The sequence below is a fragment of the Hirundo rustica genome, chromosome 12, assembly GCF_015227805.2.
Source record: "Hirundo rustica isolate bHirRus1 chromosome 12, bHirRus1.pri.v3, whole genome shotgun sequence".
Lineage (NCBI taxonomy): Eukaryota > Metazoa > Chordata > Aves > Passeriformes > Hirundinidae > Hirundo > Hirundo rustica.
The window spans coordinates 10,501,371-10,644,442 of record NC_053461.1 but is presented as its reverse complement, the minus strand read 5'-3'; the positions used below and the strand labels follow the sequence as shown (position 1 = coordinate 10,644,442).

Genomic DNA, 143,072 nt, shown 5'->3' with positions numbered 1-143,072 from the left:
TATTTCTCAAGGGTGACATCTATTATTGCTTACAATGGTGTGGGCCGGAATGTGCCTCTTTCAGCTGGATGAATCCATATGCCCTTGCCAAGAAAGTTTTACATTTCCCATTTTTCCTCAGCTGCTGTATCCAGCCTTGGCACTGTATCTACTTCTTATATTTATTTCTTGGATGGTTCCAGCTTTGTCATTTACCACATTTCTGGTTTTGTCTCCCTACCTCCCTGTCTGACATCATTCAAATGAGATCAGGGTGGGAAAAAACCCACAACTTGGAGAGTTTAGTCAGGTATAATAGTAAAAATAAGAGCTTACGTAGTGAGAAAAATGATAGACAGCTGGCTAGTTATGGCCTGGATTGTTCTCCAGGAGTTTTGCCATTTTTTTCAATGAGATCAAGACTGGGCACTTGGCTGCAGTGAGAAGTGGATCTGAGCCATGTGGTTTTTCATCCAAACTTTCCCAAAACTCAGGAGTGTTTAAATCTGGCATTCCCTTGATGAGAACATTCAATGCTTGTTTGTACGTGCACATGAGTGTTGATTTAGAACATCCCATGTAGGCAGAGCCCTTGCTTTAACATTCCTCAGCAGAAGAATTGTGATCACCTTTAGATTTTGTAACAAGATGCACAATGCTGCCACCTCCTTCTGTCTTCCTTTTCCAGCTGTGCTTGTCCCATGCAAGAGCCAGATACAATGTGGCTCACTGTGGTGTTTTTATAAAGCTGTAAATATCCTGCTGTTATATTAAAAAGTTGGTGCTTAATATATTTTCAGGAAGACAATTCCCTGCTTGAGCTAATGTCTTGAAACTGCTCCTGTATAGCTTGTATTCAAACGAAATAGTTAAGATCTGAGCCTCTTCTGTTAGTTGCTTCAGATTCAGAGCAATGTTCTCTAATGCAATAGTTATTCTTGATCTTGGCCCTTTTATAATAGCAATTTGATTTATTCAAATCACTATGAAAAATCTGTGAGACTGGAAAACGGCATTTCTTTATTCCCTGATTAATTTCCTTTAATTTTTTAATAGAGAAAATGAAAAGAAAAACAAACCTGAGAATTGATATATGGTGTATACCACAGCCTCTTTGGGCGGGCAACATGAATCAGGCACACACGCCTCAGATATAAATCACCCTGCACCACAGGGACATTAAGGCTCTTGGTACAAATGTACGTGTTGGGAAATTGTTTTGCAAATGCTACATGTACGTGTGCAGTAGCTAATTTGCAAATCTGAAAAATTTGGCGTGTTTATATCGTCTCTGAAGTAACCCAGGGTGCCTGGGCCGTGTTGGGAAATGAGTTGCTCTGCCAAATGAAGGTTTGAAAAAAAAAAAAAAAAAAGGAAAATGTCTGTTGTAGCACAAAATGTCCCAACCTGATAAACTGTTTATTTAATTTTGAGTTTATTTTTAACACTCATGAAATATTGAGACATCTTTTTCTTTCTCAGGGTGGAGCAGGGGATTCGCTGTGTGGGCAAGAGGGGCTGAGTCCTGTCCCCCCTACAGTCTCCAGTGTAGGGCTTTGGGGAGTGTTTCCATGCGCTGGGTTTGCAGTGCAGAGATCTTTGCTCAGTCTCTAGAGGCTGTTAAGCTCAAAGAAACTGAGCTTCCAGCTTGAGTTCTAGCGACAAATCACTTAAACTCCTACAATCTTGCTTTGATCCCTCATATATTGGTCAAACTGAATGTTTTACCAGTCTTTTCACTGAAGATTTCTGCAGAAATGTCTACTCCTGTGGGGGTCAAATCTGCTTCCAGCCTGAAGCCCTGATTGCTAACCTATATTTAGATGTGATTTTTTTTTATCCCCACAAAACTAGGACTAAGTCAAACAGTTTCATTAGAGAAAACAATAGGAGAAGGATGATTTTGCAGGGTTTTCCTTGCCCTGATGTACATGTAACTAGTGGCTCATAAATTATGATGCCCGTGGACCAGCTGAAAGCCTGGTTTCTAACTTCTGAAGAGAGCTGTTAGAGCCAAAGGCTGTCTCTGGGTAGACTTTCTGGGATATGAATTTATCTTTATTTGATAAATTGAACAGTTGAACATCCCATCTGAAAAGAAGAATGTAAGGGGACATCTAATAATTTTAAGGGGACATGTCTAGAAAAGGAGTCCAAATTCAAGGATGCAAAGAATGCATCAGTGGTTAATTAAGGTGCTTCTGCAGTATTTGGATGATTTAATGGAATAGTAGTTTAAAAATGCTCTTGTCTGGTCATTTCTATCTGCTTGTTTCTCTGGAAAACAAACAAGTACCCAGCAGTAGTAAGAACATGACGGCTTACATGGTAACTTCATGCTCAGCTAGCATGACTGTGGGTTGCATCCTTCAGCTCTTCCCAAATCACAGGGAAGAGAGAAGGTTTAAATTAATGTCTTGAGTTTAAACTCTTGTGTGGTTCCAGGCAAGGGCAAGGAAACCAATTTAAGACGTGAGTACCAAAGAGGTCATGTGGTTTTAAAATGCAGTCCAAAGCCATATTTTCTATTTTATGGGTAAGTGAGGACTCTGTTGGTGGCCCGAAGTTTCTAGAAGTTGGTAAGTTCAGCCAAGAAACAATATTCTACATGCAAATAACCCTCGTATGTGGTCATAGATGTTTGTAAGTTGATCAGAGTTGTTCTTGATATGACTTAAAATTTAGGCCTAACATGTCTGTCAGCTGAAGTACTGTGTAATGTTAGGAGGGAAAAAAAGGGGAGTTTGAGAGAGGTTAGACTTCAGTGAGATTTAAAATGCTTCATCAAGTGATTTTGAGTGATTTAGCTACCAAAGCTTTTGAATACTCTTCAGCATGCTTTAACCTTGAGTGATGGATGTAGCTCTTAGTGATTGCATGATAAAATATTGAGCAGTTGAAATAGTCCCACACTCAGATGTGTAGTCATAAAGACTTATTCTGTTTGATGATGGAAGTTTAATAATATCCAAGCATGAATGACAAGCAATTACATTTCTGCTGTATTATTTGCACCGAGGGATTCTCATAAAATTACTATTCAGTACCTGTCATTTGCAAAGAGAGAGCATGAAGCAAAAGTGTAATGACCAAAAGGCAATAAATATTCTGACTTCAGCAGGCAAATTCTGGCAGGCAGCGTGGTTTCTAGAATGGTCACGTCATAGGAGAGCAGTGTCCTTTTTCTGAGTAAGTACTGCCTTTCTCTATTGATCTACTTACATACCTACTTGCTAAAAAATCAAAGTAATTTGGTTCTTGCCCATAAATATTGGGGAATCACATACAGGTGGCATTGAATCTGTGGTTATTCTAAATGTTAATAATGCCCTAGTGGGGATCTGTACAATGAGCTGAGCTTTAAACCAAAAGAAAACATTGAAGATGGGGAAGAAATGTACTACTTTTGAGTGAAATAGGGAGAGGAATGGAACCGGCACAGGGGCTGCTGGATCAAGGTTTCCTTATGCCCTTGCCCACAGAGGTGTTTCACAGGTCTCTCAGTATAGTCACTGTTTCTGCATAACCCAGCTCTTGTCCGTGCACAGCCATAGTGACTCCAAACTGTTAATCATGTTTCTCACGCCCAGTAAAGTGCAGCTAAGCTCCCCTCCATTCCCTGTAGCGCTGCAGATCTGGCCTCTCATCCTTCGTGCTCCCCACACCACCTCACCCTGGTTACACAAGTCAGCCAGTGAGCCAAGAGAAACCTCTGAGCTCTCTGGCTGTAACAACACTTGGTGGGAGCCAGGTTTCTGCTGTATCATCCCTCCAAGGGATTGGGCAGGCTGGAGGAAGGGCCAGGGTTGGGGCTCACGGGCGCCGCTCGTTCCCTGGAGCTGAGAGGGACTTAGCCCTCTCCCCAAATCCTGCGCTGGCAGCACGAGGCCTTGGGCAGTGCGTGCTCTGAGTAGGATCTATCATTTGGGACCTGGGTGGAGGGGACAATGGTGTGTGAAAGGGGAGTATTGAGGGGTTTGGACACGCGTGATACCCGTTCGCCAGCCTCGGGCTGATCTGTCTCTCGTTCGGCTGGTTTGTATCTCCAGGTTTTCCATCACGCTCCAAGGCACAAGTGTTTGTTTATTGCTCTAGGCTGCTTCCTGACCAAAAAAGCATAACACAACATCTAAACAAAGAGAGTAATGTGGACTAATTGATTCCTGATTCAGGGAAACAAAAGATAAATTCCTAAGTAAACTAAATTTCCCTAAAGCTAAATAAATAACACTTCCCACCTACTTTCTCCCCCTTTGTGCTCCTTCTTGTGTACAACAATATGGCCACTCATGAAACACACAGCTCAATTAAAAACATATTGGGCTCAACTGGGGTTAGGAGGAGCACCAAGAGATGATCTCCAGGTTGCACTGAGGAGGATTTTGCTGGACACTGTGGTAGCACAGTCCCTAGATGGGAATGCTCCAGTGACACAGGCCGGCTCTGCCAATCTCCAGCGGGAGATGGTGCTTTGCTTGTCCATTTTCTGAGCCAGGGCACTCGGACTGATGTGTTCCCAGAGGGGAGCTCAGTTCCTGAGGTCACCCTGGTTTCTCTGAGACTTCTGCTCTCAGTGGTTGGAGAGCCTTCTTCAGTGGATAATTCAGCTATAATAAATCCTATATTGACTTTCCTATCAGAGGGGCTTATGGATAGACGTTTCCTTAAATGCCTCAGTGGACATCTTCCCTTCTTCAGAAACACTCCTTGCTGTTGTAGGAGCCCAGGACAGGGGATGCCATCACTTATAGACATTATGCAATATGTACTGTGTGTTGGATGTCTGTGGCTACCTCTGTCTGCACTCCATAAAGGAATGCCTATGACTCTAACCTCTTCTTCCAGCTGGCACCAGGGCTTCCAAGAGAAGGATTTTGTCTGCCTGGCACTACCCATGGAGTAGAAAGATGGCTGGTCACATCATATCTTCAGTGTGGGGTGGAGTTCACCTCTCTCCCCTCTGCTCTGCTCTGCTCCACCGTTCCCCTTAACTCTGTGTTTGAGTATGGATTTGTATACCCAAAGTATTTCCCCATCTCCCTGAAAGAATTCCAGTGGGTAATCTTTATTGGTGACTGTAAACTGACTGAAAATCTGGGCCTCCTGGGCTCTTTCCATTTCATCCTCAGTGGAGCAAATCCTGAAGGCCTTTCTTCCAGTTCCAGTAAGTCCCATAACTGAGATTTCTCTTTCCCAGATTTGCTAATATTGCTGTTGCTGGAGGGTATTCATGAGCTGAACACAAGATATTGGTGCTGGTCCAGGGAAGGCTGGGTGATATTATATGGGCTGTTTTGTACTGGGGCTCAGAAAAGATAATCTGTTTTTTAAAACTTGGGTTCAGTGGGAATATCACCTGTCAGCATCTGGCACCGTAAATTGCCGTGTCAGTTTGTTGGCAGAAACTACGAATGGGACTAAAAGTGCCCCTGATTTACACCACTCAAGGCTGATACTGTTCTTTGTTAGCATCACAGGGTACACAGGAACAGCTAAAAAACCATTCTGGAAAAAAAGTTGAAGTTAGACATTTTCTTCCTACTCATGGGAGCTGAAAACTCAAACTTACTGTAAACAGCCTTGGAAAACATTTTATGTTTCCAGAGTTCTGAATCCAAACATTTACATGAGGCAGGGACACATTTTGAGAGTAACACACTTCTTTTATTTTTGTTAGTATATTTCTTGTAGTAGGTGTACAAGTTTCTTAAATACCCTTCTTGCTTTTTGGGATAAACATCTCCCTTCTCAGAGCAGATTTCGGCCAGAGGTGGGGAAAGGGAAATGTGTACTTCCTTAAATAAACACCTATATGTAGTTTTAGTATTCATGAGTATTTTATTTTTCAAGCAGTAGCTTTCCTTTTTTTTTTTTTTTTTTTTTTAATAGCCATCATTTAGTGCTATGGAAAAATGTACAAGGTTATTTTGGCTGGATGGAGCGAAGCAGTGGGTTAAATTTTAGCACATTGAGTAGCACAGAGATCTCTCTCCTGTGAAAGACAGGATTGTATTATGTAACAGCTCAGCTGCCAAATACTTGTGCTGGCAGTGGTCAGCCTTCGATGCACCATTGACATCAAAACCCAATGAGGTTTGATCCAAAGGAGGGATTTGAAAGGACGTCTTGTTTTCCTTCAGTCTTTACAAACTGAACTTGTTTAAGAAGAGGGAGAAAAAAAAATAGATACAGAATCTTGTTTGATAAATTAGGAAAAGCAGTGTTTTTTCTCCAAAGTTTTGGATGTTTATTGATTTAACAGCTATTGCTCAGAACAAGTAGTTTCTATTTATGTTGTTTATCATATCAGCTCACCTGGGGTAATGGATTGAGGGGGCTGGAGGTTGGGCCTGCCTATGTTTGCTCCACAGGGGCTCTCTGAAAGCTCATCTTAGTGTCTAATATTTACACAGAGTCATCTTGAGCATTCAATAAACAGAACTGAACAAATGTCCTGCTCCCTATAATGTGCATGCTAAATAAAATGTATCAGCAAGTAAGTGGGGACAAGAAAGAGCATGCAGGAGTACTGAGCTCCCTGAAAGCTGCCCCAGTGCTAGAAACAGTATACTATGACATTGTGCCAGAAGGAATAATCTTCTGCCAAAAAGCAATTCTTACTAGCTTACCTAAAAATGTAAGGGTACACTACTGGGCGAGAACACAGGTTTGTGTAAAATGACGTTCTCTCTGAAAGTGACTGGTGAGGAGGGATGGAAGGAAGGGATCAGGGATCAGGGCATGTGTTTAGTGGTCTATCCCCCAACAGAACACTGACTGTCAGGTTAACCCATTTCTGAGCTGGAGATTTTAATAGCCTGTGATCCTGTGAAAGTGTTTAATCCCATTTTGAACTCATATGGTGACAAATTCCATAACTTTCATTGTGTGGAAAACTTCTTCCTCTGGTTTGTCTCAAACTTTTCTCAGCTTACTCTGACTGAGGCTGCTTTCTCATGATGGTTCTGTACGTAAACACCCTGACTCACATGTGTGGAGCTGTGCTGCTTCAGACACCTCCTGTTCATGATTTCATTGCAGTGCAGTCACAGCTGGTTTTGGCACACCACGAGGAGGTGTCAGCTTATGAGCTTGCCTCATTATTGTCATGTTTTGGGGTGGCAGAATTACTGTGATGTAAGGAATTAAATCAAGAATGAGATGGATTTACAGATGTTTATTAGAAGCAGCTTCCCACGAGATGTAGTATAGTTTGGGCACCCATGGAAAAAGGAATATGAATTTTCTCAATTAAAGTAGTGCCAGAGTTGCTGGCACTAGCAAAATGGAGACAAAAATTGACATGTGGGTAACATGTTGATTATTTTACACAACTATGGTACTTGCCTTGGTGAAGGTGATGTCAGTACACATACACTTACCTTAGCCTCACCCAGGAAGTTCAATATCCTTGTGTTCATTTGCCAGTGGGGAAGGTGGTGTAACCAGGCATTAAATACCCCAAATGAAATCACTGGAAAAGTCACTGGCAGAGCTGGGATTACAGTCCAGGAGCAATGTCTTTCAGTTATTTATTTAGTGTCATGCCTGCATTTCTGGAAAAGTATTTCTGGTCACAATATTTATTAGAGGTGTTAACTCAAATGAAGTTTGACAGTTTTGCTTGTATTTATGCTTTCAACTTGAAAGTTTTAGGGCTCTCTTGTCTGTTCAACATGTCCTGTCAAAGCTGTTTAAGAGAAAACTACAGAGCCTGGGATTATTGGTAGTTTTTTCTTGTTCATTGCTTTAGCTGACAGAGCTCTTTGATGATGGTCATGTACACAAACAGAAACATGCTGAAAAAGTGCAACTTTAGTGTATGTGGGTTTTACTAACCATACAGGAGTAGAATATGAATGATAAACAGCATTGCCAATGTCATGGACTGCATTTCTTGTGCAGGTCTCAGCATCCCCTTCTCTCCACTAGAAGAGGTCCTGAGGTCCTAGTCTGCCAGGATCCCAGAAGCTGGTTGCTTGTAAGGTAACTTGATAAAGGGATGAAGTTGCTTTCCCCCCGCTTTTCTCTCTCTCTCTCTCTCTTTCTCTCTCTCTCTCTTTTTCTTCTGAAGCCTAAGCATGTTTCAGTTCAATGTTGTGCCAATGAAAACCTCTGCATTTAAATGCATCATATGGTAAATGTTGTCTCATATCACAACACTGGAGATTTCTCCTGTTTAGAAGGAGTAATTCTGCTGAAAGTTCTCTGATCTAACTCTGAGACGTGCAGAGATGTCAGGACAAAGACTCGCCCTGACATCTTGACCCAATTTTGATTTTTTTGAAGTTCACAGGTTCATGTGGCTTCCATAAACTCTAAATCTCAGCATCTGTAAAGGCAATATAAATTACTGAAAGATTCTGCAGACATCACCTTGAAGGAGGGACTCTAAAGATGGGCCATAGAGCAGAGACTAATGGGGGCAAGACTAACAGAGTCCCTTGGAGAAAGGTGTGAAATTATGTCCATTCTGCTATCACATCCATTTCTACTTTTCTGTTCCAAACAAGATAGGGATAAACTGAGGGATTTGCAGGTTATGCTTGTATATCCTGAAATTAGCAAATGTACCTCTATTTTGTCAGCTCCTGCACTTGTAGGAATGGGTAGTTTTGACACATATGACTGAAAATTGAGCCAAAATTATTTAACTGAGGATGAAATTTCAAAGTTGTTTTGTCCCTTGAGAAAGCTGGCTGGGGACACGGTTCTTAAACTCATCCTCATTTCCAGGCTGCATTTACGGCTAAAGTCTCCCTGTCTTGGGGTAGGGTGACTTGGTTAACCTGCATGCCCTGTTTGTGGTTAGCTTAGGTTTGTGTGTAGGTTTAGTTCAGTCTCAAGGAATCCATGCTTGGATTGCGAGATTTTTGATAATAAACATCATGGAATGGAAAGATTTTGTAGTTCAGTCTTGTCCTCTTAGTGAAAGTAGAAACTGGTTAGAGATGGACTTAGGAAAAAGAGAATTGCCAAAAAGTCTGTTTTAGCACCCCAGTTTGGTCTGGCTCCATTGATTGTGAAGGAGTTGTATTCATGTCAAAATACAGTGACAAGAAGATGAATCATGTTCTGGAATTTTTAATGCAGAAAATAAAATCACAATTTAAGTTGGAGTAATATACAGTATGAACCTATTCCATCACTGAAATTTGAACAGTACATGGGTCAACACCAGAGAGCAGGGTGTCCAAATAGTTTTCCAGAAACCTGGTGCAATACCCTATTTTTGGTGCTGCTTGCTGCTTGACAACTAGACTCTGCTAATTGGTTATATTAACATAGAGTAACACAAGAAAACGGTTGGCTTTTGCTTGGTAATTAATCCAAAAACACTGGTGTCTGAAAAACATTTACAAGTCATTCAATACAGGTATTGTAGTAGGACATAACAGAGGGTATTTGCATAACACCTTAAATGCACTCAGGCTTTTCTCAAATACATATATTGATGTGGCTACCATGGGTTTGGGAAAGTGGAGGAAAAGCACCAGACTTGGCAAATCCCAGAATACAGGTTTGGATTCAAGTATCTGCAAACCAGCTTTAGTCAGTGCCCAATTTGCAAGCCAGGCAATGTGCCTAGGCCCCAATATTTTGTTCTGCCCTCATTCTGGGAACATGGCATGTCCAAGTAGCCAAGGCAAACATGGTGTTTGCTTTTGCAGGGTTATGTTTGGCTGACATTTCCTGAAGGAAAGAGTTCAGGAAAATAAATCCTAATTTTTATTGGGCATCATAGTAGGAATAATAGCAGCTCATTAAACAGAGCAGTTACATTTACCTTACTTCTGAGAGGCTGGTGGGAGAAACGGGCAGTGTGTAATATAGTGGGGAGCAGAGATTAAATCTTCATTGATCAGGCAGAAAGTAACAGTTTTCACAAAACTGTCCTGGGAATTAAATTTATTTTTGGACCTAAAACTGGGCTAGGTACCCCAGAGGTTGTATGGATTTTGCAGGGAAAAACAACTTCCTGTTACTTAGTTCTTAGTTTAAATGACTCTTAAGCCATTTGAAATAGCCTTGTCTTAGCATCTGTCTTACACAGGAAGCCAAATGAAAGCAGGGGCCTTTCCAGTACCTACCCAGGGAAGTCAATAGAAGGACACAATTTGTTTTTGATTTGAACCTCAGACAAATCAAGTGAGAGGGCACATTATCTGGCACTGTAGCATCTAGATTTCATGGTGATTTGTTTATTGTAAATACTGTAGAATAAAATAAAAAAAATAACTGCAGGCAAATTCTGTAATGGCTGTAAGTTCAGTAAGTTCACCTCTTTCAACCATACAGATGCAATAGAACATCTGGAAAGAACCAATTGTTCCACAAACAAGAACTCCCTACCTAAATCAGAGGTGTAGTATGAGGCAGCTCTCATATTATCAGTTGAATTCTCAAGATCAGTTCAGTGGCTGGAATTATCTGCCCCTTCTCCTGGATGTACTCTCTGTGTTTGCTTTTGCAGTGCCAACTTTGTCATATAGATACCAGTTTTTACTCAAAAGTCTTACCTCTCTGAGATTTTTGTGTTCACTACATTAGGAACTCTGAATGCAAAACAAAACAAGAAAACTGTTTTTTTAATAATTAAGGACTATTTGGGGATAATTATTGTTATTGTGGCTATAGAAGGTTTGCCAAGAAAAGGGATCAGAAACCAAATCCAGTAAAATGTGCAAACACCTTTGCCTTGTATAATTGTCTTTGTAGCTATTTAAATCCAGTAGTAATAGCTCCTAAAGGGACAAAAATTAAGTACTTATGATTTCCCATGGGCTAACATAGGTAATTCTGCACTGCATAGTGACTCTCATGAATTTCACTGTTGTACATGAGCCCATCTAACATCTAGCCAACAATAATCACTACAGAGCTGGCCTCTGTTTTTGTGAGACAAAAGGTAGAATCTTAATGTTTAGCAAATGTATAAACAGGCAGGATAGGAGAACCGCACTGTGGCACTGTGTGTTCTGAAAGAAATCACAAATTGATTGGGAAAGCTGGTTTTTAAATTATTATTCAGGTCATCTGCCTTTAACAGGACAATGCATTTATTCTGGAAACGTTTGCCCTCTTAGGAGGTTCCAGGATAGATGCATTGAAATTAAGTTCCACTCCCCTCAACCACATATTGTGATTTTAAAATGAAATCTTGATGTATTTGTAACTGGGGGAGGGGGAGCCCAAACCCAGCTGCGACAAATTGTTCATTCATGATACAACGAAAGATAAATTTTTATTGGTTTATGGTTTTGCTTCCCCCTTGTCACTTGGCTGCTCCTCAGGGTCATAACCAGTACCTTTTAACACCAGAATGAAGCAGATTTGCTCCATATGTTTCATACTGAATATTTCTCCACTATCTGCTCTAGCTGTGCCCATAGCTCAGTGACTCCCATGTCAGTGCTGCAAGAGCCAGTAAACTGTAAGCTCTTGGCAATAGCAGCAAATATTCTCCCTGAAAATATTGCATTATATTCCCTGGCAGAGGAGAACATCTAATGGAGTACAGATGATGTGAATTAATCTTTGAATAAGCATTTAATTTGTTCGCCAAAATCCGATTTCCCTTTTTTTTTGTAGTATCCTCATAATGAACATAAAAAGATTACAAGATTCGTGAATGTAGTCAGTCCTCTGGAAGCTCTGGCAGCTGGCGAAGCTTTGACTTCTTTTTTTCTTTCTTCTCTTAGTAATTAAAAACACTTCTACAAACTCAGAACCTAACCATCGATAAGTGCACTTCCAGAGCAAGTTATAAGATTCATAACTAAATCACCTCGGATCCCTCTTGCCAGAGATGCTAAAGAAAAGTATCCTACTGAGAATTTGTTTGAAAAATGTATTTCTTGCACAGGTCATTATTATTGAGCAGGTTGGCTTGTCTACAAACACATGAATTAAAAATATTGCCATAGCTGAGATACAGGACACTTAAATTAATCCTTCCTCTTGGGTAAACCCTGCTTTCATTAGGCTCAACACAGAATGCACTTCCATGGCCTAGAATCAGTCTCACTCCCAAACCATCTCCCGAATGACATGCAGGATAGTGAGAATAGATGCAAGTAATTACATAAATCTTTGGTTAAAAAATACTTGCAATACATTTAAGTATTCAAAAACTCATCGCCAGAGCAGAAGAAGAAGACCCTGTGGCTTTCTGTACAACAGAAATGTCTTGCACCAGCAGTGCGTTTGTGTCATGATGAAGAGCATTAGAGAATAGAGGGAGCAATGAAAGAGAGAGAAGACCCAAAAGGATTCTTTTGAACTGGATCCCAGAACCAATGGGATTTAGGCAATACATTGCAGGCAGGACTTGTCTTGTGTCAAAGCCTTACTGGTGAAATCAGAGGGCTGTAGGTGCTAGCCTGGATCCCAGTAGCTCTGTACTAGACTCCATCCTGTTACTTGTGGGATCTCATATTCCTGGTGCAGTGGAATCTCCAAGGCTCTGACTGGGGTGGGATTGGCCTTCATCTCACCCTTCCATGTAGGTCAGGGAGGTGGAAAATTACACACTGCACCTGGTAAGGTCAGTGCCATGGGCAACTGATAAGGCTCTGTGGAAGAAGTGGAGTTTGCTGTTCCCCCTAGCCACAAGTGATCAAGGCCTGAAGGAATGGGGATGCAATCCAGATCTTGGAATTTAAAAAAAGGAGGTGATGACAGGAAGATTTGCAGGCAACAAATGTGGAAGTAGAAGGAGAGTTCAGGGACAAGGAGGATGGTGCAGTTGGTTCAGGTGCAAAAAGAAGGTGGCTGGAGACAGCGTGGTGGGAACTGGGCTACTTTTGAGAGTGTCTTCCCAAAAGGCTGTGGATTTTTTGTTTGTTTTTTTCACTGTTAGTTCATCCGGCAGGTTGGCAGAGTTCAGAGCTATGATTACTGCCTGAGGGCTCTTGGTTGCAGAGGAAGTTTCTCTTCTTGGGCACATATTTATAGGACTTGTTTTAGGAGGTGAAAAAATATGGCCTTGGGCTAAAGCCAAGGAGTGGAGCAAAGAGAGCTGGGGTTTATATCTGATTCCAACACAAGGGTAAAATTTGCAGGAGTCATTTAATTTTGTTTCCCTTAATGTAAAATAGATATCTAAAAGGATATTTTAAGGCTAAATTATTTAGTAAAGCACTTCTAAGGTAAAAGCTGCTGGTGAGAGGTGAAAAGTTTTGAAAGCAGTGTTAACACATCCAGGAATCCTGTCTTTGACTTTTAAGTCTACCCTAACGGACATCTGAGTTTTGACATCTGTCCTCCTGTTTTACAATGTTTGTGCAAGTGTGTTTGCTGTTTTACTTGATGTGTCAAGGTCAGATAACTTCCTGTCTAATTCAAAAATGTCAGACTGACTTTGACAGCAAACTGCAGCAGGGCCCAGCCATGGATGTCAGGCGCCTTCCTACGGACCTCCCCATTTTGTAGCAGTGTTTGGTGTGACACAACTAAGTCTGGTTTTGGGGCGGTTCAGCTGACAATTCCCTGAAAACATTGAGGAAAAGGAAAATTGAGCAACTCTTTTACAGCAGTTAAATTTCTTTGGGCAGAAAAATTCTGGGACCATGCCTGATTTTCAGGGATGCTGAGCACTCCTGTTCGCTTCTCCTTCCAACAGAGTATCAAGACACTAATTTTTTTACTGATAGACTGATTTCTAGCAAGACACGACAAGGATAAGAAATGCAATGGCACCATGACTTTCACATATTGAATGATGCAAGAGAATCTTATACCTTTCGAAGTCCTCCTTTTCTGCCAAAATTAGCATTTTTTTGTGTTCACCAGGGTACAATCCAATTTGCATCATGCACTTTGCTTTGTGTACCTTGCATGTCTCAGATGTCTGTCCTCTCTCAAATATGAAAATAGCTTCAAGTACTGACTAGACACTGTTGTGTGTCAGGAGTGGTCAGCGTCCTGTCCAGTTGAAAACCTCAATAGCTCAGAGAAGCAACTCGAGCCAGAAGGAAGCACTTTTGTTCCTGTTTTACAAATGGGAGTGAAAGGCCCCCAAATTCTGTGACTTTCTTAGGATTGTGCTGGATGTGTGTCGCAGAGCTGCACTATGACATCAACCACTGGGACACAGCATTTTAACTCAGCCACTGAACCACACTTGGTCTCCCCTGAGGCCTCAGCAGTGGCTGGTACTTTTAAATCTTTATTCAAACAGGTTGATTAAATTCCAGCTATCAGGATCTATTTGGCTATTGGTAGAACTGCTAAGTGTTCCTGTGGGATTTCTCTCCTCTCTCCACCCCTCCCAATTTGCTGTGTGCAGTTATGTATCCCTTAAGTTTTCCTTGAAAACTCAGATTCATTCAGTTCCATGAATGCACAATTCACAGTGGAGCTGACACATTTCATTAAGCTCAGCACATTGCGTAGAAGTTTGGCAAAGGGTCCTTGGGCTTTATTCAACCCAGACACACTGTGTGACCAGCTGTCACAGACTGATTGTAAAATTAGAATAAAACCATAAAACACAGTTGAGGCAAAGGAAAAAATTGCCCCTCTCTGGGGACAGCACTTTGAGCTGTGACAAAAGATTCTCAGAGCACATCAGACACAGACACACACAAAAGCTTTGTGCAGAACTCAGCTGGTTTCATTTTTCATGCCTGCACATTATACCATGAGTAGGTGCCATGGTGTAAAGGATTCACCTTGTTCCAGCTTCAGCACGAAGTTCTGCTTTTAGCTCAGCTGCCCAGAGCACATTCCGTCTTTAGTGGAACAGTATTTCCTTTTAACCAGGCTACAGAACTGAAAACAAGTGGTAAAAACTTGCTGTACTACATGAGAGAACAGCACAAGAATGGGGAGTTGCGCTGCACTTTTTCCATAAAGGAACTAAAATCTGTTTGCACTCCTCAGATCTGTCATAGCCTGTGTGAGGTAGACACACACACTGTCCCTGATTTGCAGAGCTCTTTCCCCCCCCCCATTCCACAAGCAACACACTGGCATTTCCTCACCCTACAGATGCACCTGGGGGTGTTTGGTTTTTTGTTTTGCAGCTCCTCTGGCCTCAGGGCTGTTAAGTGGCCCAGCCCCAAGCAAAATTATGATCCCTTGTTTTGTGTCCATGTAAGAAACTAAACTGAATGGCTGCTACAGTGCATTTAATGCATGGGATGCTGCATCAGGAGAGAGGGATCTGCACTGCAGCTGTTCCAGGCATCTTTTGGGGGAACATCAGGTAGGAATAAGCTGGTCCATGAGGTTTGTTATATCTGATTAAATGGCTAAATAATCATTACAGAATTGTAGAACTCTCTAATGCTTTTGGGAGCTCACCTGGAGGCACTGAGAAATTGATTTGCTGAGTATCTATATTTTCTCTTGATGTTAGAGATCTTGATTGTCTGAAACAGGAATTCCCAGAGTAGTGGATATGAAGAAACTGTGACTTGAGCTGGCCACAAACAGCAAGTGAGTAACAGAGCTGGGGCAAAATTTCTATTTCCTGACTTTCACTCCTGCAGTTTAACTACAAGGTGTGATTTTTATTGTCACTGTTAGGTAATTGGATGATGTATAAGTAGGTCATAACTTTGGCAAAGAAATAATTGGAGACCTCAAGGCCCTGATAGATGACTACTCTAGATGCTAACGATATTAGTTAATCAACAGTGGTGAAATTATATCATCATACAGTAAGTGATGCACATAAACAGCACAACTGGAGCCTGTTTAATGCCTGCTGTTTACCTTGATTCATGCCAATTTATAAAATGGGTTAAGCTATTTCCATTCCAGCATCCTGTTCTCCATGTGGGAGAAATTTTGTCTAATGAAATGTGTTTAAGTGAAAAATTATTTTTTGAGGCTCTTTAATCTCTTTCCTTTATGATAAGAAGGTGCAGTTCTATGTCCATGCTGAATTCTGACCCCTCTGGAGCAGAGAAGGTGGCAAAGCATACATTATTTTCCTGTTTTTATGTGCTTCATGGTAGGACTAGTTCTGCTCTGGGATGGAGGGATGGAGGGAGGGATGATGGATGGATGGATTTGGGCCAGGGAAAGGCCAGGCAGCTCTATTTCAGCAGGTACCCTGCATTTTTCTCTTCCCAGTTGTAGTAAGTTGCTATGAATCTAATTTACAGCAGAATTTAATAGGCTAATCCTGTATGGTTCACTCAGTAGGAACAGATGTGGCTTTTTACAATATATAGACAGAGGTTCAACTTACAGCATTATTTTATTCACAAATGTATTAAAACATCCCCACAAACAAAAAAAACCCCACTTCTGATAACGTGAAGCAGTAGGCTGGTACCTGAATCCAAAGCAAGCATCTTGATTGTGAGCGTGGGGCTGATAATATGAGGAAAACTAAATTATGATCCAGGGGTATAAATTGCCTTATTCAGAAGGAGGTGACAATGTTCAGTATCTCACAGGTTTTCACCCAGGAAGGGATATCTGTCATTTCTCAACATTTCTACTGTCCTTCTATAAATCCCCAGCATAAGATATTTTCCATAAAAACTTTTTTTTAATTGCTTTTATAAGAACAAATGTCAGGTACAGACACACTGACACACACAGAGACACTTTCCCTGAGGAGATCTGGGATTTCATGGCTTTTTTTTTTTTTTTTTTTTTTTTTTTTTTAGTTGGTTGGTTGGTTTTTGTTTTTGTTTTTCCTTCCCCCCCCCCCCCCCCCATTCCAGCCAGAGATCTGAGGAACAAGGCTCTTTGTCAGGCAGCATTTTTGTTTAAAGTGGAATGTGCCTGGCCTTCCCAAAGAAAAGCTTTCAAATGGGCTGCCTGAGGGATCTCACAGCCAACTCACCCTCACTGCAAGAGTGAGTGGCTCTGCTCTAGCTGGCCTGGCAGGATGGATACACACCAGCTGGAGTGTCCTCTTGACTGAGCAAATCCTAAAGGGAGTCCTTATTCTGCTGGGAAGAAGTTGTGGGATTGGCTCTACTCCCAGGCTCTGGCAGGAGGGACATGTTGGTGGCAGTGGAGGGTTTTGTCCCTGAGCACTTCTGATGTGGCTTTGCTCCGTGTCCAGGATAGAGCTGTCCTGCCCAGGAAGGGGGCTAGGGGAGACACTTTTGAAGTGAGAGTGGTCCTAAAATTGCTTCAGTGGCAACATGAGTTCAACCAGACCCCAAATATGAGGAGTATGGATATAACTTTGTGTTACTTGTCCTTCTATCATTTGCTTGTTCTTCTCTCCATCAACATTTCCAGAAAACCCCTCAGGCTTTGTGTCTTACTTCCCATTTGCTACTCTTTATTTTTCCTGACAGGTGTTTGTATGAGTTCTGATACGATCAAGTGCTTAATGTCATTCCCAGTCTTGTTATTAGGCATTTTTAAGTGCATAAAAGGGCCTGGCTGGCACATGCAGTATTGTCTGTAGATTCAGATTTTGCATCCTCTGAAGCATCTTCACCAAGGAGGTAAAAGATGCATTTTTTCCTTTTAACAAATAATATCCCCAGGAAAAAAAGGAAAATGCTAATGCTGCTGTTCCCTTGGGGGTTTATATCCTGAAGGGCCCCTCACCAAAAAAACTACTGCCAGTCTGGGCAGGAGGGCTGGACCTTCAGAAATTTGATGGCTTAGGCCTTTTAAATGCAAATCCATGTTTCTGGGATCCCATTTAACAGAAAGAGCTTGTGTGAAAGCACCATCTTTAAGTACACCCAGTTTTTAAAATCTCTTCACTTGAAGAATAGTTTAACTTTGGCAGTTTCCTGCTCATATGACAATTAATATATTTTTCATGGTAATGGCTATTTTCATAAAGCTGGGGGGAAAAAAGTCATCACGCTTCTGTTAATCAGAGATGTCACAGACTCAGTCTAGTGTATATAAACTTGCTGATTTCTCAGAGACTTTAGCAAAGGACTGCTTTCTGAAGTGAGAATTATCACTAGCATTAAAGTATACTTGAGAATAAATTCTGGTCTCAGTAAATTCAAGTCTTGAATATAGAGAATGACAGACAGCACTTGACTTACTATTTGCTGTCTGAATAATAATCCAACTGGGCAAAATTCACAGGCACAAATTCATTTGCACAGGCAGACAGGGAAAATGTACGGGAAGCCAGGAGCTACACCTTCATTCAGCTTTCTGTTCCTATTCCTGTCTTTCAATTTGTGATCCGGAAACAAGTAACTCTTAAAACTGTTGTGAAACTTCATGGATGAGAATTTATGGAATGATTTGAGGTCTTCTGCATTGGGGTGGCATATTATTAGGATCAGAACTGCGCCAGATATTGAGTTCAGGCATGGGCCCTGGGGACCATTGCTTGACTCAGATGCTGTAGGTAAATTTAAATCTGTGCCACAGTTGCTACGTCTGCAGAGAATGGCTGTTTTCCTTTTAATCTGCTGTTCTTCAATGGGTTTCCAGCCTTTGCTAGCCTGTCTTTGTGAAATGAATTTTCACCATTCAAAAGCAGTAGTGTTTTATTTTTGTTTTAGCTGTGCTTGGGAATGCAGAGCAATTCAATCAAGAGGAAAATACACCATGAAAAGCTCTGAAAGCCCTGAGGTCAAGGATCTGAAGTTACCCACAATATTAATGACAAACCAGTGGCTGCGCCATGGCAACGGACAGAAGAATACGTGGCGTGGAAACCATAAGTAGTTGGGGCTTTGAAAGAGCACAAATGGGAGAAAAATGGAAATTACATCATGTTCTCTCTGTTCTGTGCTAGGACAGCCATGTACAGTCTAATTCCCAGTGCTGGTGAGTCCAAGGCTTTCACAAGGGCCCCATAAAAAAAAAAAAAAAAAAAAGAGAAAGGCTTTGGAGCTAGATTGGACCAGTGAAAAAGTTTTTGTTGAAAGGAGGAAAGGTTTGGATGGAAGCAAGTTAGATGAAGTTATTTGAAAAAAAAGGATGCTGATGCTATGGGATCTCCATTCTCAGGTTCTCCTCTGGGGTTCCCTGCTGGGTCCAAGTGAGTCACTGAAAAACCGAACATTGGTGATGAAGTTGATGGAAATATGAACCTCATCTCTTTTGCCTCACATGGGAATTAGTGGCAATAGGACATGCTGTTGACTTCAGAGGGTGTTGTTTCCTGATTAAGAAGTGAAGGGATTGTTTCCAAAAACTCCTCTAGATAGGATAGCTTTTTATTCTTTATTTTTACTAAAATATTATGTTTCTGTGACCATCCTTTCTGGCTGATAATTCATGAGGTAATAAAGAGCTGAAGATATGGAGGGCTGAACTGTCCAGCTCTACATCTTATGGCAGTGCTATTGAGCAGGGATGGGTGAGTGGGATGGGGGAGAGAATTGGAACAGTAAAACTGAGAAAACTCATGAACTGAGATAAAGGTGATTTAGTAAGTAACCCAAAAGCTGTGCACACAAACAAAGCAAAACAAGGCACTCATTCACCCCTTCCTGTGGGCGGACAGATGTTCAGCCACCCCAGGAAAGAAGGGCTCCATCTTGTGTATGATGGTCACTGGGGAAGACAAGCACCATCATCCCCAGTGTCCCCAGTTCCTTTCTCTTCCTTGATTTTTGTGAGTTGAGCACGATGCCATGTGGTGTGGGATATCCCTTAGGTCAGCTGGGGTCATCTGTCCCAGCTGTCCCCTCCCACATTCCTGTGTACCCCAAGCTGACTTCCTGGTGGGGTGGAGTGAGAGACAGAAAATGACTTGACTTGTGCAAATGCTGCTCAGCATTTGTGAAAACATCCCTGTATTATCCACACAGTTTTCAGCATAAATCCAAAATGTGGCCCCATTCCAGGTACTGTGAGGAAAATGAATCCTATCCCAGCCCAGACCAGCACAGAGTGTAGAACTGAGCTGTACAAAGCAGTGATGGTCCCCATTGCCATACTTGGCTACCCCAGCCTTGAGTTAATGTGGATTTTTGCTGCAGTGCAGCATGTGCTGAAGCTCTGCCCAGCCCTCATGTGGCAAACATGATGGCTTGGACCACGCTGGCAGCTGCAGCTTTGCATCTTACTTTGCACAAATGCCTTTTTTTCCTCTTTTCTTCAGCTGTATGAACACCTCAGCCATAGAACAATCCACAGAGCTTTCTATGGAATGAACGTGAGTTTTTCTTTTTTTAAGTCAAGCTCTTACATTTTGGAACACCAGTGGTATAGAAGGTAACTCAAAATGGGGTCATGGTAAACTGCATCACTGAGCAGTCCGCAGTTCTATAACATCTGTTGCTGCAGCATTTGTTGTGTACACTTGCAACCAGATGACCTAATTCTCTTTGTGAGAACAGGGAGTGCACTTGTGTGGGGTGAGGGCTGAGAACATCTTGTGGAGAGCCCTGTGCAGGAATCCATCCTTTCAGTCTCATTGGCTAGATTGCAACAACTCAATTGCAACAATTGAATGAGAAGAGAGGAATCCAAGGCAGCATGAATTTGTGGAAGAACATGAAAAATCGTTGAGGTAGTGGGCAAGGGAAGAAAAGCCATTTAAAATCAGAACAGGAAGATTTTAAAATAAAAACCAAACTTCCGCTGACAAAGGCAAGAAAGGAAGCAGTGAGCTTGTTGCAGTAAATGCTGCAAATGATCACTTAGTGCCTAAAATATACCCGTAAGGCCCTTTAATGGCATGAAAAGCAGTAGCTCAAGAGGTGTTAAATTTGAGACAGGAGGGCTATGCAGGGCACTCTGGTGAACAGTTTCCTTTGAAGCATGACTTGGGAAAAGCTGGGATTAAATGACAGAAGGGGACAGAAAGTTCAGCTGCTGGGACATGAGGCTGAGAAATGTGACTGTGTTTCTTTCTCTTGGTTGGCATTTCTTGAATACCTTTTAATTTCTTGTTCAGTGCATTGCTCAGTGTCTATCCAGATGACCTTGAATGTTTCACTTCTGAACATGAGTTGCTTCTTATCATATTTTCTAGTGCTTGTGATGCTGTAGACTCACAACAAAGAGAAAGGAGATGAAACTGTATAGTCATGAGTACTCTTATTTCCTGAGGGCATTCTGCTTTCCAAAATAATCCTAATTACACCAATTTATTTATTTTTTAACTGCCTTCTTTCCATGGATCCTTTTCTCCTCATACTCGTTGAAATGCCTAACACGGTTGTGAATAGATAGGAACGGAGATGAAGAGCAAGTGGAGGAGTGATGGGGAAATGGACATGTGAGCAGTCAGGGTGATCCAAACTTCAGTTTCTGTGGGATTTTTTTTGCTGAATAGTGTCTCCAGGCCAGGGCCATGCTCTGGATTCCTGCTCCTTTTCTATGACTGGCTAGAACTGGCTGGCAGCACAATTTGGTCCCATGGAATATATGCAGGAATTTGGCATCTGCCTTAGAGGGAATGAGCAGGACAAGACTAGCCAGGTTTGGGGCAGAAAATAAATGTTGTCTGTGCTGTCTATTGGTGAAGGAACCTGTGTGGGTTTTGGACTTCTGTTACTTCCAAAAAATTTTAACAAAGGGATCTTCTAGGAGGGAAAAAGGTAAAAATAGTGGGTGACTAAAAAGAATGATCTTAAATGACTCTTTAGAAAGTTGTAACAGGGAAAGCTGGGAGGAGTTTTTGTAACATCCTCGTTCTGTTTTGCTCTTGCTTTTTCAGGTCTATTTTACTGGTCAAACCAGATATTGAAAACTCCAAGCTATTCTCCCCTCAAAAATAGCCCAGATGTTCCACTTGGACTAAGAACTACAGATCTGCCTCTCTCTGGTGGTTTACTTGACGCCCCTCATTAATGTCTTGATCTTTCTCAAGATGGTTGTGTGGCCCTGGAGCCAGTGGGGGTCTGCAGGGCTCTGGGGGCTTTTCTGTGACTTCAGATCTCTCTGAAAATCAGCCAGGAGGGGGCTAAGCCTGCTGTTCACAGCATATTCAACCTGGTGCCAACACACACGAGAGCAGTGAGACCCCAGTGGAGCTGCTATCCTTGTCTCTCTGAAATATTCCCAGCCTTGCAGAATGTGTCTTGTGGGTGCTGGCTGTGCAAGACTTTCAGTATGCAAAGGAGGGTTGGCCACTGCTCCTCCAGCTGCTCCTAAAGTGATCCGTGTCAGTGGTAACCGTTCGTATAATATCAGAAACAGCAGCTACAGATGGAAAATCACCAAAGTGCAAGTCGTGCTGACATGCCCAATGCCTGACATCAGATTCCTCGGAAAGGATCCTGAGGAATCTGGGAACTGTGGCACATGATGGATTATTTCTGGTTTGGCCTGTCTCCTCTATGTAGCTTATTTCTGTCAGTCTCTGCTCCTCTTGACAGCTGGGAGGGTTGTGGAAATGCATCTTGTCTCTCGCTGCCTCTCCTATTCCAGCTCTGCTAACAGGCTGGCGTAAGTTCTGAGTGTGACACATACGAATGGTGATCATATGTCCTGAGGTAACAAAGTCCTGCAGTACAGTCTGCTCTGTTCTTTCCAGCAAGGATGCAAAAAATAATCGCGCCTGTTTGCTGGAAGCAAAAGACATGATAAAACTCCAGCCCTTGCGTCCCTTCACAGTTTGTAAGCAATTAGGCACCAAAAGAACCAGCTTACATGGGTTATAGGCAAAAAGCAGATTTAAGGTCCATTGCTGCCTTCTGATCCCTGCCAATAAAACCCAGGCCTTTCTAGCTCATCAGGGGGCACGTTCTGGGCTCTCCCACCCCAGATCTTTCCCTGGCCTTCTTGTTGCAGTCAGATGTTAGCAGACTCCCTGGGCAGCATTGGGCATGGCTTGAAAATTGTGGAGCATGATGTCCCCTGTCTGCCAAGCCCTCTACAAGGCTCTCAGCACTGTGCAAGCATGGGGTGAGACACAGGGAAAGATGTTGTTCTGTGTAAGCACAAGACTAGGGCCCAGTCCGTCAAAGGGATACACTCCCAGCTCCTCAGTGCTGCCACTGAGGTTCAGGTTATTCCGTACCTGGCGCACAGTGGCTCTCTCAGATATAATAAGAATGGTTTTTATTCCAGGCTTGAGTGATCCTACTTTAGTGCGGGAGGCTTAGGCTTAGGCAGTTGCTTTTGTTCCAGCCTGTTTCCAAAAGACTCAAAAAAGAGCAATACTACAAATCTGTGAAGTTCTTGATAGTTCAGCTTTCACCCTCTAAGACTGTTTAACTGCAGGAAATAATCTGTCCAAATCTTACCCTGAAGCACAGGTTAAAAAAAAATTAGAGAGCAAGCAATGTTGCTGGATGATCCTACATCTGTACAGGGTCTAAACCCAGAGTTGAAGTCAAGTTTGCAGTGGCATCTTCACTCTGGATCCAAGTTTTCTTTTAGAGTCATATGTTTATGTAAACTGAGTATGATGGTGGATGGACTCACAAAAGGTTACCAAGTAACTATTTGGTATAGTTAATGCTGCCGTCAATATTAAATGGTCAGCCCCTTTTAATAACATTGAATTTTCATTTCACTCTGCCTAGAAAATTATCCCACAGCCTAAGGCTCAGTGAAGGGGTCAACCTATCTTTGAGTTGGTTCTCTATAGAGTGATGCTTTTCTAGTAGAGATTACAGGAAAATAATGGCACGTGTGGGAAGGATGATCTCACCCCAAGTTTTGTTTGAATCCCTTTCACACAGGTAGAAGGAGGGGAGCTCACTGCAGAGACTAGACCTCTCTGGGTGCTGGGGCCAAATTTTTTCTGTCAGCAAATACACTCTCATAGCACATGACACCTTCTAGGTATGCAAAGGGGGCAAGATGAGCCAGAAGCTCCTGTAAGAGTTCCAAAAAAAGAATGAAACTCCTGCACTGCTTGTTCATGGCCTCCCTGCAGTCAGCACAGGGGAAATTAAGTGCCATTCCCCTGCCATCTTGCTTCCCATGAGTACCTGGCAAAGAATGCCTGATGCAAAAAATAAACCGTGGCAAATGCTCTCTGTTTCCATTACTGGATGGGGAATGACTGGATTATGTAAAGCGTAAAACCGCTGCAGAGATCAAATATAAATATTGCCCTATTGTGGAATGTAATGGTGGCATAGCTGATATTTTTGTGGCTGATGAAAAATCAAAGCTCATTATCACTCCTGAGGTTTGCCCTCTGTGAGTGTGTTGGTGTGTGTGTCTGTCTATTCCTGTGTATTAAAGGCTCTAGGTCAAATCCTGATAATTCTGAGTCTATTTTTACTTTGTCACTACTCAGGCAAAACTTTCATTGACACTAATTGGAAAGCTGCCTAAGAAAGGGTGCTGAGGGAATTGAGAAGCTGGCTGTAACTTGGCTTAATTTTGGTTTCTGAAAATCCCTTTCTTGAGATTTACTTTATATAACAGATACTTCTTAATGCAATTTTAAAGCTGGTGCAAATTTACAGTGCACCACCGCAGCCATACATTGATTTATTTCAGCTGGGATCTCTTTTGCTCTGCATGTAAGATAGAGGTGTCCTGTGTGTCTGTGGATCTGCACTTTGTAGGAGTTTCCCCATGGAAGGGGTGAGGGAGGGTCTGTGCTTGCAGTCACCCACATGGCAGTGGAGCAGTGCTGAATTTCACTGGCTGTAATTCTGACATGCAGAGTATTTATCTTTTTGTTGTGTGGGGTTTTTTTTTGTTGTTGTTGTTTGGTTTGGTTTGGTTTTTTTTCTCTTTTTTTCTTTTCCCCTTCATCACTGAAGGCATTTGGAGTTTGATGGGAAGGCATTCAAACCAGTCCCCTTCAATCTCAAACCTTTTCCTGCTCTTTTTCTTCCAACCTGCTGCTTCCAAGCTTGTTCTCTCGGAACTGCTGCCACTCTCACACATAGGGGGCAGTTTGTCACTTGGCATGGAAGACCCCACAAGGAAGACACCTGGGAAAGAACTGGCTTGTGGAGTGAAAGACATATCCAGCAGAAGAAACATGAAGTGCATATCCAGCAGATGAAACAATCCTCTGGCAATGAGTTGAAAATGTTTGTCAGGTGGGAACTCTGAACAAGGGGCAGCCAGAAAGATGTGTTTTCTTTTATCATTAACCTGGGTTTTGATTCTGGACTCGCTCAAATTGTGTGCATGCTTCTCAGGAAGGACTTGGAATCTGTTCTGAACAGATGGGCCCACAAAAAAAGGTGGCAGAGAGGTGTCAGGAAAGCAAAGGGAGGAGTGGGTGTGAAAGGAGGATGGAGAGAGGGAGCATGTCTGATACAGGCTCAAGAAAGTCTGTGAGAAATGATGTGAGCCAGCCCCTGAAGCGAGCTAGGGAGCTTGTGGTACGTGGAAATCGTGTCAACAAGAAAAATCTTGTGTAAGTGCACAGGGGCTTTCTTTTCCCTTCAGTGGCACTAATGAGAGTCATCAAGTTGCAGCTATTTACTGGACGTAGTCACAGGCTTTGTTCCTGTCTTTCTCTCCACATCCTGAGCTTCCCTTTTTTGGTGCTACCACTCAAACTAGTTCCCAAACTCCCCTGGAGTCTGGGAACTTGGGAACAACCCATCCAATTCCTTTCTTACCACCCTATGATCCAGCCTGTGTTTTAATGAATTGGGTTATTTTCTAACTGTTCCTAGAGAGTGTGGATGAGACCATGCTTTGGGCCACAGTGGTGGTCATGGAAAATAAGCATGGGAAATATTCTGATTAATGTTGTGTTTTGCTATTAGGGAACCAGTGGTGGAAGTGCTGCCAAGAGCTTATTGCTGTCCCTGAAGAGAAGAGATTCCCAAATTGCACAGTGACATCTGGTGATACCCACAGTCCTCTTTGCTGGTATCAGGCCTCTGAATCTCTCCAGAAAAGGGGTAAATCCAGCCTGTGCTTCCACATCTACAGAAAGGTGCCATCCTGCCAGAACAACCTTTGAGAAGAGCTGATGAATAGATCAGGAGATAAACAGGTTGGCTAGTCTCAGTGGCACATGAAGCTCTTTGGAGTCAGCAGAAGGAAGATCTCTCTTCTGAGAGATGCTTTTATTCTGGCGAGATCCATTAGAACAAGAAATTTCTTCTTTGTTAATCAACTTTACCATCAGACTTCAGGTTTATTACTGTTTGATATGACATGCTGTCCCAGCTATTGCCCCAGACTGCTGATTCATCTGCAAGAAGGTAAATTAGGCTTCAGATGCAGTCCTGGACTTCTGGGGAAACCATGTGCTTTCCTGTAGAAACAATAAAACGCAGAAATCCCTTTTATTACAAGCCTTTTTCATGAGTTTGCTGACTATTTGGAAAACAGAAAGGATTGTGTAATTTGGATAATTTTGCATATGAAGGCTCTCATTTTTCTCATCCTCATTCATTACTATACTTAATATGTAATTACAGCCAGCTATTAACCATTAGCAGGTAATTCCCTCTTAATGATGAAGATGGAATTGAGTTGCCACTTCCAAGTGTCTTATTTCATGCTTCTTAGTGACTGAGCCTCCAGAGAAACATCTCTGAAATACCTGTGCAGAGCAGGCAAAGCATGATTTTCTTAGAGCTGGGCTAGAGTTGTGCTGCAACCTAAACCGTAAGTATTCAGGATTTTGATTCAGTTTTTCATTTCACAACATTTGAAAATGTTTTGGAGCCCTCCAAGAGCCTTCCAGGGTTAAATGAGCTCCCCAGGCAGGTGGTTTTCCCAGTGTGATGATGGTCAGCATGACTTTCTGTGTTTAAAACATCTGTGCATGACTCCAGCTTCAAATCTAGATTTTCATGCCCACGAGAAAATATAAAGGAAGACATAGTTTCCATGTGGAGCAGCGTCTGGATTAATTGCTCCCAAGGAATGACTTTGCTTTCTTAAATTACCCTGTTAAAAGGGCTTCCAGTTACAATGTTAAGGAGAAATTTACTGATTGGTGCTAGAGGGAAAGACTCAATATATATGTATACGCATATGGACAGAAGTTTATCCACAATAAACTTCCACATTCAGGGGTAAGGAGCCCCACAAAGCTTCAGCATCCAGTGAAGCTGAGTGCTTGTGACCTCCTATTCCTTGGAATTTGTCAACAGAACTTATGACTGTACTCACAGAGAGTTAATTATGGTATATTTGACAAGACTTATTGTCGTGGTTTGACACTGGCCCAACACCAGGCACTCACAAGAGTCACTTGCTCACCCTCCCTTGCCACAGCAGAGCAGGGAAGGGAAAACGAAAAAAACAATTAACAAAGGGTTCCTGAATTGACATAAGGAGCAGGAGAAAACACTTCAAGATCAAAACAGGCTCAACTTGAGGTTGCAAAGTGAAATTTATTTCTAACATAATCCAAGGAAGATAATAAGAAATAAAATAAACCTTTAAAACCGCTCCAAGCCCCTCCCTCCCTCCCACCAACAGTGCAGGGAGACAGGGCAAGGGGGTTTTTGGGTTTTTGGGTCAGTTCATGACTGAGATTTTCTTCCACTGCTCCAGAAGAGGAGTTCTTCCCCTGTGAGACCGTGGGGTCCCTCCCATGGGTGACAGTTCTCCATTAACTTCTCCAGCACATGGATCCACTCTTGCGAGCAGCAGGTCTACCTGCTGCGACGTGATTTCCTCCAACAGGTAGACAGTCCTCCCAAAACTGCTGTGACTCACGTTTCTCTTTCCATGGGGTGCAGTCCTCCAAGGACAGGCTGCTCCAGCCTGGAAGCAGGGACCCTCTCTCTCCACCAGGATCACAGCCTCCTCCAGGCTGTGGGTGGATTTCTGCACCCTCGTGGATCCCCACGGGCTGTGGGTGGATCTCTGCATCCCCCAGGGATCCCCATGGGCTGTGGGTGGATCTGTGCATCCCCTATGGGTCCCTAGGGGCTGTGGGTGGATCTCTGCATCCTCGTAGATCCCTATAGGCTGTGAGTGGATCTCTGCATCCCCTATGGGTCCCCAGGGGCTCTGGGTGGATCTCTGCATCCCCCATGGATCCCTGGGGGCTGTGGGTGGATCTCTGCACCCCTGTGGATCCCCATGGGCTGTGGGTGGATCTCTGCACCCTTTGTGGATCCCCAGGGGCTGTGGGTGGATCTCTGCATCCTCCATGGATCCCCATGGGCTGTGGGTGGATCTCTGCACCCCTGTGGATCCCCACGGACTGTGGGTGGATCTCTGCATCCCCCATGGATCCCCATGGGCTGTGCATGGATCTCTGCATCCCCCATGGATCCCCAGGGGCTGTGGGTGGATCTCTGCACCCCTGTGGATCCCCAGGGGCTGTGGGTGGATCTGTGCATCCCCTATGGGTCCCCAGGGGCTCTGGGTGGATCTCTGCATCCCCCCTGGATCCCCAGGGGCTGTGAGTGGATCTCTGCATCCCCCCTGGATCCCCACGGGCTGCAGGGGCACAGCTGCTTCACCACGGCTGCAGAGGAATCTCGGCTCCAGTGGCTGGAGCACCTCCTCCCCCGCTTCTGCACTGACCATGGTGTCTCCATGTTGTTTCCCTCACATATTCTCACCTCCTCCTCTTCTCTAGCTGGAATTAACACTGTGCACAACACTTTGTTTTGGTTTTCTTCCTAAATCTGTTATCACAGAGATGTTACCACCGTCTCTAATTGGCCCAGCCTTGGCCAGCAGCCTGTCCATCCTCAGAGCCATTTGGGATGGGTTCTGCCAGACATGGTGGAAGCTTCCAGCAGCTTCACACAGAAGCCACCTCAGCACCCTTCCTGCTACCAAAAACCAGGCCGTGCAAAACCAATACACTTAAACACCAGAGGTGCAAGCGTCAGTGGGTACAGCAGACTTCCTCCAGGTCTGTCAGTCAAACAGAAAAACCCCACAGTGCTGCAAGGTCCCAGCCCTTCAGGAAGGTGCATTAACTACAAACTGACACTGGAGCACCAGATGACAGGACTAAATGAAATTATACATGTATTATTAGATGTTAGGGCCCGAAGGGACCCTTATGAACAAATGCTCTGACTTCCATGACATAGGCCTAACAATCATATCCAAAAATTCTGGAGCAAGTCCTCTATTTATATGGGAGCTATGAAGATACATTTTAGAAGAAGGCTCATAATTTAAAGTGCTGGAAAATCTTCCTGATTGTAGTAATTGCCATGAAGCCATGACATCCCTCTGCCCTCAGCCAAAGTGCTGAGGGGGCGACCACAACATGATAATTTAACACTGCACCCTTCCAGGAGGAGAATTCCAAAGCAAAACCAGCAGAGTCTCAGGAAGGAGATTGCTATGGATTGACTATAGCTCAAGAAATCAATGCAAATTGCCTATGGAAAGGAAGGAAATGATTAAGCCAGATTTTGCTGACTCAGAAGATTATTTAAAGTTATCTAAACTGGGCTCTGATACAAGTAGAGGAGCCTGTTGGTCTTGAGCTGAAGACATTACAAGGAACATTGTGAGGTTTTTCCAGCCCACAGCGTGTATGTGATCCACAGGAGTGCACTGAAGAGTAAATACACAGCACAGCACTCTGCACTGAGAAAAATCCTAAGCCCTGGAATGAGCTTGATCCTTTTAAAAACAGATATGTGACAAGTTTAACAGCAAAGAAAAGACTGGACATCAAAAACTTTAGAGCCTGACCCTGCCATGGGAGCAACATCAGCTCCTAATAAAAAAATATAAATAAAATATAATAAAAGTAATGTGATGTAGGTTGAGCAAATTTCCTCCTCCTGAGCCAAGAAGGAAGGGAAGCACCTTCTCCAGGCATCTCTTGTACTCTGAGACACTAATGTATTTCTTTATGCACCTACTTCAATCCTCTGGACAAGAAGTTTCCATGTTAAAAAACCTGAGCCTCTGTTCCCAGTCTGGTTGCTTTGCAAAATGCTCCTTCCTCTCAGGCTGCTCAGTAAAGTGTCTTTCCTGATCACTCATTTACTGGGATTGTGCCAGACCTTTAAAGAGTTCACATTCAATTACTCCTCTGTGCCACTTTCTGGTCACCAAGGAAATGCCTCCAACGATCAAGGAGGCAGTGCAGTTGATGAGGATGTTTCCAGCCAAATCCCTCAGCAGGAGGGTAAAAAGACACACAGGAACTGCTCAGAAAGCCACACGCAAAGTAAAAAGTGATCACTTTAGGAGTATCCATTCACACCTCTCCTCCAGCTTGCCTCTAAAGCACAACACCACCTTTTAAAAAAAATTGCTGCAACTATGCTTTAGGGAATCTAAAAATAGAGGAAACTCTAAAGAGAAATAAATGTAAATATACCTATCAAACCCATAGGATATTTTCATATGTAGCTTGCAAAAATGCTGTATGAATAATTGTTGGCATGGTTCATATTGTGCCATTGATTAGCTAGGCACTAACTGAGCTACCCATTGAGGATGAAGTGCTGAATATTTTTGTTGTCATTATCATAATTCTGGCTTTCAGTTCCATGGACAAGGGCCAGAACTGAAACTCCAGCTCCAGCCACCCCAAACACATGGGTGGTGTTAGGAAGCTGACCTACAAGTGAGTTCCAAGTTTAGCAAATCTTTATAATGGCAGAAAACCCCAGCTGTGACCAACTTGGTGTCAGTCTCTGGCCTCACTTAAATCAGTGGGATTTTTGCCAGTGTCTAGATTTGGAGACAGGAGTACTGGCCTGTGAGTTTCAAGCTAGGGTTGTATTTACAACTTGATAGTACTTTAAACTGGATGTCTCAGTGTTCCTCCATTTGTACCCTCTCCTAAGGACTTAGGTAGAAACCAGCTAATTAAAAATGTTGTTTTAAGTGTCTTGTTCTGAGGCATTGGGGAAAATGCTGTGATCTTGTGCCCCATCTTCCACCCAAATGGGATTGACAACTCCATTATTGGATGTTCTCACTGCAAATGATTTAGCAGGTTAGCCCATCATTTCTGGAAACATGTAATGAATTTAATGCTCTGAAGGACATTCATCCTTTTAGCCCCTAATGTCTCTCTTTCATTCATTGGGAAATGAATGAGGTGAGGGGGGAAGTCCTTAATGGGAATGCGTTATGAGGACCTCTGCCAGAATCAGTGTTGTCTATAGCTGGTTGTAGTCAATCTAACCTGACAACATTGTCCTGCCGAAAGGACAGGTCATGTTTCTCTCTCTGAAGAAGTGCCTTGGATTAAGGTGATGATTTTATTCTACGTGTCAATACACAGAGGTTGGAGGTGGAAAGAAAGAAGTGCTGCTTGTTGCAACCACCTGTTCCTTTTGCACTTGCACCGTGGCCAAACTCGAGTGACTGTCAGCTGCACGCGGTGCCAAAACACACTGAGTGGCTGTGCCTGGGAGCGCAGGGAGCCAGAGCCAGCCCTGCACCGGCTGTGGAGCAGCTGCTGCCCTGGGGTGTGCTGTGCGCCTGCCGTGTGCACACTCGGTGTGTGCCTGCCCTGCCTTGTGACAATGCTGGCTGTGACTGCAGCGCAGGGCTCTGACATCCAGTCTGCTCGCTGCAACACTGAACCGCCTTAGTCCGCCCCTTTCCGACGTTGCTCTCTATTTCCAAAGGCTTTCATCTTTTGATGGGTTTCGAGCTTGAGGATTAATTTCTTTGGGCATAGGTAAAGGAGAAGTAACACCCTGAAAAATGAATATGTTACGAAAGTGTCTGCACTACTTGTGGAGAGGATGGATTGTCAGTAGACAATCCAGAGGTAGACGGTGAAATTTCTGCTGCCTGGGACAGGGCAGGATATTGGGCCGGTACAGGCAAGCAAAACATCTGTGTGACAAGGAAGAGTAAGTGATCTATATTTTACACTGGGAAACTCTACCTAGGCATATCAGTATATCTCATCATGGACTTTACTTTTTCCTTGCTATAAAAACATCGCATTGTCAACACCAGGAAAGGAACGCTAAACCCTAATATTTCAGCGTCTCCTTGCACAGAATCCATTGCCATGTGCAAAAAACCGTAGTGAGCTGAGGCACATAGTGTGAACTTTTAGGATTAAGGCTGTAATGTGGGAAAATGCTGGGCAGGTTTCCCTTGAGAGGCTCTCAGAGTGTTCCTGTGAATGCAAACCTCCGTGCATAGCTGCCGGGCTGAGATAAGCTGTTCTGCCAAAAGAGTAGTTAACCAGATGAGAAGAAACGCACCTCAGTCCACAGGCATGAAACCTGAAGCTGCTTGGATCTTGTGTGTACTGCAGTCTGAAAAGAAATCCTTCCTCCTTGTCCTTGTTTAACCGAAACCAGCACATCCATGTACAAGCAGAGAGGTGGGCAGTGTTACTAGGCTTTGTTTAGTGCTGAAGATTTCTTCCAAGACTCATGTTGTCTGTTTACTTTAAAATTCAGTGTTTAAGGCAGATTCCTTCTGTAGCCAGCAGAGAACAATGGGTACTTTTACTGGGTCCCATCTGAAGAGATGTGTTTAAGATGGATTTGATGATTTGCTCCCTGGCTTTCTAGTCTTCCTAATGTTTAATGGGTATGATCCAGCCTGTTTCAATTTTGACATCCAGTCAGGGGCTTTAGGCATTACTCATCTGGGTCAACAGTGCTCACAGCTTACATTTTCCCCCTTATCTATGAAAAGCAAAGATTTATGTAGCTCAGCTGATGTGCAGTAGCTCAGTAAACCAGAGCAACTCAATTGAGTGTCTGAGAATGAGACACATTTAACTGTAATTTACAAAATACCAGAGGATGTACCTCTAGTTGCTTATACATAATTACTTTCAGAGAGTGCTAGTTGATGTTTATCATAGCTAATTAACAAACTGTGGAGTAGGAAGGCAACTCTAAAAGCCTTCTCATCCATCCTCTGCTGCAGCTACCTGAGTATAGATGTTTATGCCTAGAAACATCTCAATTATTGGAGGCATGCTGTCCTAATGCTTCATTATGTCTGTAGTCTGAAACCTCTTCCTAAGCTGAAGCCAAATTTACCATGCCTTTCTGGGTGTTTGTTAACATTTCAACAGAGGTAATTAAATGAATGTATTAATGAACAACAAAATAAAACAAAAAAATCTCAAAATATGTTTAAGTGGACAAGGGAGGAGAAGGGAGGTTGCAGTACATCTGCAGACCTAACTAGATTCTGACAATGAGAAGATAGTGACTATCTATAGTGTTAAAGAGAGGTTTTAGGAAGTGCTCTGTGTGGAGGCAGATGAGCCTGCCAAGCCTCGCCCCTGGAGGGATGTGCCTTGAATTAAAATGTTATAAGCTCAACTCAACCCTCTCTGGGACAGATACCCCATAGATGAGACTGTTCTCCCTGGTCATGGCGAGATCCCATCACGCTCTGATATACCCATGTAGATTCTTTCTAACCCATTGGTTTCCCCCGTTTGGTACCACCCTCGCTTTCCCCCATGAAAACCCCAGCCTCTGCCCAGTTCAGGAGGGAGCTGTCTTCCGTGGCTCCCATCGCAGGGTGTGGGATAATAAAGCTACCCCTTTGGAATCGCCACAAGACTCTCCTGTCTCTCTGTCCCTGAGCTGGCCTGGGAGAGCCTTGCAAGGCAAAGCTGAAATCACTGCTAAGAGCTGATCACCTGCAGCAACAAGGCTGTGCCTTGCTGAGGCTACCCAGTGGCCGGAGGACTGCCAGAGACCCCTAGAAGATTGTCTTTTGTGAGGCCTCTCTCTCTGGGAAGATTGTGGCACTCCGGGTCACACCAGCCGACCTCCTCGGCCGTTCCCAGCTCTGTTTGTGAAAGGTTGGAACATTTATATTTTTTAAGTCACTTTGCTTGGAAAAACTGCAAGGGACTTTGAAGGCTCTTCCAATTCAAGTTAATGAAGTGTATTTGATTATATAGCAATTTTAAAAGGAAGGAGAGCTTCAGCAAGATCCTTTTTGCACCTGTACCAAGACTTTCTCTGGTACTTGTGACATAGTGTTTGTTCAGTTAGAGTGATAGTCTCTTGGTATTATAGATGGGAAGGAAGTTGTTTTAAAGCTCATTCCCAGGCAGAGTTTTCTGGAAGGGTGCAAATTCTTCAAAAGATCATGAAATTATTACCTTCATCCTGGAGTGCACACTGAAAAACATTTCCCCCTAGTCTTAATGTCACTGTACGTTCAGTGTTATTATTACAAGGCAGGTCATGGGATGTAATGTACTACTGACAGTGCTGCCACAGACTCCACACACCCCACAAATATGGAAAGCTCAGGGCTCAGACACTTATTATGGCTCCCATTACTCCAAACCACTTTGCTGCCAGGTCAGAGCTTCCAGGCAGGGCAAGGCAGTGTCCATTCAGCAATGTCTGTCTCTTGAGGCATGGGACAACATCAAATACATGGTGCTCAGCAGATTGGTTCTCCTTAGCAGCTTAGCTCTCCACACAGAGAAACGTGTTTGTCTATCATTTCAAGGACTCTGGGGTGGATTGTTTCTTTTTTTTTTTTTTTTTTTTTGGTTGGTTGGTTGGTTGGTTTTGGTTTTTTGTTGTTGTTTTGTTTTGTGGGGTTTTTTTGTTTATTTGTGTTTGTTTGTTTGTTTTGTGGGTTTTTTGGTTGTTGTGTTTTTTTTTTTTTTTTTTTTTTTTTTTTTTTTTTTTTTTTTTTTGCTTAGCACACAGATACATAAATATATCTTAATATCTCAAAGCTGGTTTGGGTCCTATTTGTGGCAGAAGCTAACTGCTAATGGAATGAAAATCCATAAATGTTGTCGGCAGCTTTTGTCACCGGAATGTTTAAGAAAGTTTTACCACAGATTGTGCTCAGTTGTTAACTGTAATTATCCTGGTATCATGCATGAGAAAGCCGAGACACAGGAGACTAAAATGCTGCTCAAACTAGCAGCACATGAAAACTTCAGTTTTGCTTTGCCTCCTCCAAAGCTGCTTTTTTTGACAGCTGGGCTGTGCTGTGTGCCCAGCACTGCCAATAACCTTCAGAATCATATCAAAGCTTTTGGTAAACAGATTGAAGAGCTACTTAGCATATATCATGTGCTACGGGTACTCCTAGTTTCTGAACCAGAAGGGCTCTGCATTAATATAAAACTCACTGCTGATACAGGCAAACAATGGTTCTCCCTGTGGCCAGAGGTGTGTAGAGGATTGAGTAATACTGTAGGTACAGGTGCTTAAAAAGCCAGGGCATGTGATGGCTACTCTCAGCATGCTGGTATGAGACTTGGAGGCAGCATGTGGGTTGTACACCCATGGGCATGCCCCTCTCTGACCATGCACTTCTTGCATTCAGAAACTGAGAATTTCCCTGTACCAAATGAGTAGTGGCACACAAGCAAGAACATGCAGCCTTTTCCCATTGTCCAGGCTGCAAATGAAAGGGAAAAAAAAAAGAAAAAAAAAAAAAAAATCAAGATTTTCTAGAATTATGTTTGTCCCTGGTGTTGTGTTGTTACATATGTACACACTTGCATGTAATCGGAATTCTAAGCTATTTTCATAGAGTATCTGGGCTTGCCATATCAGGATGAGATCTCTTTGCATGGTGGGGTATATGAACACTTCAGATTAGAGTCTGAGTCTGGAAAGATGTTCCTCATTATTAGGGAGAAGGGACAGAAGAACAAAAGGTTAGAGAATAATGAAAAGTGATACAATCTAGAGGTTAGAGTTTTTTTCTACTTGGAATCTTCTACAGATATGTCCTTATCTTTGTGTGAGTTAATTAGAGCTCCTTGTGTCTCAGTTTCCTTAATGCATCACAAGAGAAATGCAGCCTAAGTTGGAAATGGAGATCTATGCGTATGTTTCAGCCAAGTATCCCCAAAATCTCTCACAAATAGAACGTCAGTTTCAAAACAAGCTCAGCTGGACAGGGCAGAAGGAAACACACAGGAATAGTGTCTCCTGCTCCTGGAATGTACCCTTGTCTGGGACTGAATGTTACAGCAGTGCTTTTTTCACAGCCTGGCACAGCAGTTCACAGCAGGGTAGAGGGATCATGCACTGCATACCTTTGAAGAAGAAATGGTGATGCAAATTTGAAGGATGTAATCTATCCAGGCTGGAACTCAGCGATTATCTGCATAAGGAATTTCTTTCCTTCAGTTTGCACCCATGTTTGGCAGCCTTTCTCTTACAGTGTCTTTTGCCTTTGTGCTATGGCGGCAGGAGACTGATTGCAGAGTTCTGTGAGGGGTTGGCAGTGCAGCTCCAGAAGCATCTGTGAGTGCACTCTGCCTGCACCCAGCTGCTTTCTGCATATGGGCGCTGCAGCTACTGCATCGCCTCACTGCACGGAGCTACTGACAAATACATGCTCAAATTTACTTTGAAGTGGCTATCCCCCCAGAAGATCTTATGTAGAGTTTCTAAACTTGCTGTTTAGGTGGGAGCATGCCCTTGAATTTGGCCTCAAAAGGTAGAAGTGATCTTACTACAGGATCACAGGACAGGGGCTCAGGCAGTACAAATGGCTGCAGCACAAAGTATCAAGTGTATTCAAACACCAATTCTCTTTTTTAAATATATAAAAAAAGAACTCAGCAAAACCTTTAAAGTTACTGTTTTCCTTTCCTCTTGACTGTACAATTCTAAGTCTGAATATTCTGACAGGTTGAGAATAAACGATCCCCTCTCTAAGCAGTAAACAATTATGCTATGGGACTCCACTCTGTGAAGGATTGGACCTGGAAATATGGTAAGTATAGTAGCTAATGCTCAAATGGAACCAAACAAGTCCCCAAACCTAATACTACCAGGGTTAATCTGCTGGGAACGCTTTCTATTAAATATAGAAATCACTTTTCCATCTCACAAGCCAGTTATAAATAAATACCTTATCCTTTTTTTTTTTTTTTTTTTTTTTTTCAGGAGAGCCTGGCACAGCCCCAGAGAGCCTGATCAGCCTCTGTTGCAGAGCTGAGTAACAGGCAGCTGCAAGCTTCCTAAATACGTGAGCAAGCTGACACGCTGCAGCCCAGCTGCGGAGCAGGGACACAAGTTTTCCCCCTCATTTCTCTCTGCCTGTGAGTGACAGGCTCTGAACAGGTCTGCAGTGGCTAAGGATGGGTGATATCCCTTTTTCCTGCCAGCGGAGAACACAGTGATGGGGAAAAGAAACTGCGTGCTTTGCTTGGTGTGTGGGAGAAAAAGGAGAAAAGTCAAGACTGAAATAGAACTGCAAGTGCTGAAAAGGTTATTGCTGTTGGTTTTCAGTGAGGGCAGTTTGTTAGATTAGGACTTGCTCAAATAAATGATACCGTGAGAAAGAATTTGCAGGTGTGCAGGGCTACAGCCAGGGAAGCACCACGTGAGTGCATAGTAACAGATGGGGAGAAAAAACCTTCAGTATTTGCACTTTGAAGGGGACTGAGTCTTGTTCCATAATCTGCCTTTTTGGGCCTAATAACAGCAGCATCGGGACAATTATGTAATGTAATTGATAAATATGTATTTATCAACTTTTCAGGATACTACTTAACAAACAAACCTTCTTGAGGAAGCTCATAAATTGCTCAAGGACCCTTGGAGGAAATATGACTCTGTTATTTTCATGCTGCTGAAATGTCTTCCCTGTCACCCAACCCACAAGCAGATTCTGCTCTAAGAAGGTGATCTGTGACATCTGTGTGTGTCTGTTCCACGGCAGTGGCAGGACACTGGTCCCTCAGGTGACCAAGGTCTGAGGTTGTTGTCAGAGGTATGTGCCCAGACCTTGGTGCCTCCCATGGTTTCCAAAAGGTCTAAATGCTGTCTTACGAGAGTTTTGTACTGAGATGTCTGAGGATTAAAACACATTTGCATAATAACTACGTGCAGTTTATATATTCATTTGGCAGTTCTTGGGACAGGGTACTCAAAATGCCTTGTTAGACAAATCCTTTGAAAAGGTGCCCCTGAAAACCTATGGATATTACTATGCTTTTTAAAAACCTATTTTTGGTAATGAATGTGTCCAGGCTCAGACTTCATGGTCCTCGTTATGCCCTGAGTTTTCTGCTAAGACTGCCAAGCTTGAGGCCATTTCTTATGGTGATCCTTGGACACTTTCAGGGCATATTTTGTTTTGCTAAACAATATAGTTTAGAGTTCCCACATCCTTTCTCAAGAAAGCTTCAGCTTTTCTGGAAAGAGTTCAGAGAGGAAAGTTTATTGCTATTTGCAGCAGCAAACAGTTAAGAAATCAAAGGCAACAAATCATAATACAGATCAGCAAAAGGTAAGAATGAAACTGTTTCCTGAGGAAATATTCTGACAAACCAGAACAACATTTCAAAATTATCATTTTAAGTCACTTAATAAAATTCATTTCAGTACAGCTGTGCCCTAAGGAATAAGTGTCTATATTTAATTCCTCTTAAGCAAGAGGCACTTATCTGTAGGGAAAGGTTGCTTTGTTCATCTTCCTTGGGGGCAGTGACACTGCTCAAAATATATTCAATAGTATCCAAGTTTCTGCAAAACTGAGTGGTTTTGAAAGATGGTTTATTTTAAGAGCTATAAAAAAGAAAGAGTAGAAGGATCACTGTCTTACTTTAAGTAAGTTCCAGGCAGAACTGAATGGAAGAAATTACATTCTTGTCACCTACATTTGAAGCTGCTACATCCCAGCAGAAAGATTTCCTATTGCCACTTCCATCATACTCAAGCGCCTAAAAAACCTATTGTGAGGCTGTGTCCTATACCAGGACAAGTGTAAGTATTCTTGAATGGTTCTGTAAGGTATCTTGAAGTGATCACTGCAAACTGGGAAACTGAGAAATACTGAGTACAGCTTTTACCTCATGCTCTGGTGTGAACTACAGGGAGCTAATTGTAGTGTTTAGCATAAATACAGCCATCTTGTTTCTTAGCAAAGGTGCAGTTATACTAAATTAAACATGCTGAAATGACTAAGAATAATTACTCATCACGATATCTTACTGAATTTTCAGGGGTCAGGAAGATGACTCCCTTTTTAATACTAAAAATAACTGAACAGAACATATTTGATGTTGCCATGAGTAAACTTGGGAGATGAAGCAGACTGAGTAACTACCTATTGGTAACTAGAAAAAAACCTCTACCCATGGCAGGGGGTTGGAAATAGATGATCTTAATGATTCCTTCCAACTCAAAGCACCCTGTGATTCTGTGAAAACACTGATTTTGTGGGTTTTTTTTCTCTCCCTCTTACTCAGTAGGCTGAGCTGTTGGTGTGGTGAGAAATGTACCCTGCAGGGGCAGCAAAGCACAGGTATGTGCCAGGAGAACGGAAAATAGGCTGTGCTGTGTGTCACTGCTTGTGACAGTGTTATTAGTCAAAATAATGGAAGAGCTCAGAGATGACTCATGAATGAAAATAACTGGGTAATTAATACCAGTGAACGCTTATTTAGGAAAACCGGGTCCCTTCAAATTAATCCAGTTAGGCTCATGGGTTACAGGCAGAGATCTATTATTGATGGGTTGAAGTAACACTGTAACACACTGACAGCCTCCTGTTGCACAGGCAAACAGCTGGCAATTTAGTGAGGAAAATCCAAGGGCCAGTCTTTAAAGGTCTAGCAGGGCTAAAATGGTCACTGGTTTGACAAACAAAGTCTGCTGCCGGTGCAGATCGTTTGGCTCTCTCTGGATTCAGTACTACTGCCCAATACTGGGCCCTGTTGTTTTGCACGCTATTTGGAAAGTTACTCAAGTGGGGGAAGTTATGGGGAGACTCACAACAAGTGAGTGGAAGCTAATCCGCCTGTCCTAATGTGAAGGACTCAAGGAGAATGACAAGAAGGGAAGGGACCACTCGGAGATGTGCTTATATAGTCATGAAGATGTAACAGCCTTCAGGGGCTGAAAGCCAAAATGGGTCAAATTTAGCCTCAGAAAGACTCTAATAGAATTTCTAACAGGAATGCTCCAGTTCAACCAACAGCTAATCTAAAGACATCTTGTGTGCTTTGAGTCACACAAGACAATGGTCCTCTCTTGCCTTGCAGGCTATCAACCATAGATGGGCTGAAATCAGAGTTCCAGTCTGGGATCTCAGCCTTGTAAACAGATTGGTGAGGTTTGGGGTAAATAAAACACAAAATAAATACATTATAATCTGTTTGTTCCTCCCATTTTACTTCAGGGCACTAACTGTGGGGAAATCACAAAGTGCTTGAATTCTTCCCAAGCTTGGGCAGTAGCTCACATCTCAGAGGCAAGATGGCACATTAAACATTTCCCGTTTCCAAGAATTTCCTGTGGGGCTACCAGGTGCCTCTTTCCTGCAGTCCTTTAAGCTGTGCTGCTAATTCAGCATGGATAGCATCTGAGAGCTTGGTGAGGAAGGACAGATTCCCTAATGCATTTCTGTGTTTTCTTTACTGTATTGTTCATGATACTTGAGAGAGCCCAGTGATGTAAACATACCCAGATGTGTGAAACATGCCCTTGGCCTCATCTGCCATCCTGCTCTGGGAGCGCTGTGAAGCATTTCCATTCTGGGTTACCAGTTTCTGTGGTAAGGGGGCTGTTTGGAGAATAATACCCACGTACACATGGGCCTGGGTGCGTGTCCTTGGAATGAGGCAGCTGGATCCCATCCCTGGCTCACATGGACATTTTCTGTTGTGCGGTGGCACTGGCACCATGAAATGTCAGGTCTCAAAATGGAAATGGCTGGCATTGTTTAGGACTGATTCTAGCAAATGCCTTTTGGATAGAAGCACTCTTTTGCTGCCCCTTCTCTGTGACCTCGTGAGGAGAAGTATCTAAAATAGGTCATTGTTATGCATGGAGAGAACCCTGTTCCCTAAGCTCCCTTGGTTTCCAAGTAAACGAGCTTTGGAGGTAAATTAGTAAAAGAGGCTGATTCATTAGCAGCAAGGGAAATCTGTGTGTTGGAGGGGAGCCCAGCTGCCCAGAGGGATTTACGTAGTGACATGCTTCTCAAATCTTTATAGAACAGGCTGAGTGATACACACACGGGCTTGAACTGTATCACAATCACATGCTTGCTAGGCTCAGTTCTTATCTCACGGGTTTCTCTGGAGAGTATCAGTTGCTCCAGTCCTTCACAGGGCCTTAAATTTGTAAGGGAAGAAGTCACAGTGAGGTGTCCTCTAATGTGAGAAAATTCTGTATCTGTTTTCTTTTCCAAATTAGGTCACCTTGTAAGGCGGTTCTGGATGAAGTTTGTCCCCACAGTTATAGAGGCTGTAAATAACATAAGTATTACAACACATTTGACAGAATTTCATTGCGCCATCACTACTCTATCCCAACATCATATCTCAAATTAATAACAAATTAATTTTATCTGCTGAAAGACCCCAACTGTCACCCTCCTGTCCGGAATGAGATAATTTTGGGCAGTTACTCGCTTAGAGGAGGAATGGGGCCAGCACATTCTTCTGGCACCATTACTGAGGGCAGGCTTGTGCACAGGCATGAGTGCTCCCCTTTGTCCCATCATGTGGAGTTCATCGAGGAGAATTCAGTCTCTTTGGAGCATCTTCCGCCTCTTTGTTGGTGTGTCAAGCACTGGTGCCAATTAGTGCCAGTGATGAGAAGGGCACTCGTCCACAAGATCAGAAGCAGAAATGCACAAACTGCTCTCACAGAGGACGCTCAGCAGCTGTTGGATTATAAAGATCTCTGGCCCCTCCTGACCTGGGCCAGATTTGAACCATTGACCTAGAAGTGAAAAGCTTGAAATCCCTGCACAAGCCACAGGATAAATAGGATTTGCAGAGCCTCATTCGCATTCACTTGCTGCCATCTAATGGCAGATGGAGAGTGGAAAGGCCTCAAGCAATAGAAAGCAACATAAAAATCACCGTTGGGACTCAGGTAGGCGGTAGGACCTGCACAGATAGTTTTCATCACAGTGCTGGGGAAGCGTGGGTATTTAGGCTGGTTTTATTCCTCTAAAGAATAGTTTAACAAAGGACTGCTGTGATGGAAATCAACACAGAAGTGTCGCACTACAAACACCAGGTCTTCACAATGCTTTTGCTCTTCTCTGCTTTGTTGTTTCCATACAGGAAACCCCAGAGAAAATTTGTTACCATAGCCTGGCTTAACAACTGCCCCAAGGGTAATGGCAGCTGAGTGGTGAATGCCTATAACATGGGGAGGTGATGAGAAAAAGAAGGTAGGAGATGGCATTTTTAATTTTTCTTAATACCATTGGTGCACACAAAACATCTGGACTTCCCAGAACTTTGTATCAGGAGACGGAGGTGGAGATTAGAACAAGATTAACACAACTATCTAGAAATTATTTGGCCTGGTCTAGCAGACAATAAAGCTCACTTTCCTTCAAATATTACATAAAGGAACACAAAAGAGATCTCTTCTTCTCCCCCTTTACCGACTCCAGGAAGTTCCTGCTGTTTTCTGCCTCTAAACCCTCAGATTTTCAATGTAAAAAGTATTGATCGTGTATCAGTTTCGCACTGCCTGTTTCTGTCTATGCACATATCTCCAAATAATTCTTTTAAAGTCATGCTAGCTAACGCTGTCTCACAGAGGAGAAAGGCTGAAGGCTGCATACTCTTTTATGCATCCCTGAGCTGCAGGAGGTGGGTATCCAGAGGCATGTCCCATGATGGGAATGCAGCCTGATGAGCCGTGCAGCAGTCTCCAACAGCCTTAACAAGTCCCAACGGTGACAAGGGACCTTGCATGGCCCAACAGTCCAACTGAGTCTATGACCAGGGCTAACAGAAGTCATAAATCAAGATTTATATTTGAGAAATGTCTCCAGTAGTCCCTAGTCACCCAAGAAATGCCATTTTATAGGAGAAAACCGGGAAGGAAAAACAAAATCACATCTTCAGACAGAATACTGAAGAACGCTGTAAATTTCCACTCTCCTTGGCTGAGGGAATAATTGCTGGAAAGAAAGTCTGGTTGTGAAGCAACGTGGAAGTGACAAAGGGAATACCAATTTTATTCTTTTTTCCCTGCTGAAGGAAACAGTCTTCAAAAGCACTGTGAGGAGAAACAGAAATGAGTGTATTGAGTCCTCACCTTGCAGCTGCTGGCGCTACCTGCACATCTGTGAGAAGGCAGAGGAAAGCAGCACATGTGGATTGTAACTTGGGGGAGATAAAACATTTTAGCATGAGGTTGCTCAGCTTTGTGCCAACAGGCACTTCCCAGGCTGCAAGGAGCAGCTGAACTGTCCTATCTAAAGGGTCTCTGGAGCTCTGTTTGCAATCAAGGTCCAGCCACTGTTCCCTTACGTCAAAGCCAGGATCTATCCAAACAGCGTTGCTGCACTTCTGAGAAAGAGCAGCTTTGTGCTGATGCTGAAAGGCAGCCTACTCAAATATACACCCACTGGGGATGCTCCAGGGACTGCAGCCTGGTACATCAGGTCATGGCACATGAGCCAGACAGGTCTTCTGCACCCAGAGTGAGCCCTGGCAGGGAGCTGGGAGCTCTTGCGGCTGCTGCTCAGTCCCAGGTGTGAGATCCCTTGTAGAACAGTTACATTCCTGAGCTGGAAGCATTACCAAAATGCCCTTGTCAATCAAGTTCCCCGGGAGATTTTGTGCTTGCTCTGTGGATATTTTTCTTTGAAGCTCAGTGGTAAAATGATAGGAGAATACACTTAACAGGTCTAAAATTGTCTTGGCAACGTTGTTACTTTTTAAAACCGCGTTCCTTCCCCTCTTATTTCTCACACCAAGACGCTGTCTTCTGACCACTCTCAGGGAAGCATCAGTTGCAAAGTAAAGACGTAAAATCACACCAAGTGAGCTGAAATTTAAAGCCTTGCCCTTACAGAGTGACGTTCAACAGTCATCGTGCACCCTTGACACGCAGCAGCTGCAGGGTTTCATTACCGCCACTTACAAAAACCTTCAACTCCTTTTGGTGCACCCTGCTTTGAGCCAGAAACACCATTTTATCTCTAAGAGCCCTTTAGCATAGCATGACATCTGAGAGACTTCAGCAGGATATAAGTTTGCTCTGGTACTGAGGTATGATTTAATATCCTCAATTGTTCTGGAAATTTGAGCTGCATGATTCAGGAGACTTGCATGAGTATGGTTACTCCAGTGCTTAATAAGATTTATGTGCTTAAATGTGATGGATGCTGTAATCACACTTCTAACACGCCGATTCAGAACGGGAGGGGGAGAAAAACCAAATCAATAGGAGTTTTGCTCTGCCGGAGCTGGAAGCAGGCTTTTGCACAGGAAGCCTGCAACAAGAGCCCTCGCAAATGCCAAAATGAGGAGGAAAAAAACCCCGCCAACCAACCCAGCAAAAAATACCCCGACGAACCCAAACGGAGGAAACGTCTTTCCGCAGCTCTTAATTGCAGCCTCCTGTTTACGCTGCCCACTTTGGAAGCCGTCACCCTTTCCCTACCATCCTCCACGGGCTCCGGGAGCGGCGCGGGGGGAGAGCGGCCGGGGCTCCGGGCCCGGGGCGCTGCCGTCCCCGGGGGCTGTCCCCCGAGCGAGGGTCGTCCTCGCAGGGAGTGCCCCCCGCCGTGGCCGGGGCGCACCGGGAGGGGGCTGAGGCTGCCGCCGGCGTGGCGGGGCGTGCGGCAGCCGCGGCGCGGGCGAGGCGCCGGGGCAGGACCGGCGACTGCCACTCACGGCGCCGCCCCCGCCTCCTCGGGCGGGGGCCGGGCTCGAACCCGCGGCCGCCGCGCAGGGCGGGCGCCGAGCCGCCCCCGCCGCGCCCAGATGTGGCGGGAGCCTCCCGCGCTCGCATCGCCCCGGCCGCGCCCGCGGGCCCGCGGGGACAGCCCCGGCACGGGCAGCGCACGGAGCCGGTAAGCGCCGCGCGGGGACGGGGCCGCGGTTCCTCCTCCCGCAGAGCGGGACTTTGTCTTCCTCCCTCCCCTCCCCGGCCGTGATTGGGGCCTCCCAGCCCCCAGATTTCCTCCGCTCCCCAGATGCTGGGGCAAGAAGAGGGCTGGTCCTTCCTGGGATAGTGTTACCTACCTCGGGGTGTTAGGGGTCCGTCCTGAAAATGAGAGCATCAGAGAACATCTGGCAGAGGTTAATCCAGATGAGGGCTGGCAGGAGGTGATGGGTGAAAGACTTGGGTCACTGCCTGGGCCAGCAGTGGGGCAGGGAGTATGAGTGATAGTTCCATCAAGAAATGAGATCTGATGGCAGCAAATGGGCTACTAGTTCGATTTTTGTATGTTTCTTTTTTTCTTGTAAGAAGCTGTGGGGTCATGGCAACTTCCCTGTAGGTAGATGAGTAACGTAGTGCATGCATGTCAACTAAGGCACAAAAGGAAGCAAGAGTATCCAGATTAGCACGAAGATCAAAGAATTGTCTTGTTATTGAGGAGTGGTGGACAGCTGTGCTAGGTAGTAAGCACAGTACACACCTGGATGCTAGTCCTTTGCTGGACTGTGGGATGCTGGGATGTAAGGAAGTCAGCTGCTCCCATTTCTTGACTAGGGGTCAGGTCCTGGGAAGGGTTGGATTCTGCTGGGCTCAGAAGTTCTTGTGACTCCCAGTGAGAGCTGGTGGGTCAAGAGTTCAAGCCATGTGTGGCACCTTCTGTGTTTTCTAGGCTTTCTCAGGGGAAGAGCCAGGATGCACAACAGGCGCTGCAGCATGAACACAGGCCTAGGAAGAGATGCAACTAGAGAAAGGGAGGTTGGTTTGACACTATACAAAGTTGAAGGTAAACTAAGTACTAGTATTTGGGCCGGCAGAGTATCTTGGGCTTGGGGAGTAGGTGGTAGTTTTCCTTCTGGTTAAGAGCACACAGCACCAAAGAATCTCCTGTCTCTCACCTACCTGATACTTCCTTTTCTTATCTCATTGTTTCTGACTTTGTTTTTCAGAAAAACTGTGATTCAAGAGAGCCACCATGAAAGGTGAGGAAGTTCGACAGAGGAGAAAAGAGGGCAGGTCTAGGAATGGAGAGCGATCCAGGCACAAAGGAAAGAGCAAGGGTAAACACAGAGAGAGCCGACTTGGCAGCCAGGAAGCAGAGGATGTCTCTCTGCATGCACAGCAGAAGCTGTTGGCTGAGGAGAAAGCGGCCGTGGCAAAGTCAAAGGAAGAGTCAGCAGTCTCAATTTGCCTGCAAGTGCTCCTGCCATACCTCCTAGCTGGGCTTGGCATGGTCTTGGCAGGCATGGTTTTGGATTATGTTCAGGTAAGGGAAACTCATCTGAAGTATCTAATATGGGATAAGTGGGGGCTTTTCTTCACAGGCAGAGGATTTGCTCTGGGAATGGCATAGTAAGGGAGAATTTGCAACAGTTTCCTATGCTGGCTTATCCCTCAACGTCAGCTGTTATGTACTCTGGAGCTCTCAAGAGACATGTGGTGCTTTTCTGGTGCCTTTCCTCGGGATAAAAAAGAGAACACGGTACTAAAGAGTACATGAAGGATGATTAAGAATGTGCAGTCCTGTGCAGAGATCTCTCCTTGGTCCTGGGAAGAGGGTGGGTGAGAGCAGCCTCATGGCTGGGGTGGCACAGTGCTTTCCTGCAGCAGATACACTGGTGGCATCACTCACAGATGTAGCTCAGGACAGTCCTGCACCCATTGCTTCCTTGCACAAGGCGTCAGCCAGCCCAGCACTGTTAACACTTCATACAAAAGCTCAGCCCTGCCTGTGCACCACATCCTTTTCTATGGCTTCACAGGAGATTACTTGAATTCTTTAAGTCCCATTTCTGATTCTGGTGGTCAGGATGAGACCTTTCATTCTGTGGTGCAGCAATACAGACCTTTAAGGCAATGATCAGCCCCTAATATTAGACAGTTTAAAGCTGCAGTTAATTTCCAGATTATAAATTGCCATGCCTTTGCACTCTGGGTTACTCTAACAGTGTGCATTTTTGTTAACCTTGTTATTTTACTAACTAGCTATGAGGTCAAACTACCCTGACCTATCTGATACAGTGACACAGAAACTACTGTGCTGACATTGACAACTTTCAAAAATGTTCCTTTGTCATTAACCCAGAGCTGATCTCCCCAAGCTAGAAGAGCTATAAAGGCTTAGGAGTGACCCAGTATCCTTAACTGACCTTAGCATCTACTTGGTACACAGCAGAATGTCTAGTCAGATCACAGAACACCAGGCAAATTCAGATCCCAGTGTCAAACTACTTTTTGTCTCCTTAGACATTATTCCCAAGAGTCTTGAACACTGAGCAACCACTTCTATTTTCATTTTTTAGACTTTTTAGAACTGCCTGTTCCTATAGATCTTTGACACTGAATGTATGTTTCTTCCTACTGTGAGTTATTAAAGTGTGAAACGAATTGCAGATGGGTTTATGATGTTGGAAGAGGACTTTTCCTTCAATGTTTCTTCCCTGAGAGTTTTTTTTTCCTGAGAGGAACTGAGCCACTAATATGAAGAGAATGTGAGGCAAACCTCATTCTCCTCTGAAACTGCAAAAGTTTGTTTTCTGTTTTTGCATATAAAGAGCTCACTAAAAACATCATATTAGTGCTTTAAGTATGGGAAATCAACCCATGCAACTCATGCAACATCTCATAGGGAATGTGGCTTTTGGCAGTTAGCACAGTGGCTGTTTGTGCATGACCATGGACTGCTTGAGCACATCTCATCAAGGACTTGCTGCTGCCTTCCTTCTGAGCCAGTGCTGGCCTTTGCCTGGCTCCTGCTCTTGTTTCTCTGGAACAGCAGTTGATCCCTGAGAGTACCTGGGCCTCAGGCACTTTCCATCTGCCTGCTTTCCATCTCTCCACAAAAGTTCTCTTCTCTGCCCTTTCCTAAAATGGGGAGGAGGAGAGCAAGATTAAAAACAAAAATACATTGGTTGATGTAACAGAGAGCTCACAGAGTCAGGAGTGGTAGTGCTTGAGCAACTGGGATGTGCAGCCCCTGAAGAGCATCATTCTCCTGTGAGCTCATGGCGTTGGAATAGTGCTGCCTGTTGCTAACGCTGCCACATTGTGAGAGCATTCACAGGCACCTGTCTCTTCTTTGCAGGGATGACAAGGTAGGTATGAAACTGTGCTCTCAGACACTTGCCATCTTTCTGTTCTGTTTTTCGTACTATGCCAGTAGATGGAGGACTTAGATCAGGGTCAGGACTCACCAAAGAGGCTGTTTCTGCTTTGACTCCTCCAGGACAGTGCTACTTGTTGACTAGTTGGCAACATGAGGGTAGAGTGTATCTGTGTGCCCAGAAGGGCAGCAGAGCACCTCCCCAGGTTTTGCCATCTTGAGCGGTATAGCTATGAGCTGGTGGGTTGGTTTTTTTTCAGTTTTTTCACTAGCTAGTTACAGTCTTTTCCCCACTATTGAGCAATGCTCGCTTTCTTCTCAAACCTGATGTATCTTTTCTGGACAGATGAGGTATATTTCTTTGTCAGGAAAATGTGATGCATCTCTCTGCTAATAAATATGGTGTGGCTCTTTATCAGAGGCTCCTTAAATGGATAATAAAATGACCCAGTGTACACACATGGTTCACCTGAACCAATTACCTCTCTGCATACTGATTTATTGGTTGAGGGCTTTTTATGGTGCTTGCTTAGAAGGAGAGAGATGGAGCGTGATAAACTTATAAACCCTGTCAGGCTGACAGTTTAGTACAGGATGTATTGGTGCTGTGTTTTTTAATGTCATATGAGTCATTTCGGCTCATTGATATTTCCTTTACATTAATGTTTCTGTCATCAATCCAGTTGGTTGATACAATGGCATATGGGACTAGGTAGGGATATTATTAGAACTTGAAAACCTATGTTTTTGTCCAGAAATTTTGTCCAGACATTGTCTTCTATTTCCTTGAAGCCTCTGTGAATGACTAACCAGAACTGGGCCTTCATACTGTCATTTCTTTCTTCCCAGCTGGTATAAAGAGGTTGGGTCATGTGCGGTTATTACAGGATTTTTATTAACCTGACTCTTCCAGATATTGTGGGACTTTTTTTTCCAGTTAGATTAGATGAAATGTACTCTCCTGTTAGCTTTCAGCTAACTGTACCATTGTTAGGTGGTGGACACACAGTACGCACCAAGGCAGCTGGGAGTGGAGAAGGTTTTAGGGGCTGTACCAAAATAACAGCCTAGAAAGCAGCGAAAGACAGAGCCTCCGCAGCTTGCGTTTGTTTTCCAGTCTGCCTTGCTTCCAAGGAGATCTGCTCTGTCACCTCAGTTTGTGTGAATTCACACCAAATAAACACTGTCTAAATGGCTGAGAGCTTCCTCAGTTCCCAATTTAGCTGCAGGCATGTCGTGTTCTCTCCAAGTCCCCCGCAATGCTGGGGACCCTGTCACAAGGACAGAGTCCACAAGCCATTAGCCTTTTTCTCTTTGCAGAGATTGTGAGGGAGGGGGTTGTTCCATCCTAAATGATGGTTTTTCAAGCTTTTTGACCCTCCGATTCAATTAGTTTGCCCAAATTAATTATTAGAAAGGAGCCCAAGCATAATACCATGACTCTTTCCCCTACACACTTGAATTTGAGCTGAAGCCTTTACAGAGCAGGATACAAATTTTTTGGCCATATGTAGCCATGGCGCAGCTCTGATTTATGACCTTGTATAAGCTGCTTAACCACGAAGCCTCTGGGGTGAGACCCCTCTCTCAAAAACAGTACCTTTCCCAGGAGCATGCAGGAGCAGTTTGTTTTACTTCAGAACAGGAAGGGTGACCAGCTCACAGCACGCCCTTTCTCTCCCTTGCCTGTCGTGCAGAGAGATTATGGAGCTACCTTAAATAAGCACTGGCTAGGACTCTTATCTTGGCCTTTGCAAACTAGCAGAAAGTTGAAGTGATGACAGCAGATAAGGGTGTTCGCTTTTGAAGCTTATTGGCTGGTTCTCTGAACTTTTTTTCCCCCTGAGAGCCAGTCATTCAAAGGTACAGCTGGCATAGCCCGATTGCTCTGTCCCGCGGAGACCATGGAGCGGACACAAGGGACCGGGGTCTAGCAGGGCAGATCTTGTGTCACCAGCCGGCTCAGCCGTGTCACCTGCCCGGGGATGAGACCTGCGTAATACCGTCAGCTGAGAGAAACGGGGGCTCCTGCTTTCCTTGACCTTTCTTCACCTTGGAGAAGTGCAGAATGGATCGTGGTTGGTAACTCCCCACCTCCTCGGCCTCGGGACAGTGAGGAAAGTTCAGCAGTGCTCGTGGTGGGAGCAAGGGAGCTGGGCTGGTTTGCAGCAGGCTTACACATTAAACCATCGTATCAAACGCGCGCCGCGCTCTGACAAGAAGTGTAACCCGAGGAGAAAGGACACCAGTGTGTTTGAGCACGCTGAGGGATTCTTGTATGACCTGTCACTCTTTCAGTGCTGTAGCCTAAGCAGGTCTTACTGGTTTTTACTGAAGTGGTGGGAGCTGAATGGGGTGTGGGCTCGTTTCTATTCGTCCACAGGCATCTCTACAATCTTCTCTTCTCTTTTTTAATTCCCCCCTGAATATAAATCAGAGAAATTGTGTCCATCGAGTTTGCTGCCACCTGGGCTCAACCCAGCTGAACCAATTTTGGAGGATACCATTACTGCAATCGTCTGGACGGGCTCCTAGGAGGAGAAGAAACTAAAGGAATTTGGCATCGTTGCTGTAGTTTGAGGAAAAACATTCCTTCTGACTTTGGAGAGAGCTGCAAGGAGAATCTGTGTGATGTCTTGATCTCCCTCCATTTTCCTGCTGAGCATGGGGTAGCAGTGTGTGACCATGGTGGTCACCCAGTTACAGCTGGAACTGTGCTTCCACGGCAAGAAGCTGAGAGGTTTCACCTGCAAGTTGACCAGGTCAGCCAGTGGATTTCTCCCAGAGACTTCATTCTCCATTGCCTCCCAGATTTTTGTGCCGTTCCTTCTGGCTGGCTTGGGAATGGTAGCTGCGGGCCTCTTGATGGATGTTGTTCAAGTAGGTACCTGTGATTAGGCAACTTGTAGTGAGAGGGTGGGCTAAGGCTCTGACCTTGAGTACTTGTGCTTGTTTGTTTTTAATGACTGTGGTCCTAGGAGCCAGTCAGCAGTATGGCTGTAGGCTTTTTCTGTGCTGGAGGGACACTATTCATCTCCTTTGGATCAGTAGCTGGGTTCCATGTAATGTGGGATACTGGTTTTCAGATGGCTGACTAACACTGTGCTGGGTGCGTTAGACTAGGTGCTCCCTTTTCTCTATCGAGCTGAGCAGTTTGGTAAAGACTCCTGTGAAGCAACTGGATCAGGCTGCAGCATATTCCCCTGTTGCATGATATCTTTTCTTTCCTTCAAAAATTGCTGATAAGGAGATCTAGGTCAGGGTTGTTATTAACTACCTGTTTTACTTAGAGGCAAGTTCATGCATTCAATTCTTTGCAAACTAATGTAATCTTTGTTCTAGAAAGCATTTAGATAACTGTGATGAGAGGAATGCCACCATAAAATGATTAGCATTGCCTACAAACTGAGTGCTTCTTGGGCAGCTTCTGAGATGGGTATAAATTTAGAATAGCTTCCAGCGACTGCCAGGGAGTGCTGCTGCATTTATACCATTGTGCCCACAACCAGGATCTATCCCATCCATCTTTCCTTTGTACCAGTGGCACAAATAGAAATGCAAAATTTGATCTAGTTTGGGCATCTCATGCCAGTGGATTTACAAATCAAAAGGCTGGCAGAGTTTCCCAAGGATATATCCTGCACTCTGAGCTCACTGGAGTACATTGGATTCTCTGGCATTAATACCACAGGAGGAGCTAAATATGGATACTTGAATGTTTGGAAAGACAATACCTTGCTTGTTTTTTTCTTGCTCTGGAAGAAACAAAGAAGGCAGAGAAGTCGAACTAAAGGGAACACAAGGAATATCCAAGAGGGGTTAACTGGAGTGGCACGGGCTGTTGCTGTGCTGTGTTTGTCATCTCCACCTTGTGCTGTGCTTAGGCACAGACCTGTCTTGCAGCATTACAGAAGTTCTCAAACTACCCAAGATGTTATGTTAATAATTAGCATTTGTCTCAAAGAAGGAGAAATATCTAGCACATACCCACACTGTACCTTGGAGTGAATAGGTCTTTGTCTAGAAGAAATCAATTCACTTGCTAGGAGCTGAGCTGTGTTCAAAAATGTAACTTTCCAAACAGATGGGAAACACAAGCCATGTATGTGTACATTGCACCTGTCCTTTAAATAACAATGAGCAATCCAGTGACCCCTAGAAATGGGGTCAGGTGTAAACCACAACCACAGGAAGTGTATATTTTGGTGAACTATGTTGAAATAGAAACCATCAGTCCATGGGTTCAGCTCCCAGAGGAGGGAGCCCAGTTTTTAGCTGTGCATTGAGAGTCACAACTGGCACAGGAGCGATGTTAGTGAGGTGAGCTGCCATGGTATCAACAACCCCATAGCTACAAACAAAACCAGTACCTGGGAAAATGCAGAGATCTTAGCCTTTAAAGGTTTTCAATACTCTTTTGTGCTTCTTTGTCACTGACACTAAGTTTGTTTTCTTGAGGCCAGGTACCATAAGACTCATATTGCCAGTCATGAGGGCTCACATACCAAAACTACAGGTTTTTCAAGTCCAGGAGTCTGTGATTTGCCCACTTTCTAGTGGTTCTTCTGGCTAAGGAGTGTTTTGCCCTATTTCTAGTGACTGCAAAACATTATTAGGAAACTCTGTGTCTGCCTTGGACAGGGAGATATATGGGCAGCTTAAGGATGGTATCTAGAGCATAGATAATACTAAGTTTAATCCTGCTGCCCTTCTTTTATTACATACAAAATATCTCGAAATAACTTGGTTCTGTGTTGTGAGTCCAGCTGATGCTGTCTTTTGCAGGGCTCATATTTCTGTAAAGAGAACAAAGCATAAATTGCTCATTCGTATCCTTTCAAACTTCTTGGGATTTTATCAGTTTCTGATCTGCTCTGGGATGAAACCAAGAACTGTACATATTACTGTTTAAAAAGAAAATCAACAGAAGAGATTTATCCAGCCCTGTTGACTCTAAGGCTCACACCTGGGTCTCTCATGCTGTAGGAAAAGGATGCCCAAAGAAGTAGATGTTTGCCATTTTCTCTTCCTGTGTGTGCAGGTGATGCAGGCTCTCTGCAGGGCTGATAGCATGGCACAGGTTTTCTTCCTCCTGGGCATTTCTGCCTCTGCTCCAGTGATCCTTGGTCCACTGGTCCCTCTGGATTTTGGGCTGGCTGGTGTTGCTGGAGATCTTGCAGGGCCCTGCCAGTATTTGGCTCGCTTTTTTACAGTAAGGTGAAGAATCATATTGAAGGTGGATAATCAGATTTCAAACCAGAGAATTGAGGAGGAAAGCTTCCCTTTCATTTTCCCTTTCCATGCCACTGGAGTGGGACACAGTCCAAATAAAAGTCACAGATATAAGATATCTCCGTCTTTTGTTGACAAAAGCCCATGCGATGATTAGCTTTGAAAAGGATTTTGAATTGCATTTTGTACTCTAGGATATTTTGATCTTTCTGTTGACTTGTTCAGAGCAATTGAAAACCTCTGAGGCTTCTGAGCTGCTGCCATAGGAGATGGATGTCCTGGGGAGGTAACAGGATGTGGTAGGGTCTGTGAGGACAGTGTGAGGAGCTCCAGCAGGGCTGCACTGAAGCTGGGGGGCTGGCTCAGAGCACCCACGATAACCTCTCTTCATCTGAGGCACCCCACAAGCAGACCCAGCTGCTATGGGTAGAACAGGGTGTTAACCAAGCTTCTTCAGAGCTAAATTTTAGGGTTGGAGCTCCATTATGAAAATGTGAAGTGGAAAAGAGTCTCTTTCTGGCTCTGTGTCCCGCTGTGTGGGATTGCAATGCTGCATGGAATGCTTTTCTTCTTTCTAGGCCAGTTTTCATCTCAAAGGGCAGAGACATTTCCTAGGCGTTGTCCAGGTGCCTTCATTCAGGTAGTTCCTTGCCTGCATGGCTCCACGTTGCCCCACTCCTCCAGCTGTTAGTTCTGCAAGTTGATGGCACAGGTATCATCTGTTTATTCTGTATTTCTGCAGTCACTAACACAATGGAGTCCTGGCTGTTGTGGTATAAATCACTATAAATCTGTCCTTAGGCTCTCAGTGAGTCACTAATGAGACTCAAATAGAGGCAATTAAGTCAGCTTTTTTTATTAGTACAGTTGTGTGATTATTAATTGTTCAGAGCTTTCAGGTGTAATTATATGTAAGGCAGAGTCCCAAAAAATCATGCCTCATATGCTGAAACTTCTGTTCTGATGGCTTGAGACCTGTAAAATCTATTATGTCACAAGGATTGTAGCTTACCTAGATATACTAAAGTCATGTTTCCCAAGGGTGGCGTGCACAGAAAATACAAGCAGTTGCTTTCTATTTATGTCTTTTTCTGTGCAAAATGTGCAAGGTCTTAAGTATGAATTTCTGCATGTCTCTGTGCTTTAAATGATTGGGGGATTTTACATTGTGACTATGAAGTCTGTTTTCTCTCTTTCTTTTGAAGGTGTCAGAGATGTGTTTGGATCTTTATTCTTAATTAAAGAGAGAGGAGAGGGGGGGATATGAATCTTTTAAAGAGATGTCTACCCCTAGCTTTTCTCAGGGATTTAAGTTCCATGTTAACAAATTTAAACAAAACTGTAGTGTGTCAAATAAAGGGACAATTTTTGTATTGTTGGTTGTTTATGCCACAGTGACATACCTTGAACATTTTGAAATGTGCCTGTTTCCAGGTCACCACTGCCAGGAAAAGTGCCTTTTTATATTTGTAATAACATTCTGCTATTATCTGCACTTCTGTTGCCTTGCACCACATGCTCAGGACTGGCTCAGCCCCAATTTCATTCATCCTGACTTAGAAGGAAGCTGTGAGGTCTTCCCAGCAGACAGACACCACCACCTTCCCACAGCTTCCTGCAGCTTCCCAAGGCACAGCCAGAAAAAACCACCGAGCTGTTACACCCTGTATATATTTCCTAACAGGCTGGCAGCTGAATGTGTCACCATTTGTTGAGTCTGTCCAACTGCCTGGATAGTCAGGTTTATAGAATTCCAGTGGATGTGAAAAAGGTGGTTAGGGATGTGCTGTTAGTTTTGTCCTCTAGTGCCAAAATTCAGGACCACCATGGGTACTAGCCAGTGACAAATTGGAAACAATGAGCAAATTGATCCTTTACGTCATGTGCAACTAAACTCCGGAAATTTTCGCCACAGGATGGCACATGGGTTGGAGGGGGGAGTTTGGATGAGGATCTGAAAGAGAAAGCCTTTCAACACTGGTGAGTGTGAAGAAGATCCCCACCAGCTCAGTACCCTGTGGCAGATAGTCATAGCCTGGAAAATACACAGGAGAATTATCACATTTACTTGTCATTTTGTAGATTCTTGTTTTATACACCTGAATTGGATTATTGGCAGAGCTAAGGATGGGTTAGATGGACCTTTGATCTGACTCGTTGCAGACACCCTTCTTTCCTTGTATTCCACTCTTAGATGTTGGGCTCGTTACTTTTCGTCCAGGCTCAGTGGCCCCATTCTGTGATTTCATCCTGATTTAAATGATTTAAACCTCTCTGGTTACAGCAGGACTTTGCCAACACCCTTGAATGCACAGAGGCGGAATGAACTCTATTCCAAGGCACTGTATGGTACAAAAATTAGAGAAGACATGTCAGTCAACAAAGTTTCTTACGTTTTCAGATTGTCACTAGTGTTGCAGCTGATTCAACAGCTTTGTACAGTTTAGCTTCAGAGGAGCAACAACACTTAAGATACTGGCCCAGCAGTTTGGCTTATGAGATATCTTAATTCAAAACCTTTTTCCAGCTGCACCAAGAATGTACTTGGTACCAGGAAGATTTAGGAACTGCCTGTGGAGAATAGATGCAAAAATCTCATTCCTTCCCACCACGAGTCTTAGATGCTTGACTAGAAGTTTGGTAACAAAAGACAGACATAACTTCTTGTTGTGAGATCATTTTCCAGATCTTTGGTTTTGTTCTTATGAGTCTGGGTAGCAATAGAGGTTCCTGTATCTAGTGTCAGTGCAAAGGATGGAGAACATGCTGTATTTCATTTGGTTTGTGAACCTTAATTACTTTTAACGTTGGTCTTGGCTGATGCTAAAGGCAGATTTTAATTTGTGGGTTTCCAAAATCTTCTGTTGCCTCTAGAAAGAAAGATCCTTCCCCATTAGGGTAGTGCTTTGCTGTGTTGAGATGAGAAAGAGTACTACGAGCTGAAAATTCCTTCCTTAACCCCCAGAATGCAAAACATGAAATGCATCAGGGCAGCATTTGCCCCTATGTACACATGATACCTGGAGGTGGTGAGACAAGAACCTGCTGCCCTGGGGTGCAACAGCATTGGACTGGTCAGCATCACAAACTGAGGTCATTGCCTTTGTTTCCTTCCAGCACTGGGATGTGTTTCGGACAATTACCGAAGTGTTTATCCTGGTTCCTGCCTTGGTTGGCCTGAAGGGTAATCTGGAGATGACACTGGCATCCAGGCTCTCCACTGCTGTGAGTATTAACAAGCTGGTGGGGGGTGTTGGGAAGGGGGTGAATAGCAGGAAACATCAGGAGATTCTTCATTTATATAATCACACTGTGTATGAGAGATGCCCTTTTCTGCTAAGTAGAAACTAGTGGGGTGTGAGCATTAAAATAATGTGTTTGCCCTCATTTTTTAACTGGAACAGAGAATTTTCATCTGCACTTTGAAGGTGAATTAATCCCTGGGTGGCCACTTGCTGATAATTTGGGGCCCTGTGACACATGAAGGAGACAAAGCCAGGGCTCCACAGCTGTCAGCTTCAGTACAGGATTGCTTTTCTGTGGGTATTGATCCTTCAGGGCTTCCCGGCAATCCTACCTTGGGGGAAGCAGACACAGGCTTCTTGGAACCTGCAGCAGCTTTTGCTACTCTGTATTTGATCTCTTCTATCTCCCTGAAACAATATTGTTTACTTTGGCCTTTTTTTTTTATTATGCCTCAGGAGAAACTGTGGCTTACCAGAGAAATTTAGAGGGAACAAAAGATGAAAAATTGTTTCATTTGTTCAGCTTTTTGTCTGTGTGGGCTGTGGTGGATATGCCCACTCCACCTTTAGCTGCGTGCCCTGCAACACCTCTGCATGACCAGTGTGAGCCTCTGATACCGCTGGGGACACTGGGCTGGTGGAAAAGTGTCAAGAAGGAAGTGCAGGGAAGGCTGGGAGATGGTGACCTGCATTTGCCTCCCTCTGACAGCCCCTTTCCCCCAGGGACCCGGTAAAACTGCTTTCAGCAGCCACCTGTACCACAGAAACAGCTTTTCAGGGTATCTCTCTTGACTCCTAGGCTAACACTGGACAGATGGATGATGCCCAGAAGCAGTGGAAAATGGCCACCTGCAATTTAGCCCTTATCCAGGTGAGTCACTTCAGCTGGGAGATGAAAAACTCCCTTTTCTCTTGTTATGCTGCAGACCAGCAGCATCTGTTTCAGCAGTGCTGAATGCAGAGCAGGTGATTTGCGGCAGGTATCCCCAACACAGCCGAGCAGAGCCAGCACTTGACCTCCAATAAAGCTCTGTGTGGCCCCAGAGCTTGTAGTTTAGCTGTAAAACACATCTAGACATTCATTGCCTTTGTGGACAAACTGAACTAATAAAACTCCTTTTGCAGCAGGAACTATGGCACAGTCCCTGTTTCACAGCAGCCTCTGGATAAAGCCTGTCATTTACTGGCAGTGTTTGGGAATCAGCCTTGGGCAGGAGGGGAGAGAGATGGGAGATATTGCCTCTTGTACTCCTTCTGCTTGTTAAAATCCAGGAACCAGCTTAGAGTTTGCACATGGCAAGACCACAGGGCTGGAAACATGTGTCTGTGTGCTTTCCCTTATGTCCCTCCACAGCTCCAACTTTCCTAGGAGTGCTGTGCTGATGGGGAGTCTGTTTTTGTGTTGACCAGGGCTATTCCTTTGCCGACGGACTAGGTGCTCTTTGCTGAAATGTTGTCTGCCCTTTGCAGGCCCCCAGAGTTTTTCTCCAAACTTTGTCAGGATTTATTCTTTGATCTAGTGGAGCCTTGCAGGGATGCTGTTTAAATACTCAAATAATCAGCATCTGTGCCAGACTTTTCCCTCCAAGCTGTGTGGCAGTACTGCAGTTGTGTGGAGCCAGGGCTGCCTGGGAGCAGATGTGGGTGAGTGCTCACGAGCTGTCCTTTGGTCCCCAGGTCCAGGCCACTGTGGTGGGACTTCTGGCTGCTGTTGCTGCTGTGATCCTGGGAGCCATCTCCAAGGGCTCTGTGGAGCTGAGCCAGGCTGCTGTGCTGTGCGCCAGCAGCGTGACCACGGCCTTCATAGCTGCACTTTCCCTTGGTGAGTGGTTCTGGTTCTTCAGATCAAACAGCACTCATGTGGGGAATGAGCTGTCCCTTCTACCAGGGAGGCCCTGCTGGCATCCCTCTGGTCTGGCAGAGGGAGGATGCATGCAGGGAGCTGTGTCTGCTGCTTTCATCCTCTCTGCATCCTGCCTTTGCTCTTCTTCCCCCATGATCTATTCAGTGGGCCCTCAGCATCCACAGGCAGCAATTAAAATATCCTTTACCTGACAGGTGAAAAATGCCCCATGCTGTGCATGGGTGTAAAAACACCCCCACACTCCGTGTCTCTTGGGTGTCACATGTGCCATCTACACTGGTCCTTTCCCCAGGGAGGGTGAAATAATGTCACCCAAGGAATGGAGGGTCTATTAGCAGACATATCCAGACCATGCTCGAGATGGACTTGGGTCACCCCACACCCTGAGCAGAGTTGTGGCCAGCCCTGTAATTTGCCTGCTGTGAGCTGAGAACCAGGCAGTCCTCTCCCCTGGCTCTTCCTCTTCCAGGGGAACGTGATGGGCTGGACAGGAGGAGCTGGGCCTGAAGATCTCCAGTTTGTAGGTCTGCCATAGGAGGGCAGCATGATACCTGAACAGAGAAGCTGGCACGAAGGATACTGCAAGTTTTCTAAATGAAAGGGACAAGTTAGAACAAGTGCATATGCTGAAGCTGGAGTCAAAGGGCGATTGTAGATGCCTTTGGTGAAAAGTGTGGGATGAGGCAGTTATTAAAAAACAGCAGCTCAGCTTTCATTACTCTGCCCTACAATCTCCCTGCTTGGTGTGGTACAGAGAGGCTTTGCTGCTGTACTGTCTCAGGTTTGCTCTGACATTAATTCTTTCCCTGGACACAGTCACAGGCAGCCTGTGTGTGGGTGTGCATGACGGGAAGCTGCTGTTTTTATGGCCAGGGAGGGAAGCAGCATGAACTGTGCTGTGGGGAGGGAGTGTGGGTGTCAGGGAGCGCTGCTGTGGAAATGTCATGTTAGGTGAGGATGGTGAGGATGTGCTTTTGTACAAGGGATATTGTATCAGGGAAGATGCACATGTGGCATTTCTTGGCACAGAACCAATGCTTCTGTGCATGCTCAGCTTTGGAGAGGCTGTGTAGACAGGCACAGAGAGGTTGTGAGCTGGAGGGAATCACCATTTCTTGGGCTTCCTTTAGTGCAGCCTGTCAGCCACAGAAGGACTTTGAAGGGATGTCTTATGTCTTGTCTCAAGGCTGCCTTTGCTACTTAGCAGTGGAGCCTGGCCAGGCAGAGCTTATTCCAGGTGCTTCTTCCACAGGCCTGTGAGAGATCTGATAGCTGAGGGATTCCCACATGTTCATCAGGGTTTGGGGTTTGTGCTCCTAAACTTACTTGGGCGAGCAAAACTTCCCTTCTCCCCAGCCATGCTGAAAAGCAGCGCAGTATTCCAGGTGCACCTCAGAGGACATGGGAAGAGATGTGGGCCACCACCATAACCCCTTGACTCTGGAGCTGCTCACAGCATCCATATCCACCCAGTGCAAATTAAAGCAGCCCCAAAGACTGTGGGACATGAGGGCTCAGTCTGATGGCAGGGCTGAAGGGCTACTGCCGGCTACTGTAAGGAAGCTCATTGCTCCTTGGTGATTCAAACTTTGAGAAATTTCAGCCTGATATGGAAAATATCTTTGTGCTATGGAATCCAGAGGGGGGGATGGCACCAGGAGGCTGCTGCATGCCTTCTGTGTGCTTATCTATGAGTGTGCTTCGTGCCTGGTCCTGCTTCAAGGCAAGCAAAGATTAGGCTGCTCAGGAGGGGAGCTGCTACATTTGGGCTGCCTGCTGGTATCTCCTTTGATCCCTGGAATTTGCTTGTGTGCCTCTGGGCCCTTGGTGCAGTTTATAAGGACAGAGTCATGCACTTCAGGTTGGTGAAAACAAGAGGACAAATTCCTGGGGGTGTCCAATCTCCAGCTGCATGGTGCTGTTGTGGTTAATGTGCTTCTTGCGTCTCAGACCCCCACGTCCCTCTGGGAGCCAGAAAAGCAGTTCTGGGGTAAAACACCACAGGATGCATTCTCTAATGCCTGCTCTGTGTCTTCTCTAGGTCTGGTGATGATTGGTGTGATCATCGGAGCCAGGAAAGTTGGGATCAATCCAGACAATGTCGCCACACCCATAGCAGCAAGCCTTGGAGATTTGATAACCCTTTCCCTCCTTGCAGGAATCAGCAGTACACTCTTCAAATACATAGGTACAGTGTTCAGCAGGGGATTGCAGGGGGCTGGTGAAATTATTGCAGGCTGGTTCAGCATTTCTGGCATGTTTCAGAATGGAGGCTGTCATGCCACTGGGGTAGAAAAATGACCAAAGACGCTTTTTCCAGACTCTCTTTTAGTAACAAACTGAAAGGCAAAACCTAATAAACACAACTGGAATTCGTCGAAGAAACGACTGATATGTATTGTGCAGCTTTGGAACAGAAGGCTGACATATGTGACACTGACTCTGTTCCTCAATCTGTCACTAGGCAAGCAAAACAACTTCCTGTTCATGGGCAATAACAGGTCCTTCTTCACAGGGCATTTTCAGGGTTTTGGCACTAGTAAAATGCTCTTGTATCCTCTGACTTGGAGAGTCATGGATGAACAAGATACTCAATTGGAGGGAAGTACTCTACAGTGTTTTGTGCCTTCAGGACTTTGAGCAGGAGCTGTGGTCTGGGGTTAGCTGTGCTGCTGGTTGCCAAAGACTTGGGCCCCGATGACCCTCAGAAGCTCAAAATATTGGTGATATGTGTCTGTTGCTTTTAATGTGTTAGGCTACTTACTGTGAGCCTAAGCTAGACCAGAAATGGGAAAATAAAAAGATCCAGCAAACTCAGTACCATTTGAAACCCAAACTGTAGCTTCAGACTGAGCAGAAGCAGTGAGGCAGCTGTTCTCAGTTTGCATAACTCATTCCATGTGCAAGCACAAGTGAGGGAAGGAAGGAGCACACACTGCAGGGAGAGGCCTATGAATCACTTCCATCCAGTCCTCCTTGAGCTTCAGAGGTGCACTTTTTTTTTTTAATAGGATTTTTCCGTGATGCCATCGCACCTGTCTCTGTAAAACTAATCTGTCTTTCAGTTGCTATGCTTCAGATAATATCTCCCAGGGAGCACAGGGCAGAACAACATGATAACCTCTATGGCTGTGACCAGAGAGCATTTCTGGGGTTGCCAGCATAGTTTAAAGAGCCTGTCTTGAGATGGAAAAATAGTCAGCACACAGACACTAAGTCATTGGGAGCATGAAGTGAAGCAGGTAGGAGGATGGCACTGCTGATGGTGCTTGAACAAATCCATTTCCCTGCCCAGTGTGTAATAAGGTACAGGTCACACTCTAAAAACTTCTGGGTCCTACCAGAATGTATATATATCCTTCAGAAATACTCATGAGTCTGTAAAGTTTGAAGTACTGTATGCCACCTGATGCAGCATCTTCTCCTTCTGCAGAATATCCTCTTGCCAGAGAAGATTCTCAATTTATTTATTTTTTTTTTTAATTGCCTCTGGTCCTTCTCAGTCCTGCATAAAGGAGATACAAATTGTACCAAAGGATTTGAGCTTGCTTATGGGCTGCCTGTGAGAGAATGTGGCAGAACTGGAACGTGGAGCCTGACAACCACTCATCCAACCAGGAGTCTTTCTGTGGGCTCTAATAAGGTTTGATCAACTCCAGTGCTCTGTGTCTGCATTATTTAAGAAGGAATTAATTGCTCAAAACAACATGTAGTGTGGGTAAGAGACCCAGTACAGCAGCTAAGTCTGTCATACAACCTACCTGTCCTGGATGACTCCAGGGGTTAAAGTGCACTTTAACTCCCCAGAAGGAGTTGCATTTCAGTGCCCACTGAAGCCACTCATGAAGAATTGCACCTCTTCGTGTAAGCCTTTCATTCACAAAAGATGCCCTGACATCAGTGCTGTCGCATCCAGGTAGCCCAAGATCCTGGCAATGGTGTTTTTCAAAATGCATACTTTGAGCTGCTTCATCTCCCAGATTACCTGCAAAGTCGGCATTACATCCCTCTGCCTTTGGCCCCAGCTCAAAGACCAGATTTCTTGAAGAAGCATTTTTGTATCAAAAGGGTTGGCATCAGCCCCATTGCTCGAAGGTGTTTCTCATGCTTCTGAGTCATGTTTATTTTCTTTAAGTGCTGCACGTCTACTTAGTTTTTAATTCTTTTGCTTCCAAAGATGGCTCCAAGGCTATGCCTCTGCTGAATGGAAAAAGCACCTAATGGAAACACATGCAAGCTAGCACAAAAGAAACCCGAGATCTTAACTGGCTTATATATGCCAGAGAACATTTGTTCCTATAGAGCAGACCAGCTGCTCAGCAATTCTGCTAGCTTGCCTCCTAAAGTACTTCTTACCTCTTGTTTTAGGTGAAGGTGTGAGGTGTCTGCCCTAAGTGGGATACAGTTTCTACACAGGAGTTTCCTCCTTGCCCTGCTGTTTTATTTGTACCCTGAAGCCAGAAATTTTGTAACTTTTTGTCTTTCTTAGTTGGAAATGGAATTGGAGAGTTGTTCCTCTTCAAATATTGACTTGATTTGAATCCTGCTGATTTTCAAACAGCATCCTCTAGCAGTGAATTTCAGGGATTAATTACGGATTTCTGTGGTGGAATGAGGTGGTTTTGTGGGGACTATCATGCTTCATGTGATTTTTCTTCTAACATAACTCAGTTGGAGCAAGAGTCCTGCTGCCTTTCTTCCTATCTTTCTGCAATATGAATTTGGCGACCAGTGAAGCTACAGATATTTAATTCAAGATTTCTTCTCCTTGCCAGATGTGAAGTACCTTTCTCCTCTGATCTGTGCTGTCTTCATTATCATGATCCCTCTCTGGGTTGCTATTGCCAAGCAAAGTCCTTCCCTGGCCGAAGTCCTGAAATCGGGATGGCAGCCGGTTATTGTTGCCATGAGCATCAGCAGGTAAAGGAGGCACCGCTGCCAGCCCAGCCCTCTATGCACACTGCAGAGACACCCTGGGCTCACTTAGAAGGCCATCAAAGGTGACACTGGGAGGGACAGCAGAGGGGTAGTGGCCCAGAGCTTCTCAGCCATCAGTGACTCTCCAAAAGGCTGCAAGACAGCAGATAAGAAGCCCCCAAAGGACTGGAAAAAGCAAATCATTCTAAGTCTCGCTTGCACATCCAGGCACCACATGGGTAAAAACCAGGTAACTGAAAGCACAGATGATGATCATCACAAATTGTCAGGCTTCAACCTCATTCTTATCCAGCTGAGGATACACAATATAAGAGAAAATACTGATAAATGTAGAGCCAGGTAGTTAATTCCTCCTGCGCTACATCTTTCACAGCCAGCTGAGACCTGGAAGAGAATTTTTTAAAACTACTAAAGCCAGTAGAGAAGTGTAACAACACTTTGTGGGAGGATGATAAAGCTTTCCTAACTATTTCCAGTTTTGCTTGGGGGTAGGCAAGGAAGTTCTCCTGAATTCATTATGCCATTAACAAAATCTGTAATGTCTTCTGTTGGTGAAAACTGAGCTGTAAAAGGAGTACATGGTGAACAGCCCAGCCCTGGCAATGAGGAGGATGCAGTAACCCATGTCAGTGTGCTATTTTTGCAGTGTAGGAATTGCCCTGGGAAAAGATTGATCCACTGTAATTTCCTGTCCTTTTCTTAACAGCATTGGCGGGCTCATCCTGGACAAAACTGTAACTGACCCAAAATTTGAAGGCATGGCAGTTTTCACACCTGTGATTAATGGTAGGTTGGGCATGGGGGTACTATATACAGGCTTTTATTTATACCTCCCCTTCCTCCCAAGGGTTCTGGTATCCACTGTTACCCCTACACAGAGATCAGTGTTCAAATCCCTGCTCCCATCATGAGTGGAAGTGAAGTTACTGGTCCCCATCACATTCCTGCTTACGTTTTGAAGTCTCTCTGGAGCAAAATAGTAGCGAGGACGAAGCATCTCTGAGAGCTACATTGACACTTTTCATAATATCAAACCTACTGGGATGTCACAATAAATCCATTTTCCCTTGTTTTCTTCCTTCCACTCAGTAATGTGTGCTGTGCAATCATCTCCTATACAGATTGTTGATGAATATTAATATAATAAGATTATATATGTGTATGTATCTAAAAGATTATATGTATGGATTGGATATAATTGTTTATATATATGTATTTTATAATTTTGTGCATATTTATATTTATATTTATTTATATTCACAGTAGTTTTATACATACACCTATCAGTAAGATCCACTAGCTTATTTTTCTGCTGCTATATCATTCTTGTAGCACAGGCCCATTCCAAGGGAAACCCAGTTTCCCAGGGCCTCACCCCACTCTCAAAACATATTGTCCTTTGCAGTGCCAGAGGCTGTCACCCAGCTGCCACCTTCCTGGATCTGCATAGTGACTACCCCCTTGCTGACCCTTTCCAGCACGGTTAGTCAAGGAGCCTGCTTGGGAAAGTCGACAGCCATTTATTTAGTTGAGCAATAATAGCCCCAGACATGGCTCTGTGGGGACAGGTGACCCGTTTGGCAGAGCTGGTGCTGGAGTTATGTACTGCTCTGTGTCTTTGCACAGGCAGCTCTTCACTTTGGATGTGCTAAGCATGGCAGTGCATGGCTCAGACAGATCCTATCTTGAGCGACAGTGAGACAGTCTGAGTATTTTCACTTTGATTCCCATCTGGAAAATCTCACATTTAATGATGATTTCTTATCCAAGGAAGGGAAAACATGAGAAGCCTGTAGCATCTGGCTTATCATTATCTTTTCTGTGGCATTTCCACCCTGAAAATACTTAGGGTGGTGGAAATTTGCTCCACAGACCATTATCCCTCTATTTTCTACTGGAAAGCGTAGCTGCTTTTTCGTGTTTGCTACAATTAATCAGTCTGGAAGGAATTCATTTACTTTAATTAGCTAACATATTTTGATTCTAATTCATTCTCATGATTCCTTCTCACTTAACAAGTGTGTTAGCTGCCCTCAGACAGACATATAAACACTTGCTGTGATGTTTTGTTGTTTTTTAAACAATAATGGTTCTCTGAGTGAGTAAATCCAAGAAGTGGCCATAAGCTGTGTTTGCACTGCTTTCCCCAGGTGTTGCTCACAGACTGTGTCAAACTAGGTGCAATTACATCATTTTCAGAGGCCACGTGGCTTTTACATCCAGTGCTGGGGAGAAAGGGAAAATGTTTCCAGTCAGCAATCAGAAGAATACAATTACTGAAGCTTTCCAGCTTTTTAGGAGCTGTTCCTGCAAAGTGAATAGTTCAGCACCACTAGGGATGCAGGGATCAGGTTTTCTCTTTCTCTCACTGCTGCTCTCAGGGAATGCAGATTACTCACCTTAGGCTAGATTTTGGATTTATGTTTCCTGCTGTGCTGAAGGTAGGTTACAGGTTTTCTGTGTTTTGTCCTCACAGGTGTTGGAGGGAATCTGGTTGCCATCCAAGCCAGCCGAATTTCTACATTCCTGCACTTCTGGAGCATGCCTGGAGTTTTGCCATACAAGATGAGGCAGAATTGGCCCAACCCATGCACCACATTCTTCTCATCAGGTAGACCCTGAACCCTTGGTGTCCGTGTCCCAAGGGCTGTCATACAGATAGCTCCTTTCCCAAGCCTGGTTGGTGAAGGGCTAGGTGGGTTTCAGAGGCAGGACTTTCCCCTTCCACAGAGAATGCTCAGATCAGAGAGGAAGCATCTTTGCAGTGGGCAGCGTGAAAAAAGGCTTATTGCATATTTGCTCACTGGCATGCAAAGAAGTGGCCTTCAGGGAGCACTAAAGAAAGTAATTGAAAAAGAATCTTAGATTTGATCTAACAGCAAGTCATTTTAATGGCCAGCCTAGAATCCTCAACAATGGACAGAGCAGTGAATAGACCATAATCTTGCTGAAAATCAGCAATTCCTCCATATTCAGCACTGGAAATACTTGAACATCAGCAGAACTCAATTTTGGGTCTGTTGTCTTTATAGAGTTCCTCTTGATTTTCTCTGTTAGGTTGAGAGTTAGTGCTAGATCAAGCTAGAAACTGGGGAAATCTCTTGCAGTGAGGCAGAACAGAAGTTGTGGGAGGCAGAGAGCAGCTGAGAGGAGTGTCTGCAAGAATCAGAGTGGATCAGCACAGAGCACAAAGCCTTTGGCATGAAGTTTCAGTGTTAGACAAAGCTGCTGTGCTGATCCTGCAGATGCTTCCTACATCTGTGTGATCTAGAGAGGGCATTAGCAATGGGGTTGGTGGGAGGGGGCAGCCCCAGGTTTATGCATTAAAATGCACACTGTGTCCTGTCCTCCCCTCACTCACCCTCTCCAGCTGCTGTTACCCCTGTTTCTGTCTCTGTGCTCTGCAGGGGTGAATTCCAAGTCAGCTCGGGTCCTGTTCCTCCTGGTTATCCCAGGGCACCTCGTGTTCCTCTACACCATCCATCTGCTGCAGGGGGGCCACACATCCCTGTCCTTCACCTTTGTGATGTTCTATCTGGCTGCTGCTTTGCTGCAGGTAAAACCCAAACTCTCATCCAAAAGGAATCTGTCAGATAACGTAAAACCAGCATTCTCCAGGTTAAAAAGGAGCCACAGTAAAACATTCAGCAGCAGCCTCTGTTTCCTGTCATTTTGGGCATGCTTCTACCAAGAATCATGTACGTTCTGTAGGTCCAGTAATACTTCACCCAAATTGCCAGGATCTAGTTTCCCACATGAGCACAACTTTGCTTTAGGGTGAGTGAGGGATCAGGCGTGAGAGGAGGAAGAAGTTCTCAACATCCACTGAGCTGCAGTAAGTGTGCAGACAACTTGGCAAGGAAGGTCTTGTTTTAAAATGTTCACTCCTTGAGTCTCTAAGCTCCAAGTATTTCCAGGCTGCCACTAGTCACCCCATCAAGGGGCAAGTGAGGAGCAGTGGACTCCAGCCAGCAGGTTTCCCCACCCATTTTAGAAACCACTGTCACGTATTATGGTGTCCACCCAGTGAATCTCTCTGGGCAGGGCCATGCAGGTAAAAAACAAAGGGAAGGTCCAAGCCCTGAGCAGTTCATTTTCAAAAGTAAAAGTTCCTGGTGGGCAATGGGCAAATCATTGATTTGTCCCGCTTGTTCCCTTTTGCTGTTTTTCCTGCCCTGTAAACTTTGTTTTTCTCATTCAGAAACGCATGTGGCTGTTGCCTGAACTCACAGAGGCTGTGACTTCACTTGCCCGTTTAAATCAGTGATTCATTAATTTGCATGATGAGGTGGCTGACTCTCACTTTGCCTTACAAGCAGCCTTGTGTCTGAGGGTGAATTCCTTGTGTGTGTAAACAATCAGTTTTTCTCGACCTTTGCACAACCCTAAGCCCAGCAGCACAGCCACGGTTGTAAAGGAAAATATTTATTCTACTCTTTATGCATCGAGGTAACTCCTTGACCAAAGCCAAGCATGAAAATGCAAAGAATAATGACAGCATAAAGAGCAGCATCCCAGCAATACCACTGACCCCGAAAGATTGCCATGGAGGCCAGTGGAGGAGAATACACTCAGCCTGGCCCTTTTTTCCCCCTCTGTTACACTTTATAAAGAAAGACAGAAAGAAAGAGGGTTGGGGGGAAAGTTTGGGTCAGTTGGAGGAAGCCCAAGATCAGAGGCCCAGAAAACATGACCTCACAGGGGTAATTGAATGGACTGGGGTTAACTAGTTCAAAGTAGAGAGGCTTGAGAAAAATCTGGTTAACAGCCTTTAAACTACCAAATTTCTGTAGGGAGGGACAGAATAACATAGTGTGGTCACTAGGGAAGGAAGCATGAAATCATGGATTTCAAATGGAAAAAGGCAGAATTATTTTAGGCCTTGGGAAAACAAAAACAGGGGAAAAAAAGCCGTGGGGCTGATTGCTTAGAGTGTGGCATCTCCATCTCTGAGGGTTGTTTAGGACAAGTTAAACAAATTTTCCATCAGGAAAGATGTGCATGTATTTGATCCTGAATTGGGGAAGACGAATGATCTATGTGGAACTCTCGAGTTTCCAGCCAGCTTTAGTTTCTGTGATTCTGTTATTTAATTTACTTCCCCCACCTCTCCTCCTCCCTTTCTCACAACCCAGCTTGCAGTTTTCACCTTCAAAAATGCTGCCTCAGGCTTTGGTTACTGATGTGCTGTGGTCTCCCATGGAGGGACCACCTATGTGGGGAGCAAATTCTCTCTTCCCTTCTTAATTCAATTAACTAGACAATTTTTAATCTTTAACCAAAGTATTTTTTCCTCCATCTGTTTATCAGAATTGGGGATGAAATAAGAATGAAAAGAAACTACAACAAAGATTTTTAAACTGTTGAGACGAAAAAAAAAAAGATTTTTTTGTTTTTTTTATAACATGTCAGTTCTGCTTGGGATAGCTTTGATGCAAAAACTGCCTCAAACTCCAGTTGTCCACTGAGACTTTTAGGAAAAACAAAGTAGACATGATCTGAATTTCTAATGGAAAAAAGAAGGATGAAGAGAAAAACGTCTGGCTACAAACTTGTCCTTTGGAGTTGCCTGCATATTCACAGGAATCCTTCATCTGGTGGAGTGAGTGGGAGCGCTCACTCAAGGCATGGCAATAGGAACTGTACCTTTGGGAGATGCTTTTGGGGAGGCCAGGCTCTGGTTTGGGCGGGCAGTGCTGGTGAGCAATTCAAGCAGGGTCTCCATGCTTGTGGCTGGCAGCAGAGGCTGGGGCACTGTCGGTTATGTGATGCCAAAGGGTGGGAGCCAGCTACACCCATCCCATCCCATCCCATCCCATCCCATCCCATCCCATCCCATCCCATCCCATCCCATCCCATCCCACTGAGGAACCTCAGCTCTCTGAGGAAGGTGTGAAGGCTCAGTGATCCCTGTTAGCTGTGGTACCCTGGCCATGGCCACATCACTTTGGCTTTGAGCCGAGGGTTTGTTGTTGCCTTCCCGCTGCCTCACAGCAGGGCCTGTTCTGCCTCTCTCAGGTGGGGATCCTGCTCTACGTGGCTGACCTGATTGTGCGCCTGATGTGGAGGAAGGCTCTGGACCCAGATAATTTCTCCATCCCCTACCTCACTGCCCTGGGTGATCTCCTGGGTACTGGATTCCTGGCCATCTGCTTCCGCCTCGTTTGGCTCATCCACGGCACAGAAATGAACCTGGGGAACTGAGAGTCCCTGTGCTGCTCTCATCCCTCGTGCGACACGGTGCTTTCCTCTGAGACACCGGGAACCTGGTGATCAGCGTTGGGTGACCCGGCTGGGCCTCCCCTGCCACCCTGCCACCCCACCTGCCCTCCCTATCGTGCCTTAAAGCCAGGCTCACCCTCCCCAAGGACTCAGCACCCACAAACCTGTGTCCTTGCAAGTGAGCAAGACGGTTTTAAGAAGCACCCGCTGCTCACACCTGGACCTGGCAAACAAGGCAGGAAGGAGCATTTGGGCCATGGCCTCTATCCCCAGCCCTGACACAGCCCTGAGGCTGCTCCAAAGCCTGCTGAGGTCACTGCGTCTGATCCTGCAAGGGGATGTTGCAGCCCCTCCATCAGCCTCTGACTTTCCATCGAGGAAAATCCTTTATTCAGCCCACTTTTCTCCTGCTGAATCCCTGGAGTAGCAGGGCAACCAGGTCTTTAAACTTGTCTCCTCTCCTTCGCTCAGAGGCTCAGGATCTGAGGCAGTGAGTTGCTGGCTCGTGCCCAGTGGAAGGTTATCTAGGGATACTGCCTACCTGCCCTGACAGCATTGCTGGTGTCTGACCAAAAAGCTGGTTAGATTGCATTTTGGGGGCAGGAAGGTTTGTTTTTATGGTTTATGAAATGTCCAGTAGTTAAAATGTTTATAGAAACACATAAATAAAGTGGGATTAAAAAAAAAAAAAAAAATCTGTAAATCTACAGCAAATCCACGGGTTGCTTTTTTCTTGTCACAGCTCTGCCTGTTTCTAGTTCTAACTTGTCAGGTAGAACTTGTTTTTTTCTCATCCATTCAGCATTGGACAACACAATTTTGATAGGGTTTCAGGAAAATCAGTGTTTCCTAACCAAGAACTTTTTGCCACCCACATATTTCAGGATGGAATTAAAGCCTCTCCCACAGTCAGCATCCTCTCATTAACAATTGCCCTGGAATGAGTCCAGAAGCTGCCTGTGTTGGTCTGGGTGACAGTCAGGCACAAGGCTGTGGCCAGTGACTCCTCAGGTCCTTGCTCCAGGGTGACAATCTGGTGCTACCAGGGACATATCAAGGAGGCTTTTGGGGCTGAAAGCAGCCAATTCTCACTGAAATTGAAGAAGCAGTAGAGTCCTCTAGATAATAAGATGCCGAAGAGTCAGGAACTGAGAACACGGATCAAACCTTTGAAAAATGTCACTAGGCCTCACCGTTATTAATTATCTATCTTCTTGCTGGAGAAGGGAAAAGTCAAGTTCAAGTCCCCCAGTCTGCTGGCAGACAGATGCCTTATTCAAGGACCTGCCAGCTCTAAAACACTTGAATCTCAGCTGTGTTGAATGCCTGCTGGCCTTGGGTGTGTCCTTGCTCCCAGTTCTGCTCTGGTGTCCCAGAGCCACTGCAAAGCTGAGGCCCCTGCGTGGGTTCAACACGCAGCTGAAGGTCCCTAACAGCAAAAGCTGAACAGCTCTGGGCTGCCAGGCGTGGGGAAAGGAAAAAAAAGAGCTGTTGCCTGCCCTGTCTCCAAGCTTCATCTTCCTTTTTTTGTCATGAAGGACAAATTGCCCGAGGTTGCTGAGCGGGAGAGGCTGCGCACAGCAGCTCCCGCAGGGAGGCACGCACTGCCCTGGCTCGGGTGTCACTGCTTCATCTCCCGCTGCAGCCCCTGTGCTGTGCTCTGCTCGCCCAGGGCACCCATGGGTGAGAACTGCAGCAGCACCAGCAGCTGAGGGGCCTGTGGGGAACGCAGCATCTGACTGCCAGTCCCAGTCTGCGGGGCCGCGTTAGAGAGTATGTACTTCTACATTTTAATGACTTGAGCTTAGTTCTCTACTTTGTAAAGCTTTAATAGCTCAAATTTGGCACTGGCTTGAGCAGTCCTGGCAAATAACTCCTCCCGCCTCAACACCATGTTTCCTCCTCCTTGCTGCACTGCCCCTGCCTCAGAGGTCCTCTCTGGAGTTTGGTGCTTTTACTGGGCTTGTGAATCAGATCAGGCTGCTGCTAAAGCCAAGCTGCTGGGGACACCCCAGCCCTCTGCAGGATCCTGTACATGTGCAGCTCCTTCTGCTTTCCTCTTAATAGCACAGATTTGCCCCTACTTCCTCCAGTCCTGCAAAAGACCTAGATCGGAGCCAGTGGCTGGTGCAAGGCCCCCCAGTCCCACTCCTCCAGCATCAAATCCCAGTGCCCAGTGCACGGGTGTTTCTCTGGCTTGTGCTAGCAGCAAAGCCCTGGCACTGGCACGTCCTTCATTGGGGGATTTCTGGGCAGAACTCAGCTTAATCTGGTTGTCACTGTTGACAGAGGACAGAGATGGGAACACATAATGTATGCCACCTGTGTCCTACTTGTGGCACTCAGCTGCTCCAAGGTGACCTGTGCTGTACCTTGCCTATGCAAGGCCGGGCTTGGGGCCTCCCCCCTTGCACTGGGGCTCAGAGGTGATGTGGAGAAATGACAGAGGGCACAGCAAGACGTGCTGCTCTCCAGGGCACCCCTTGGTGGGCAGCCAAGCATCAGCCTCGTGCCTGTGCACTTACTGCAGGGAACGTACTTAAGACAAAATTGCTTCCAGCCTCAAGAGAAATGATATAACCAAAGGAAATGGTTTCAATAAAATAGGATTTTTTTCCCTTTTTTTTTTTTTTTTTAAGGGCAGTAAGAGGCTAGCTATTTGGCTGCTCAGCCTGTTTACTCTTACTCTTTCCTCTTTTTTTTCTACTCTGTGCAAATGAGAAAGGGCCTTTGCTAACAAAGCTTATATGTAACCCCAGAGCACAGCTTGGATCAGCATTCCTGTAACTCCGTCTGAACTTGCTCCTCTAAGAAAGCACCCCCAGCCCTTCCAGTGAGTGGGAAGCACTGCTCTGTCCCCTGGCACCAGTTGCCCCAGCCTTTCCAGCAGGGCCAGAAGCCCCTGAGTTGTCCAGGCACCCTCCCCCTTCCCTCTCTTTAAAAGCAGAAATTTAAGGCTTAAATACCTGCAGGCTCCTCAGCTTCTAAGAATTTTCAGTACATTGCAGCAGGCCCTACCTGGTTTTATGCTTCCTGTGGTGAGTGATTTGATCAGGGAGGAGATCTGGGGAGGGAGGTTTTTTGGCTCCCTTTTCCTCCACAAATTTCAGTTTCAGAGCAGACTGGTGTGGGTAGCAGAGCCAAGAGAGGTGGGGACATTTCATAGTGATCTCTGTCTTCAATCTAACCTAGCAGGAAAGTCAGTGCCAGCAGCGCCTCTGGCTTCTCGGCTGCTGTGTCTGTGTCATTTCTGTGCCCAGCTTTTCACTGGGATGGACCCACCCTGCAAGAGTCACCAGCGCCTGTTTCAGCTGACAGTGACTTTTATTTGTATTTAGTCCTCACACCTCCCAAATAAGCAATAACCTTAAGAAGGAGGAGGTGGAAAAAGAGAGCCTCTTTCTTGCTGCTATTTAGTCCTTGGCTGCTGACCTTCCCCTTTAGGCTCAGTGCTGGTCCTGGAAACCCATCCAATGCTGTGACATGCTTGTGGAAGGTTTACCTTGTAATCTTTAGAGGGAAAAAAGGAAAACGTGAAGTGCTGGCAGAGAATTAGATTGTCTATTTTTGAACCCTGTGCAGTCATAAACTAGCTGATCTAGACTCTAGTAGTGGGCAGTGAAACAATATTTTCTCTTTTTTTAATGTCCCATGGTTTTATTTCTCAGTGTATTTGCAGTGCAGGTAGGCTCACTCCTGACATCAGCCACTGTTTGTCCCCCAATGAACTAAATCTCAGGTTCATGCCAGTGTTGTGGGTTGGGGGCTGAGGAAGAGAACTGGAGTTTGGGAGGGGGTGGGTGCCTGCCCTGGACCACCACATGTGTTGGGCTGCTGGGTGGCTGCTGAGACCTTGGGGAGATCCCAGCTGAACTAGGGAGGAAGGTCAGTTGGGTTCCTCCATTCCTGGAGGCATAAGGGTTTTACTTTGCAGACAAAGAAGGGGCTGTCACCATCTGTCGATGCAGATGGGAACAGGGGTTTGTTTTCAGGGATAGTCAAATCATTTCTTTTTCTCCCCCCACTGCTTCCACTCACTGCCTCCATCCTAACACAGTAACTTTCCAGAAACTCTCTGTGAGAGGGAGCTTCCTTACCAGAGACAAGCAAAGTGCCAGCCAGCAAGCACAGTAAGTCTGAAAAGCCGCCTTCAAGGGAGACACTGTTTCCAAGACATACTTCAACACACTTTGTTTTTTTCTCTTCAATGCAAGTCTATTTAATCCTCCACCTGGTAAACAACCCAATCTGTGGTACACAGGAAAGTCTGGAAGGAAACCTCCTGATCACTGAAGCTCTGTTTTGTTCCACTGGAAGGAGATACTCAACAGCTTCACATGGGCCATGAGGGATGGGGCCAGCAGCTCCACAGCATGGAAAACCCACAGCACAGGCAGAGTACCCACCACACTTGGAAGGCTGGAGCCGCTGGAGGCACTTGGAGGACTGGGCTGGTTCTTCATTAACTCCTGAGCCACGCTGGACTGTGGCAAAGCTCAAGGGAAGGTACTCTCTCTTTTATGCTGGGGGATAGATGAGTATTTATAAAATAAATGGGATGGTTTACAGACATACATATGTAGACATAGATAAGCCAAATGTTAAATATTATAACCATATACAAATGTAATCAGTCAATATGTAATACATAGATTGATGCAGCAGTAATTCTATTATACATTATAATATAATCATTATTTTCATTGTATATTTGTGCACATGTGAACATACCAAAGTGAGTCTGTTCTTGTTTTTTGTGTCCCTGGTGCTCTGAGAGCTCCCCAGTAGCTCTCAAGCCTTGGGCCAGACTCCAGGGCCAACCTGACTCATTTAGAGTCTTGTCCCCAAGCTCTGCAGCCTGAGGCCAGGATGGGAACCTTTCAAGGGGCGGGGGGGACATTACGACCATGGTCCTCTCTTCAGCTAGGCTAGGACTGGCACCTTCTGCTGGTCACATTCCCTGCTCTGAGAGGAGTGCTCGGACACGGACGAGGGAATGATGCCCGTTCTGGCTCCTGGAGGGCAGACCCTGGGCATCCCCTTGTAGTTCATGCCCTAGCTGCACATCAGCCACTGCCACGTTGCCACTTCCAAGCGGAGGAGAAAACCAAATCCAGATACACTTGAGAGATAGCCCAGGCCTCCTTGATATTTTCTCCTCGAAAAAAGAAAAAGGGACCGAGTGAAACAGTTTAAAAAGCCCAGCCAACAACTGGGCTCAGACGAATTGTTCCCAGCACCCATACAGGGAATTACACCGCCTGTAGTTGGGATCGCCGGTCACACGGGGTCCTCCTAGCTCCGTCCTGCTCCCGTCCTCCAGCGCTTTCGGTCCGACCTGGAAGGGTCCGACCGTGCCTGCGGCGAGGGTGGCGGCTGCCCAGCGCCGGCCCGGACCCCGCGGCATCCCAGTCCCGCAGCATCCCGACCCCGCAGCATCCCAGCCCCGCACCATCCCAGCCCTGCAGCATCCCGACCCCGCAGCATCCCGGCCCCGCAGCATCCCAGCCCCGCAGCATCCCGGCCCCGCAGCATCCCGGCCCCGCAGCATCCCATCCCAGCAGCATCCCAGCCCTGCAGCATCCCGACTCCGCAGCATCCCAGCCCCGCAGCATCCCGACCCCGCAGCATCCCGGCCCCGCAGCGTCCCATCCCAGCAGCATCCCAGCCCTGCAGCATCCCGACTCCGCAGCATCCCAGCCCCGCAGCATCCCGACCCCGCAGCATCCCGACCCCGCGGCATCCCAGCCCCGCAGCATCCCAGCCCCGCAGCATCCCGACCCCGCGGCATCCCAGCCCCGCAGCATCCCGACCCCGCAGCATCCCGACCCCGCGGCATCCCAGCCCCGCAGCATCCCGACCCCGCAGCATCCCGACCCCGCGGCATCCCAGCCCCGCAGCATCCCGACCCCGCAGCATCCCGACCCCGCAGCATCCCGGCCCCGCAGCATCCCGGCCCCGCAGCATCCCGGTCTCGCGGCATCCCGGCCCAGCAGCATCCCAGCCCCGCAGCATCCCGGCCCCGCAGCATCCCGGCCCCGCAGCATCCCGGTCTCGCGGCATCCCGGCCCAGCAGCATCCCAGCCCCGCAGCATCCCATCCCAGCAGCATCCCAGCCCCGCAGCATCCCATCCCAGCAGCATCCCAGCCCCGCAGCATCCCGGCCCCGCAGCATCCCAGCCCCACAGCATCCCATCCCAGCAGCATCCCAGCCCTGCAGCGCCCCGATCCCGCAGCGTCCCGACCCCACAGCGTCCCGGTCCCCGTCTCGCAGCATCCCGGCTTCAGAGCTGGCCCCGGTGCATCCCGGTCCCAGCAATTCGGCAGTGACAGGGGCTGAGCGATTCCTGTCCCGGAAAGCTCCAGCCCCGGCTGAAGGTGTTTGCTTCAGAAATACAGAGTTCCTCTTTTCTGTTTGCATGGTTAGGTTTTCCTTTGGCAAGCTTTGGATTTAGGCAGAGAGGAAGCCAAGGGTATGACCTAAGTGGTCTGGATTGTGGATGTTGGCTGTTGGGATTTTATACAAACACCCAAAGGTGGGTATTTGTAAAAGTCCTACATGACCCAAAACACACCTTTGCAGGGTCCTGCCTTCAGCAGCTCACAGCCAAGGCTTCAGGCCTGCACTTGGTCCATTCGTGTGTGGCTGGGCTGTTGACTGGGTCAGTGGGTCAGGTCTGATGGGGATGCCAGGACAGGCTGCCAGTCAAACAGCCATTCACAGCTGGGACCACCTCCCCACTGCCACTGGTGCAGCAAAGATTAGAAACCACCTGGCTGAAGAACAAAGCTTAGCTATTTCTATTCCCTCACTTTCACACCAAAGAAAGTCCAAAGTGGCTCCCAGCCTGCCAGATATTGTCTAAACAGCTACAGACAGCACAGCTGGCAGTGAGTATATCTGTCCTTGCCACTCACTGTGCCATCAGCTCTTTAGAGGTACCAGCAGGGAACAGTGTTTAGGAAAAATAAACACAAACATCCAAAAATCCATCCCTTTATGACCCTGCATCTGACCCCAAATTCATGACCAAAAACAATGAAAAGACCTTGCAGTGATTTGAATGATTTTTCCAAGGAGAGGCAGCCCTAAGCAGAGAACATGAGATTCCTGGGAAAGCAGGAGGAATGCACTCCAAGCCTGAATGCTGCAGATGAAATTTGTTGCATCATATAATCTGTTTCTGTGCTTTGTGTTTCAGCTAAACAGGGAGATACCAAGATAGTATGAGAAAGGCCATGTCTTCAAGATCTCCAGTGCAGATTGGGAGAATCAGTCACACTGCCAGGATCACCAGCAGCTTCATTTACTTTTCTTTTTTATTGCTTTGCTAAAGCCAATCTCCAATGGAGGAGGAAGTGTCAGCATATAGATGCCAGTCAGAGGCAGAGAGGAAAAAGGGTAAGATATAACAGCTGAAAGTTGTTAGCTGGAAACACCACTTTTTTTACAGATACTGAGAGCACTGTGGTTTTATAAAACCTCCCATTGTATTGCACTAATAAGTCAAGTGTTTGCAGCCCAGCCAGCAGACACATTCTACAGCAACTATTACCAGTGTGTTTATTTACAAAGGCAGCCAGCAAGCCAAAGCCAAACAGAAAAGAAAAGACTGAAATATGGACTGGTTTTAATTTAAAATCCTAGGGCTCGGTTTGTCATTTTCTTTTGTGTTTCACCCTCTCCTCCCTGTTTTTTCTTCAAGGAATGATTATCCAAAGGCAACCAGACAAAGGACTGTTTCCCTCTAGGTGTCTCTCTCCCCGTTTTTATCCTCAATTTTTTTCTCACACACACACACACAAGGACATACACAGATCCCAGCCCAGCACTCCCCAAAACATTATATAACTTTTATAAAGGGGATGCACACAGGAGCAGCCCATGCTGTCATGGGAAGAGAAGCCACCACTGCCAGCAGGGCACTGCCTGAGTGGCAACCATGGGGCCATGGGCAGGACACTGTGGATGATGTGATTTCATCAGAACAGACACCTGCAGTCATGCTGTCTGTATGGTTTTGAAACTGTTATCACCTGCTTTCAAAAAATGGGAGGTGTGGGGCCTGGATTTAATGGATTTGATGAGAAATCCAGAGACATGCACACAGAGGCACTGAGCACTCCACTGTGGTAGCTCAGAGGAAAGTGCTGAGGACCTGCTGGCAAGCCTCTCCTCTCTACCTTCGGAGTATTTTGCACCCCAACTGAGAACATGTGGAAGGAGAGGAACAAAAAATCCCTCCAGGGATAAAAATGTCATCAGAGTAACACACCTCTGTGTGTTACAACCCCCTCAGTAGGGGACGGTGTGGGAAGTGGGACAAGGACAGAGGAAAACAAGACAAAAAGAAAAGGTGGGAGCAATTTTAAATAAAAGGGAAAAGTGAAAAAGTTACATTAAATTATTGCTTTATTTCTGGTTCTATGCAAGTCTCTGATACACTCCACTGACCCCTGAGACGCTATGTTTGTCCCCAAACAGCCCAGTAAGGAGGAGAAAGACCTGAAGGGATCCTGCCCAAAAAAAGAGCCCTCCCAAGATTTGGATCTACGGAGGAGTCTCTTAGTTAAAAGAAAGTCCTCAGCCAAGGCAAGAAGTGTCCAGTCCCACCACCATTCCCTGTAGATACTGAAGGCTGGAAGGGAAAGGGAAGCAAAAGCTCCAGCCCCATTGCTTTCAGAAGTGTTCTTCCTCCAGATCATGCATGAACAAGGCATCAGGAGGTGGAGCAGACCCTAAAAAAAGGGCACAGGGAAGAAGTCAACCAAGAGATGAGCACAAGGTAGGAGGAGGAGAGGAACTGTGGCAAGATGAGAGTTATCCAGCTCTCCCTCACCTCTTCCCCCACAGCCCCTGCCTCATCGGATGCGGAGGTATGAAGGGATGGAGTAATTGAACAGCAAGTAGTCCATTTTGTATAAATTAAAGAGTCTCCTTTGGTAGAAGGGGCTAATGTCCTGGAAGAACTGGGCTGTCATATCGTCTGTCGTCCTGGTGGTCTTGGACGAAGCCGGGAACTTGACGCTCGTGTCGGCCCCCACCAGCTGCAGGATGTAGTTAGCATCTTCGGCCAAGGTCTCATACTTGCCCACCACGTCGTAGTGGATGATGCAGGGGTGGCAGAGCGAGTGCACCCGCTCCCAGTGCTCGTTGAAAGGCTCCTCCTGCTGCGTCCGTGGATCCAGCAGGTAGTACACGAACTCCTCGAAGCGCACGTCGTCCCCACGCTCCAGGGCGCGGTCGCTGGGCTCCTGCCGGTGCCGCCGGATGATCTTGGTGCCGTAGCGCTTGTGGAAGGCCGTGTTGTAGCTGAGCGTGAACTTGTTGCGATAGGCCGAGACCAGGCGCTCAAAGGGCTCCCGCACAAAGACGAACTTGAGGTAGCTGCGCAGGCGGTAGTTGATCTCGGGAACGCTGTACTCGGAGAGGGTGCGCAGGTTGGAGGGGACGTGCGCCTCGTGGGCGGGGATTCCCAGCGGGTCCTGGTACTTGCCTTGCCCCGTCAGGACCATCATCACCCGCTTCCAGTTAGTGCAGGCCACTTTGGGCACGTAGCAGTACAGCAGCCCGTGCGTGTCATCCACCACCAAGTGCCGCAAGTCATCGGGCTGCAGGAGACGCCGCTTGCGGGTGTAACGGTTGCAGACGTTGCTCAACATCTCCCGTCTCTGCTGGTGAACAGCCTGCAGGGACGACTGCTCAAACTGGGGAGAAAAAAACCCAACAGAGATGGTCACCAGCTTGCCCAAGCTGACTGTGGCCTACACACAACACTTGGCCCACAATTGTCCCCACTGCCTCCCCTTTACTGGGTTGGTCAGTCACCCACGTGGGATTTTGGAGACAGCACTCACTTTGAACACAACTTGATTTAGTGCACTTAATCTTTTGGACAGGCTGGCATCAAAAGAAAGGACAAAATGTGATGAGGAGCTGGATGAGGAGAAAAGTTGAAGGGCGTGAGGGAAGAACCGGTGGTGCAGAGAGGGTCAATAACAGAACATTTTTTTAGAAGCAGACGCACATACTGGCTGTGTGTGCTCTCCCTCACACCAGTCTGAGGGGATGCATGGCTCCAGGGACAGAAAGCACAGCCTGTTTGCTGGCACAGGGCCCTGCACACCTCCTGCTGCTATGGGGCATTGCTGTCTCACACTGACACCCATACACATGTGCTTGCTGTGAACACCCAGCCAAGGGCAGAAATGTGGCACACACATTTGGGCATGATGGATGGAAAGGGCCTGGATGTCCTGGCAAGGAAAGGCAAGTGGAAATGGTCTCTAATGCTGATGATCAAACCCTGGTGAGCAGCAGGGGAGCTGGAGATTAGGTGGGGTGGCAGGTATGATGGAGAGGAGCAAGGGGCTGCGTAGGTGGTGCTGGGGCCCTTCCTGAGGGTATTGGGTTCCTTCTCCAGAGGAACTCATTCCACACAAGCCAGTCCAATGCCTCAGCTCTGGTCACAGTTTCCTTTGGCTGCAGGGACAAGGAACCAACACACGGTCCTTTAACCCTTCTGACCCTTGCATCAAGAACTGACAGCTGCTGCACTGGCTTACGAGAAGCCCAGAGTCCCTTAACTCCTGACCCAGATGAAATCCCCTTGCAGATCTTGGGACAGGACATTTCCTGTCATGGTTTTTGTCAGAAATCCCAAAATGTCATTAGAACATTTGGGGAAGGAAACCATTTCCAGGAAGTCAGAAGGGGAAGGTCCCCTCCTTCTCCTGCCCCCATGTCCCTGTTTTGCTCGCAAAGGTTGGAAAATTGCGTGTTCCTCATTGCTGGGAACATCCAACAGCCACGCCTGGGAACAGCAGCACCAAGCACCCACTAAGCCGGGGTGGCCCTGACCCTGCAGGGCTGTGGCTTTAATGTCATGCAGTGACCACCATCTCCCAACATTACAGTGGCTCCCGCCTTGGGGATGTAAAGACAGTCCTCCCAGGGAGTGCCACAGCAAACAGCTCTGCAGTTGCACAGATGTGGCAACCTCCAGATGAAGGGCAAGGGCAGGCCTTGCTGCCTCCATGGCTGCTGAGAGCTGTCACTCTCTCAAGGACATGCTTTACCAGGCTTCAGGTGCTCCCTCACTGCTCCCTGGGGGCTAAGGAGGTGTTTTGAGGGGCAGTTGTAAGGGCTTGTAAAGCTCCTACCAGGAGCTGGGATACTAAGACAAATTGTCCATCCTGTGGATGATCCAGCAGACCTGTTACCTTCAGAGAGATGCACTCTGGGCACCTCTAACATCTGGGCAAACAGCTCCTTCTGCAAAGGGATGAACCACACCCAGACCCTTTAGGATCTTATTTCCTCAAAAAAAAATAACCTTGTCCAGGTCACCTTAGTGACCACTTTCTCCAGGAACAAGCATGGGCAATAATCTGAGACAGGGACAGGAGAAAGCATCCCATCCTTACTCCTTCTAACAGGGACATGATAAGGGAAAATGCCAAAACAGAGGAAATTCAGGTGAACAGATGCTAACCGCCAGCAAGGTATAACTCTGACATTGTTGGATACTAGGCTACAAAGAAAATACAGCACCTAGGGAGGTGATAACTGCAGCTGAAGAAGCATTCTCATGCTGCCTTGCAACACAGCCAAACCTTTCAGTAGAAATTTCTTTTGTCTGGAGTCTCCCCGTCAGCTTTTAGAATTGGAAAACGTTTTTGCAAGGGCTTAGAAAAAGAGGTATTTTAATAATGTGATTTTTTCAGGTGTTTTTCCCTGCACTTGCATAATTCAAAACTATTGGACCAGAGAGACAGACAGACAGACACTGTCTGCAGGCATGGCAACAAATAAATGTGACTGCTTTTCAGCAGCCGCCCACTGGAATAAATGCATGTCTTGCAGTTATTTCAGAGCAAAATTGCTCCCTTCATTTCCTTCTCTTTAAGAGGCAGGGAAATTAAGTATCACTTTTAAGGAAATAGCACCATGACATTCCAGCAGCATCTGGGTGCGCTGGCATTATGGCCACAGGAGTCCATATTTGCCATTTTTCAGAGAGCAAACGTACATTGGCTGCTTACAGACTTAAGAGCATCAACCTAGACAGTAACACAAAGCCACACATCTGATTCCAGCTACATTGAGCACCGCCCATGGGCAGCGGGGAGGCAGCAGGGATGGCAGCCCACCGAGGGGCCACCAGCACTGCCCCCTGCTCTTGTGGGCTGCAACAGATGGCAGGCCCATGGACACGGGGAGAAGCAGGGGGTGTTTGGTGGCTGGGGCATGTGGCGTGGCACCCGTTGGAGGGTGGTTTCCCGCAGGGCTTCCTGCAGGGAAGTTGTGGGTGAAGATCCCTCTGCAAAGGCAAGCGTAGCTGAAAGAGGGGAAAACTGCCTGCCCAGGGGGAAATGTGGCAGAAAAAACCAAAAACTTTTTACAGCTCCAACCACAAGCCCCGCTGTGCAGGACACCTTCCCTGATTCCTGCACAGGGAGGGACACACTAAGCTCACCTGGAGGGGAGTGATTCTTTGCCCAGGCTGTGCCTGGCTGCTTATTTCTCAGCAGGTAGAGCTGGCATAGCTCAAAGAGATGGAGAGGCCTGAGATGCTCCAGGATTATAAATCCCCCATGGCTGAGTCCAGCTATATCTATGTAAACATGTATTTGTACACATATCCATGTGTGCACACATATATATAGCAGCTAACACAGAAACATCTGTCAATTATTAGCTCAGGAAGGGCAGTAATGAAGCTCTTGTTCTGCTATGATGACCCAGAGATGGCTTTGAAATGTTCAGATGGCAAAGTCTCCCAGTTTTGCCCAGCTATGGCTCAGCCCATTGGTAATTAAAACATTTGCCCAAGTACCAGCAAGGGCCATAAACAGTTTTTATCAAGTTACTCCTGCAAGCAGTGTGGTCTTGTCTTTTAGACACAGCCAGAGGTTCAGCTGAGAGGACCCTGGTGGTGGCTGGACCTGGCACAGTGCCCCACACACCAGAGTGGAAGAAAGGCTCAGCACGCTGTTCCACTTGATCTTCGCCCCTCCACTTCTCTGTCCCTGTCCCCTTACCTGGTCACTCTCATATAGGGCCTGGAGTGGGCTGCGACCAGCCTTGCCTTGCCAGGTGGATCTCATATCTTCGGAGGCTGAAAAAGGAGTGAGGAAAATCAGAGGGGTTGGAAGGGTCTGCTTCCCTCACCGTCTCTTGAGATACCCAAGCTGGGACAAGACAACCTCTCCCAAGAAGAGACAAACCCATTTTGCTCTGGAAGTGACACTCAAGTAATGCTCTTCCCTCCCCCTCACTTTGTAACAAAATCTGCAGTTAGGATTCAAAAGGTCCCAACATACCTTTTAACAAATAAAACACCATAAATAAAGGTAACAACTACAACTTCAAGAGCAACTAGGAAAAGTTTGATCCATATGCTTTTGGGAAATGCCACTTTGTCCAGGCTGTATGTTTGAGGGAATGACCCAGAGGAGACAGGACCCTGACCAGCATTGTCACAGCCCTGTGAGGGGTGAGACAGCCTCTGTGCATGGCAGAGGTAAGGAGCAGATTCAGCACTGGCAGCTCTGTGCTGAGCCCCCACAGGCTCAGAGTTTGCACTTCCAGGCTCAGAGACATGGACAGGAGCACACAAATTGGTCAGGTGCTTTGTCTGACTGTAAATCAATTGAAGTTCTTATTTGCTATTTATATTTTTTTCATTCCCTTCTAAGCCAGCAGCATCTCCTCTGGTGTTTGAAGCTGAAGACAGCCACCCAGGCAGTCCTTGCCCCCTCCCTGCCCTGCAGATCAGCTATTTCATTTTGGAGGTCCATTTGCAGCAGCACCAAACTCAAGGCTGGATGTGGCCAGCCATAAGTGCTACACCAGAAACCCAATCAGTGACAGCTGCTTATGCTCATAAATTATTTAGAGATGCAACCACCTTCCAGGCTAGGAAGCATCTGCTTCAGCTGCCATTCCTCAGCCCCCGAGGTCCCCTCTGGGACCTGTTTCCAGCAGAGTGGGGACAGAACCTTGTGACTTGGTTATCCCAAAGCCAATGCATGGAGCCAGCCATGGCAGTGGCACAGGATCTCACTTGCAGCAACACTTTCAAACAGCTCTCCCACCACTCACACACCCTCTGCTTCTTGGCTCTGACTCTCTCCATTGGCAGAGAATGTCAATTTCCACATGACAAGGTTTGTGACCATGGGAGTTGTGCAGCCTTGGAGTTGGCTTCCACAGAAGGAATCACACCATGAGTTTTAAAATGGAGAATTATGGTTTTTTTCTGAAGGGGAAGATAGGACACATTGTTCAGGAGGCTGTGGCCTGGGAGGTTCCTCCAGTCCTCCAAGTTCCTGGAAAAAGCATCTGCTGCAAGACATTTCTGGCAACGTGAAGGTTTCTAACAGAAGCTTTTCACATGACAGCTTGGGGCCCTGGATCTTTTCATTCACTGACCGACACCAAACAACCCCAGATTTGTTATAAAAATCCCAGATGGTATCTGTACAACCAAAATAACCAGAAGGAAAAATCCAGATCCTGTGTTCATTTTGACATGCTTTTATTTTGCTTAAATGAAAACTACTCCAAAGTACAAAGTCACCAGGGTCTCAGCTAAACATTATTCATTCCTGGAGCTGTAATTAGGAGGAAATGACTGCCTGACCTCACAAGATTTCATCAGCAGTGTCTGTACGCTTGTCTGTGGGAAATGACACTTCCTGCAGTACTGGATTGATCAAGATGTGACTCAACGAGAAGTTACAGTTTCTTCCTCAATCCTCTATATCAGTTATCCCACAGGAGGGTGAAATAGCATCTGTGCCAGTGGGAGATAAGCAGAAAATCCAGCATACAGTGAGAGGCTGAGATGCTCATCCCAGAGGAGCCCAGTTTCATATTTCCAGGTTCAGCCCTCTGCAAATGATGGGGAATGAGATTGACCTTGAAAACTCGACTCACTGCAGCTCACATCTTCCAACTGAGAGCATTAAACCTGAGCCCCCTCCCCCTTTGGCTGGGGCTGATAAACTCCTGTTGGATGTAGGACTGTGACCCCGCTGAGGGCTGCCGGCAGTGCCTTGCAGCAGACACTGCTCCTATATTTAGCAAAACAATGTGGAGGCGTTTGTTTTTGCGATTAACACGTGCCTCAGCCAGAACCTTTCTCACTGGGACAGAAGCAAACCCTGGGTGGCTGAGGCTGACTTAAGGCCGTTAGAAATGCAGATAGCTTGTGCTGGTGCTGCACAGAGCAGCATGGAAACGTCCCAGGGAAAGGCTTCAGTGCCTTGTTGCAGTGGCAGGTCATGTCCCCGGAGGAGAGCTGGCTTGGCAGGAGGTTCTTTGGGCTCAACAAAAGGCAAATCTGCAGTAAAGAGGGGAGGGAGCAGAGGTCAGGCAGGTCACAGCCATGCTCTGACCTCTTCAGTCCTCTTTTTTTCAGAGGGACTGGTGCGGCCAGCGGCCGCTGCACTTTGCAGGGTTCTTGCCAACAGCCCCAGCAGAAACGTTGCAAAATGGATTTCCTCCAGCCCTTCCCCAGCACAAGATCCGGCAGAGACCAGGCATCTTCTCTGGGTAGCAGCAAACCCCCTGGGATCCCTGCTATGCTCTTGCTGTACAGGGTTCCAGACAAAAAGGGGAAGAGATTAAAAAAATGGAAAAAATATATCCCTGCCAGGCTGCTCCCGTGCAGCTGGAGGAGGCCGGGAGTGCTGAGCTGGCAGAGGAAGACACCGGCACTCGGCACTGGCTGCATCCTGACGGCCTGTGCGCGCCAAAGCGATGGCACCATCCCTGCCCCAGGCGCTGCCAAACCTCGGTGCAAGGCCTGGCCTGGCAGCAGGATTTTGGTTTTTACACGGCTCCACTGCAGGAAGTCTGTCTGCTTGCACTACACACGGCACCCTGAAGAGAAAAGCAGCCGGGATCCCGGCTGGGCCATGATGGTGACTTTTGGAGCCAGGGTCCAGCCCCATGGCAGATGCAGGTGTGGCCCTGCACAGCTCCATGAGGCACCAGAGCATGAGGGCAGCATCCGCTGTGTGCCGTGCGATGGAGCGTCCGTTCTCCATAAGGCTGGGTCCGAGCGGCTACAGGTGTGTGAACTGAGGCAAGTCCAGGCTGTCTGTGCCCAAAGCATCCCCAAAACATCTGGGATCACTTGGCCCTCACAGTGGTAGGCAGCCCAGGGCTGTTGCAATCCTCTTGAGCCAGCAGTAGGCTGGAGACAGTGATTTAACGGAGTCCACCCCACTAAGATCAGCCTTTGACACCCAGCACAGCCCTGCCCATGATGTCAAGCTGTGGCCACCCCCAGTTCACCAGCCCCAGCACCTGCAGTGTCACCACTCACCCACTCCCGCCCCAGTCCTCCCCGTTGCCAGATGCTGGCTGGGATTTAAACATCCCTCCTATTCCACTCACTCATGCTGAGAGCCAGTTAAGCATCCCATTCCCTTTACCATTGGTTTACCAGTCCCTGGAATGCCCGTGGACTCCCAGAAAGTTTAGGAAGGCCAAGGAATACTGAAATAAATGATAGTGTTGAGGAGGGAGTATCATGTGAGTGAATTAATGGTTTATATTGCATTTTGGCACCATGGCCCTGAGTAAAGCAGGACATTCCATCATGGAGGAGCTGCCAAGATCTTCTCATCTTGGTTTTTCTCCTGACTTTATAGCTTGTTACTGAGGTTCCCAGATTCCAATACATGCAGTGGTAATCCTTGGAAATTTAGCATTGCCACAACTGCATCTGAAAGCAGGGACATCACTTAGCCAAGGGATATCAACTTTCTAAAGGGGAAAAACCACCAACCCTTGGCAACTGCAGGATCACTATTTGGGTGAGAAGTATCAACACAGTGCATGTCCATGATCCAAATCTGAAGTGTTTTTCACTGAGACAGGCAGAGGGAAGTGTTACATTTGTCCTTTGAATTTTCAAATGATGAGGCAAGGGAATAGGAGTGATGTGCAGCAGGAGACCAAAACCACTGTGCTAAGACAGAGACACTGATCAGAAATTGCTGAATAAGATGAACCTGAAAGGAAGCTCAGGCACATTTTTTAGTCTCTTGTACTACAAGGGCTTTCAGACTTTCTGTTGGAGCTTGAAAAGATATCACACTTCCTCCTTTCTTTCCTCCTGTACCCCAGATTTCAGTGCTGTCCCACCACAGATGAAGATACTCTCAGTGTGACATCAACACTGCAGCAGGATCTGGGGCTTCAATGTCTTGCCAGCTGTCCTTGGAAAATGGAATCGATTTCAAAGCTGCGAATATTTAGGTGTACTAGCTGATTGCAAAGACAGCCAGACATGTGTGAGGTGAGGGAAAGACTGGATCATGCCTATTCCAGGCTTCTGGACGCAGCAGTGAAAGAATATGCTGTTTTGGCAGCAGACACCCTTAAAAAGGGAGGGAAGTTCTCTGCAAACACAACAGCTAATCCAGTGCGTGAATTGATGTGTTTGGCTTGGAGACAGGATTCAGGCAGCAACAAGCCTGCTAGGCTGACATCAGCATTACCCGGGCTTTAGAAAACAGTCTGAAGCAAAGAAAGCAATTAAAAGTTGTGGGTGCAACTGGATAATAAATAACTTAGAATGAAAATCAACATGGCACTTACCAGACACAGCTCATAGCCATGCAAACTTGTCTGTAAATAAAATAAGCTGTTTCTGTAGATCAAGCCTATGTGGTAGATCCTTACTCAGATACTCAGAGTGTATGAGAGACAACACTCCACAGGAAACAAGGACTTCAGCCAGAGAGGATGACAATTAGAAGGTGAACTGTAAAGGACATGAGCAGCAAGAAAGCAGGTGGCACTTAAATGAAAAACACTGGGCAGAGGGCAGATTTCTAGAAAAATACCTCCCAGATTAGCTTTGGGATTAATACTTTGAGAAGGACCTGACATAAAAACAGAAAGATACTAATGATGGATGAAGACTTGAAAAAGGCTGCCATGGCAGGGAAAGACAAACACCAGCAGGGAAACTGAAGTTCATCCTGGATGAGGGGAGTGGAAATTTAATAGGATTTAATTTCACAATGTTGGAATTCAGCAGTTTCTGCTACTTTGCTCCTGGAAGTGGCAAGAGGTCCCAGATGTATTAGTTCTGGGCCATCAGCTGCCAGTGTGACAGTCAAAAGAAAAGGCAAATGAAGCCTTGAAACAAATCAAGTGAGGTATTTGCCATCACAGCAAGAAAAAAAGCACTATCCATATGCTATTATCCATAGCATTGGTGACCCTCACCTGCAGCATTGACAGCTCTGCTCTCCTGGGACCAAGGCAGATCCAGAGCAGCTGAGAAGGGCTGCCAGGTGACCGGGTGATCCCAGGACCTGCTGTGCCATGGGAGGCTGCACGGGCTGAATGTGAGTATGAGCTGAGCCGGGATGCGAGCACCCCTTGGGAACAGGCCAGCAGAGAGGGAGGGCAGGTGTTTCACATGCAGGACATCTTCACGCCCACTTGCTCAGGTGCCAGATAGGAAGAGGTTTGGAAACCGTTGATCAGTGGGAGTGAGTGGCAGGGATGCAAAGGAGGAATCCCAACTCATTGCGGGCTTGAGGATGAAGCTGTCAGAGATTTTCCAGGCGGCAACCTGGGGCCACAAGAAGCCAAAAACTCCACATGTGGTCTCCAATATGAAACACTGGAGAGGGTTAACACCTGGAGGAGATTCGGTGGTCTCCAGCCAAGGGAAGGGAAGAGACAGCACATGTACTTGCACATGAGCAGGCAGCCCAGAGGCCCTGAGGAGCTAATGCAACCAGAACTGCCTCCCCGCTGCAGTCTCACAGCCCCAGCTTTACTTCCTGTTGTGTCTGTGCAAAACCTAAAAAAAGAGAAAAAAATAATTGCGGTGCCTGAAAGTATCAACGTAAATTACAGTCTGCAAATGCCAGCAGGGCAGTGGGAGAGGTGCTTCTTTGTTCTGTAGGAAGAGTCAGTTCTTAGGGCAGACCCTCTTGGAAGGGAATGCTCTCTCTTACACCCAAGAAAAAGTTCTCAAATTGAAGGTGATATTTTTGATGGATTCTGACTTGAACAAAGGAAAAAGGACTGGTGACAGGAGCTGTCTGCTTGGCACACATGGCATGTGTGCAGCTGAACTGTATGCATGGGAGAAGGAGGAGTGTACAGTAGGAAACAACTGTATTACCAGAAGGGTTAAACAATGCCCAGAGTTCTGTGTTGTACAGAGATTAGCACTTGGTTTAAGTCAGTCACTGGAAGAGCCAGAAATTAGGACACGGATCTCTTCATGGGCACAGCAATGAGCTTCTCCAGACCTTGCTGATTCTTCTCCAGGACCTGCCAGAGGCAATGAGTGAGCGCTTCAGCCTCAGCAGTGATGGCTCACTCACCCCGACCACAAAGATGTTGCTCCACAAAGACAGGCTCCTCACTAGTGAAATAATGTACCCAAGAGACACAGAGAAGGGTCCTGCCATAGAATTTCTGAGAGGATATTGTGACTGTGCTAGTCAAAGCCAAACCCTAACTGCAGCCACTGGCTGCTAAATCTGTCCAATTTTCGATTTTAACATCCAAGCAGGGAAAAAAAAAAAAAAAAAAAAAAAAAAAAAAAAAAAGAGAGAGAGAGAGAGAGAAAAGAAGAAAGAAAAAAGGAAAAAAGAAAATAGAGCTTGCCAGCAGCAGCGATGGATCCAGCCAGTTTTAGCAGTCTGAGGTCTGAGCTCAGTTTTCTCTCCTGGTTTGATAGCAAAGACATGCAGCTAGAAGCACAGACTGCATGAGGATGGTCCAGGACAAGAAATCCCACATGGAAACATCAGTTGAACCCCTGGGCAGTGTTCAGTGGGCCATGTGAAGTGCCCTAGCTGGAAGGATCAGAGCTATAGGGTCAAACATTGCTGTCTCCAGAAAGCGGTTTAATTCTAGGACGCTCTGGCTTTTATGCTTGGACTCCTACCGGTGGAGAACATATTTGCTTAATTTCTGCCTAAGCACAAAGGCTTATTGTTGTTTGTTGTTTTGTTTTTAAATACAGATTTTTTTCAAAACTATGGTGACGTGAGGATCCAACACCAGAATCCCTCAGAGACCTCCAGACTGACTTATTGCCTTAATGTTGTGGAAGGCAGTGACCTCTCTCTGATGGACAAGATGACCAAATAAGTGACCATTTGCTTTCTCACATCATAGTCTTGGCTGTGAAGAACTGTGTGGCAATTCTGGTGATCACAGAGCTAAAGGAGGACCTTTGGGAATTACTCCTATTTTAATTCTTACTGAAAGGCTTTGATTTGAGAATGCGAATTTTTTGGCTCTAAAAGCAAATCAAATTTTTTGCTTCAAAGAGGCAATCAAACCTCCTTAGATTCTTGTGACTGCTCATTTTTACTGCATCTAGAAATTGAAGGATATAGACAACAGAAGCTTAATTAAAATGCTTAGGAAAAGAAATCCAATGGAGCCACATGACTGATTTGCATAAATGCAGCCTTCATCTTTGTGAATTCAGACACAACCACCTCTACTTGTGAGCTGCAAGTGTAAGGAGGTGTCTGCACCCAGAACACTCAGAGGGAGTGGACAGCATCCATGCCCCATTCTGGCAAGTAACTGGCAGCAGAGCACATACACAAGAAAGAATTTTGGGAAGAGAGAACATGTCACAGCAACATTCAGACAAACACAAGCAATGGTAAAAAGCAACCAGAACAACCAGAAATGATGATTTCTGGTCTTTTCCCTGGTTCTCTCCCAGGCACAGCACCACCCCCCAAGAAGAGAGCTCAGATATCAACTCACGACAGCCTGCACCTTGCACAGCTCCCACGTGGCAGTGAACAGATCTCTGCGGAGCAAACGCTGTACTTGACCTCTTTGGTTCATCCTGGGGCTGTGCCAGCGAGTGGTGAGCAGCAGAGATGGAGGGGAGCTGGCATCAACTCACAAACTCTGTAACTCTAATAGTTACAATACAAACATGCATTTCTTGTTCCACACCAAGATCCTCTGTAACTCAGGAAATGTCCCTGTGGCCCTTCCCATCATTGCTTCTCTTTTCATGGTGCTTTTCTCCCCAGTTCTGCCTTGTTCAGCCTGTTCTGCCTCACGACAATGTTCTCTTGCAGAGGCTCAGCACTGACACAGGTAACAGGTGTCCACCTAACACAGATCCATGCAGCGTGGTCACAGGCAGACTCACCGCTGGCCAGTTCCAGTGTTTTCCTTGCTGATGAGCAAGCCAGCAGTGTATAACCCAAGTAATTCCTGACAGCCTGCCCTTGGCTGTCACACCTCAGCCAAGCCTTGGGAAGGGCTGGCTGCTCTGCATGTCTCTCTACTGAGGTACAGGCAGTGGAGAGTCTGTTGGAGACGTCTGTCTCAGCTCACTTCTAGGGAAGGGGAATAATTCTCCATCAGACCTTCCCCTGCCAGCTCCCCTTCTGCTCCCTACAGCAGACTGACAACCTGTAGCATCCTGGGGAGCAGCAGAACCTTCCCCATGCTTGCTCCAGAGTATTTTCAGACAGAGAGCACAGCCAAGGGCCAGGATGGCTGTACTCCTGTAAGGGTCCTGGAGCAGGTCCTTCCCAGATAACCCGGCCAGGCTAATGCAGCATATCAGAAGGGCAAGACCTTAGTGGTTCTGACTCCCTGAGCAGATCAGCAGGCAGGCACATCCCTGTGCCCTGCAAAGCCATCACGTGATTCAGTAGCATTCCTCCTTGTCACCAGCTGAGCCACAACCACCAGGCACTGGCATGGCACCAGGAAGCTCAACTGTCCCTCCAAAACCCGTGGGTAAGTGTCTTTCACCAGCGCTGCATCCTAACTCTCAGGCTCAGAAATTGCTTCAAGTAGCTTGGGTTTGGGCCATACAATTCTATTTTGAAGCATGGCCAGTGCCTGGATGTTGTAAGCCTGGTTATCCCCGTGGCAAAGGGGCTCCATTTGGTGGCTCCTGACTTAATATTTCATTTAGCAGAAATTAAACCAAGTGACTTGAACTTGGCTGCATCAGACAGAACTGAGTCCCAGCAACACAGGGATGCTTGAAAGCTTAGCTCAGGCTTTTTTTCCCAGAGCTGCACATTTTCTCCCATCCCCCCTAGCCCACTTGAAACAGCCAAACCAAGTAATTAAACCCCCCTGTCTCCCCTCACCTCCCAGCACTTGGAAATAGAGATACACTGGGAGGAGGTTACCCACAACGGTAGAGAAAAACCGCAAAGAAAGAAGCTCAGGGCAAACCTGAGCAGGACAAGGCAGGACATGCACATTAGTAGGTTTGCACAGAGAACAGCCCATGTGAATGAGCTGCAGCAGGGGATGACAAATCTTCTCTCCCATCAGCCCGAATGGCTGAACCCACAGACGTTTGCATATGGGAGAGGGTGGTTTTGCATCTCCACAGGCAGTGGGGTCACAGAAGTGATGCTTTAGCCACAATGACAAAGTACCATTTCAGGGCAAGATGAGGGGTAGGGTGCAGAAGAGGGATAAAGGTTGCACAATCGTCCATCATCTTCCTCTTCTCCAGTACCTGGCTATAATACATCACATTCCTGTGGAGCCAGTGGAGGGATCCTATCAGTCTCTATCACACAGACCTTCCTGCCCTGAAACTTCCTCTTCTTGCAAAAATGACTCTCTTGTTTTCCTGGGAAGCTACTTAAGGCCAATTCCAAGCAGTCACAGATGGCTCCTGAAGGGTGATGGGGCACCCCATCCCCAGGACCCATTTTTATCCCACATCTCTGCTGCTGAAGCACTCCAGTACCCCCTTCTTAGCCACAACCCTCAGAGGAGGTTCCATAGGCACTGAACTGAGGTGACACAGCCCACTCCTGAAGAGGCACAGAGGCGCAAACCTCTTAGCCAAGAGGGAAAGGAGTAATTTCCAAACTCCTTCCACCAAATGCATATGCTCCACAGCTACCATCCCCTGGGACAAACCCTTCTTCAGCATTTTCTGCCCCAAACCACACAGTTGCTCCACACACACACAGATGTGAAGGTATCGGGGATCCCTGGACCTCATATAACCAGGCCTACATAGGCAAGATGTCCAGGATTGCTTCCTTTGGGAAGGAGATGAAAGGAGGGTCACCCCCTAAAAATAATACCCTTGTTTTCAGCAATCACCTCCTTGCAGCTTCTCCAGAGTGCCAGGGCTGTGTGGCACAACTGAGTGGTAATGGCAGCCAGGCTCCCTGGCACTGACAACACCCTTCCTCCTGCCAAGAAACACACTCCAAAGAGGGGACAATGAGTTAGTGTTTTACATGGGATAACTCGATGGACTGCACTGCCTTTAACAGGAAAAGTCCTTCACTCCTGCAGGGATGTGTGGCCTGCTGGCTGGAAGACAGCAGTCCACAGGCAAGAGAGGGACAAGGGGTGTGCTGCCTTCAGGAAATGTTAATGAGGGCGTGGAAGGTTCTAAGCTATTCTCTCTGGAAAGTGATGGGTGGGCAGAGCCACGCAGAGGGATGAGTACATGTCCTGCTCTCATTCCAGCCAGACAGGGAAAAGCCAGGCCTGCCAGAAGCTGCAATGGTTGTGATGAATGTCTGGGGTGGAAATACAGAGCCTCAGGGAACTGGGGCGGGACCAAGAATCCAAGCACACCTGCCTTCACTTGTGCCCAAGATCCCCAATATCTGTGCACACTCATCTGCAGGCAGCATTCCTGTAAATAGGGCTCATGGACTGCAGTGCCTCTGGCATGCTGCATTGGGGGATGGAGAGGCAGCAGAGCTGCACCACCTCTGTCTGATATTGGGGCACTTGTCGCAGCCACACAGTGCAAATTACTCACAGTGCAGATTCACACAGAAGTCTGAGGACAGCACAGAAGCCCCAGGCACATCAAAGGCACTCACATGGTTTCCAGCCTGCAAGAGGCAGGTGGATGCACCTTGCTTTCCCAGTCGGGGGTTGCAGTGACCCATTCTCACGACTGTCACCTACCCACAACCATTTCCACGCTCAGTGACTCCTGCCAGATGCAATAAAACCTGACAGCAAACACGGGGCAGGGGCCAGCAGCATAAGGTGCCACTGGCACCAAGTGCCACCATACTTCAGGTTTCTCCGTCTGGATCCAATTCAAGACAGACACATTGACTTTCATCGGAAAATGCCTCAGCCCAGCCTCTCAAGCACTGTGGCAACCTTTGTGGGGCAGGCAATGCCCCTCTGCCGAGAGCAGCAGACGCCACCTGAGCGGACGGTGTGACAGGCAGCAGCCCCACAGCTAACCTGACCCCCTTCCCAGCCATGGGCTCCTCATGGCTGTCCCCCTTGCCACCAAATTTCAGTATCGCATCTTTTAGCTTGAACGTGTCCCAGCCACATTCCTTACCAGGAGTCACACCTGAAAAGAGCCTTCTGACAGGTCACACAAGGGGCTGGCACTGCCATCACTACAGAAACGTGACAACTGAACCTTATTTCACATCACCACTCCTTCCTCCAGCTAAAGGATCCAGAAACTGCCCCTCCAAGGGGCAATTTCTCCATTCCCAGTCCCCGGGATCTGCTGTGCCTTTGGCACAGTTCATGGCTTGAAACAGGATGCTGGGTCGCTGGGTGAGATCAGCCCCTGCCACGCCACAGCCTGCGTGTCCCATTCAGCACCACGTGGGATGCGGGGTGGGAGGGAGGGAGGCAGCGATCCAATGTTCAGAGCTATTTGGGTTCTTCTCCAAACCACTAAAAAAGAGGAATCTCTCCTGAAAGTGCTCCAAAGAAACACAGCAAGCACTGCTGCCAGTGTAATCTCCACTGTCCATTTCGATGAATGCTCTGACAGGTTTAGCAGAAACTGGAAAGCTTGGAGCTGACTTTTCGCCGTCCAAGGCATGCAAGAACTCCCAGATGAACAAAGCCAGTGTGACCCTGTGTGCAGCCCCCTCAGAACCCTTTGGAGGGGCACTTCCCAGCAGGCTGCTGGAGAGCTTGCCTGGCAAAAGAGACAATGGACTTGTGTGTGTTTTGCTCCTCGTGCCTGGCTGACAAACCCAGCCCACAGAGCTTCACATTTGCAGTGCACACTCAGCACTCTGCAGCTAACCCAGGCTGAGGGATGATCCAGGGCTGAGGGGTTTGCAGCCAGCTCTGCCTCCCTGCCTTCCATCTGCTGTACACAAAGCTCAGGCAGCAGCCACAGAGGTGGCTGAGAGGTTTGAGGGGGTGTCGTCAGATGGATGTTTTTTTAAGCTGCTACAAAAAGAACATTAAACTCCTGACATGAGATGGGGTCAGAACATCCTGCACTAGTTTAGATTTCTATTGCATGTCACACGCATTGGGCAGGAAAATAATTATCTTTCTAGCTTTACCTTTTTGCCTTTCTATTTTTTTTTATTTTTTTTTCCCTCCCCACCTAACAGGAGGCTGCTCAGCTTTTAACTGCCTGGAAGAGACCTCTGAATTCTGAAATCCCTGGTCTGTCCTGGCTTTAGCCAGATGCCTGCTGTGTAGGGAGTGCTGGCTGTACCCAAGCCAGTGCAGGGACTGGCTGCCACTGGTTCCAGAAGTGACTGTGATTCAGAGACCTGGCTTCTGGATATGCTTTAAAACCCCTTGTGCATCACTCTTGATGTTCAAGATCCTGGAAGGTTTACTTAGGACGAAGTTATTGCCATTGCCATTAGGAAGATATTAAAATTACATAAAGAACCTCTTTGTTTTCTATAAAGTTTCATAAAAGCTCTTTCCTCTTTTGGTCCCTGCTTTCTTGCACAGTTTACTTTGCCTTTAAGTTTCTAAGGATAATTTTTCTTCATTTCTCACCCATGACAGCTCTTGGACAATCAGAGTGTCACCAGCCATACCTAGGCTCAGGGGCTGGCACAGCTGGACCTTGGCTGTGTGGCTCCCTCTCTTCTCCCCAGAGGTGTGGATGGCTCAGGCCCTGTTTTTTCAAGGAAGGCCTTTTTATTCTAATTTAGTTGAGTCAAGGATCAGGCAGGGAAACTCTAATCAAGTGATGGAAAATGGTGACAGTTATAGGATTAGCTCCCAATAAATCATGCAGAAAGGGAAAGAAGGAATCCAGCTGTTTCAGGGAGCTTGCCAAATGCCCCAGCATCGTCTGTGGGGATCATATTAGGAACAGAGCCAATGGCAGCTGGTCTGGACAGTCTGCCCCATTCACTGCAGGGGTTCTTCCTAAACCTTTATGTCTCCTCAGCAGCAGGAGGCTCTGGTCACCTGGTACCAGCCTGAGGCAGATGCCAGGAAGGCTTAATAGAAAGATCACAGGCATTTCAGCTGCAGGGATGTATTTTGCTGGGGCAGTGTCCCTAGGTTTCTACTGTCGCAACGACTGCAATTAAGATCTTTATAGGAAACAGAAAATTAACAATATCCAGCAGGAACACGGCCTCTGTGAGCAAATAAAGTATTTGTGTGTAAATACCATGTAATCTTCTGTTTCCAAATGGTTAATTCGTCCTATAAGCCAAGTTAGAAGCTTTCCAAGAGCAATTTCTCTTCCCCATTACGCCTGTCATTCTCCTGGCCCCAGCTGCCTGCTTGCATTTATAATACAAGCCTGAACTGCCAGCACTTCCATTCCTTGTCAATAAACTCCTCCTTTGCAGCCTGCTGACCGAAAGAACTGCAGAAGAAGGGCTTGCAGCAGCAGTGCCAAGGCAGGGATCCTTGCCAGGATGGACAGGCCCGATTTTCCCTGGGCAAGGCTGCACCAGAGATCCACCTCTCCCTAAAACCCTGCTGGTGCAGTGTCCGTACACCGGCAGGCCCCCGTCTCTGGGCAGGCTCAGGCAGCCCACAGCTGCTCACACAGCACCACGGAGCTGCCAAGCCAGGAGACCATCTGCACCAGCCTGCTGCCTCCTGCTCAGCTGCTGAGGCCACGGCAGGCCAGCGTTCAAGGGACCAGGCTGGGCTTGCTCAAAACCTGCCTGCACTCAGGTCTGGTTTGGGCAGATGCTGTTTGTGCCCTCTGCACACAGGCCACCTGCACAGGTACAACAAAGAGGAGTCTCTCTAATGTCAGATGGCTCAACTTGCCAGATGAATGTTTCGAGCCATCTTCTCAGCTCTGTGCATCTGGGATTGATGAAAGCCTCAACAAGCTGATCTGAGAAAAAATGCACATTCAGCAAACTCTTCCCAGCACAGCACCTTGCACGCAGCCATCCTTCCCTGGCTTTGCTTCCTGGCTCTTATCCCTCTGCTCACAGCAGAGGCAGCTGAGGGGCTGTGTCCTGCCTTTCTAAATGACACGGGCCATTAGCTGGTGAGACTCTCTGTTGCAAGATAAAAACAAGAGGCTTTGCAATGAGTTGAAGAGATGCATGAGCTCTCAGAGGATTGAATTACAGCCTCAGAGAACCATCTCTGAGAACCATCTCCAGCACATACAGTCCCACCACATGGCCCCTCGTGCCTACCTCTGTTGCATTTATTAATGACCACTGCCTGAGGCCACTGAAGAGCCCTGTCTCCCCAGCCAGCATGGTCAGCAGAGGACACAAACACCTCCAGTGCCATGGAAGCTCTAAGGCACATCACGTGTGCTTCTCTGAGTGGCTGTTGGATTTAACCCCTCCTGCGAGTGGCTCTTGGCCCTGGGGACATCCCTTTCCTTTTCACAGGGAGTGAGCAAGCTCTGATAGGGACCTCAGGATGAAGGGAACTGGGAGGCTTGTGTCTACACCACCCAGCAGCAGCTGTGGGATACTGATGCAAAACTCCACCAGCATCAATTCAGCCTTGTTTGGGTCTCACAGTGCCTGTGTCTACTGACCCTATTAAGCTAAAGGGAAATCAATTTCCCTGATACTGCCAGGAGTAAACTTGGAAGAGACCCAGCTGTGAATATGCTACTCCTGCACCCTTGCCAAAAGGAAGGGCCTGGCTCTGTAGATTTGTGCAGGACTGAACTCGCTGCCTTCTTCTGCCATGGGGAAATCTGCCTGTGCAGAGACACTCCCGTGGCAGGCAGAGCTGCACTCTCGCAGGGCAACACAGTACAAATGGGGGTGGGGAGCTGCTGAGGAGCCGCTGACCCCCAATTAGTTTGTGCTGATTTCTCAGGTCCCTGCTTTGAAGAAAGCCCTCTAGAACAGACAAGGCAGCCCCAGAGACACCCACACTCGGCAGCTCCAAACAAACATCACCTTTGAACCTCATGTTGATATTACCCATCTTCCTGCAAGGTCAGTGAAGCAACATCTGGCCAGAGAGCAGGCTTGGGTTGGGTTCTACTCCAGCAATGACACTGCAAACTCGTAGGGAGAGAGAGCGCTGCAAGGGATGGCTCAAACCTGCTGCTGCTGCTCTCTCCCTGGAAGAGCTGGGAAAGCAGCCAGGAGATTGAGGGCTATAAATCAAGTGGCATTTACACAGAGAAGGGAAAGTTGTGAGCACGTTGTGACTGGAGGCCAGGATTCACGGCCTCAGCATCCCCCAGGTGACAAGCTGATGGGAAGGGACCTACAGGCCCTGTGCACTGCTGTGAGGATCCAAAACATTTCATGGCACATCTTGCACAAGTACCATGGGTAGAGACACCAGCACCTGCCCATCTGCCATGCCCAGGCTAGAGGTTTCCTCATCTGTCACTCGAGCCACTGCAGAGGCAGCAACACCTTCAATGACACTCTCTAGGGAGAAAACAGCTTCAAGTCCAGTTGGATGCTGCTCTGAGGGAGTCTATGAAAATTAAGTCCAGTTTGGAAAAAGCTGGGTCTCACCAGAATTAGGTGCTTCCTCAGCACAGCAGGTCTCAGCACCTGTGCTCAGTACGGTTTGTGTACACGGCCGTGAAACAGAGTCACCCGAGCACAACACCACACACAAACCCAGGGCTCTGTGGTTTGCAGCATCTCACAGCTGCCAAAACAGCTTCACAGTGTGACACCACCCCGAGGGCTCAGTGACCAGGGATGCAGCACTGCTGGGAGCACTTTGCCATTGGTTGCTCCAATGTATCAGGGATCACTGGTAAGGCGGAGGGGAGGTAGGATATGCCAATAGACAGGGAGGCAACCAGGACTCCAAAGAGCCAGGCCAGGGCTGTCTGCAGGGCTGGGGATGGCTGGTGCTTGGAGAGCCCCGCTGTAGGTCAGGAAGCTCTCATCACAGCACAGGGAAGGACCTGAGGGACAGCACGTTCAAATGAGACAAGAAAAATCAGCAGACACCAAATCCATACATGTTCACACCCTCAAAACCATGTTCTCAACCACTTTCAGCACTAAATGGTGATTCTCCTCTCAGCACAGAGCTGACAGAGCATGTGGGTTATGTGGCCAGGATTTCCTGCACTGGTAGACAGCAATGAGCCACCTCAGCTGAGGATGTAGCTGCCGAACTCACGGGTGGTGGAGCTTCTACAGTCCTAACCAGAGCAGAGAAACCCTGCTTTCTTCTCTCAGGAAAGACCAACTCCAAGCCTTACCCAGCCAAATTCCCATCAGTCTGCCTGCCCATAAATTTACAACTATTTATTTAGTCAAAGCTCATCCAGATATTAAGAGCTCAGGGGCACTATGGGGTAAACATGAGCAGGCAGAGCAGCCAGACTGTTCCTCCAACAGGCTGCAGGAATTCCCCACTGGCTGCTTCAAGGCTGGACACCTCCATGCCCTGAAGCTAAACGTGTTCAATGCCATGCCAGCAAGCTAAAGGGAGTGGACTTGTGCAAGGATCTCTGAAGGAAGGATCACCAAGTCTAGAAACAAAACTGAGGCAGATCTTTGCCTCTGAGACTTCAAAAGGTGGGAAGTGGAAAAAGATTACAATGTAGGGATCTTCAAAAAGCCTACAGACCCCAGACACCCCAGTAAGGGCTGCTGCAAAGGGTCTGGGAAAAAATGAAACTTGCTCAATAGCATTCATAAGAAATGCTGGAAGAGAGCTCAGCTTCTCTCTCACTTGCCTCCTCCATGTCCACCAGAAGCCAGCAGTAAGGTGTCCCCACATCAACAAACTGGCAGGTCAGAAGGACAGCACCGGGTCCAGGATGGAGCTCCAATGGCATGACTGTGGCCCTGATCCCACACAGTGCTTTCACACAGCCTTTCATCAGCTTTTCAGACTGAAAATCCATCTTTTAGGTGGCTGCCAGGGCGAGTCACAGCAATGTGTGGGGCTGGCACAGAGACCAACTTGCCAATGGCAGGGAAGTGTGTGTGCACAGGGCAGCGTGTGTGTGTTTGCTTTTTGCAGTCACTGTCCTGTCTTAGGGGCTCAGACTGAGAGCACACTCCAGGCACTACTGAGCTCCGACAGATTCAGGCCATCAGGAGGGGAGCAGAGATTTGTGGCTGTGAAGTGGTGGGGTGACCGTTCAGGACATCAGCCACTGCAGGTTCCTCTGGCTACTGGGTGTCCTGGGCTTGCTCAGCTCAGCAGAGGGCAACTGGCACTGGTGGCTGCTGGAACCACCCTTGCTGCCTCCTGCAGAGGTCCCAGTGCCTGGCTGGTGCTGCTGCAGCCCCCGTTTGCTGAGCAGCCAGCGCACCACGGCCCCCGACAGCATGAGCCTTGCAGTGGCAATGTTGGTATCATTTATGAACAGGATCCAAGTCACACAGAGCCGTTTCTCACACTGTGTCCTCAGGCTCCCCTTCCCTTCCCTGTCCCCATGAGGCGCCCGCTGGGTGTCCCTCAGAGCATCGCGCTCTTCTTCCAACACGATGAATGAAGCATCATCTCTGCTCTGCTCCTCAGCTCATTAAATTGTAAGAGAAACAAAACAAGCCCCATGGCCCAGTGCTATCTCCTACCCCGGGTGATCTCCTGTGAAGGACATGCAGGAAGACTTTACCCAAGCAGTGGGCGCCCAGCTCCTGGGGATACATAGAAACTCTGTCTTCTCACCTTTGCCCATGTAGCCTCTGAGTTAGAATGAAGTTTTGGCTTGCCAGTGGAAGCCACAGACAACTGGGAAATGGAGAACAGAGCAAGAAGATACATTTGGGGGTTGAACCCTAATTATCAGAGCTCTACAACTGACTTTAATGGGTAATTTACTGGAATTACACAGGGTACAAGCCTGCAACAACAATAACTGGCATAGCCGGAATGAATCACAACAGCCAGCCATGAAGCAAGGATCCCAGCATCTGGAAATGAGCATCAGGGATGGGGGACAACCTCATAGGGCAGCAGCGCATACAGGGACATTTAGCAATTTCTCCCACCATCCAGCCTTGCCAGGAGGATTTTACTGCCGGGGGGGTGTTCCATTTGAAGAAGGGAGAAATTAAAAGATCTATGTGAATCAGGGGGGAGATTGCAGAGAGCTTGTGGTTGAATAGACCTGTCCCACAGCTGCAGATAGGAGACAGGAAACAGAGACAGGGTGTCCCAGTTTACAGCACTGCAAGCTCTGCAGGTACAGGTGCGTGTATGGTAGAGAGCAGACTGGTCTAAACTGAGCAGCAGAACCTGGGAATGTGGGGTTCAACTCCCCATTGACATCAGTTGCTCCCTTCCTCTCCATCCACGATGAATTTTACTGGTGGAAAAAAGTACCTCCACCTCCTAGGGTAGATCCATTTGTCCTTGTTTTCACCCTCAGTGCAAACTGTGCCGTGCAGGCAGGACCAAGGCACAATGGTGTTAAACCCAGGTCGTTCAGGACACCAGAGCTACTCAGTGAGATGTTTCCCCCTTGTCAAACTGCTACTAGTCCTTAACTGCCTTTGAACAAGGAAAGTTTTGGGCTTTTGCCCAGCTGTGCCTCAAGGTAAAACATCCCCCCTTGGCCCCTCAGAAGAATTAAGGGAGTTAAGCTCTCCTTTGAGTACCCAGCTCCAAGGGGCAGTACTTGGAGTTAAGTGCCTAAAGCCTTTGTAGTTCCTTGGCTTCTTATATAGAGTCCTGGGAAAGACAGCTGTGTTTGCACTGGAATTAAGATGGAGGGTTTGTCATGCTCTCCATTCAGATGCTTGCAGGAACCAAGGACCAAGAAATAAACCCAGCACATTACAAATCCCAACACCCTCAGGAGAGCTTTGGCCACTGCACAAGCACTCATCTCCCAGCCTTGGACCTCACTGACCTGCACCAACACAGGCAAAATTCCTACTGGTGCTGTTTTTGTGGAGTTCTTATTGTAGGATATTGGAGTTTTGTGTGTGGGGACAAAATGCAGGTGCATCATGCTGCCAGAGAGAAACAGACAGGCTGAGATGGCAGAGGAATGTGGGACCAGGAGAGGCTGGATGCAGCCAGCAGAGCCACTGGGACACCAATTTCTCCTGCAGGGACAGAGTTAACTCTGGGTGTGCTAAGCCTACTCCTTTCCCCTCTGAAACCTCTTGCATGTATCAGAGATTCCCAGGAAACCGTGTAAAGGCAAGAAGGACTAGAGCCAGCATTCCTCAAGAGAAGCCTGGCCCTCAGGAGCAGATGGGCTTCATTCCTGTCCCGTTCTCAGCACTGCACCAGGTGGATTTTTGTACCCCCACAGGTCACGGATGGAGCACTTCATATCTTTCCCAAACATGGCAGATCTGAGGGCTTTCAGCCTGTGTTTGCCAACATCTTGGCTGATAAATGTTGCTCTACTTCAAGTTCTGGCTCCACTAAAGGAAGGGGCTGCATCCTGGGCATCATGATACTATGACTGGGAAAATGAGCCGGGTAAAACTGTCTCATGACAAAAGAAACTAAAAGGAGGAGAGGAGGGGAGAGGAGAGGAGGGGAGAGGAGAGGAGAGGAGAGGAGAGGAGAGGAGAGGAGAGGAGAGGAGAGGAGAGGAGAGGAGAGGAGAGGAGAGGAGAGGAGAGGAGAGGAGAGGAGAGGAGAGGAGAGGAGAGGAGAGGAGAGGAGAGGAGAGGAGAGGAGAGGAGAGGAGAGGAGAGGAGAGGAGAGGAGAGAAATCAACACCATCTGATGATAGCTTAGATTTGTCATCCCTGCCTGTGCTTGCAGCCTTAGCCAGGGTAAAAGCAGCATCTCCCTCCTTATCTGGAAGGCTGAGGACATGTGTCAGCCAGCTGCAGGCATGGCCCAGGCTCAGAGCATTCACTGGCCGAACCACGCGCACGTCCCAAGGCAGCAGCTGAATTTCAGCCTCCAAATACCTTTAAACAATGGGGAGGAACTGAGGCCTAAAATAGGCTCTTTCCTGTTCTGGAAAAAAAAAATTCCCTGGTTTTCAAAGGTCTGCTAAAATTTAAGTGTGCATTTATCTCCAGTCACGCCAGGTCTAGGTAAAGTTGTAGATTCAGGGACTCAAGCTCTGCGGGTCAAATCACTTATCAACTCTATTGTCTCTATAGTAATTTGTATCCCCCTTAAGGGACCAGTCTTTAGGCACAGAGATGGAGCTGACTGAGATCAATAAATTTCGAACAATAATAAGCAAGAGTTGCTCCAAGATCTGCTAGTCCTGAGGGGTGTTGGGCTGGGCAACTGAAACCACCTGAGAACTGGCAGAGAGTGGTGGCAGTGGTGTCTTCCATATCCACCTTGGCACATCAGAAGGCTAAGAAACACACAAAGATGGAGAGGCAGTTTCCTACCTGTGATATCTGCTACATGTTGATGTGGCTTCTGGCATTGATGTTCATCCTCCTGCAAGACCCCTACGCTTCTCTCTCAGGCTGGTGAAGCGGTTGGAGAAGGCTTTGCTCTATCAGAGCCCAGACAAGATCCACCTGGTTTATACAGGAGCAGATAAGGATGGAGAGAGATAGGGCTCTTGCTGCTTTCTCACTAGAAAAGCTTTCTGGAATAGTATCACAACCCTGGCACTTCTGGTATCTCTTGTTGTGAAAAAGTCAGACCAAAGGCTGAATACGTCTCACCTGCAAAGTCCTGTGAGGTCCAACAGCTCATGCTGACAGCAGGTTGTGAAAGAGCACAGGGGGTGCAGAAGCCAGCACTGAGCAAGTGCTGCTAAAAAGACCTAAGAAACAACAGCTGGATGCTGCAAACGGACAGAACCAGAGCAGAAATAAAAGAGCACTTTGAGATTGAGAGCTTTTCCTTCTTTTTTATTGGAGAAAATCTGTCAGCTCCCCAGATGTCGTCTGCCAGCTGCCCCAAAGACATACCATTGGGGTGGCCCCAGAGCACTGCCCTGCAGAAACCTCAGGCCAGAAGAAAACAAGCCTTAGGACCCGCTATTCACCTCCCTCTACCTCCTTCACATGTTCTCCATTCCCTCTATCCCACATCTGAACTACCAGGGTCATCCCACATGCCCCACTGTTGCTAAAATCAGCGTGGGCCCCCTGAGAACAGCAGTGACCAAAGCTCTGATGTAGACAAGGAACGGCAGCTCCAATGTCTCCTGCTGTGCCAGCCTAGACGTGCTGCCAGCAGAGTGAGATGAAATACCAGCCTAGGAGCCCTGCTGCGTATTCTCACCTCTATGCAGAAAATGTACAGCGTGCTCAAGTCAGCTCAGCTAACAGCGCACTGCTCCTGCCGGGAACAGCAGAGGAACATCGGCTCAGAAGATGGGTGACAATCATGCCAAGGCCAGACAGATCTCCTGGATGGCTGTGGGGTGACACCAGTACAGCCAAAGACTCCTGGTGGCCCTCATCTCTTGCTGAGCCCAGCTGATATGGCGTGAGGTTTGCCTGGGAGCTGAGTGCACTTGCCCACGCCACCAGCCCTGGTGCAGGAGGTGTTGAAAGGTGACTGCTCCAGGTAAACCCTGGAGCTACTCACTGTGGCGTGGTGTGGAAGGTCCAGTGGCCAGCGTGCTCAGCACCACCTCAACACCTTCCTGCTACGCAAACATCCCGCCTTTGACCACGTATCTGTGAGCCTGGAGTGGCACAGCTGATGGCCAACAGGACAGACAGGTCACCACTGACTTGAAGCGAGCAGGGGACAGTCCCTGGCACAGCTCCACCCCAGGGCCAGGGGAAAGCTGGGCCTTCAGCCCCCGTGTCTGCTCGCTAGTACAGCCAGCAGGAAGGAAAGACAACAAAAACCCACCAGGGCCACGAAGTCAGGGCACACTCAAGCACACAAGCCCACCTCCCTGTGGAGCACCAGGACCTGTCCCACCCCTCTGGCAAACACACTGAGCTCATTCCTGCCTCCAGGAGGTACAACAGGGAATTCTGCCACTGACTTCAGTACGAATTAATTCAGCCCACCACCAAAATAACTAACTCAGCAGCACTGAGGAGCAGAGTTATTTCGGCACAGGCTGGTGTGTGGCTCCTGAGTTAGAACAAGAAAGGCTTATTCCAGCACAGCCTTGGAGCTCAGCACAAACCGCTCCTGGATGGAGCTGTAAGTGGGCAATGCAAACAGAGCAGTTATTTCCTGCTCCCTGAGCTGAGTGAGCCCTTAGCACTCTCAAGCTTAAAGGTTTCTGGAAATATCATCTTCCCATTCCTTGTCCTGGTCACAGGAAGGTTTGGTCTCTATGTGCCATTAGCAAGGATTAATTCAGCATGTTCCATGTAATAAGACTGTGGGTGGCCCAGGGAAGGCAACCTGTTCAATCCTGCCAACGATGGACAAAGGATCTGACTGCTCCTGGGGGAAACTAATAGCATTGCTTCTTCTTTTTTCTAGCATTTTTCTTCATTATTATACAAAAATCAAATGACACCAGAAAACTAGAACTCCGAATAACCCCCAGGCAGCCATTTTTTTAAAGATGACATTTTTGTTTGCAAATTGTTTACCTATTATTGTAAATTGTAACTTCTAAAATTCAAGTAATTGGCCTCAGTTTGTTTTCCTTTGGGATAAAAAATGAAGCAATCTTTAACTTGCTTCTTTTCTGTAGATGGTAATGACCTTTCCTCTGCTAGTGTGAGTTTCTCAGTGATCTGAAGAGGAAAGAAAAAACTGGAGACTGAAAAATAATAAAGGAAATAAATGGCACAAAAATGAAGGCTGAACCCAGGGAGACAATCATATGGCTAGAAAATAAGCCATATGGCTAGAAAATAAGCTGATGTTAGGGAACATGAATATTGGTTTAACTCATCTCTTTTTTGAACTTACAGGGGCAAATCTGGAGAGGGCATCCACACCCTCACAAATGGGTTCTCACTGAGCGACAAACATTTCTTGGTACCAGCAGTTAGAGATCCCTACCTCAGACCTATCATCATCTATGGGAATTTTCAAAAATCACACTTGCCCCACAGGAAAGAATAGATATGCAGGGCATTGCACTTCCCAAAGCCTCAGCTGGCCAGCACTTCTCAAGGTAGCATTCCAGACCCAAATTCCCTCCAGCACCTCATGAGAGACTACCACCATTACCATCACCTGGTTTACTCTGACCTCACGGGAACTCTGTGTGAAACTGGGTTGAGATCAGGTAAGGAATTAAAGTCAACTAAGCACAGAAAGTTCTGCTGACTCAGACCAGCAGAATCTCTTTTTGAAAACCCGAGCCCTGAAAAGAGACGTTTTCCAGTCAGATGCTAGAAAGCGTATCCAGTGTAAAACACGATTATCTCTTCATTAGCACCCCTGGAGATTAAAGCTCTTTTAGTGCTGCACTTTTTACTGAGCAGTCCCAACACTAAAATAAGATGCATAAACGATTTCCTTATGAAAAGAACAAGTTCCTAAGGAATACAATACTGATTATGGTCTTCTGGGATTTCTGAATTCATCTGACAAGCTTCACATGCTTGTCTAGAAATAACAAATGCTCGCTGAAACCCAACTCTTTTCAATCTTACTCAGCCAAAAAGTTATGCCTTTTTATTTTTAGGGAAAGGAAAAAAAAAAAAACCCAACAAAAAACACATTAAAGTGATGGAGCAGCCCCTATAAAAGGAAAATCACATTTCATTTAGTCTACACTGATAAAACTCCATTAACGTTTCAGTCAAGTCAGTCTTCTGAATTTTAAGATGTAACACTAAAGGCCCCATTGATGGATTTCTGCTGTACTCAGAAAACATTAGTACATTGTTAAAACGGCAGGAATTACCCAATAACGTCTCTTAGGAAAGAGGAAATAATTTCCCCAAAGGAGCAGAAAAAGGCAGGGAAATAAATTATCCCCCAGTACAAAACCGTTCAGATTTTAGTCCATAATTGTTTCCCAACTTTAAAGAAATTTCTAAGAGCACACACTGGAGAAGTCCCTTGAGGCATTCATACAGACTCCCAGGGAATGTAGTGACCGCGGGTGTAAATCGGCACTTGCGGGTCAGAGGAGCTCCCATTCCCGGTCCCGACGCGGCACAGCCTCGGCAGGGCTGCGGGAAGCGGTGCAGTTGCATGACCGCACAAAGCTGAGCACGGTTTCACGCCCCGCAGGACACCGAACAGGACAGCGACCCGAGAGAAGGTGGCTTTAGGAAGGAGACACGGGATGGTAACGCCGTTCCCAGCGCGGGCGAGCGCAGCGGCGAACTTCAGCGGGCTCAGCCGAGGGATGTGCCACCGCCGGCGAGTTCACCGGCGGACTGAACTTCAGCTCGCCGGGGACCGGCCGACACCCGAGGGGCTCCAGGAGCAAGGAAGGGCTGCCCGCGGTGCCCCGCTCCCCTCTCCGCCTGCCCGCGACCGCCGGGAGACCCTCCGAGAGCGCGGCGCCCGCGGACCCACCTGGGCTGAGGCTGCTCTGGAAGTAGAAGAGGACGAGCAGGAGCGAGCCGAGGCCGGCGGCCAGCGCCAGGCGCGGCGCCCGGCTCCGCCGCATCCTCGGCCGCGGCTGGCGGCGCAGCGCAGCGCCCGCGGCCCCGGCCCCGGCCCCGGCCCGCCGAGCCCCGCCGAGCCCCGCCGAGCCCCGCCGAGCCCCGCCGGGCGCCGCCGCCCCGCCCCGCGCCCGCGGCCCCGCGGCCGCCCGCAGGAAGTGACACGGGGCGGCTCAGCCGCCGCCACGGGAACTTCGCCCCCCGAGAGCCCCGCGGCGCCGGCGGCGGCTCGGCCCGGCCAGCTCCGCCGCGGGGCGGGGGCCGGGGCGCGGGGCCCGGGGGCTTCCTCGCCCGGGGCCGTGTCCGCGTCCGCGCCCTGCCAGCGCTCGGGGGAGCGCGCTTCCCTGCCCAGCCCCCGTCACGGCTTTAGGACTCCCCGAGGGGAAGAGAGAGTCGCTGATGTGGTGGCAGGATCGGGAGTTTCCTCATGACTTTTCTCTGCATGGTCAGTACTTGGGAAGCGTCAGAAAGTTTCGTGGCCTTAAAATACACGTGGCCTTAAAATACACCCCCTCTTTTTTTTTTTTTTTTTTTTTTTTTTTTTTTTTTTTTTTTTTTTTTTTAATATTCTTTTGGCTACCCCCGGCCCTGCGGTCTTTTACTGAAAGCAATAATGCTTCTGACTAATTCAACCTCGAGCAATAAACTGATGTAGAAGGAGGACATCATTTTCTATGACTCTCGGCATGCTTTTGGAAAGTGAGAGCGCAAAGTTCTCTTACTGCATCCTCTATCCCCCAGGCTCTGTAATCACAGGCAGAACCAGCCCAGAGCTTCTGTTGCCCCAGTTTTGAAATAGCAGCAATGCTTTTCTCTTAGCTCTGTAAAACACTCAAGATCTTCTCAAAGGCCACCTGCCAAATTAGCCAGGCCAAGAGCTGGATTCCACTGACAACACTCATTCACTGCTTCTCTTCAGCCCGAAACACACTTAGTTTTAAGAAAAAGAGGACAGCTCAAGGAGGAGCCACTGGGAGTGACAAAGAAATCCTGGGTATGTGCGCGTGCTGGGCTTCATTGTGCCCTCATTTAGGGCAGAGGAACCCAGGAGGAGAATCTCATTGTAGTGAAGGAAGCGGGAATGAAATAAGAACACACGCAGCATCTTGCAGGCTGTGTTGGGCTATGACCATGAATGAAACAGCTCTTTAATGGGCCTGTTGGAAGGACTAGAGAGGGGCAATAGAAATAAGACACAACTGAGACCCTAATATCCCTCCTTGCAAGGGCACAGCAGTGTGTGCAGTAACCAGCTGGAAAGACCCTCAGCAGCAGAGCCCTGTGCCTGTTTGATAGGTGCGGGGGGGACTGTGACCCCAGCCTCTGGGGAGCAAGAGACAACGCTACAGGAGCGCTGCTGGCTGGCAATGGCTCTGCAGATGCAGTCCGCTCTTGGTTGCAAGTGGTGCAGTAATTTTGGCCCCTTGATGAATGTGGAAAGACTTGGGGTCTGCCTCACATGTAAGGATGGGCTGATAGACCTCAGGGGCAGCAAAAGGGATGTCTGGTACTGCTGTACTTGGGGCCAGAGAGAGTTCAATGACTGGAAGCATATCAAGCCTGTGTAGTGGGAACAGCTTTTCAGGAGCTGGAAGGTGTGCTCAAAACTGTTGGTGAATTTTTCATTATTTGCATCTCCCAGTACTGAAATACCAGAAAATCTAGCCCAAAGCTCCCAGAGGAGATAGGGAAAACAACTATCCCTTTAGCCTACCTTCCCTGAATTCAGCACTAGGAATAAAACCAGTAGAAATAACCAAACTTCACCCATAGTTGGAATTTCTCTTTAAAGAAAATACAGTAAAACATCCCAGTAGAAACTCAGGCACTGAGCAGGACCTGTTGAGTCCTGCTGCCTGCTGTCTGTGTTTCATCCCCGGGGGCAGGGCCAGGGCCATCTGTGAGCACATCACATCTGCGAGGCTGGTCTTCAGCAGCCCGAGGTGAACATGCTGTTCAGACCCATGGGGCTAAAAACAGAAGTACATCGTGAGGATTTCATGGGATTCCTATGTGGACTCAATTGCAAATGGTCCCTTTTCCAAAGTAAAAAAAAACCTTTAGAAGGAGAAAACCCCTTTTAGAAGGACAAACCCATTTTCCAGGGGAAAGAGGTACATTATGGTAAGAGCTGACTGCTGGCAATGGCATCAGCTGCTGGGAGGCCAGGCCTTTGCTGTTGTCTGTTCCTGAGTGTGTGACAGACCTCTCTGGTCACACATGCTGCTCTCTCGTACCATCCCCCTTCCCCTGCAGCCCCACCACTCAGAAAAGAGCAACCCCAGCCCTTTAAGGCAGACAACAGCAACCAGTGCTTCCTGAGAAGATCACTGCAGATATATAGGACACAGGCTGAAGCTATCAGAGTCTCAGGTTATGATCCCAAGACTATTTCTAGTGGAATCCTCAGATTCAGCTTGCTTTGGAGAAGCCCTTCTCTCCCTCCCCAAGCACCACTGGTGGCTGAAGAACAGCAGATGCACAAAGCACACATGAAAATACAACTGCTCAGCAGCACACGTGAAATGGGTGTGCAAGCACTGATCCCTGGTGTCTTAATCTCCTGCTTTGCCAGGTTAGTTGGAAGAACTGAGAAATGAGTATTTGATGTAGAATGGCAATGGCTCCTTCCCTGGCAGGCTGCGAACTCCTTGTGGAAGGGCCACTCTGTTCCCTGCCTGCACAGTGCCTCCCACAGTGGGGTTCAGACCATGGCTGGAGCTATTTCTGACTGTTAAAACAATACTGGTAACCAAAAATAATGATCAAAAGGTGCTAAAAAAATGCTGTGGAGAGAAATTATTTGTTACTGCCAAGGTCTGAACTGCAGCTGACTTGTAGGTGAAGAGGAAGTGCTGTTTGCCTGCAGAATGATGCTGTGTCTTTGATGCAGTGCATGCTTGATTCCCTCTCTGCTCATTAGTAGTGCTCATTACTGTCTTCTCAGCAGGTTTCTGCCACATGCTTTGCTTTTTCCCAGGACCTTGGTGCCACAGAGTGAGATTAACCCCAAGCTTTGGTCTGATGACCATGTTGAATAGAAATTAAACAGCGTCTAGTCTCTGCTGGAAACTGAGGAATCTGTTGTACTCCTCCCTGAGGCCTGGTTGTCCAGCCACTGTGAAAAAGAGCCTTTCTAGGTTATATTTTGACTTTGCACCCAGTTGTTCAGTTCTGGAGCCGCAGAAAGTTTTCCCTGGCCTCCTGCCGGTGAGACTCCCATCTGCTGGTGGCCCTGGTGCACTGCCAGTGCTGCCACTGCCCCGGGTGTCACCGAGGAAAGGCTTGGGCAGAGATGTGGGCGATGACACTGGTGCAGCACAGGCTTTCCTCAGAGACCTGCAGCTGGGAATTGCTCCAGGCATGATCATGGGTCATCTTCTCTCTGGTTCCTAAGAGCTGCATTAGACATCACCCTGCCTCTGGGATTTCCATGGACCCCTGTGGATCCTGATGCTCAATGCAGTGTTTTAAATTTTATGGCATCACTGTAACATGCTGGCTGACAGGGACCTTGCAAAGCCTCAGCCTATCCACTGCTTGAGCTTGTTCTGCAAGTTTCCCCCAAGATGGACACCTAAGATCTTGCTAAACAATCCTTTCCAGATTTACAAACCCTCAAAATTTTTTCCTAACACCTTGTCTGAACCATCCTTGTCAAAACAGGGACCCATGACATTTTGCCCTGAAAGATAAGCAGAAAGCCAGGTTCTGTCACTCTTTTGTATTAAAAGTAAAGGTCACTGCTGCTGAGACCTCCGAGCTGGAGGTCTTTTTCAAGCAGTGCATTGATTTTCCATTATTTTCTGTAGCACGTTGCACCTGCAGAATGTGACTTTTCAAATATTATTTCATAAATGCACTAGTGTTTATGCTCACTTTGCACTTATATACAGGAGCCTTTCTTCACAGCAGCAGAGAACCATGCTGGGATGGACTATTCACCATTGAGTGCTGGACTAAATATTGGCAAGGTCAGGATATAAAAGACACAAGTTGGATAGAAGGTAAAAATGACAATAAATACCTCTGGAGAGGTAACTGGAGGATTACTACTTAAATAGAATGTAACATGATGCTTTGTGCGTATTTTTAAAATCTGCGGTGGGATTTTGCCGCTTGTACATACAAAGTAGCACTGATGCCTTGAGAAATCTCCTTGGTCTCAGAAGGACAGGGCAGGGAAACAACAGCAGCCAATCCCAAAGACATTTTGCACCCTGAGGAATCCCACTTATTTGGTGTGTATGAGAATGTACATTGCCTGAAGTTAATCAGGTTCTTATGCCTCATCAGAAAAAAAGTACTAAGGGTTAGAACAGTGAACATAGCATCTGATTCTGAGTAGTCAATATTGTGACCTGGCTAATTCCACATCTTGTCAATCTTGGTGTTACCCCCTCACCACATAAAAAAGAAAAAGCTTATGACTTCCCAGCAACCCTTTTACAATTATCTCCGGATCTCCTCAGAAATCTTCCTAAAGACCAAGGAACTAAAATCTGGGCTGCCTCTTCTCATTTTGAAATGCTCGCCTCTGTCAAAATATATTTCAAGGAAACATTCCTTTAACTTTCTTTCTGCCACAATTTAAAAATAAAAAAAAAACAGCTGCTTTTTTTCTTTTAAAAGCATCAGTGGTGATGGAAGCAAACCAAATTACAGGCTCTAAGGACAACCTTCTGCCTTCATTTACTGGAAATGCTGTTGGTAGGATGGAAACTCCCATCAAACTTTTTATTCAGTGGTGGAAACTAGGGACTGTATTGTCTTTTGTACCAGGCATTTACATTTCATTAGTTTATATACCGTTCCCAGCTGGGAGCTTGCTTTCTGCTGATGTCTGATTGAGGGGCTTGCCTGAGGAGGGGATGTGATTTTACAGATACACACCGGAAAGCCAATTGACCTCGGCACAACGATGGGAGTTGTGCAGTTCCTTTGGCAGCAAGAGCAGCAAACATGTCAAGCCTCCCATGACGAGCATGGTCAGGGTTTGCCTCCTGCTCTGCTGTTTCTTGCACATCCAGGGGAGAAAGCCACAACTTTTCTCCCTGCTGCCCTAAGCAACTGGTTGGCTTTGAACCCCTGTACCACCTGTGGTCGTGGTTGTACAAAGAGAAGGTGATGGCTGAGATGGGAACCAGCCAAGGACCAAAGACCAGGATGGTCTCTCAAGGGCCCAAGCCTGTAATTTTTGAATCAGTGGAAAAGCCTGACTGCATCCTATGTCTTGCTGCATCAGCTCACAGTATGAGACAGCATATTTAAATCCCTGGGGGGACTATGAGAGCAGTACTACTGCCCAAATTTGGGGTTAAAAACAGGTCATGGCCAATCTTCTCCAAAGAAATGTTTCAGTTGAATACTCTCTACATCTGGGGGGAAGACACTGAGAGGTCTGCATTACTGGGTAGCCCTAAGCCTCACAGAAAGTCACCATGATCAGGGTAGGGTCTTTGAGAATCCAGTGTTGGCAGCTCTGTTAAGCCTCTGTCTGCATTCAGGCACTCTTGGACCTCCCCAGAAGAGCCAGATGAGATGGGCACAACGTCTGCACCACCACATGTTGACCTTGCTACCACAGTTCCAGCATGTCAGAAAAAGAAATTCTCTCCTGGGAGGAACAGTTTGCATTTGAAATATTCCCAAAGTGGGGAAATGCCATCGAGAAACTTCCCCATATTTCTGGACAATTTGAGCACGGTGCTTTCAACCATTTGGCTGAAGCTAGTGATAGGGAAGCAAAAGGCAGTTCTTACCCATGCAGACACAGTTCCTTTGTGATGGATTTTCAACCCAGGATTGTTAGATCGAAGCCCGTAATGAAAAGGCCAGGCCTTTGGCTGCTCTGAGTATTTGCTCAGAGACTGCATTCATTTTTATCCCAGCTGAGGGACGATGTCCAGGATACATTCATTTGACAGAAAGAAATTCATCAACAGCATGCTTTTATACCTTCACAAAAAGGTATAGACCAGATTATTCTAAACTGGGCTTTATTTGCTTGAAAGCACATAACTCAGCAGCACAGACAAGCCTGGTATCTTAGGAGCAGAGCAGGTAGCAAAGGCTGCTCAGAAATCTCTCCAGAAAGTCCTTTTCCTGGACTTCAATTTATTCACATTGTTCATGACCAGAATCCTGGAATCAAATAATCTGGTCTTGGGATCTTCTGCATCCAACCAGCCACAGCCAAGAAACAGCGTGAGAGAGACCTTAGTTTTAGTACCTCATTTGCAGAAACCCTTTCTTAGCACAACAGCATTGAGCACAAAATTGTGACCCAGAGTGTTGCATTCTGTAACTCCCCAGGTCTGAGCAAAGGCAGATTTGTCCCTGAGAGTGGAGGGAAGGGGTGTTTTGTGGGGATAAATGCTTGTGGCCAAGGGAGGCGTCTTCCCAGCCTGGCAGGGCACTGCTGGAGAGAGTTCTCCTGCCCACAGCATTCACATTGCTGCTACAATGCACACATCCACCTGAATTGGCTCCAAAGGGAAGGGGAAAATCCCCACACTGGAAATAACAACTGTAAATTGCCGTCAGTGCTCAGAACAGTACTGTAGAAGTCTCCTCAACCACAGAATGAACATACTGAGAAATTTCTCTTTCTCCTAAAAACCTGGTATTATAGGCAGAGGCAGAGGCCCTATTTGTTCTCGTTCCTCCCACACTGGTAAAGCTTGAGCATGTCTGTCCTTTCTCCCCTCAGCACCCCATGTCCTGACAGCATGACCAGACCATGCTGAAATACTGACATTGCTGACTCTTTCTACAACGAAGCAGCCTGGCCCTGGGGAAAGAGAAAAATGAACAAAGATTACCGTATGGAATGATATTTTCAAAGAAACCTCTGTGACTTAGACACTGTCCTTCCTCACTGACCATGTCTAGTTGAAGTTGTAGGTTCCTAAGTCCCTTTAGTACTGCTGATACATTCTCCCATTACTAAAAACAGAGCTTCTTGTTTACTGAAGGAGGTACAGTTAAAATAATCATCATCAACTAAATACCATTAGTCAGGCTGTACCCTGTACCTACGGCCACAGAGTCAAACTCATGTTTGTTACTGCAATTTTAAGCATAGAGAAGCAATTGCGTATGTCTGAACATTACAGGGCTGGTCAAATCCAATTCAAACAGCTTCTATTTCATGGAAACCCTGGCTGAAAAGGCATATAAATATTCTTAGTCCAGCTCTTGTTCATGATACTCTGTGTTTTCACTATTCTAGGAAGCCTGAGATACTATTTTTATTCAGACTAAAAATAATAAAGGCTTTTCTGCAATCCTCTGGGTGCCCTAATTGAATTACATCTGCATTAGAAAATTCCAGCATTGCTGAAATCAGACAGTCACCCACCCATAATGTCTAGGAGATCTATCAAGGAAGCACGGTGACTGCCTCCACCAGAAACTATATCCAGAGGTGTCTTTTGCAAGAAGTTTAGTCCTGGAGAGGTACCAAATCAGCTTAGTGTGGTGTGGAGAAAGCCCATTCCAAGTCTCTGAGCCACTGCAAAGAAAGCCAAGCCAGCTGGCCTCTCTCTTTCCTAAAGAAATCTTTCAAACAAGAACCTCATCCCAGTGTCCACAGACAGAAGGGAACAGGGCCTTGTACTTGCAGCTGGAGCTTTTGTTACAATCACAATCAATTGAGGAGAAACAGCCCAAGGAGCGCTGCAGATTGCAGGCCATACCCCTCAGTTTAAAGGTTTTTAGGTAGTGCCTTGGCCTCTTGTAGAGATTGGCCATGGAAGTATGATTCATGAGCTTCTGTGTCATGGGCTCCCAGAAACTGCAGCCTGTGAGTCCCACCCTTCGTTCCCAAATGCTCTCGGCTGCAGCCCGTACCCCGCTACGGGACCCCTGGAGGAGGCACCGGGGTTCACCATGGTGTGGCTGCCTGAGCTACTGCCGCTCTGCACTCCAGGGCAGGGCCAGACCCCCTCTCAGAGCGCTTGGGTTATTGTGTTAGTACTGCTGCCTGTGTTGAAGAACAATCTGGCTGCTACCAAATCTATATATTGATGGTAGCTAAATCGTGTACTTTTTAAAGAGGTTGCTGTATTTCCAGCTGGTTGCAGTGAGACAGGCTCTCCCATTTCATTGTCATGAAAATAATCTACACAAACATCCATGAGCCTGACCTTCTCTGAAGTTTGCCATCAGCGAGAGGAGAAGAGAAAAAGCTACTTCATTGCTACAGATGTGCTCGGCAAAAGAGTGATTTCAGCAAAGCCAGAGAGAATTCCAATTCCTCTCTCAGCTGAGGAAGACAGCATAGTCATGTGCCTTGCTCAAACCCTCTTTGCAATGAACAGTGCAACCAGTGTCATCGGGGGGAAAAAAGGAAAAAAATGAAGGGAGTAGCGGGTTCGTGGGGGGGTTTGGTTTTTGGGGTTTTTTTTTTTGGTTTTTTTTGGGTTTTTTTTTTTTTTGGTGGGGTTTTTGGTGGTTTTGGGTTTTTTTGGGGTTTTTTTGGCTGCTATTTCTGTGGTTACAGCTACAGCTAAAAGCAGCAATAGCAGGTTACAGCAGAAACTGAATATGCTACTGTGCAGAGGTTCAATTCAGTGAACTGGACAGATATAAATGGGCTTTTAAGCTTCAGAAATTAATTTAAACAAAACATGATTATCTCTTTCAATTGGGGCATGCCCGGAAAAAGTACCAGCTGGACACAGTACAAGGTAGCTCAGGCATATATTGCAATGTTTAAAACCTGAAGCAATGAGAACTGCACTGAAGCTTTCTCTGTTTTATTTCCATTTGGCAACCTGGAGCTAATGGAGTGAAGGAGCTTGAACAAAGTGCCTCAGTCAGCCTCTCTGTGGCTTGTGCCCTGAGATGCCCCTGGCTAACAAGTCCACGTTGCAGTACTCCAGAAGGCTCTCCCAAATGCAAGATGGAGGACTACAGCCAGCCCCCAGCCTCCTGGTTTGAGCAAAGCAAGACAAGGAATACCTAATAATTAGTGAGAGATTAAAAACTTGTCAGTCAAATTGCAGGAGTGGCAGAGAGGGACATGCTCTGAATGAACTATGAATCCATACTGTACTGCAACATGGATCTCATCCAAGCTTGCATGGAGTGTGCGGGCTGAGGCTCCCTGTGCAGAGCTCCTCTTTGCACCACGAGGCTGGGGAGAGCCAGAGGCTGCTGCTGTGCCTCAGCCTTCTGCCGAAGGGGGGTCAAATACCTCTGGGCTGAAAGCACCAGCATCATGTCGCATTCTAATGATGTCCACAGACCATGTGGAAAAGCTTCATGCTGCCCAGCAAAGCAGCTGAAACTGAGTTGTAAGATAATCAGTGAGAGAGAATCATGGTTAAACATTATTTAGAAGTAGGGCTGGCCCAGAATATAAACTCTGGCTCTATGCTAGGAAAAGATTAGGAATTAGGGGGGAAAAATGCAGTAAAGGTCTGCTATTCTGACAGTTATCATCCACACTGCAGGGCAGTATATATGACTTTACTGTTGTCCTACACTTTTTGTTCCCAGTTCTCTCCCCAGTCACGTGGGTGTGTGTGTCTGAGAGTCTGTCAAGCAGCTCTGTGGTGTTTTACTGCCTGATGGATTAAACCACAATTACGTCTTCTCTTATTCTGCTCCTGTAGCTGTACTTTTTCTGGTCATTGGTTTGTAGCCAGCCAAACTATTCCTGAAGAGCCCAGCAGAGGCTCATGGTGTTAAACCAGCCAAGCATGCAGTCAAGGGAAATGCTAACTTTCCAGAGTCTCCTCTCAGGATGTCCAGAGCTTGACAAAGTGAGCATGACTCCATGGATCTCGTGAGCCACTGTCTGGCTATACAGGAATTTATAGCCATGTGGTTGCTGCAGCTTCAGCTGAAGAAGAGATATACTTAACTAGTTTTCCAATGAAATCTTCATTGGACAACGCAGAAGCCAAGAAAAGAAAACCATTCTCAGCTGAAGTCTCTCAAATGTATTCTTCAATCAGTCAGAACTGCAGAGAGAAACTTAATCCTAAATCCCACTCTTTGTGACCACAGTTAGGAGTAGCAGTGAATGACACAAAGCAAAATCTCCTCTTTTTGATTGCAGTGCCTCAAACATCTGCCATGGGTTCGAAGAAGTCTGATCTGTGACTGGATGTTAATGTTTGTGAGTGTGACAATGAAACTTAAAAAATTGCTATGAGAAGACTATAAAGGAAAAGGTGTCAATCAACAGTAGCATGGAACCTCTTCATGTCCTTCCTTAATGTGTTAAATAATGACTGAATAAAGTAAAAATATGTAATAGCTGAATGAAATATTAGATTGCACAGAAACACATGGCGCTGCTCAAAATATCAGCTTTTCCTGCATAGAGAATCAGTGCTAGCTCTGTGTGGACTTAGCCATCACAATTTTCCATCCATTCCAGCTTTTGAGACAATTAATCTCATGGAAGCCAGAGCAGGAAATCCTGCTGGGGAACCAAATGCTTTTGGTGAAAAATCCAACAGCAATGAAAACAAAAGCACCTGACTTTCTGAGCTACGCTTTGAGAAAGTCCCTGTTAGTTACAGTGGCAGATGTGAATATTTCTGTTTTCCTGCAGCAAGTCTTGCCAACTTTAAATCATATTAAGTGATATTAAGTAAATATCATATTAACTAAGTGGGGGGCAGGAGGGGGAGGAATCTTTTCTTAACTAGCTTCAGGTATCTGGGTTTCTCCTTGTCCAAAAAACCTCTTCCACCCACCTGCCCATAAGAATATTGGCTGTAAAATCAATCAACAATCTGAAGAAACCAGAAAAAATTCACGTAACACAAGCATTTCCCAGGTGTTCAGTGTCCATATTCTCTCCAGATGCAGAAAGTGCAGAGAGATTTCATCAAGTGGGAAATGTTCCCAATGTCCAGACTCATACAAAATCAACCTATTTGCTGACTTCAGGGGGGGCAAAAATGTACATCTGAGCACCTGGGACAGATTTGTAAGTACCAGCTCCGCCACACCAAAGGGACGGAGGCATGAAACCCCAAGTGTATTTGCTTGGAAGAGGGGACAGCAGAAAGCTACTCAGCTTGGATGGTGGGATTGAGGACAGGAACAGGGAAAGCAAGATTTCCAGGAGACAGACTGTAACAGGAGGCAATGAAATGGGCTGTGATTTTCCCATTTGTTTCATAGAGGATCTCAGGACAACTCTGCCTGACGCTAGAAATCACATCCAAGAAATGACAAGCTCAGAGTACAACTCATGTGGGTGGTAGAATTTCTTTTATGAAAGGGATAAAAACCTCCACCATAACGAAAGTAGTAAGAACAATGTCCAATATTGCAGCTCTTTAACCTTGGCCAAAGAAGAGCTGAAACATTTTTGCAGATACTTAAAGCAAATTAATCACCATGAAACAGGCATTCTCTGCTTACAAAGTTTCAATCCAAATAGTTCCAATTTGGCAAAAGTATGAGAAGCTGAAATGAATTATTGTTGCTGGAAGTGCTGTTCCATTTTAGCAATAGGTGGTATACCTGCATCACTTGCCATATGCACAAAATTCAGTATTTCAAAGACAGAAATGAAGACTGACACTGTTAATCACTAACACCTGAAGCATTGTAAGGAAATCAGGGAAAGCAGGTTTTTTCTTCAAGTTGAGAGGTGGTAATTTTGCCCTCTCTTGCAGAGAAAATATCGGTTGCTGAATTGAAATTTTCACAGGCCAAAAAAAAATTTTTAAAAAGCCCTCAAGGTGGTTTCTAGTCCATGCAGTTAACCGAGGCTGTGAATTTTGAAACCCCCTCAGATAGACATCTTATTTTCCAAAGCCTTTTGGAAAGCCTAATAAAGACGAAATGAGAAGCATTTTATTACCCATTCCAACGGAGGCCAGGAATGGGAACAACAGGGTATGCTGCTGGACCCGGGGACACAGGTGCTGTGCCTTCTCTACATTAGAAGCTCAGGGGTGAAAATGTGGGCATAGTTTGTACAAGATATCAACCAAGATGCGCAGCAGAGTAAGGATGAAGAAGGAGGTGATGGTAAGAGGTGCAGAAGGAGCACACAGTGCATAAAAAGAGACCAGTATAATGACAGCACCCTGGGTCTTGAATATAAATTCTTCAGCCAAATTCTAGGGGAACATTTTTGCTATTACCTAAGCAAGACAGGTGAAGTGTCAAAGTTCAAACACAGAAAACCCCAAAGATTCACTGGGATGAATGTTTTCTGGGCAATACTCTTTAGGATCAGAATTGTACTAAAGCACATTAAAAAAATGTGCAAAAGTAGTCCTCACAATCCACACCCAAAGACAAACTGGGTTCCCAGTTTACTGCCCTGCATGTGTCCGGCGTAAAAGCAATGGGAAGCGGCTGGGGAATGCAGAGCTCTGTCACACGCTCTGCAGAACTTCCCAAAGCTGGCATGGGCAGAAGGGGAGTACACAGGCCCAGGGGTGTCAGCAGTTTCCCCCCGACATTTCTGTTCTGTGAAAGGGATACTCAATGATTCATAGCAAGCTGCAACACTGTGCAGTGCCACTATAGAAATACTTTGTTCAGAAGAGGCTGTGTTGCCAGACATGTTAATGCCATGGGGAACATGACACATTTATAGCTCTTCATGGCAAAAAGCAGGCAGCCAAGTGTGCAATGAATCTTGAAATCTTTGTAGGAGCCCCATAACCATTTTTGTGGGCTGATGGGGTGAGAACATGAAGCTCTGTGCCCTACCAACCACAGGTTCCTTTCCATTTAACGCACTCTTTAACCAATCACACCTTCACTACAATTTTAAACCATCTGTTGCATGTTTGGCCCTTTAACAAGGACTTCTAATCCATACTACCCTCTTCTAAACTTTAAAGGCTTATCTCTAGATTAACTGAACACAGATGAAGCAAAAAGTGAACACAGCCATTACCAGAAAAAACATGGAACAAACTTCCCCTGGATACATGTTCCTACAATACTTTTATCAAGATGAGGTGACTTGCCAGTGATGGAAGTACAAGTCAATGGCAGAGCAAAACAGAACTGAGGTAACTTGATTTGTAGTAGTTTACTCCAAAAAGGTTCATTCCTCCTAATGCCCATTTAAAGGAGTTTCTCTGAGGGACATCCAAGTTTGTTACACACCACCCCCCCTCTCCTGCCTCTGTGAAGGCTGGTGGTTCAGCAAGCCATGTGCTCAGTGCTGAAGGTGTCTGAGGAGGAGCAGGTATCACTTCTTGAGAGAGTTTAGTGTTGTCAGGTGGTCCTTGCCTGTCCTGCACCCGTAGGACACCAGTGGCCAGCTGCTGCAGGAAGACAAAAGGTTTCAAGTGCACGGTACAGAAGCAGCCCGTGTTGTGACAGAGGATCCCCCCAAAATGGAACCCATGGGGAAAACTCCATGCCACAAGTTGGAATGATGCCATCAAAATCAAAGGGCTCTTGTCTTGTAATGAACACCCACAGGGGAATACCAGGGACATGGTGGGCTTTTCTGGCTGTTTTGCTGACCCTTCAGTGTTAATCCAATGTTTTCTTTCTTCAAGTTCTTTTACTTTCACATTCAGAGTATAAGTTCACTTTCGGTTCACTTCCATAGTAAAGGGTAAACTTGTCACTTTGCTCCAACTTGCCCCAGAAATTGTTACATTATCAGCCAGCCAAACACTGGCATGGAGACATAGCCTAGGTTTTTATCATTTCTGCAGGTTCTCCTTTGTGCACATACATGATTCGGTCCAAACAAGCTCTCACAGGGATTTAGTTCCCCACTGCAGCATGGGCCAGCCTCTCTGGATAGGATTTGGACATCCCAAATGCAATATGGCTGAGAAACCGGCTGAATTTCAGCAAATGAGGCATCTCTCCCTGGGGGCCACTCCTTCACTAGGAGAGCTGGAGCATTTCGAAGGGGTGCACTGAGCTTTCTCCCCATCCTGGGAACACTCAAAGCCCAAAAGGCACACTTTATCCAGGGTGCCCACTGCAGCAGGGGGCCAAACTGAGTGCAGATCAAGGCCAGGCTGCTCAGCCTGGGTGCTTATATCCAAACCTGCTCAGGATGCTGCAAAAGGATGGAGGGAATAATGTCATTCCTAGTCCAAAGACAACCTCTCTCTGCAGAGAGGTTATGCTGCTCTTTCAAGAGCAGCCAGGAGCAGAGTGTGCTCTGCAGTGCCCCAGCCCCCAGGAGCAGTGGGAGCCGGTCCAAGGGAGTGCCTTGTGCATCCCAAGGGGCTGAGCCCCCAGCAGCTGTGCCGATGCCACACGGAGCTGCCAAGTCTGCTCACATCCACAAAGGCCCCACGTGCTCCTGGGAGCAGCCCCTGCACGTGGCTGTAATTCTGTCTGAATTCACCCTTGAACCCTGTGGGCTTTGCAGGCTCCCCCTCTCAGCCCTCCATGGTGCTGTGCAGACAAACCCCTCTTCATTGCATTCAAGGGAGGGAATATAAAAATAAAAGCTGCAATACAGAGGAGCACACAGCCCTGGCTGTGCATGGGGAGCATCTGCTGGAAAGGAGCCAAGTGGCTACTGAGCCCTTGAAGTAAAAAACAACAACCGGTTTTCATGGAGAATTACAAATCAAGACAGAAAGAGATTTGAATCAAATGAAATTCCAAAGAGAAGCAGCACAGCTACAGCAAAGTTCCTGGTACTTGGGAGGAAGATGGTTTCTCCCCAGCAGTCTGCTGGGAGCCTCTCTCATCTTCCCCTTGGCTTTTTGACCTGTCTGAGCATTCACACAACCTAAATATTTATAGTATTTATTTCCCAGTTCTCTCTTGGGTCTTTGGAAATGTGCAATGTGTCTTGTTTGGGTCATCTCCTCACTGCTGCTGCTGCTGCAGAGGAGGGGCTGGCTCTCCCTGGCAAAGATCTATATGGTATCCAGATCCTCCATTCCAGCTTGAGCAATCCTGATGGGCAGCCTGTGGACTTCTCAAGTCAATCCATTACACCTTCTGATACTATTTTTGGTTTTGGCTTTTTCCCCATCTCTGGATGTGTTAGAAGGAGTCACTGGCAGAGTGACTATTGCATAGCCTTTGAGCTGTGACTGTCCCTGTAGGACCACCAGACCCTTTTATTCTGACCCCTGTAAGTGGAGGAATAATGGCACAGCTTTGACATAAAGATGCTTGGGGTTTTTTTTGTTTCTGTGCTTTTTTTGTTGTTGTTTGTTTGTTTGTTTTTTGGGGGTTTTTTTTTGGGCGGGGGTGGTTTGGGGGGAGGGGGTGGGAGGGGAGGAGGTTTTCATCTTGAGAACATTAAATCTTCTGGATCAGACAGGCCTTGCTCAGGGCAGTGTTCCTAGAAACAAATTGGTTTAGCTTTAACCTCCAATTGCACCCTGAGCAGGAATGAGCCATGGGTGCAGATGGACATAAATTCCTCTGGCTCAGTTTTTGCTGGCCAGATGCAGGTGGCTCCTGGCCAGAAGCATGGGGCTGCATGAGCGAGGCCCTGAGCCTGGCACAGGGGCAGAGCCCTCTACACTCAAACCCAGGGGTGGGAGTTGACTGCCCACTCTCCATCCAAACTCCCTCGGCGGGGCAGGGTGCCAGCATCTGCCTGGGGTACGTCTGCTTGGCACGGCTGCTTCTGACACAGGCAAGAGCATCACGCACGCCCGCCGACTCAGAGTTATGCAGTTTTATACTTCTTTTTTTCTTTTAATTTGAATCTCTTGCAATTTTACTTGCAAACCCTTGGCAACCAAGTGACTTGTGATTTACAGTGAGTTATTTGCGACACCATCCAGTCAGGGGAAACCCCACCAAAAATAAGAAAACAGCAAAATTTGTGGGGTCTTTTGTAACATCTGCCACATGACCCCAGCTGGAGAGGAGGTGGCTCACTCCTTTATCACCCTGCCTGGATGCCAGGGATGAACAAGTCAGCTGAGAAACTCCAAATTCTGTGTGAAGCAGGGTTTCATTAAAATAAAATACACCAAGCACATCACATTGTATTGATTCATAATTCTCACCAGTGGTTGCTTTCAAAAAGTAATTGCAGATGCTCACTCTTGTTGCTTGCAAAGAGAGCAGTCAAAATCTTTGTCTTGCTTAACATCTTCTGCAGCAAAGACCTCATGAGAGGCTTGGACACTTTAAAAGGATCAGCAATTATTTGTGGTGCTGGCTTTGCATTTAGTTTCCTTGCATATTCATGCCAGTGATATTTTAACATGCACATAACAGGGGGAAACAAATACTGACAGTAGGGGATCCAGCTGAAGTGAAGCAGATGTCTTTTAAATTCAGAACACATACAGCACAGAAACACTGAGTGATCGAATACAAACTAGAAGCGAAACCAGAAAAAAACAGATTTTATACTTAAAACTGAGCACTGCAGAAAGAACAAAGAGTCTGAGTGGTGCAAAACAAACTCATATTAAAAAACTCTTCAGTCTGAACCCCCTACTGCATTTCCAAGGAGCACAGGTTAGGAATTTCAATAAACTTAGTTTTATGTTGACTATGTCCCTTTAAATATTACTTTTTGGCACAGCATGTAGGACACCTCCAGGCCAAAACACAAGTGATGTTGAAAGTGCAACTGTTCCTTCCCTTTGGGACTGAAAGTTTTCTGATTATTATATAAAAATATTTAGATGTATTTTTTTAGCGATTTATCCCATTAGCAGCTACACTATTAGCAGTGAGTCAGAGAATGTTTTGCTGATGTTTTAAAATATGTAACTTAAGGTCAGAACTTAACTACACCAAGCAAGCAGGCCTGGTGTGAAACAGCCTTATGCTCTCCAGTGGGATTGCTCTAATGAGCAAGGGTTGGCAGCAAGTGATCTTAGATTGTGAACTGTATAGAGCAGCTTCGTTTTAATTGCAAGGCACTGGGCACATCCAGGCAGGAGCAAAATGTAAGGATAAAAGAGCAAGTGTAGAGAAACTGCAGATAATTATAAAATGAAAAAAAGAACCAGGGGTGGAGGATTCCTCTTTTTCCTGGTTAATCTGGGAAACTTATTCAACTGTGGCAACAGCCAGTGGTCATTAGAGGAGCGCTGTGACACCAGGTAGTATAAAAAGCTCAAATCTAGGCTTTTACAGCAATCACAGGCATGAAGACCAACATTCAACTTCCCTGGGAACAGCCCTCTTCTAAAAGCAGACCTGAAATGTAATTCACATGCCTGAGGCTATCTTTGGAGCAGGAGCCCTTCTGGATATACCAATGTGATGAATCCTTGGCAGTGGAGCAGAGTTACTTATAGCTCTGATTTGGCTTTTGCACAGGACAGATGAGGCCATGGGGAGAGGCTCAACTACTTTGTTTTGCTGCTTAAGATTTTATGAAATTTTGATCCATACAGATTAGACAACAGCCTCCCCTCCCACACTTTAATTTCACGTGGGTTTCAAGGAAAGCTAAAAACAAAACAAAACAAAAAACAAAAACAAACAAACAAAAAAAAAATACAAAAACAAAACCAACCAAAAAACCACTCTCAGCTTAAAACACAGCTCACAGCTTCTGTTTTGGGCATGTGCCCAATGGCTTAAGCCACACTAGAGGGTTGGCTTCCCTCGTTACGAAGAACATTGCAGAATACGACTCACACTTTTCTCAAAAACCGTGTGTTTCCCTGGACGTTTGCACAGCCACACTGTTTTCCTTTTTGCCTTGGTGTTCTTCTATTAAATCTTCTTCCCTGCCAGAACCACAAAAGATGAGGTAGAGAGGAAAAAAATGCCAAGGCTGTCAGTGAAACCCTTCCTGAATACGGTGACATAAGCCTCGCATACAGAAGATTAAGCTTAATCTCTGAAAGGGGACAGCAGAAAGGCTGGTAGACTTCAAAATGAGCTACAACAGCTGTGTTTTGGTTGGCCAACAACAGCTCCCGTGTCGGCTGAGGCTGGCTCGGCTCATGTGAACAATTCAGATTATTAAAATACAGCGTTCAGTGATCCCGTCCTTGGAGCACTTGACAGCGCTGCCTTCTCCTTTGTGTGTCGCTGCTTTGACTGAATGTGATAACAAAGCAAAGTGGAGTAATAATGTGAGGTGCCCATGACAACAGAGTCAGTGAAAATCCTATCGTGCTGTCCTTACTTCAAAGAAAAAGATACCATTTACTGGCTTAAAGCACTTTCTTTTTGTTTCAAAAGTACCTTTTGGGTAGGGAAATGCATGTCTTTCTCTTTGTCTGGCTTAACTGCTGGGTTTAATTTGCCTTATTTTAGAGCATAATAGATAAATCAGCAAGACATGGCAGAATTCAGAATAAATCAAGCAAAAAAGCTTTTCATAACTTGCAAGTCACCACAGAAGGAGAGAAACTGCCCATTTTCTACAGTAATAAGCTATGCTACCAACCTGAACAGCAGTTTAGAATAATTAACAATACCAAAAAAGAAAGGGTGTGCATATGAGTGGTTCTGCAGAGACACTCCACCCAGTACAAAAGGAAAAAATTAACTGGGTGGACCTGCATTCCCGTGCCAGTTCAGAATGACTGCACTTTATGTTTCTGTGCCTGGAGATATACATTTCTTGCACGTGATCACAAGCATTGAGGCAAAAGAAGAACTTGAAAAGCAAAGGAGGACAAAAAAACATACTCAAGCAAAGAGATGTAAACAATTTCTACAACAAGATAAAGAGCAACTTGCAGTGAATTTTCAGGAGTGCTGGTTTCCTTCTTCACAGTAATTATATCATTTATTAGGCAATGTTTCCTGTATGATATTTAGAATTATTGTGGGAGCATGTCATAATATCTATGTTTATTAGATAACTTTGGGGACCTTGCTGTGGTAGACTATAAGAGAAAAGAATGGGAGAGATAAATTGTGTAAGAAAGATTGAGTGCTCTGTTTGAATGCAAAGGGCACCAAATATTTATTGGAGATGGGAAATAACTGTGCAGTGCCCTTTCTCCTGCAGATGTAAAATGTCTGGTATTCAGCTTTAACCTGGTATTTAGGACACCTCTCATATTGACGATAATCAGGAAAAAAGGATTCAAGTCCTGCCAGTTCTGGCTGGGAAGGAAGGAGATGAAAAGAGGAGTGTATGTGCAGAAAGGCTGGGAAATCTGGAACTGGAGAAGACTGAAGGAAGGATCCTTGGGGTGACAAAAAAGGCCTGTGCTATACACCAAAAAAGCCCACAGAGCAGCGAAATATACTTTTTACAGAGGGATTGCTGAAAAGATCTTTCATTGCCGGTGAAGAGCTTCAGGATGATTCCACTCTGGGGCCTGGAGGCTGATCAACAACTCTGCTGTAGATGGCAGCCTGGGGACCACGGAGCTCTGTGCCATCACTTTGGGACAGGGGCTGGTGGCTAAGATGGAGAAGTGGGCTGGGCTCTGACATAGTTTCAAACAATGTGTTATGAGAGCTGTGTTGGCCTGGATCTGGTCACCATCAACTCTTTGTTGATAAGTTTGTTTCCTCAGGAGAGTCTGAGAATGAAAGCCAGCACCATTCACTCCACCTTCATGACAAATATATTGCACAAATACTTATTTTAAAATAAGAAGAAAAGATGGAAGTATAGTTTTTGTTTGAAAAAAGTTTTTGTATCAGTTGTACAGAGAGAAGCATTCAAAGTATTCGGGTTTTGTTTTTGGAGTCAAATCAACTTGATTTCCTCTTTTTTAATAGGATCTCCCTTTGGTATTTGACCTATTTTCTGTTTCTTGAAATTCCAATTTTATTGTTGTTGTTAGTGAAATAGATTTTAAGGATCCTCCCAGCATTCACTCATGAGTAAATATTGATTTATTAATTTCCTAAAATCCATCATCTTGGCTGTGTAATCTTACCTGGGGCGACACTACTGCAGGTTTGTGCGGGGCTCACTCCAGGTCTGCTCTCAACCAGCACCTCTGTGGAGAGCTGAAGATATTGCTGCTGTCAGCTCTGCCAGCAGATCTCGAACATCAGCATCACATATCACTTGGCAAAGCAAAATCTCCCTGGGAAACCTCGAGGAGGAGGAGGAGGAGGAGGAGGGGAGCTAAATCTAAACACCACAAGGAATGGACGCACCAATCTCATCTGATGCCAAGGGCTTGGGCGCTTTCATCTCTTGCTTCACTCTGCTCTTTCTTGTCCCTCTTGTATGCACAAGTTGCTGCTGTCAGATTGAAGCAGAGGGAGCTTGATGAGAAGAATACAAACTCCAAGCACTCCTGTCCTCTGGAAGCTGAGCATGTAGGTCAGACAGTGAGAGCAGGGGCAGGATACATCAGAGCACTTGGGGTGCTCAGGAGAATAAAAGCTGCACACAACTATGACTTTTACGTGCAATTGCTCTTCATAGCCATGTCCAGTTTATGGAGCTTGGAAGCTTTTTCCTTGTTTGAAAAGTAAGCTTTATGGATCAGCCACAAAATGGTAAGGTGAGTCTTCAATGCAAGGCTTTTATTTACAGCAATGATGGAGCACAGAAAGAAAAACTTGGGGTTTAGCTCTTCAGAGTTTGGAGTGACTGCAGTTAGAAAAATCACTCTTTGACTTGTAGAAAGAGCACATTTGATCTGGGAATTGTTCAGACAAGAAAAATCAATATCAACCTCTATAATTTTTTTTTGACAAAAAGTTGCTCTACTCTTGACTGCTAAAGGCTTTACGCCATTTAGTAACAGACATTTTTCAAATAGATTGCACAGAAGGCTCTAAAACCCACACACAGCTCTTCTCTTGGCTGCTGGTTGGAGTTTTAGGTTCAAGTAGGATATTAAACAGCTGAGAGGAGGAGGCAGAACCCTGCAAAGGAAAGGCTGAGTACGGACACTGTTGACATTAGCTCCTAGTTGGGAAAAGCTTTACGTGGCACATGAAGGCCTGTGAATATCTGCCAGACTCTTCTGTCCAGGTGGGTTTCTCCATGGCAGCATGATGTCCTGTCCCAGAGAGCACCACAGGCAGAGCAAAAGAAAATAGTGTCAGGCTCTGTTCTGCAGTAGCATTTTAAAGCTGTAGGCAACCAGCATAATCATCCAGCTTCGTCCTTTCAGGGAGAAAAAATTGCTCTTTTCAGATTCTGAGTTAATTCTGCACTGCTGCTAAGCTGGGAGTTCTGCCTGTTTTTAAATTTTGTCCTCTGAGGAAATCTATATCTAGAAGAAAATAGCAATTTCATATCACAAGATGAGTGCAAATGTAAACAGATATCTAAGCAAGTTCTGTCTTAATGCACAATTTGATTATTTCCTTTTCTTCCATCTCCATCTGCTGTCTGCATATAGCTACTCTGGCATTTCCATTGCCCCTGATTAACACCTTCTGCTGGAGTAATGCCATCTGTCTTATCGCCATGTTGTCCCCATCATCTGAGCTGCAGAGCAAGGGTGGCATCCCAGTAGTGCCAGCACGTTGTCACTGGGTCTTTCACTGGGGCTCTCTGAAACTGCAGGTGTAATTTGGTCTGTGATGTTTCAATATTCAGGTGGAGAATGGCACATGTGGAACTGGAGCCTTTCGGAACAACACTTCTGTAATAAAAACAAGACTGGCAGCAGCAGTTTTCATTATGGTAAAGCAGAGGAGTTCTTACAAGTTCTTTGGTCAAAATTAAACTCTTCTCCTTGGCCCAAAAAGATATCATTTCTCTGTTTGAAGTGTGCATCTGATATTTTGCTTTTTGATTAAACATCTCTGCCTTCTGTTGTTACCCAATTTCATAAATGTGGCACACTGAGATAGGGAGGGACTTGTTCACTGCTCTTTTCCCTGAGGCTCTAGTTAGGACCTGCAAAAATTAACCTATATATGAGTCTTATAGTGCAGCTGCTTTATATGTGCTGTGCCATCTCCTCTGTAAATATTTTTTTTTCATTAAAGAAGTCTATTAACATCCGTCAGTTCAGTCGCTTCCATGGCCTTGGCAAGTCAATGTCCTCCTTGATAACAACTTTCCTGTTTGTTTTCAGCAGCTTTCTCACATGCTCCTCTAAGTGACTCCAAACATGGAACACATGATCATCACTCAAAAAATCACACAAAGGCTTATTTTAGTAAAAAAGCCTGAACTGTGTCCTTTCTAAAAGAAACCTTACATTGGTGGATGGGTAGGACACACTGTACTTGCACCCTAAGTGTCTTTCTGATTCACTTCTTTCACCACCCACTCCAGGGCACGTTTCCCTGGGGAGATTCCCCACAGCCAGGAGGTGATTCCACGTGCAGCAGCCCACACAGCACCATCTGACCTTACCCTGCACAATGTTCAAGGAGTGTTGAGCAACCAACTGTGTCAGGGATGCCAAAGCTGGGAGCTGTGCAGAGTTACAGGGGAGGCATCTCAAACTGGAGATACAGCAGGGATGAGGGATTAGTTACAAAATTAAGATGGAAAGGAACGATTTGGAAACTTTACCCCTTCCCATAAGTACTGATTCAGTGAAGCGTTTTTATTCTGCACTGCAGACATAGCCAGCAGCATATACAGAATAAGGATTGAAATATTTTGAAGTGCTGTCACAGTGTGAATGATTTTCTTTAGAGCATAAAATCAGACTGCAAAGTTATTTTCTCTCTGCAGCGACACAAGAAGAATATGAATGTCATCATCCCCGGCCCTGGGCATACAAGAATGCAGAACTGGCCTTAAACAGATTCTCTTTTTCATTCTGAGTCCTTCTAAGAAATGTATAATCCAAAACAAATTCTGAATCTGGCTAGATGTCTCATAAGAGGAACAGGATTTCTGCATAGCTGAAACAGCATGACTTTGATTATTTGAAAATGCATGATTTAATCATTTCATTATGCATACCTTTTCTCAGCAGGCACCACAGCCTAAAACAGACAGGGACTAGCATTAGATAAAACAACATGCTTTGTAGCTGAAGAGAGTGGAATCAAAGAGTTTAATCTTGCAAGGCACTGGTATCCTCAATGCCTTTGGACTTGGCTGCAGACAGCAGGAGTGCTGCACACAGCTGAACTGAGCCCTGGCAGAGTCCCCTGCTCAGAAGAAACATCCTGCAGGATGACTTTGATGTCTCCTTTCCCCAGTGCACATCTGCCCATGTGCCACACTCCTCCCCCTCACCTGCTCAGCAGTGGAGTGAAGAAGTGCTGTCAGCATCCCAACACCCAGCACCAGATCAGGCTGCTCTGACCCCCCCACCTCCCTGCCATGCATCCATCCAGCATCTGTCCTGGCTGGGAAATCACCATGGAAGAGACCTGGACCCCAGATCTAGCTATGAAGGACACTTTCTACACTGTATAGTCAACAGATACCCTTAGCACAGTGTCCTTATCACAAGTTACAGAGAGCTGCTCACCCACCATACTCCAGTTGGCTGATAAGTCCATGATGTGGGGATAGAGCGCTGATGCCCTATTTCTCCCATTCAGAACACCTGGTGTGCCCCTCTCTATAGTGCCAGATCCTTTTTCTCCAGGAAAGAGTGGAAACAACAGGGCCAATGCTCTGTCTGATCCCACATGATAAAGGCATTCCCACTGCCCTTCTGTGCCTCTCCAAACACCAAAGAGGAAAGAGTGGATTGCACAAAAGAAAGTTTCTGCACAAAAGAAGATTTTAACTCTTGAGGGCATTCCAGACAGAGAGCCATGGCCACAGGCACAGCCAACCACAAGTCCCTGGAACCCCCTACATGGCATGGGATGGGCCCAGAGGCCTTGGCCCACAGCTGGGGCCGGCTGAGGGTCCCTGAGGGGCAGAAAAATTTAATTATGGTTGGGGAAACAGTCACCCATCCATTATCATTGTCACCACATCCGCCTGGGCCAGTGGGGGCTGCTGGCTCCAGTGAGGGCCGTGAGGCTGGGCCAAGAGGTCATGGTGAGCAGAGGGGGCAATGCTGGCTTTCCCCAGGGCCACACCAGGGTCCTGGGGCTCTGGGTTTGGGGTCCCCATGCATGAGCAGGGTGAGCAGCAGGCGCCATCACCACGTGCTGCTTCCCTGCCACAGACTCATCGTTTGAGCCTGGACCTGCTGCATCCGTCCCTCGTAAGCTCCTCTCGGCTCCCCAGGGAATGGGGTTTGGAGCGGTTTGGCACAGGCCTTGTAAGCTCGGGAAGGCCAGCCAAACCTGCCTGAAACCTCTGCAGGGGACACCAGGGGTATCCCCACCCGCCAGCCTGTGCTGATGTGTTTCAGCCAAACTGCAGAACCCCCACAAGGGAGAGCAGGGACGGCGAACTCGGCGGGTGAGAGAACCAGAGCACACGGCCCGCTCTCCACTAGAAAGGAGGCTGAGAACGCCGACCAGCTTCCTGCAGACCTAAACTGGATTCATCCAGTGACCCAAGGAGGCAAAGCTCAGTCCTAGGTCCTGAAATGTGGTCTCATGGCCAATTAAATGCTGTTCAAAGGGCAGCAGAACATCGGGGAGTGCTTTGATCTCAGAGATGCCGGCCAGATGTGTAATATCTGCTCAGGTGTTTGCCAGGTATCAGTTTACAGTCCATGCACATCAGAAAGACAGGTTTCTTCCTGGGTTTGCTAACAGAAGCAGCAGTTCTCTGAAATCACAGGGAACAGAAATAATCCCCACCTTTTTAAACATCAAAAACTGTAAAGCTTCACAGCTTTACAGTTCTGAAATTGAATTGAATGACTTGACTTGCCAAAACCAGAGATCAGAGTTCTAGGTCTTTCATGCCCCAGCTGAAAGCATCGATAGTACTCAAAGGAGAGCACAGAGCTGCCTTTCAAATACCAATTGTGACTTTAGAAGGGTTATTTGGTCTCACCCTTCAAACACAATAACCTCAGTTCAAAATGGATGTGGGAATAAAAATACTGATTTTTGACATGAGCATTTTATTATTTGAAGAACTGGTTTTCTTTTTTTCTGAAATTGTATCTAAAATTAGCCAAGGAATCTAAATTTTGAATAGGTTTTGAATTTAAAATAAAAACATTTGAATTCATCTTTAAGTGGGCAGCAATGTATTTTCTCTGCAAGCAGTGCAACAATTCAAAAGCAATACTGATGAAAGTGCAGACTTGATCCCAAAGGGATGTAGAGAAAAAGAGTTTTGGGATGAAGCATTCAATTCCTGGAAATTACTTTTCCCACTGATCCATAAGAATTCCAGGTCTGTTAGCTTCTCTGCATGCTATAGGACCTCATTGCTCAACCTGAATATCTTTCTGCTTAGCTACAAATCCCTTGCCTTCATATATTGTCCCAACACCTGAAATACCTGAACAGCTCAATGTAAATCATGTATTTATCCTCCTAATGCCCCTTTGAGTTCTAGCACTGCTGCTACCTACCTTTTACAGCAGGGAAAACCGAGGCAGAGTGAATCTAAATACCTGGTCAACAGCAGTGGTTTTTATTTATTGCTCACTGCATTATTCACATGGCTTATTATAGAGAAACAAAATGTTATTAACAACTAAACAACTGATTACAGCACTAAAACCAGAACTATTTTCCTTGCACAGAAGGGGATCAGCCATTGTTTTACTCACCAAAATATCTCTTTTGATACTCTAAGGGAGGCAGGAGGAGAAAACACCGTCGTTATCATCTGGGGAAAACACCTCCGGGGACTCTGACAGCAAACGCTTGATTCATACATTTATACATGTACATATATATATAAACCATACCTATATTTTTATAGTTTTATATTTACAAACCTTCTATGCATATATAAACATATATTTAGGTATGTATTTGGCAGAAAAATGAAAAAAAATGTAACATCCGTAATTGCTGTAAAATTAACTATCTACAAAGAAAAACATCCTAAAACCCCTGAAAACCTATTCTCTCTGGCAGGTACTTTCTCTTTTTCTCCCTGTTTAGCACATTTCAGAGCTGCAAACTACTGTGTGTCATGGCAGAAAAAAGAAAATAAGTCAGTAAAAGATTTAAAGTCAAAGACAATGAGAAGTTTTAAAGCTGCCTTTGCTAATGCTACCAGCACTTTCTTGGTGAACACTGGTGTGTGTATTCCACCTAAAGCTCACCTAAAAAGCATTGCTGATTATGCAAAATTCAGGGCCTGCTTTAAATGCTGAGTGGGGCATCTACCGAAGGGCATGAGCTGGTTATGCTGACACTGAAACAAGAAACATCCCAAACCCCTGAGCTGTGAGCTTCTTCAACCAAAGCCTTGTATCAGTTTTGCTGATGCCTGGTCCTTGTGTTCAAAATGCTCCAGGTGAGAAGCTGCATCTGAGCTTCCCTTCACCTTTGCAGTGTTTGAAGAGAATGATCCAAATTTTGCATCTTGGGACCCCATAGACAGTAAATGGCTTAAAAATAAATTAAAAAATATCCCCTAAACCTGCTGCATGCTTTACATTCTCAAGCTTCTTTGAATCCATACAAATGTTAGGAACCAATCAAACAGATGGATCAGGAAATTAGCTCATCTCTTCCTGGAACACACGTTAAAATGAAGAAAGAGATGAAGATCAGGGGACCTGATGTCCTTCAGGAGCTACTGCTGGAAGCTTTGCCTCTAGGTGATAAAGGGGGAGATGGTTAATCCAAGGCAGACCAAGGAAGATAACATTTCTGTACTTGTACAATTCTGTACAACATTAGTCCAGACAGGAGTCTATTAAGAGTGTCTGATGGAAGCAATTGTATTATTTATTAAACTGACAAGATCAATTGGCTGCTTTGTACCCATATAAAGAGAACTATTGTACTTTCATGTCCTTTTAAACACAGAGAATAAAGCACTCCCCAGGGTGCTTTCATGGGCTGCCTTCGATTAAGAGTTCTGAGAACATCTGATATTGTCAGAGATGGCTCTCCAGATACCCAACTGGATTCACAGTCCTCACAAAGAAGGAAGATGGTAGCAATTATAATTATCAGTGCACTGAGAAGGAAGGACCTTACCTGACCTAGAGGAGTTCTTTTACTCAGTCTTCCCAAAGATTAGGCTCTCAAAGCTGAGGGAGACTGACCTGCTTTGATAGCACCAGAGGCAACGTCAGGACTAGTGTCATGGCACAGGTAACTGCACATGGGATGTTCATTCTCTCCTTCACCAGAAAATGGGAGGAGCGAAGGAAGATGACAGCTTCCAGCTACATGAGTAATTTTTAATAGGACCTAATTATGGCAAGCAAAATGTTGTGTAAATTATCAGCAGGTTGTGCAATATATTTATATATTAACCCCATGCAGCACTACATGCTTGGGAAAGAGTGTCTGGAAAGCTGCCTGGTGGCAAAGGACCTGGGTGTGCTGGTTGACTGCAGCTGAACATGAGCCAGCATGTGCCCAGGTGGCCAGGAGGGCCAGTGGCATCCTGGCTGTATCAGCAGTAGTGTGGCCAGCAGGACCAGGGCAGTGATTGACCCCTGTACTGGGCACTGTTGAGGCCGCAGCTCAAATCTTGGGTTCAGTTTTGGGCCCCTCACTACACAAGAGACATTGAAATGCTGGAGTGTGTCCAGAGAAGGGCGACAGAGCTGGGGAAGGGGCTGGAGCACAGGTCTGATGAGAGCAGCTGAGGAAATTGGGGTTGCTTAGCCTGGAGCAAAGGAGGTTCAAGGAGGATATTATGTCTCCTACAACCCCCTGAGAGAAGGTTGTGGCCAGGTGGGGGTCAAGTTCCTCCTCTGGGGAAAAGCCATTGTTATTTAGAACATGGTACTAACGACATGTGTTAACACACATCTTTACCTGCAGAGTATTTTGAGGAATACATCCAGAGGATGCAACTCTATAAACTATAAAATAAGCACTTTCAGTCCATTAAGACTGGATAAACAAGCTTGATAAATTAATAGCAATGCTGTCTCAGAGCAGCTGTTTCTGGGCAGTTATGGAATTTTCCAAACATATGAATGCACCTTTTACTATGTGCTCCTAAACAGGGATGTGCTCTGACTTCACCAAAGCTGGAACCAGCTTAGAGAAGGGAAAAACTCTTCGTGGGTATCAATGCAGTGTTATTCTGAGTTTAATTGATTCACAATTATGTGCTTATCAACCTAGAACTAAAGGCTCCTGCAAGCTGCCAAATACTGCTGTGACTCCTGTATGTGATGAAGCTCAGACTGAGCTTCTCACAGTTTGTCCAGAGTCTGGAGATGTCTCTGCTCACAATTACAGCAAAACAAACTCCTAACAACTCTCCTAGAGGACTTCTGTGGGTTTGATCTAAATTTACCTTAATGTCAATGAAGAAATTTTGCCTTATATTCAAACTCAGCTTTTGTATTAGATTTTGCCTGGTCCTTGCTGTGAACTTAGAAGATACATCTATTTTAAGCTGAAATCTGTACGGTCAGTGTTCTCAGTTAATTACTGCCCCAAACAGTTTCAGAAACAGTGGCAAATAGAGCTACATGATATTTCCCTTAGTTCAATTCCCTACTCTTCTGTTTTTCCCTGTTGCCTACCTCTGCCACCTGGATTTACCAACTTTTTCAGCGGTGCCAAGAGACCTCATGGCCAACCAGTTCCAGTTTTGAGTGGTATTAAAAACTCTCACTTTCTGCTATTTCACTTATGCAATTTCGATCTGCAATCTGTGGCTATTTTATCTCTTCTGAACCTTACAAACCGTAAGGTTGGTGTTCAGCGTCGGTCCTGCCCCTCACCAGCAGGAGCCAGCAAAGCCCCATCTCCCGGCTGCTGGGCAGCACTGCGGGGATCCAGCTGCCAGAGCCCCTGGAAAAATCGGGACCTCGGCTGCCGAGTCTCAACTCTATGACCTTACAAAATGCTGACATTTCTTGGGTGGGGAAGTGAAAAGTGGCTAAAGAGAATATATATTTATGCATATAAATATTTTAAAATACGTAATATATTTATTTATATAAAAATTTATCATACAAATACAAATTAATAAATGTATATAAAACATATAAAATATATTAAATATACACATAAACACACAGATATATATTATAGACATAGCAGCATCCTCTGCAAATATCAGTATTTCAGGAAATTGTTGTTCCAAATTTTAATGAATCTGCAGCAGTATTTATTTCTTCATTCTATTCATAAGCTGGTTTTCAAGGTATCCCAGTGTGATGCTGTCATCAGAAAGTGTCACAAGTGGAGAGGAAGCTCAAATTCTCCTGAGGTGGAGTACCTGATCCTCTCAGCATGAGGTGACATTGGGAAAGCTCTGTAGAGAAACTGACAGCAGAAGGAGATGGTGAGGAATTACCCATAGAAATGAAAGGAAGTAAGAGAAAGAAGACAAGGAACACAAGTGATGTAATACACAAACAAATATTCAGACTTGCCCATCACACAACACCAGCCAGTTCCCATCTTCCCAGGTCTGCAACTTTCCTAGATTTTAGGACCTTCTGTGTAGACAGGCTCCGTAGCGAGTTATTTACAGAAGTTTTCTTGTTCACATTTAAAACACCTACTGAGAGATGATTCATTAATTTTCTCACAAATTGCAATGAGAAAATGAATTCTTAACTCTATTAATTTGTGTGTAAATTTGACAAAGGCAGCTGACCTTGCCTGCAGGAATAGTTAAATGTGCTCACAAGACAGTCTTGATGCCTCTAACCATCTTGTGATCCCAGCCTGCACTCACAGATAAATACACAGATTTCAAGGCAACAATTGTGTGAGCACACAGCATAATTTATCCTATGGGTCATTAGAGTCCCAGCACAATGACTAATGTGTCATTCCCTGTAAGTTATACTGAATGAGTAACAATTGTGGAAAGTACCTATTCTAGGATAGAATACTCCATCTGGATCACAGGAACTTTCTTCTTATCACAAGCACTTCTCAGGAATTTCCTATTTTCTCTAATCTCTCAGTATGGACAATTTCAGGAAATCTGTAGGACTTGCTTTTAACATTAAAAAAAACCCAAACCCACAATACACAAACACACACCCCCCCCCTCCCCAAACATACACAAACACTATTTTTTTCAAGAGCTATAAAACCAAAGCTTTCAAACTCCTTTCCAGGGTGACTTCATTCCCAGAGACACATCCTAGGAAAGGAGCAGTTTAAGGTGAGTTTCTCTGTTCCATCATCACTCAGGAATTTTCTTCCGCAATAATATTCTTTCATTGTCCAGATGTAGTCTGAGGGCATCAGGGGGTTTTTCACATCCTACACAAGAGCAAACAGAGAGGACTGCTGTGGAAAACACCTACGCTTACAGGAGTGAGTGTCTGGTGGCTGCCTCACCGGGAAAACTCGTCCTTGTTTTACCATTTGTGTCTTTCTGGGACCTAGTTTAGTAAACTTCCCTAAAATAGTCTTCTAAGCCATAATTAAAAGACAAGTTTAAGCATTTATTGTATAATGAAGTGACACTGTGAGCGCAGCAATATCCGGCTTAACAGCCAGGAGTATAGCTCTAGAGTGCACATTTATAGAATCATATGTAAGTTACTCACTGTTATAAAAGAGACCAAGCAGAATCTAAGAGGTCTTTACAACCCACGGGTTCTCAAAAATCCAAATATGTGCTGATTTTTATGTCTGCTCGTTGCAAAGTCTCCAATCAGGTATTTTGATGTCAGCAGAAAAATGCTTTCCATTCCTCAAGAATGTCCAAAACACTGACCGAGCCATACAGTACCTTAAGGAAGTTCACATGGGAAAGATGAGAAATGGACAAGCAGAGCACTTACCCCTGGTAAAGCCAAATCAGTTGCAGGAAAGTGAAGAGAATTCAACCCCCCCAAAGCTAAAGCATTGCAGGCACAGTGTATTTTGCTTCTGAAGACATAGACCAAAGTAAACATATTTACAGGGATAGGGAGAGCATCTTCAAATCCCAGCTTCTATTTTTTATGAACTCTGTGCCTTTTCCAAATAGAATTTTCTGTCTGCTGAAAGGGCTTAAAAAAAACCAAACCAAACCAAACCAAACCAAACCAAACCAAACCAAACCAAACCAAACCACTGTTTTGGCTCTTTCTTCACTCCTAACTTCTTGTTCTTCACTTGATGTATTCTGAAGGTGTCTCTAACAGGGGATTAATTTTCAGTGTTAGTAACCTAAAAAAAAAAAAAAAAAAAAGCATATAAGACAAGCCACTAGCATAAAGAAAAGCCTGCTTTACATTTGATTTGTTTCTGAAACCAACAGCCTGTGACATGCCAGGGCCAGATAGCATTGATTATAAACAAAAAGGTGCCATCTCAGATTCCCATAGAGAACCTGGCATTTAGTATCCTCTGACAGTGTGACACTTCCTACCAACAGCTCCTTTGTGTGGGGAGAGCAGAACAAGCAAACTAAACAAAACCACAGAAAAGCCTTGGAGGCAGCGACAGCATAATCCCACTTATTCATAGCTCAGCTGAAGTGCTGCCTATAAAACCCTCTGCATTAATTTATTTTGCTCTCATTTCAATATTGCCAAGAACCCTGCCTTCCTGCCACAAATCTGCCTCCCTTTGCCCACAGAGTAACCCAAACAAATAGAGAAACCTTTACGCTAATAAATTCTGCGCTGGATTTAGGTGCATGTATTAAACTTCGGGCATATTTTCAAGCTCCCTCCTGCGAACACCGAGATGGTTCTACCAGCAGATGTCACCCGGAGCAGGGAAATGTCTGGCGGAGCCCTGGAGAACCCCGGTTATTCCCACCCGGGTGTCCAAAGGCGCCCGGCTCCCACCAGGGCTTTGGGAAGGAACCCCAGGGGGAGGTTACCAAAAACCACCATTCATCAGCATTAATGCCTTCTGCCCTAGTGGGCACAGGGCTGGGGGACACACGGGGACACACGGGGACACACGGGGACACACCGGGACGCACCGGGACACACCGGGACACACCGGGACACACGGTGCCCTCTGTACAGCCATCGCGATGGTTTCATGCAAACCTGTTCCTCCGCCTGCGGCTCCGAACAGACCTTGACGGAGGAAGAACGCAGGGAGATTCCAAACGTAGGAGTTCCCAGATCCCTGTCATCTGCAACCCTTGGCCCCGGTGATTATTCAAATTGCCTGTCCCAATCTTTCCCTCGGATAAGGAGGAGGTAATCCCCGAGCTGATGTTACGCTTTGCTGCCGTGAGCTGAGTGCAGGATCACGATGGGGGTGGTTTCTGACAAAGCACTGATCGGGCTGTGCAGTGGCAATGTGGAATTTCAGGATGATTGAAAATCAATATTCCTACAAGAGTGCTGGTTATAAAACAACTCTAAATGTCTTTAAAACCCACCCCCACCTGCACCCAGGAACATGAGAATCCACCCCACATACCTTTACCTCTACGGCGCTTGTACCAAAAACCAGTTTATGGCAGCAGAAATCTCACTTAAAAAAATATTTTCTCCACTAGTGAGTAAAATTCAAATATGAATTTTAGATGAGACATAAATGCTACAAAAGAAAGGCCATCAGCCATCAAAATAGTCCAATGAATATGTTGTGTTATGCCTCTTTACTTCAGAACAAGAAAAAAAAAAGTCAGACTAAAAATGCAAAGGTAAATCTCCAGCCTTTCAAGCTCCCTACCTACAAGGAGAGATTCATATTTCATCTCGAGTACTGCTTTCACCCACAGCGTCCTTCTGAAAAAGTATTCTGAATCTTTTATTTTCCTAGATTTTGGTTATTTGTATCTGGTACTATGTAAGGTTTTCCTCCTGCAGTTCTTGGGAGGGGGGAAAAAACCACAACAAACAAACAAACAAACAAACAAACAAACAAAAAAACCCACCCCACACCCACACCAGAAGCTGTGACAAGTAAATGAAACCTCAAAGATATAATTGATCAAAAGCTATTTGCTTCCACAAATATGTCTCTTTAATGCCTTCATCAAAATTTAAGCTTCAATGAACAGCTTCAAATATGGTTTCTTTTTCAAAAATGGAAGACCTATGACAAATACAGAAATGTGGTGGTGCAGAACTGTTTTATTAGATTTTTGTAAGAAGTTTATGTTATGGTTCGTTTCACTGTATCCCCAATTCTGTATCCCTTTTGTGTTGTCTGTATAATAAGGTGTTTTGTGTCAATCATCCCATACCTCACATGACATGTAACATCCCTTCTGCCCCAACCCCCCTCTCTGGGGCAGCTTGCCTATCACTCCCGGGGTCCCTCCCGGATTGTGAAATCTCCGGCAGAGGGCTTCATGTGATAGGTAGCCTGGGGGAAATTCCTTTAGCTCTGGATTTTAGTGGTCTGAAGCTTGGGGGTGGGCACACCTTGTTACCCCCTGAAACCCCTGATTTGTGGTCTTTTTTGTATCCTCCCTGGGACCCTCCCCCGCTTATAGGGGGTGGGAGGGAGGAGCAAACTCTCTCAGCCTCTGGGCTCTCCACCTGGAAGCTCTCAGCCGCCAGGTTCTCAGCCTGGAAACTCTCTCAGCCGCTGGGTTCTCCACCTAGAAGCTCTCAGCCGCGGGGTTCTCAGCCTGGAAGCTCCAAGCCGCTCGCCTCGGAGCTTGGAGATCTCTGCTAATAAACATCCTTTAACCTGCTAAGCTGAGAGCCAGCCTTTTCTCTTCTGCTGCTGTTGACTGTCACCTTTGGGTCCATCTGCTGAGCCGAGAAGCCAAAACGAACTGGAAACTTTGTGTCCGTGTTGACCCGAGCTAGCTGGAGGTCAGCTCCCACCCGGAGCGGGGACCAACCGGACACAGAAATAAGCAGAGAACTTTCACAAAAAAACAACAAATTTAGTTTTGTGTGTTTAGGGAGCAGAATGTAGAAGGAGCAGAGTGCCAGGGAAATAGCTGGAAGGAGAATGGGGGAGAAATAAATAAGTGCTACTGTGTCTAGTCTTTGTAACAAAATTCCTTTCAGAAACCCAACCTGCATCACATAAAGAAACACCCTATTCAAAAGCCAGTTTGTTTGCACAGTCTAATTTGATAGAAGCATTTCGTGTGCATTTTTATTGTGAAAGGTTTACTTTTTTTCAATGGGCAGCAATCTGCTTTGGAAGCAAGTTTTGACTAAAACAAGATGGGAAATCTTCCAGGTTTTGGCCAGAATAATAGCAGTTCTTGCAGGACTTGTGCCCTGGCTCTGGATTTCACAAAAGGTTCCTTTCTTCCTTCCTTTCACTCCCAACAATGCACCTCCAGAGATCTGCCACAAAGGATTGTTCTGAAGTATATTTAGCGCATGGTGGCAGGCTTAGCTGCTGGGATCAGTTCTTCTTCACTCTGAACTGATTCTTACATTTCTGAATGCAGCAGCTCATTCAGAATTTAATTCCTCGTTTTTCACAGCAGTGCAAGTTCAACTAAATTTTTTACAGGTTCAAAAATCAATCAAGCAAACCCAAGACAGAAAAATCCATGAGATGTCCCAGTTAAAGCTCAAGTAACAGCAGTACTACAGTGCACACGATGCTGTGAAGATGTGCTGGAGGGCTGTCATGGGATGTTTTCCTGTTCTTTTAATTTCCTTTACACTGGGCTCTATACTGGGCTCTGTAGACTTCTGGTCTGCCTCATTATGGCTGCTCATACATGATATTCTCATCAAGAAACCTTCCAGGTGGGAATCGATGGCAGAGACCCCATGAACAGCAGCTTTTTCTCTCTTTTGGTGTTTAAAGATGAATTTTGAAAGATGGATGAATGTGGTAAGGATATAAAAAGAGTAATATTTGATTAATATAATAAAACTGGACATAATTGAGCTAAAACCTCATTTATCTACATATGAATATGCTCGCAGAGTTCTGAATCAAGGTTCCCCACTAGGAACCCTGCCCCATTCCTGCTTTAGTTTTCCTGCAAGTGATGTTGTTGTTTCCTTTTTTTCAGCAGCTCATTCAATGCAGGAGTCAAAGGAGTGTGATTTATTCTACCTTCTCCACACTAAATACCCCAGTGTTATTGTGCATGGATAGCAAGCACTTCAGAGAAGTAAAACCTTTTTTTTTTTTTTTTTTTCCTAAATAGAAGTAACCCAATAAAACATTTAAATATATATATAAATTAGAAGAGGGGGTTTGGGGTTGGTTTTTTTTTCAGCTTAGATTTTTTTCAGCTTGGATCTAAATTATGAGCCCTGCTCTTTTGCCTTTTACATAGATTTAACCTTGCTTTTTTTTTTTTTTTTTTTTTTTTGGGGGGGGGGGTGTGTGATGAGGTTCACTTGTTCCAATTCAAAGGACACTGTGAAATGGCCAAAATTAAGGGATTCAAAAATCTAGACTCGGATCTTGTTGAAATTCAGGTTATCTGAATTTTCTGCAAGCAATACATTTTGTTCCAGTCCTGTTTTCTGATGGAACAGTGCAGTGCAGTTTATTTTGCAGATGAAGGAAACAGACAATAAATATAGCTGAAGAAAAGGGAAGATCCATGAGGTTAAGCATTTTTTTACACATTGTCAGTTTCTAGCAGTTACCGATATCCAAGAAACATCTGTACACACCAGTGAGACACTTTGAGCATTAACTGCACAGCAAGATATAAAGATCATTTTTAAAAGCTTCTAAGATATTTTCAAAAGCAGTGAGGAAACAACACTGGAGTGTTATCAAGAAGGCTCTCAGACAGCAAATTCTGCAAAATATCCTAGAGCTTTATTGAACTGCTTGCACTGGAAGATAAAGGAAACAAGACCATCTATGAAACAATCCTAAAGGTGATTTAGTAATTGCCTGTGAATACAACTCAACCCAGGCTGGATGAGGCTCAGGAGACCTGAGACCCATCAGCTCCCCAAAACAGGTCATGAACAGAGATTTAAGTGATGCAGACTCTGAGCGTGGATTCCTCTCTGGGGAATAATTTTTTTGCCACGTTGCCACAGGAAGAATCCATCACCTGGTATTTTCGTTCCATTTTCGAGGCACTGAGCAACTTCAGCAGGCAACAACCAAATTAAACTCAGAAAAGCGAAGCCCATGTCAGTTGAGGTGAGGCAGCATTTTACCATGGGGCTTGAACACATACACAGCCAGCTGAGCTTACTGACAAACACCAGTGTGGGGCATCCTGAGCCAGCACAAGCCTGTCTGAAACATCACAGCCTGGGCTCTGGCTCTCTGGAAATGCTAAACTTGAGCTGATCTCTTACCATTTCCAGCAGAAGGTCTGGACATTTTAATACTTCGAGTCCTGTGTATCAACACCTCCCAGACTGCTGCATCCTGGTGTAAAGCCAGAAGTGTACAAATGGACTTTTCACCTCCTTTCTCAGCGGCCTTGTCCCAGAAATGTTCCAGTCTCCCCATTTGCTACTGCAGATATTTCTGAGCTCTGCTGTTTCATTTTCTTTTGATCTGCTCCTCTCCGGGCTTCTATTGCCAAGAATTTTCCCTTCATCCCTGTGTTCAAAGCACAGAGCTGAAAATGCAGAAATTAATCACTTTGAGGCTTCTCTGTGTGAATGAGCACAGTCTGTGAGGACAGCAGTCTGTGGTTCATTTCAGCACCATGGGCAGATGAGTCTGCTGAG

General features: G+C 46.1%; 2 protein-coding genes and 1 long non-coding RNA gene across 7 annotated transcripts; 2 read left to right on the top strand and 1 right to left on the bottom strand.

The window, feature by feature from the left end:
* The first annotated feature begins 14,936 nt into the window (after nucleotides 1-14,936).
* On the top strand, nucleotides 14,937-26,072 carry LOC120758510 (uncharacterized). 2 transcript variants are annotated; one of them, XR_005702925.1, is made up of 4 exons: nucleotides 14,937-15,190; nucleotides 15,344-15,423; nucleotides 24,662-24,854; nucleotides 25,536-26,072. It is a non-coding gene; the product is annotated as an uncharacterized LOC120758510 (long non-coding RNA). The 2 variants fall into 2 exon arrangements; XR_005702924.1 differs by lacking the exon at nucleotides 15,344-15,423 and having other exon boundaries at nucleotides 14,940-15,190.
* A 17,475-nt stretch (nucleotides 26,073-43,547) lies between these two features.
* Nucleotides 43,548-69,837, top strand: SLC41A3 (solute carrier family 41 member 3). 4 transcript variants are annotated; one of them, XM_040076252.2, is made up of 11 exons: nucleotides 43,548-43,648; nucleotides 45,491-45,807; nucleotides 55,993-56,100; nucleotides 56,920-56,991; nucleotides 57,798-57,942; nucleotides 60,026-60,172; nucleotides 62,760-62,904; nucleotides 63,629-63,708; nucleotides 65,399-65,533; nucleotides 66,330-66,478; nucleotides 68,941-69,837. In XM_040076252.2, exons 2-11 carry the CDS (start codon nucleotides 45,517-45,519, stop codon nucleotides 69,124-69,126), a joined length of 1,458 nt encoding a protein of 485 aa, XP_039932186.1. In that variant the 5' UTR covers nucleotides 43,548-43,648; nucleotides 45,491-45,516; the 3' UTR covers nucleotides 69,127-69,837. The 4 variants fall into 4 exon arrangements, with proteins under 4 accessions (XP_039932186.1, XP_039932187.1, XP_058278219.1 ...); XM_040076253.2 differs by lacking the exons at nucleotides 43,548-43,648; nucleotides 45,491-45,807 and adding exons at nucleotides 49,315-49,721; nucleotides 50,081-50,523 and having other exon boundaries at nucleotides 68,941-69,836; XM_058422236.1 differs by lacking the exons at nucleotides 43,548-43,648; nucleotides 45,491-45,807 and adding an exon at nucleotides 49,315-50,523 and having other exon boundaries at nucleotides 68,941-69,836.
* Nucleotides 69,838-77,126: 7,289 nt separating this feature from the next.
* Nucleotides 77,127-106,755, bottom strand: CHST13 (carbohydrate sulfotransferase 13). Its single transcript, XM_040076822.2, has 3 exons — nucleotides 106,676-106,755; nucleotides 82,189-82,265; nucleotides 77,127-78,852 (listed from the first exon to the last, which is right to left on the bottom strand). Exons 2-3 carry the CDS (start codon nucleotides 82,252-82,254, stop codon nucleotides 78,007-78,009), a joined length of 912 nt encoding a protein of 303 aa, XP_039932756.1. The 5' UTR covers nucleotides 82,255-82,265; nucleotides 106,676-106,755; the 3' UTR covers nucleotides 77,127-78,006.
* Nucleotides 106,756-143,072: the final 36,317 nt, after the last annotated feature.

What these genes read in the sequence shown, in the direction of transcription:
- SLC41A3 (XM_040076252.2), top strand. Translation starts at nt 45,517, where the DNA reads ATGAAAGGTGAGGAAGTTCGACAGAGGAGAAAAGAGGGCAGGTCTAGG. An exon ending in TGGTTTTGGATTATGTTCAG is followed by an intron (nt 45,808 to 55,992) that starts GTAAGGGAAACT and finishes GTTTCCTTCCAG; the next exon opens with CACTGGGATGTGTTTCGGAC. An exon ending in TGGCTGCTGCTTTGCTGCAG is followed by an intron (nt 66,479 to 68,940) that starts GTAAAACCCAAA and finishes TGCCTCTCTCAG; the next exon opens with GTGGGGATCCTGCTCTACGT.
- CHST13 (XM_040076822.2), bottom strand. Translation starts at nt 82,254, where the DNA reads ATGAGATCCACCTGGCAAGGCAAGGCTGGTCGCAGCCCACTCCAGGCC. An exon ending in CCCTATATGAGAGTGACCAG is followed by an intron (nt 78,853 to 82,188) that starts GTAAGGGGACAG and finishes TTTTCTCCCCAG; the next exon opens with TTTGAGCAGTCGTCCCTGCA.